General features: G+C 40.5%; 3 protein-coding genes, 1 long non-coding RNA gene and 1 other non-coding gene across 7 annotated transcripts; 3 read left to right on the top strand and 2 right to left on the bottom strand.

The window, feature by feature from the left end:
• The first annotated feature begins 46,460 nt into the window (after window positions 1-46,460).
• ZBED5 (zinc finger BED-type containing 5) lies at window positions 46,461-66,751 on the top strand. Of its 3 annotated transcripts, XR_005127476.2 has the most exons (5): window positions 46,461-46,674; window positions 48,265-48,379; window positions 56,628-56,700; window positions 65,976-66,103; window positions 66,587-66,751. XR_005127476.2 is itself a non-coding variant. In XM_037522668.2 (3 exons), the coding sequence occupies exon 3, from the start codon at window positions 49,449-49,451 to the stop codon at window positions 51,450-51,452; it is 2,004 nt and encodes a 667-aa protein (XP_037378565.1). In that variant the 5' UTR covers window positions 46,462-46,674; window positions 48,265-48,379; window positions 49,234-49,448; the 3' UTR covers window positions 51,453-51,523. The 3 variants fall into 3 exon arrangements, 1 of the variants encoding a protein (XP_037378565.1); XR_005127475.2 differs by lacking the exon at window positions 56,628-56,700; XM_037522668.2 differs by lacking the exons at window positions 56,628-56,700; window positions 65,976-66,103; window positions 66,587-66,751 and adding an exon at window positions 49,234-51,523 and having other exon boundaries at window positions 46,462-46,674.
• Window positions 66,752-79,218: 12,467 nt separating this feature from the next.
• On the top strand, window positions 79,219-89,814 carry EIF4G2 (eukaryotic translation initiation factor 4 gamma 2). Its single transcript, XM_054699439.1, has 23 exons — window positions 79,219-79,320; window positions 79,373-79,589; window positions 80,464-80,590; window positions 80,822-80,887; window positions 81,781-81,921; window positions 82,442-82,544; window positions 83,035-83,166; window positions 83,253-83,319; window positions 83,401-83,552; window positions 83,905-84,015; window positions 84,194-84,277; window positions 84,367-84,465; window positions 84,691-84,832; window positions 84,916-85,076; window positions 85,422-85,535; window positions 86,125-86,250; window positions 86,387-86,491; window positions 86,649-86,864; window positions 86,952-87,210; window positions 87,480-87,684; window positions 87,795-88,006; window positions 88,091-88,212; window positions 88,988-89,814. Exons 1-23 carry the CDS (start codon window positions 79,219-79,221, stop codon window positions 89,051-89,053), a joined length of 3,129 nt encoding a protein of 1,042 aa, XP_054555414.1. The 3' UTR covers window positions 89,054-89,814.
• Window positions 85,587-85,728, top strand: LOC119256467 (small nucleolar RNA SNORD97). The gene has a single exon (XR_005127797.1). It is a non-coding gene; the product is annotated as a small nucleolar RNA SNORD97 (small nucleolar RNA).
• Window positions 89,815-97,228: 7,414 nt separating the features above from the next.
• On the bottom strand, window positions 97,229-104,431 carry LOC129146533 (uncharacterized). The gene is made up of 3 exons (XR_008553395.1): window positions 104,391-104,431; window positions 99,463-99,659; window positions 97,229-97,362 (listed from the first exon to the last, which is right to left on the bottom strand). It is a non-coding gene; the product is annotated as an uncharacterized LOC129146533 (long non-coding RNA).
• A 5,683-nt stretch (window positions 104,432-110,114) lies between these two features.
• Window positions 110,115-138,660, bottom strand: CTR9 (CTR9 homolog, Paf1/RNA polymerase II complex component). Its single transcript, XM_037522667.2, has 25 exons — window positions 138,452-138,660; window positions 137,284-137,382; window positions 134,727-134,966; window positions 134,063-134,180; window positions 133,255-133,344; window positions 131,939-132,087; window positions 127,956-128,063; window positions 123,728-123,835; window positions 123,373-123,609; window positions 123,080-123,169; window positions 122,845-122,973; window positions 122,569-122,752; window positions 121,089-121,177; window positions 120,681-120,866; window positions 120,502-120,589; window positions 119,834-119,982; window positions 118,335-118,451; window positions 118,034-118,179; window positions 117,075-117,146; window positions 116,390-116,525; window positions 116,089-116,235; window positions 115,528-115,685; window positions 114,400-114,496; window positions 114,068-114,180; window positions 110,115-111,172 (listed from the first exon to the last, which is right to left on the bottom strand). The coding sequence occupies exons 1-25, from the start codon at window positions 138,494-138,496 to the stop codon at window positions 110,746-110,748; spliced, it is 3,522 nt and encodes a 1,173-aa protein (XP_037378564.1). The 5' UTR covers window positions 138,497-138,660; the 3' UTR covers window positions 110,115-110,745.
• Window positions 138,661-144,179: the final 5,519 nt, after the last annotated feature.

Below are 144,179 nucleotides of genomic sequence, written 5' to 3'. Positions count from 1 at the left end.
TAAAAAATCATAGCATTCCCCAGGCAGGCCCTCAGACCCTGCCTATCTGGGCCCGAGCCTCCACTTATGCAGTCTCAGATAAACTGCAGAAATCCTGGTGCAGAAGCCAAAGGGGCCAGTCACACTTGGAAGCCACCCAAGTGAGGGATGTAGGGTCCTTCATATCCACAGGCATCTGCCCTAATGACCTTGCACTGACAAACAGCTCCAGAACAATTCCTTAACACCAGAATCTTTTAGAAGCTGGCCTAACCAGGCCAACCTCAGGGCCTTTTGGCCTAACAGGCTCCATGGGCCGGGGGATTTCTTACCCAGTCCTAGCCAGTCACCCTTTGCTGGGAGGAGCCTACAGAGCATACCCCGCCCAGACTCCCTCCAGCTCCCTGCACACCATCCGAACTGTCCTGGGCAGCTGTCGTCCAGATCTGCAGGGAATTCTTTACTGCTCTTCTCTGCTAGCAGTGGAGCTTCCTGCAGAAGTCTTTGTTCCGGGACAGAACTGCCAGGAAGATTGCAAATAGGACCCACATGGGGCCATAGCAAAGGGACCCAAAGAACAAGCCTTGACCCAGAGAGGAGCGCTTTTATGAGCCAGCACCCAAAACCATCGAGCAGCTCCTTCCACTCCAATCTCCAATAAACACTTAACTGAGAACCAACATGTGCCAGGGATTGGGAACCACAGAGAAATCAAACCTTGTCCCTGCCTGCTAGGGCCTGGAAAGAGAGAAAAACAAGAAGCAGCAAATACAAAGGGATAAATGTAATCATAGAAATGGATCGTGATGAAAGGAGTCATTTACTGAGCACATATTAAGTGCTGTGAACTATTCTAAGCACTTTTACATATATTCTATTTTAATCCTCATGCGTGCAAACCCCATTTATGGATGAGGAAACTGAGACTCAGTTAAGTAACTTAATGACAACTAATAAATAGTGAAACTAGCATTCCTAAACTGCCTAAAGGACTCCAAATTACTGCTTCCTGCCGATATAAGGTACTACAGGTAAACAGTCACCAGCAAGTGCATTCCCTTGGGGGTGGGGTGGGCAGAGTGGGTGGGAAGACTTTAAAGAGAAGATGACCTTGACTTGGTTATGGCTCCCCTGGCAACCAAAGAGTACAAAGGGAATCCAGGCCAAGGAATGGTGTGTGCAGCCAGTCTCCTTTGATTTGTTATAAATCGTCGCTCTAATCAATTTTTTTAAAAACCTAAGATATGTTCTGGTCACTACAGATGATAAATAACTTAGTTCATATTCAATTCAAAAAATTCCTTTACATGCTCCCAACATGATTGTGCTTATTTTTAAAAATGTCAATTGGTATTTAAAATAAAGAGGCAAAAAAAAAAAAAAAATCACCCAAATGCCATCATCCTAATTTGACGCTTTTAGCTGCTAAATGTTTCTTCCCAATTCTTGACTAAATACAGAGATCTAGACTTGGACCGTATGGAAGGCAGCTCCATTAGTGTGTGCCATCAGCTTGGTCAAGCAAATGTTAGTGTTTGATGGATTTACAAATGTTCTCTAGATGGCTGGGTGTTTTCCTTTAGTAAGATTTCCCTAAGTATCAGAGGCAATCTTTTTATGTAGAGGAAGCAATCTACTATCTCTATAGAAGTCATTCATTTCTTGCTTTATAAAGAAGGCAGGCCCAGTATGTGTGCACAGGCTTAGGGAAACTGTCTTCACAGAGAGTCTGAGTCCTTACCTGGTGACCAAGGCACAAGCCTTCCCAGATGAACCTCATGCTCCCCAAGTCATTCACTTCCATCAAGCAGCCACATCTACTCCATGTTCTTAGAATATACCAAGGACTACCTTTCCCTCTGCTTCCAATATCTCTCCTCTTTGCTCTCCCCAGATTTTTTTCAGCCTCTATTTTTTAGGATCCAAATGAAGTTTTGATTTGTCAATAAAGTTCTTTCAGAATCCTCAGGGAATTTTCCTGCCTCTGAGCCTCCAATTCTGGCTCAGATTCTTACTATCAGTACCACTCATTACATTTTGCTGTTGTATCATTTAGAGACATGCTCTGTCTCCTAAATTTGAAGACCTTAAAGTCAAGAACTATATTCAGTTTTTCCTCTTCTGTCTTCTGTTCACAGTTGACACTTAGTAAATGTGTGTTAATTATAATGATGCTGGTAATATGTGATACAAAACTAGAATTTCTAACCATAAGAGAAGACCACAGACTCAGCAGTCAGACTGAGCCATATTCAAATCCCAGCACATGCATTTGCAAATGATGTGACCTCGGGATAGCCTCTAATCTTCTCTGAGCCTTAGCTTTCATATCTATAAAATGGGGAGGGAGGACAATAATAGATTCATCTGGAGGATTGAATGAGGTAATGCTTAGCATTATTAGTTGTCATTAAGTTACTCAACATGATTTCGCTTATTTTTAAAAATGCCAATTGGCATTTAAAATAAAGAGGCAAGGGCCTCCCCGGTGGCGCAGCGGTTGAGCGCTGGGTTGCGAAGCTGCCCGCAGCCTCCAAGACGCCGGTTCGATCCCCGGCTGCTCCCTGGCCGCCGGGCGAGGGTCCCACATGGCGTGCAGACCTCTCCTGCCGCCCGCTGCTCCCCTCAGCAGTGTACTTCGGTCCTTCTGCCTGCTCTGCTCCCTGCTCTGGCTCTGGTGAATTCTCTCACCCTCCCGTGCTTCTGACTGTACCCAGTGCTTGTATAAATAAATAAATAAAAATAAATCTTAAAAAAAAATAAAATAAAATAAAGAGGCAAAAAAAATGTAAAATGTACTTAGTCCATCACACATTCTGAATAGTTGACATTATTATTTTTTGGTACAAATAATAATAATAAAAGACTAGAGCTGTAAATACTTAGATTTCAAAGGGCATTAGTTAAATGAAAGTCATTATCCATTAATATAATGAAATTTTCCATCAAAGAATTTTACATTAAATACTAGTAACAATTGAGTGGCTACAGGGTCTTTGCACTTGGGTAGGATTCCATACCTCTGACATTTCACTATACGATGCCAAACATCTGTGACCCCTGTTCAGTGTTACCAAGAGTCCACTAATTTGAACAGCCATTATATTCTTTCCAGATTTCTGAATGACCCTCCATGCCAACTTAGTCTGCTGGAATGTTGGAACCAGAAATAATTCTAGAGACTGACACATTCTATATATAAGGAAGCCACTATTCTCACAGGTGAGTGATAAAGCTTGAGTTTTGAATCCCTATATCCTGACCTCCACTCACAGTTCAGTATCACCACATCATGCTGACTCACAGCCCTGGGAGATTTGTGCCTGTACACCAGGGGCCCTGGGATTTGATCTCAAAGTGTGTTTATCCCCATGAGCCTCACTGAATTACCATTGTTATAGACTATAGGAAAGAATAGGACTTGTTCAGAAGCTTTTAAGATAAAACAATTCTGTTGCCGAAACCTTTGGCCTCCTCCAGTGACTGCCATCTAAACATTTCATTTTCTGACCATGAAACTAGTTAGTGCACAAAGATGCTTCTCTCAAGTTCGTGCTCAGCACTTGATCCAACTTCGATGCTGGAACTTGAATAACCTCACTGCTTTAGAAGGTAGCTCTGGGGAATATTAAGAATCATCATACCTCCTGGGATTCATATGTAGAGACACTTGTGTAGGGAAGCAAACAGGATGGAAAATGCAGAGAAGCATGTCCTGCTCCTGTTACATTGTGGGCCCAACTGTGCCATCTCTCACCGCTACAGTTTCACCCAAGAGGAAAGCAAAGAAGGGAAATAAATGTTTGTTGAGTGAATGACTGATTACCAATAGTGTAATTCTATAATCATCGACAGCACCATCAGTCATTTCTGAGCAATTAAAATTTCACAAACAAAATCATCATCCACCTGGCTTACAGGGCAGGACTTGGCTCCTGTATCAATGTTCTCAGTCTTTCTCAGATGATAGATTGTAGGAGTTCCTGGCATGTAGAACCCAAAATAAAATTTGCCTGGTGGTGCATCTTGCCTGAATCAAATTTAACTGTCATAATGACCCCATAAAGGCACTTGGCAGAGAGGGCCCATTCCTGCTGAGCAGAAACATGCCTTGATTGATGAGGAAGCCCCATCAAATTTGAGGCCCAGATTAGACTCAGCTGAAGCTCCCTCCCTTCCCTCATCTTTTATGAATTCTGCCATAACTCTTATCCCAAGAGTCAAGAAGGTCTACTTCTGGCTCAGTGTGACTTTAACAAAAGCCTTGCCCTGACTACATCCCACACACATGCAACCTCACAGACTTTCACTCATGATCTGCAGATTAGTGCTGAGTGCTAGTGACAACACTAGCTGGCCCTGCAGGGTCCAGAACCCACCATGCCACCTCCTCTAGAAACCATGATGTGTGCTGTTCTCTCAAGCTAACTCTCTGGACCTGAAGCTTTGCATCTCCAGATTTATAGAACCCCATGTGGGGCCATTTGTTGAGCACTTGTGTGCCAGGGACTTAGCTAGATATTGTATAGGCATTATTTTTTATTCCCTTGATAACCAAAGGAAGTATTTTTTATTCCATCTGTTTTATATGTAAGGAAATGGAAGCTCAAAGATTGCTTAACTGGTTTGATACCACACAACTAGCAACAAAGAGTTACTACCCAGATGTGTCTGACTCCAAATCCCCAGCTTGTAGCCTCAGTGCCTTCCATTTGCCTCTGTCACTTTGCCTTTTCATGCTGAAGTGCAGCACTGCACACCCATGAAGGCCAGGCAGGCAGGGCTGGAAGCAGCTGGAGTGGTCTTAGACTACACTCATTCATCCATCAGTTCATGCATCCAGTGCATGTTGTTATCAACTGTGAGCCAGGTGCACGGGGCCCCATCCTTAGCTAAGGATTTTGAAGACAATCAAGGACATATTTTGGAGGCTACGTAGTATGCAGCCCACCAGGGGTCATCTTAATTGGAAGCTTATAGTTGGATCAAGTTGGCTCTTGCAACCTGGATCTCACAGGGCTGAGTGTCACTGCTGTTAATCCCATGCTAGGTATTTATCCCAGGGGAACTTCAAACAACAGAGTCATCTAAAACCTCTCCTTTACACCTGTCTGGAATTGCTTTTGGGCTACACCCTGAATGAGTCACTAGTGGCAACAATTCGAGAGCCATTACAATTCAAGTGAAAGTATTTAGTGTTTCTTCAGTTACTGGCTTAACCTGATACAGAAGGGCTGGTTCTAGACAAGTTCTACTTAATGGCTCCAGACACCTTCTAAAACCCCCCATACAATGTCATTATTTTCCTTCTCATGGAAAACTAATGGGAGAAGACAGTTGTGACTGTCCCTTGCATTTAAGTCACACCAAGTCTGTGCACCTTCCAGATGAACAAATGCACAAATGAAATATGAACTGGTGCAAGAGTTCTGTAATAACTTCTCTGTGTGAAGAATCCACATTCACTTAAAAAAATACTCTAAGTGTTCTTATTATGGATAGAGAAAGCCTGTGTACCAGGTCTGCCATCTCAAATAGAACACTGCAATTTCTTCCCTGGAGAGATAAGCAAAGGCCCATTGATATTGCTCACTGGACTTGACCAAGAGCTGCAGGCAAACGACTTCTTTCTTCATCCGCTAAGATCAGGTGGGCTGTTCCAGCTAGAGGGTGCTAGATGATTCAAACTTCCAAAACAGGGCCCACCCTGGTGGTGTAAGGGGTTAAGCACTGCACTAAGAGGCAATCCACAGACTCTGCAGCCTGAGTTCGATCCCCGGCCTGCCAGGGAGCAACCCACATGGCGCAGCAGACCTCTCCTGTCTCTCCTGCTGCTCCCCTCAGCAGTGTATTTCAGTCAGTCTGCCTGTTCTGTTCCCCACTCTGTCTCTGGTGAATCCTCTCACCCCCTGCATCTCTAGCCTGTATCCCAGCTCTTGTATGCATAAATAAATAAATCTTTAAAAAAAAAAAAAAAACTTCCAAAACCACTCCACCTCTGGTAAAGAATCATAAAACAATGCAGGTCCTATCTGAATGTTGCTGGGATTATTTTCCATAGAGAATAAAAATAAACAAAACATATTCTTTTGACTATTGTCTAGCTCTTGATGTCCTAAAGTATTCATCTCATTAGTTAATAAAAAGAATGTAGATGAGCCTAGCCAAGAGAAGATTTTGTACATTCCTGATATTGACAAGACCCTAAACAGAGGCCTCTTAGTAAAGTTAACTCCCAATTGACAATAGAATATTGTATTCACTGATGGGGACATGGCATTATGAATGTTGGGAGAGTTAGGTTTTAAGTTTTACTCTATAGTTTTATTCCTTTTGTTTGCCAATGATTTTATGATGTACTAGTTTAAGTACCTTTTATGATGTACTAGTATGATGTACCTTCAAATGGTCTTTGTCACAAGAAAGTATATGCAAACTATGCATTCTCTCCCTACTTGATGCTTCCAAATATAGTTCTCAACTCAAGACTTGCCTCTTCCAGGAATTCTCCTCTGATTTGTATTCTAAGTATTTTCCCAGGTTTCACTGGGTAATCCCACTAGACTTCGGTCATACGGCATTAATGACCTGATATGACTCCAAAGCAGAATAACTTCAGCGATCTAGGGGAAAAAAATGTCCTTTGCCCATTAGATAAGAAAGCAGATGGAAAATCAGAGCTACCAAATGACATTTCAAGGATAGCTCAACTGTCAACCAGGTGACCTTTCCCAGGAAACTACTAAAATGTGTACAGTTGTAACTTAGGGTTCTTATGCAAAGTAGCAATATAGTACTGATATTTCTTTTACTTTTCTACCAGGTATGGAAAACAATTGTGTTGTATATGGTAGTACAGTCTTTCTGGGGGACAAATCCACTTCTAAAATTTAGGATTTAGCTATAGCTGTACACAAAGCTGTCCATTGTTATATTTTATAATGGGAGAAAATGTGGGGACATGTACAAGTAAATTGTGGTATCCACTGAAAGAATATCAAACAGTCATTAAAAACCATATATAATAATATTTAAGAATATGGCAAAAAAAGGCCCTCCCTTGTGGGAGCCAGGGAGCTAACCCATATGGGGCAGCAGACCTCTCCTGTCTCACCCACTGCTCCCCTCAGCAGTGCATTTCAGTAGATCCACCTGTTCTGCTCCCCACTCCATCTCTGGTGAATCCTCTCCCCCCCACACCTCTGGCCTACACCCCAATTGTTGTGTGTATAAATAAATCTTTAAAAAAAAGAATATGGCAAAATAGTCACAGTATATTGATATATGACAAAAGGTTACATAGTAGGCACACTATTATCCCAACTTTGCACATGAAAGTTTATGGCATGAACACAAGAAAAAATATAGTAAAATGATTATTGTTGACTTTTTCTTTGTTCTCCAAATTTTCCACTAGAATATGTATTTCTTTGCCATTTATAATAAAAACAGAAAGGTACTTAAGAAAATAAGGTAAATAACTATGGTAAGAACTTGGGGAGAGGGAGTCTGTAATTGAACACACACATAACTTTAAGTTTTATAACAGCTGAAAAATATGGAAAATTTTCATGTTTCATAGTAATTTTTGGATGTTTATCTTCTAGAGAATAATTTTCTTCATCATCCCTGTAAACTTATAAGTTAAACATCTATAAGGTGAAAGCATTTTCATACTAGAAACTATTCTGAGGGGAGAGGATGATTTGAAAGTACTGTGTGCACTAGGAACTGGTGGTTTGCATTGTGCAGCATACATTTAACTTTCTTCAGGCATCTTAACTCTGATTTTCTTCTCTGGAACCACCCCAACCTTAGCCTCAAAAAAATCTATGTGCAAAGAGAGAGGTGGCACATCCCTAACTCCAGTGATGGTCATTAACTCAGGTCCTGATAAATTATAGCATTTCATCCCCCAACTCATGGTGTTTGGTTAAGGGATAAGCTTTGACCTAATCATGTCAGTGAACTATAATAAAATTTTGTGGAATAACACACGATCTTTTCTACTGTACTTAAATCTGTTGAAACAAAAGGCTGACACTGCCGGAAACCTTCTTTCCACTAGTTAAAGTATAAATATGAAACTAATATAGGGAGAACTAGTGACAAACTAATGGAGAACTGAAACCTAGTAGTAAGCCTCTGGATCAACCTATACCTGAAGCTCTGTCTACCCCTGTACTTTATAGTTGCACAAGCCAATAAATTCCCTTTTTTGATTAAGCCAGGATTGGTTGGGTAGTCTGTTACTTGCATTCAAAAGAGCCCTTTGTGATATGCTCTCAAATTTAATACACATTTCCAAATCCTACAGATGGTCAAGCACACCTTTTAGTAATGACAAATACACAGCAGAGGGTGAAAGACTTTCCATGAAGTCATAATAAAGGAAGTGTTACTACCCCTATTCAGAAACCTGAGAACAGATGTCTTCTTTTTCTTTTTTTACTTTAATAGTCCTCTTTAGATAATTATACTCCTGAATAATAATCCCTCCCTCAGAATGTTGTTATAAAGAATAAATGAGGATAGAAATATACTAAAACTCTTAGCCAAAGCATTCCCAGCACATTTAAGTTTCCTTCCCCTGAAATATCACTATCCAACAACAAAATGCACACAGACAAGACAATTATCAAGACCTTTATAGTTGTCCAAGACAATGTGCTTTTGACCTTTTCTTAACTGAAATATGGTCATTGCATAGGATATTTGCAAGAAAACATTCCCCAAAGTAATGACACTGCTATATCATAGATGATGGACTAAAATGCCTCCCTTGTGAGGAAGACATCACAGTGAGTACTTTAGTGGAACAATCGGTACAATAGGAAAACCAGCACTGTGCTGAGTTTGTCAATGAGAAACAGGAAGGCCTTCAAAGAACTAAACACAGTGCTGGTTTGATGTACTGATTGAGAAAACAAGAAGTATGAAAACGCTCCATCAAATCTGAAGGAGCCACATCAACACACAGCCACAGGGAGATGTACACCCTAAAACCCAGACTTCTTTTTTGAAATATTGCTGATGTTCCTAAGATGATAACACAGTACAAATAATGGATTTTCAGGCATACAGATCTAAATGATAACCCCAGTACTGCCACTTAATGACTAAGTAAACTTGAACTGTTTTTTAAATTCTCTAGTCTCAATTTCCTTTGCTGTGACATACTGTGTGGATAATAGTATATACCTGGTTGTAGCTCCTTTCCTCCAAAATGTGCTATCCTTAGGGAAGCTCATAGGGTCCTGTTCTCCCTGCACACCCTTCCCCCTTAGAAATTAGGTATGTTCTTGTGGTTTTCTCTAGGAAAGAAAATGTAGGCAGAAGTGCCTTGTATCTGTTGACTTGGAAGCTTTAAGAACCAGAGCATGATCTCCTAGATCCCTTTCTACCTGGGAGGTGATTCTAGAAGCAAGGGTCAAGAATGAATCTTTGCCAACCTGGGTCACCTTGTGTCTATGATAAAACAAAACTCCTTGCCAAACTACAATTGATATGGATCTGAGCCAGAAATAAATTTTGATTTGTTACTTCTGCATAACCAAGCCCATGCTGTTCTCATATATATGATGGCATTTAGAGCTATATGACATAGAATGATATAATTTATATTTTCACTCAAACTTTTAAAGCTCTTCATATATTACAACTAATGTTAAGGTACTTTTAGAAACTTAGGTGCAAAATTAGGATGAATCAAAATAAAATGTTTCTGATTAGAAAGGATTGATAATTGATAATTGTGAAGATGTAGGATGACAATATGCCTGTTATAAAGAATGCAAATTGTATAAGCCTCCTGAAGGATAATATAGTCCTAACAAAATTTGACCCACTTTTGAAGTTTCTTCTTAGAAAATTATGAGATACTTATTCAAAGAGGTATGTTTAGGAATATTCATTAATGTACTAATTATAAGAATGAAATATTGGAAAAGACCTAAACATCTAACAATAGGCAGTCGGCTATATAAGGCATGGCAAATACATATATGAAACTGTTCAACCATGAAGAACAATGAGGTTAACCCATTGAACATATCTGAACATATTAATATATTTGAATACAGATATATCCAAAATATATTACTTGTAAAAGGGGCATATATTTACTGTATGATTCTATTTTTGTAAAAGTATATTTGCAACACTGAAAGTGTTACAGGGCAACCCCAATATAAAACGGGTTGCCTGACTGTGGGTCCTCACCCATGCACTTAAATGTGACTTAAACTGCAGGCACACACAAAAGGTTAACAAAAGATTTATTTACAAGGGAAGGGGAAAGAGGAAATGTACAACTCAGGGAGAAAAGAGAGAGACCCTGTCAGACTCCACTAACATGGCTGGTTTTATTTACAAACAGAGAAAATGGCTGCTTAATTCCTCCCTTAGATCCTCGCAATCTCCCTTTGGGGGTCATGGGATTTGTAGTTCCCAGTGTCTTGATGGAGTGGGGATGGCATCCAAAAGCCTGCATGGAGTTTGCTCAGGACATCCTTTCCCCTAACAGAAATATAGTACAATCATGATCACTTTCTGTAGGAAGCTACAACTGATTTTCACTTTCTTCTTTTCTTCCTAAGTGCCTGATTTTTTTTTCTTTTTTAACAAAAAACAAATATTACTTTTTTCATCAGAAAAAACTAATAAGCCTATTTTCATTCTGAAAATGGAAGGACTGAGTGGGAGGTGAGAGGTAAAGGCAGGAAGAGTCAGAGAGACAGAATGAGTGCCCGAGAGACTAATGAACCATCTGTAGCAGTGACCAAGGGGTTGTAAACGATGGCTGGGGATACTGGAAAACACTCAAGTTCTGTCAAGAAGAGTTATGTTTAAAATGCTTGTAACCAAACAATCCCAAAAGTTTAGTTACTATAATAGGCCTTGAGAAAAAGTCATTTTTAAATGGTCATTCAGCACAGTGTAGAGTGAAAAAAAGAGTCAAGCAACCCAAGTACGTTGCTATGTGCAGAGTTGCTCTGCCCAGCTGGGCCACCACTCACACAGGTGGCCCCTGAGCTCCTGAAGCGAGGCTAACCCAAATTGGGATGTAGTGTTTTTGCCCCTTGGACTTGTACCTGGTACTTGGAGGAGACTTGTGGCCTGGCGACACTTGGAAGAGAGACTTTGGAAAGAGACACAGGATGAGAGACATGAGGGAAGACTGCCCCAACCTTGAGCAGCATCAGTGCAGCCCTTATTGACGCGGTATATATTGAATTTTAAATCTCTCCTTTGGTCCCAGATCTCTGGGACCCACCTAACCTCTTTCTTGTGGTTCTTTGCCAGAAGTTGCCTTAGATGTGGCAAGCTTTCAGGTCTCAGGGCCCCATCTCACACTGAGCCTGTTTGGTTGGGCATTTGCCCAGGAGGGGATAGGTAATATTGGGAGTTTTATTGGGAATCTATTATTTGAAATCCTTTCTCCTCGCTCTCTCTCTGCACCAATTCTATTAAAAAATCTCTCATAATGAAAAAAAAAAAAAACCAACAAATTTAGATGTGCTGCAGTGCAACATAAGCACTGGATTCCAAAGACTTAACATGAAAAAACATCATGTAAATTACCACAAAAATTTTAACATAGAGTATGTGTTGAAATAATATTTTCAGATATTAGGTTAAATAAAATATTTTATTTAGATAAACTTCACCTCTTCCTTTTTACTTTTTTAATGTGGCTACTAGAAATTAAAATTTCTTTTTCTTAAAAATGTCAATGTCCATTTATTAGAGTAGATATTTTTCACGTTCTTATGTGTGGATTCTAATTTTTTTTAAAGATTTATTTATTTATGCACACAAGAGCTGGAGTACAGGCCAGAGATGCGGGGGGTGAGAGGATTCACCAGAGACATAGTGGGGAACAGAACAGGCAGACTGACTGAAACACACTGCTGAGGGGAGCAGCGGGCAAGTCAGGAGAGGTCTGCTGCGCCATGTGGGTTTCTCCCTGGCCAGCTAGGGATCAAACTTATGCTGCAGAGGCTGCAGATTGCTCCATAGTGCAGTGCTTAACACCTGGTGCCACCAGGGGGCCCTGGATTCTAATTTAGCAAATCTAATTTTTAGAAATTAAAATTTCTAATGGCAATAATTTATCATTTAGCAACAGGAAACAAATACAAATATACATATATCATTTTTATGGTGGAAACAAACTATTTGATTAAAACTGGCTTTATTTGGCTAAAATTATCTTTAAAAATAATGCGTGACATCAAAGACATCTTTACAGACACATCACCCAAAGCAGTGATAGTGAAGGCAAAGATAAACAGCTGGGACTACATCAAATTATAGAGCTTCTGCACAGCAAAAGAGACAATAACCAAAACAAAGAGAAACCCCACCAACTGGGAGAACATTTTTGCACACAACACTAATGATAAAGGACTGATCACAAAAATCTGCAAAGACCTAATGAGACTCAACAACAACAAAGAAAATAATCCTGTCAAAAAATGGACAGAAGAGCTAAAAAGAAACTTCTCTGAGGAGGAAATGCAAATGGCCAACAGGCATATGAAAAAATGTTCAACATCACTTGTAATCAGGGAAATGCAAATCAAAACTACCATGAGATACCATCTTACACCAGTGAGAATGGCACATATTAAAAAAACTAGCAACAACAAATGTTGACGAGGATGTGGAGAAAAAGGAACTCTTCTGCACTGTTGGTGGGAGTGCAAACTGGTCCAACCACTGTGGAGAGCTGTGTGGAGATTTCTGGACCTACTAAACATAGAGCTTCCATATGATCCAGCAATTCCACTCCTAGGTATTTACCCAAAGGACACAGAAACATCAATTCCAAAGAACACCTGCACCCCTATGTTTATAGCAGCACTATTTACAATAGCTAAGCTTTGGAAACAACCCAAATGCCCAAAAATAGATGACTGGATCAAGAAGATGTGGTACATATACACCATGGAATATTACTCAGCATTCAAAAAAGATAAACACATGCAATTTGCAGCAACATGGATGGCGCTGGAAGGGATCATGCTCAGCGAAATAAGCCAGAAAGAAAAAGAAAAATACCGGATGGTCTCACTCATAGCAGGAATCTAGAAAACTTAAATAAGGGACCAGGAAAATGAATAACTATAAGAAAGTCATAATCAAAATCAACAAAAAACTATGAACCAGAGACTCTCTATGGGGGGTGGGGTGCGGGAAGAGGAGGGATTGGGGTCAAAATAAGGGGATTGTAATTGTATGGGGAATATAAAAATAAAATTTATTTTAAAAAATAATAAGTGTGAGTTAATATTTATTGTCCCATGTTATTTCATCATTTAGATGTCACAAAATATGAAGTTCAATAGAGTTTAATATGTTTCTGATAAATGTGTCTCATCTTTTCACTCTCCTGGTCAATACAGATATGCCTCCCTACACAGCAATAAGCATTGGGTTCAAGGTATTTTGCTTCATAATGAAATCCAGCACACAAAGTTCTGAGAAGCAGACAACAAGCAACAGGAAAGAGACGCTTGAAAAAAAAAAAAATGGAAGGGGGATAAACTTGATGAATCATGAATAAAACACCCCCTAAGTTGAGCAACTCCAGATTTATGCAAATTTAACACTGCCCAAAATTTTCCAAAAAGTGCACAGTACAACTTCTTAAAAATAGAAAAGTATCTGTTAATGAACAATGGAAAAACAGAACAGCTGTTATTATCTCCTCACTTGCTTTCAGCCTGGCCCTCCATCCAGTGTCTTGCCACATGCTGGACTTCTAGTTTGAGTTCAGGTTGAAGACCCTGCTCCCCTGCTTCCACCCTGCTATTCCTAGCCACCTGCAGCATCCACTCCTGGCCTTCAGCTCCCCTTACAACATCCCTCTCCCTCCCATCACACTCTGGTTCAGATTTGCTCCATCCACCTATTGGTCCCTTTGGCACTATTTCTGCTCTTAACTAGACCCAACCTCCAGTTTTGGACTTTAGGAGGTGATGGGAGGTAAGGGGTGGAGGAAGGAAGTGGACATCGCTAGACCAGTGGGTAAAAATATCTTTGAAATAATGGTAGAAGAGAAAGAAGAAAAAAGGGAGAAAGGGAGGAAATAATAGAGGAAAGGGGGGAAGGAAAAGGTGAGGAAAGGAAGGAGAGTAGACAGAGGGGGAGAAAAAGAAAAAAAGGGAACAGAACAGTACAACATGAAACAGTCACCAGGTAAGATACTGTGAAAACCATTCCATTCTATTGCATCACACACGAGATGTTTTAGCAAATACTGATTTAAGGTAAATGGCTCATTAGCTGACTTGGCTTGCGGGTGAACTGGTTTTAGTGAGCTGGCCTATTTTCCAAGCAAGCCCCAGGACACACACATGTGCAGTGCGTGGCAGGTTCAGTATATCCTAAAAGTGGGGCAAAGTGCCTTTGGCCATCCTAGCCTGGAGACAGTCTGCTCAGATCCCCTAATTATCTGCCTCTGTCTGTGCTCCTCAAGCTGCCTTCTCATTATAATTTGGCTTCCCATGTAGATTTTCCTACTGAGAGAAAACAGACTGGCCTGTGCAGGAATATTCTGGTCCCATGGGCAGTTCCTCTGCACAGAAATTAATCTATCAGCATTCTCATGGGAATTTGATTTGCATGTCCATTCTCCAGAGTCTAAATATTTCTACTGTGCTAAAAAAAAAAAAAAAAAGTTCCGTTACTATCTTAGTTAAAGCTTTTGTGTTTGCAAGTCAATGAAATCCACTTTACCTAGCATTACCACAATGCTGGAATTTATTATAAGGTGTAGTGCTGTGTCACAGAATCAAGGGCAGTTAAAACTAAAAGCAGAGGGGCCTTCCTGGTGGCACAAGGGGTTAAGACACAACCTCCACAGCCACTGCAGCATGAGTTCGATCCCCAGCCAGGGAGCTACTCACATGGTGCAGCAGACCTCTCCTAACTGCTGCTCCCCTCAGCAGTGTATTTCAGATTGAACCTGTTCTGTTCCCCACTCTGTCTCTGGTGAATCCTCTCACCCCCCACACATCTGGTCTGTACCCCAGCTCTTGTATGCATAAATAAATAAATCTTTAAAAAAAAAAAAAACTAGAAGTAGAAACAAGAAAGCCATCAGGGCCACAGCCTCCCTCCCTCTTGTCTGCAGCTCACACTCCTGCTGATGCACCCCTTCTTTTTCATACTTTTAAGGCTGCACAGACACTCATTTCTGTTTCCCTCTTCACACCTACTTCATTTTTCTCACTCTACAGATCAACTTTCTCTGCCTCTCAGATGTGCAGCTGAAGAAAGCTGCCTCTCACCTGCCTCGATGCCTGCAACCAAGAAAGACAAGTATGTGTGAATTTCAATTCCAAATTCCCAAAAAAATAATCAGATTGGCCCAATTTTGGTCAGGCACCTGATTGAATTTTCTATGACTGGTAGGGAGAAGGGAGGTTGGGAGCAAGAGGAAGGGGTCATACCCAGCTCAGTGATACTGGGAATTGAGAGCAATTCCCAGAAAGAGAAGAGAGATTATGGAGGGGGCAAGTGCCCCCCACCTTATTAGAGGTTCACATATTCTGAGAGTCAGAGGAGTTTAAGAATTCAGAATTTCTACATTCTAGAATGTGGTCATGTCCCTCACATAACATCACACCCCAAGCGGAGTCTAAAGCAGTCTAATACATCAATATTTTTACAAGGAAAATATGAATATTCATAAAATATAGCAAATAAGGACTATAAATAGCCTCACATGAGTTCAAACCAGGTTTTGCTCCAAAGGAATTATGGATTTCAGAGCTTCTGGGTTTCAAAATTGCAGATGAGGGGTTTAGACTGCACACTATGGGCCTGTGAAGCCGAGGACCAGACTGTAGGACAGCAAGTCACTTCCTCTGACAGGCTCACCCCAAGTGTGGTCTCTGCACCAGCATTTTCAAGGTCACGTGGGAGCCTATTAGAAATCCTGATTCCACACCCCAAACCAGACACACTAAATCAGAGTTTGCATTTTAAAAAGATGCCCAGTGTCTTATCCATTTAGGCTGCTATAATAAAACACCACAGACTGGGTGGCTTATTTTCACAACAGTGATTCTTCTTTATTTCTTTTGTTTTCTATCTTTCTGTCTCCAGAAAGCTTCTGGGTGCCAAGATTTCTGATGCTGAGTACATCCAGCACTTTGGGCAGCCCAACAAGGTGGAGCAAATAGATATTTAATAATAACTGTAATACTTTCTGTAAACTTTATAAATGACTAAATGTTACTTCACTGAAACCATTCAAGAATCACACACACACACACACACACACACACATACACACACGCATTGGTGATATTATGTCTGAGCCTAAAGGATGATCAGGACTTGGAGGGAGGAAGACAGCAGTAGAGAGAGAAGGCCTTTTCAGGAGAAGGAACAGCACATACAAAGTCAGAGTCACAGAGGCCTTAGCCCAGCTGGGTGTGGTAAGATGTTGGGAGATTATGGAGAGGCAGGAATCTGGGTAGAGTCAGCAGGGGACAAAGCAGCCAGACCTTCATATCCAGAACACGGTGTTTGCACCTCAGTCTCTGGCCATGGAGGGAAAACTATTCACACTGTGTTGAATATAGAGGATAATGGCCTCTGGAAACGCAGACTGGATGGCTTATAAAAACAAATTTATTTCTCACAGTTCTGGAGACCAGGTAGCCTATAATCAATGCACCACAGATTCATCATCTGGTGAGGGCCTGCCTCCTGGTTCATAGATGGCAACATCCCCATATGCCACAAAGGGTAAGGTAGATCTGTGGGGCCTCTTTGATAAGGGTGCTAATCTCCTTTACGAGGACTTTACCCTCACATCCTAAGCACCTCCCAAAAGCCCCACCTCTTAATACCATCAGCTTGGGGGTTAGGATTTCAATAAATGGATTTGGGGTGACACAGACATTCAGTCCATAACACCCAGGCACTTGCTGTGCATGTTGAAATTTGAGAAGGATTGCCTTAAGTGACCAATCTTGGCATTTGTTAACATGAACTGTAACACATTCATACAACCCTCCCTCCTTACATGTTTTTGAAGACAGTTCCATAGAAAAATGTGATTCACGTGCACAATTAACAAACTGTAATTTTCACAAGAACAATGAAGAAAAAACAGCCTTAGCTCCAATTCTATGCTACAGCACTTACCACTCTGCTCAGCACATACATGGTCTCTTACTCATCCAGCATCACTTGATGAACACCTCTTCCTGGACTGATATTGAAGCTCTCAGCCTGTATAGGGACTTCTCTTTATGAAACTATATCTATTAGAGAATATTCATATAATTATTCATGAAAATGGATCAAATGGGATATAAAGCAGCTAGTGCAAGTGCAAGCAAGTGAAACAGAACAATAGCCAGAATATTAGTTCCTTTGCTGTTTGCTCAGAGAATAGAACTCTCTAGAAGGGACCCTACCCAAAGTGTTTTTGCAACATGATAATAACCTTTTGACTTAACACCTTTTACCTTGCCTCCTGTTGTTTTGGAATTCATCAGGGCAATATAAAGGAATAAGTAAATAGAGAGGATTTTCTCAAACAATAACAGTCATTGAATTTACTTTCCGATTCTTTGGGGGTAGAAGAAAGCTCCAAAATTCCAAAGAAAATAAAAAAGTTATGAGCACAGAAGAGTCTCTCAAATTATAACTGCTTCCTGCCTGCCAAAAGCAGCAACAAGAATATAATTAAAAGAACAAAATAGTGATATTTTGTTTCACTTGCTTGCCCTTGCACCAGCTGCTTTATATCCCATTTGATCCATTTTCATGACATCCTAATCCAAGTATCTCAGAATATGACCTTATCAGAAACAGGGGCTTTGGAAATGTAACTAGTTAAGATGGAGTCATACTGGTGTCCTAGTAAGACGGTCCTGTAAAGACATGGGGAGATATGGGGAGACAGCCATGTAATGATGGAGGAGTGGAGTGACATAGTTACACAGAAGATCACCAGCAACCCACCAAATGCTAGGAAGAGGCATGGGAGGATCTCCCTACAATTTGCAGAGGGAGCATGGTCCTGATATCAGATGTCTGGCCACCAGAGCTGTGAGAGCAAAAATTCCTGTTGTTGAAGGTACCCAGTTTGTGGTACTTTCTTATGGCAGCAAAGAAAACTAATACACTCCCTGAAAATAAACCCCTCCAACAACCCTCTTTTAAGGAACTACCTCATTATCCAACACCTCACGTTCCTCAGAATTGGAAATGGGCAGGAATCCTCCTCAGTGTCCAATATTCCTTCTAAGACATATACTTCTACTCTACTTACCCATGATCCTTTGCTTCTCTAGAGTTAGGACAGGTTTATGCCTGCAGTTCACTCTTATCTGTACCTGGTCAGCTCAAGTGAACTCAACATGAACAAACCTGAACTCTTCATTTCTCCCATCCCCAGATTCTCCATCTCTCTATTCCTAACCCAACCCTGTTTCCCTACACTTCCTATCTCAGTTAGAAACATGATGTCATTCCTAAAACTTGTAGGCCATCCTTAACTCCTTCTTATTCCTTATCCATAAATACAATCACACATTAAAAATTGCTAGTTTTACCCCTTAATCCCATTAATCTTTTCATCTCTTGGTTCATGCTAAATATTCTGCCACCCAGATTATTTCAGTGAGCTCTTAGAGGGAAATCCCTGCCTTCACTATTATCTCCCATGCTTCATAATGTATTCAAAGTAAGCTTGTTATGTCATTCTCCTCCTTTACAACAAAACAAAATAAATATACATTTCTGAAGATTTTAATGTTCCCGCTTTTCCCTACAACAGAGTTTTTAATGTGCACAAGCTTAAAGGATGTCTGTGTCTTCTAATACTATCTGTACAATTTTGAATTATGTTTATTTAGGGAGAAGGCTTGCATTGCTTTTTCAAAGGAGTCTGTGACTCCTAAAAAGTAAGGATTAATTTTCTGGTAGTTCTGAACTCTGTAATTTTCTATACTTTGTGTGTGTGTGTGTGTGTGTGCACGCGCGCACGCGCGCGCATGTGTGTGCATGCACTACTAACATATCCTCTGCTGAGATTTCTTTTATAAATTCACTGTATTGATTTTCTACCATGTGCTAAGTGCTAAGAATACCACAGTGAACAAGCCAAGAGGCCTCCTCTCATCATTTGGCATCTGGCTTTTGCTCCCCCTTCATATCTTAGCTCAGCCCTCATTTCTTCCAGGAAGGTTCAGAAATGCTCTTCGAATTTGACCCCTTTCCAACTAGTACTTATCGCTGCTATTTTTATAGTGAAAATATCTGTTTCTGTGTCTTCTCCCTCACTATAAGCAATGTATGGGTTCAAGCTAACTGCTCCCAGAGTTGAATGCAGCTCCCATGTACATTAAGGATTAAATAAGCATTTGTTAAACTGAAAAAACCCCGAAAGGTTCAAGTTTGATTTTTTTCCCCTTAAAATGGAAATAAATGGTCCATTCCCTAGTGATTCCAAGAGACTACGAAAAGTCACAACAGGATAGAGACTAAATAAGGCATTGGGGCATACTGCATAGCCTAGTGACTATAGTTGATAATATTACACTTCAGATTGAAATCTCTGAATTACTTAGAGAGTAGATCTTAAAAGTCTTCATCACAAGAAAAAATATAACTCTGTATGGAGGTGGATATTGACTAGACTTGGTGCGGTGATCATTCACAATATATACAAATATCTGATCATTAAGTTATATACCTAATATATGTAACAATATATGTCAATTATGCCTCAATAACAAACAAACAGGTGATTTTTTAAAATATCTTAAAGACTACTCAGAATGAAGTTGAATTTCATAATTGGATAACATGTTCTACAAATCTCTGATATTTAATTCAACAGAAAAAAATGGTAAGAGTAATGACACAGTTGATGAGTGGTTGCCAATGAAACTTATGCTTAGGACCTGGTATTGAAAATAAACCCAGAAGCCATGTTTCCATGTGATTCAGATCCAGAAATGGAATGTGGGATTCTGCAGAGCATGTCCTTCCAGGTCAGAAGAGCAAGGCTTTTGGGGAAAAAACTTGCTATAGAAGTATCATCCTCCACAGCAGGTGACAGTGTTCTCTAAAAGGAATGGCTGGGTAATCCTTAAAGCACAATCAAGGTGATTTTCCTTTTGCATTTCTTTGTACTCTGTTTCTTCCCAGTGAGAATTGTTCATCGCCTCAGGGAAGATCGAGATTGTTAGATCTCGAGTACAAAGAGGAAGACTCCAAAATGGGCTAGTGAAATAGTTCAGTAGTAATAGCTGTGGGGGAAAAAGCACTGTGCCAAAGTTAGGCTTTTTGAGAGAAAATGGGAGAAAGAAATTACTGAGATTCAAAAGGCAAACCCATAAGGGACTAGGGCATACTGTGTATATTTTTTTTAAAGTGAGCATCCTACTAAAATGGTTAACCAAATGTAATCAAACCTTTAAATTAATTTCTGGCTTATAGAAAATACACAGACTTTGTAATTTTTTCAAGTTAAATGACACCATAAGGAAATAATCAGATAATTCAGAAGAGGAGATATTTTACATGATAATTAGCCTGGCTCCTCAGATGCCAGTGTACTTTTTTTAAGTGGGCAGATTGTTTTAGAATCAGAGAAAGTAAGAAACGCAACAACTAAATACAATGCATTAATTCTGACTGGATCCTGGTTCTGAAGTATCATTTTAAAAATTCATACTGGGGACAAATGAGAAAATTTGAATGTGTAATGTAAATTAGATGGTAATAGCAAATTACTATGAAATTTCTTAGGTATGATAATGGTATTCTTAGGTAAAAGTATATCCTGATTCTTAGGACATGCATACTGAGTACTGAATAGTTTAGTAGTGAAAAGTCCACAATTACTCTAAAGTGTTGCAAATATACAACAATCTATTAAGATAAATATAACAAAATGTTAACATTTTGCTAATGTTATGCAATTTTGCTTATGCTAACAATAGTCTAATCAAGACAAAGTACATGTAAGTACAGGCAATGCTTCTGTTCTTTCCAATTTTCTGTATGCTTGAAGATTTCCATGATAAGTAGTTGAAAAAATAGCTTGAAAAGAGAACAGATGAAGAATTAGCTCATCCTGTCCCAAGGATGAACTTTGGAGTTATTGTGAGTAAGCAGCCAGTGTCTTGAGAAGAAAAGTCAATGGAACATCTCGACCAGAATGGCCCCAAGAACATGACAGCATCAAGAAACTGCTCCCTGGATCCACGTGAGAACTGTTGCTGAGACCGTCCTGTGGGTCTGGCCCACCATGCCAACCTACATTTTCCTTCCGCTGAATTCTCCCTCATTGAGACAAGTTGCCTTCCCCAAATCTGGCTTTGGTAAGAACTATCACCTGTAGTCTTGAAACCCAGCTGTGAACATGCGCTCAGGCGTTCTTTCCTGGGAGTTCTTTGGTCCACAGTGAAATCACCAGCTACAAACAAACACCTAGGAGTAAAGGGGTTAACTAACCCCACATGCCAGATGTTGGAGTCCCACTTAGCTCCTGCCCAGTTAAGATTCATTATACTTATACAGTGCATTTTACAGCTATAAACAACACCTACAAACTTGAACGGTAATGTCATAGCTTTACCATTACAGCTATAAATAGCACGAACAAAAAAGTGGATATATCCATTTAAACTTTCTTCCCTAATTTACAATCATCTGTGGGAGAAAATTTTGGGTTTTAAAATATATATAGCTTAGAGGTTTTGGAAAATTGACCTCTCAAAAGAGCAGATATAGATGATCTTTGAGGACATTATACTAAATGAAATAAGCCAGACACAAAAGGACAAATGTTGTGTGGTTCCCCTTACATGAAGGACCTGAAGTGTTCAGACTCATAGAGACAGTGTAGAATGGTGGCTGCCCGGGGCTGATGGAGGGGAAATGTGAGTTACTTCTTTTTTAAAAAAAAGATTTATTTATTTATTTATGCATATAAGTGCTGGGGCACAGGCCAGAGATGTGGGGAGTGAGAGGATTCACAAGAGACAGAGTGGGGAGCAGAAAAGGCAGAATGACTGAAATACACTGCTAAAGTAGCAGCGGGTGAGACAGGAGAGGTCTGCTGTGCCATGGGGGTATCTCCCTGACCGGGGATTGAACTCATGCTGCAGTGGCTGCAAATAGCCTCATAGGTTGCATCTTAACCCCTTGAGCCACCAGAGAGGCCCTGGGAGTTACTTGTTATGAGTACAGTCTCAGACTGGGAGATAAAAATGTTCTGCAAAGGGATGATGAAGATGCTGCACAACTACGTGAATGTACTCAGTGCCACTGAGCTGTCTAACTAAAAATGGCTAAAATGGTAAATTTTATGATATGTCTATTTTACTTCAATAAAAGATAAAAGAACATTGAATCACCCTTTAAAAAAAAAGGCAGGTACAAGTTAAGGGAGGTTGGTCCAACCTTCAGAAACCAAAATGAAGAGATTTGCCTGAGTTGAGTATGAAGAAAGCTAAAAAACAGAGAAACTGTTTTTTTGGCACAGGGATAATTATCCCTTTCGGGAATGTAGCATTTTAATTTTCAAAGTAATCCAGGAGTGACTGAACTTGCTGTGATAACAAATCTGGGGAGTGAAGGGTGAAGAGCAGGGTTCAGATTCCAGGGCTACAGAGTGGGGGAAGCCAGGCCTGCACAAGGGATGCACTCAGCTGCTATGGGGAACTGACACCCCATTTTTCCCACCAGAAAACTGAAGTTCAGGGAGGTGAACTGGGAACAAATCCCAGTCACTACCCAGCAGAGCATAGACTTTGCTCCTGAGACTCGACTAGCTGCCTATTGCGCTTTCCACAACCGAAAAGGAATTAAAACAGAATGAAATGAAAAAGTCAAAAATAATTCCTGACTGTCAAAGAGTGAAAGAATCTCTATTCTACATTAAAACTCAAAAGACAAAAGGATATAATTTGGGATATATTTTAAGCTTTATAAAATCCTCTCACCCCCGCCTCTTGAGTAGAAAGTGGGTAAAAACAGAATCTGGGGTGAGAAGTCATCTGACTCATCCGTGATGTGGCGGAGAAGGATCTGTAAGCAAACACCCTGCATTTATTTCAAGTTCTGATTCTGCTAATCTTGGCAGCCAGCCCACTGCATTCGCTTCAGGGGCTCTCCTTTGGAGACTCGGTCAGAGTCCTATTTTAGGATGATAGAAGTAGCCTAAAATATGTGGCTGTGAAGCTAGAATTTGAAAGAGCAGACATGGGCAGGCGACAGAGTAAGCCGTCTGGCTGCCATGGAATGCTGGGGGTTAAACATCCAGATGTGTGTCCTAGGCCCCGCCTGACACAGCACAGCCTTCTCCACAGAACATCACCCCCTGTGTCCAGGCCTGTTCCAGAAAGCAGCCAGCAAAGGTGCCTGCGAGGGAAAACACGTGGCTTCAGGGGTGAGCTGGGGACATCATAGGAGGTGCCAAGGATTTTTTCTGAGCATTCAAACGTACACTGACAGACAGGTCTGTGTGTGCTTGAGAAGCTTGTTCCACGGCCCAAATGAAAGACTCATTGCGGAATTCACCCACAAGGGGAAGTGAGTTAATGACTGGGGCGTTTCACCTTCTGCCTAGATGCGTCATAAAATCAAACTTGTAAAGCCTGGCTGTGAAAGCTCATTTGCTCACCAGAATGTGGGTCTGTGGAGCTATGAGACATTTCAAAGAGGGAAGGCTCACAGAGGAGAAAGTTCTTAGGCTTACTCTGGGCTAGGATTGGGGCCAGTGGCCTGAGTCTGACAGCTGGTCCAGGCGTGGCCACCGACAAGCAGTGCCAAGTTGCCTGCAGCATCTGGGTCTTGTGATTCATCAGCCACTCTCTCCCCCAACCCTACATTCTCATGCAGGCCTGAGCCTGCAAGCCCTGTAGTGCTGAGGCCCCAGGACCGAGACTTGTCATTCCACCTAGTGACCTTCAGGACTCATCTTTATCTCCAACACTGCCTTCCTCTGGCCTTACAGACTCATCCTGGTCCTCCAGCTGCAAGTCCAGAGTCCTATGCGCCATTTCTGAGACAGTCTGAGCTATTCTAAGTGGTTCCCTGGCTGAGATCGTCTCCTGATCACTGGTGTCTGTTCTGGCCCTTTACGTTTAGCAGACCCACACTCCCACCATGCCCAGCTGGCCTACCAGAGTGAGCCACAGCCTTATCTGTTCTGGGCTAATCTTGTTTACCCTGGATAACCTACTATTTTGCTCTCTTACTCCCAGGTTCTCAGGTTCCTGGCTGCATCTCCCAGCTACCATAGCTGCCTCTGGCCCCTTCCTTTAAGACTTCCCCTTTTAGACCACACTCCTCATAAGTTACTGACTCAACTTGCTTCGGCAGTACCAGCCTCATTCTTGGTCTCAGGTGAGGATTCTATGATTCACCCCAACCTTGAGTACCCCTCAGCTGGAATGGCTCGCAGCACAAGCAGAAAGTGATGATTCATTCCTGCCTGCTTCTGAGCCTCAGTCTAACTTTGTCCTCAAATTCCAGAAGCTGAAGGTGGGGGTACTGGGGCTTCCTTGATTGTGCCCCAGGCTGCTGGCCCTCACTTGAGTCCTCATCCCCAGAATCTTTTCCTCACCTGGGACAGCTCTGCCCTGGGCTCAGCTTGATTTCATGCTGGCCTTCCTGGGTTACAGCAGGCCAACAGTTGCTCTACAATCACATTGAGGTCAGATCATGGGAGGTTCTCAGGCTTCTGAGATACTGGGGGATCTGAAAGGAGAGGGCAACACTTGTCGGATGGAACCCTGACAGGTCACAGAGCTTGGAGTGTTTCACAGCTGGGAACATTTCTGTTTGGGGTTATTTATGAGAAGCCTAATGGAGCAGCAGAAGGCAAGGCACTTGTTATTGAGCCCTTGTTTCCTACTCTCTAAACTGTGTGTGTTGGGGGGCTGGGTGGGGCACATGTTGTTCCAGATGATATCTCAGGCAAGCTTGTGGTTATATGACCCTGTAAGTTCAGAGTGGCCCCATGGGTTCAGACCCTCTTCCTTGCGTGCTAGATTTCATGTCCGACTTTGAGGACATGGCTCATGGATAATTCTGGAGTAAACATCGCATGAACAACTTTTACATTATTTCTTAGGCTTATTCTCAGAGATAGGTCATAGAGGCAAACTGTTTAAGGCTATAATGGCTTCATTCATCTCACGCATCCCCGCTTAGGTAGTGGAGGATTCTATCTAGATGGAAAAGGAACACTGTTGTTGAGAGGCAGGCATCTGGCCGCTTCATACTGAAAGGTTGGTGTGCTTGATCTGACCTGCCCTGGATTTAGTCATGGATGTTGTTTTGGCTTTTTATGAAGACATTTGCCAAGCTTTAGAGGCTCTGTTCATTCGATCTCATTTGATCCTCAAAAGCACACTCTGAGGAGGATATGATTATTATTCCCACTTTACAAAGGAGGAAACAGGAACTCAGAGCAATTAAGCCAAGGTCACACAGCTAATGAATCAAAGAACCTGGATCCCAGCTTTTGCTGTTGTGCCACATTGAGCTCCAGCTCTTCCCCCAAATTAGCTCTGTCTATACAGATGAGAGCTTCACTACCTTGTAGTACTAAGGGGATGATGGAGAAGGGACCAGAGGAAGGTCAAATTGTAGGCCCACCACCCACAAATTGTTTCCCTTTCTTGCTGGTGAAAAGCATAATCTTACAAGTGACTTTCTCTCTCTCTCTCTCTCACCCCGCCTCTCTCTCTGAGTAGGGCTCCCTGTGTAAAAGGACCCAACACCTATCAAAGATCCTGACCAAGGCTAAGTATGTCTCATAGCAGATATTACTGAACATGAGCACATGGACTGAGCCCATCCTTATGTCTAAATAGCTCTCCCGTGGAATAATTTCTTCTGACCCAGTATTTCCTAATTTTGCACATATTTCAATATCTCAATTAAATAATCTAACTTCAGTTTACATTTATTCTAGCTTTCTTCCCCTGTATTATTTTTCCCTCATATTTTCAAATATTGTCTCTTCTGAATACATGAATTCATAAAATTCCAGATGTTGCTCAGTGATGCATCTGGGCCACTAATATTCTGGCTCTTTTTGGGATTACCAAGGAACCAGCTGTAGCTGGAGCAGGTTATGAAAAGACAAGAATTGGCATCTGCACACACCTTGGAGACCAGATTTAGAGAAATGGATGGGTTAGGAGCCACCGCCGGGTATGGCAAGAGTTCATTTTAATGACTCCAAGAGCTGAGTTCTGTCTCACGCTGAGCTGTGTGGACCAAACAATCATCATACCTCTCAGATGTAAGGGACAGTAACCTGACTGGCTGAAGCAGAGGGAGAAATTAATGACCCCTTGCTGAAAATTCTAAGGATGGTCTTCAAGAGTAACTGGATCCAAGTGTTTAAATGGTGACATCAGGAGTGTCCCCATCTCTATGCTCAGCTTTCCTGTCTCTAGGATAATGGCAGGATGGCCATCAGTAGCTCCAGCTGATTTTCTACCAAAATTCTAGAAGAAAGAAAGCACCTATTTCCCTCCCAATTGTTCCATCAAAAGTCCCAGAACTGAACTAATTGTCCAGCTAATTGCTGGACATATTTAGGTTGACCTTCAAATCCCTTCTCCAGTGTTCTTCCTGCTCTGTAGCTGGAGGCTGAACTGTGGATCTATCAGTGCCTCCATTTCCCTAGGTCTTCTGTTAGGTCTCACCAAAGACTAACAGGAAACTGGAGGGAGAAAAAACCATGAGGGTCTTCATGGGCCAGCTGTGTATCTCCACAATAGTCACAAGTCCTGCCTCAGCTCTCTACATACATCTTTCTTTCTTTGAGTTCCTACAGTGGCTCCTCAATCTTGCCTCTATAACATATAGTGATATCAGTGCCCCACTGTGAGAATCCCCAAGAACTGCATTACTTCTCATGACTTCCCAATTGATAACCAATTTGAGACTATTTCCAGAATTCTTACTAAGACAGCTAGCATGCCAATTCCTAAATCAAATCCATGATTTTTACTGAACAGACCTCAATCACATGCCTACACCTGAAGCAAAGGTCTGAAATCAGCTCCATGCAAACCACAGGTACTAAGTATGGAGGAGGAGGAGCTCCCCAAAGAGACAGACAAAAAAACACTTATGATCACTATATTTAGAAAAGTGACAAAAAAGAATTCTAATCATCAGTATTAAACTACCCAAGCATTCTTCAGAAGCAGCATCTACATATAAATAAGAGTTGCACAGAGTAAATGCATGCTGAAACAGTACAGAGGGTGCCTTTCACCCAGGGACACTCAAACCAATGCCGCCAAAAGAACTGGCCACTCATTTTCTAAGCTCTGGGCCTGTTGACAATTCTCTTCTGAAACAAGTTGAAATTTCTATCATTGATTCACTTTGAAATATCATAAAGCAGCTTAGGCCTTAGCTGGCTGAGCAATAAAACAAGCTGTCTTGGCAGTTCAAATTATCTGCCCCTGACAGCAGGCCAGAGGACAGGACATTGAACATTGCCAAGAATGGTCCATGCGAAAGTTATCTAATGGCAGAAAGGACAAGGCCAAAATCGTAACCATTTTGAAAAAAAAAATTACATCAGTAGAAGGATAAACATAAAATGGGACAATAGCAATTTCTTCACTGATCTTTAAGTGCTATAAAGAACATTAGCCTGATGCCCCATAAAGTTCCTCTATTAAAGAGGGAGGGAATCCTCTTTGTAATGACTGGCTGTGCCATGGTTGAGGAACCTTGCAGGTAAAACCATGAACCACTAAACCCAGTGAATCTCAGCCCTTTACCATTATCCAGAAAACTATCTCTTAGTTAATAACTAGATGCTAGCTATCTTGTCCCCTGGCTCCATGTTTTGATGGAGTATCCACTGTGCCTTTTAATTGACATATTACCATTCAATAATATGCTAAGGGCATTTCACTTTCTTTGTCATTTTTCTCATAAAGCCTCATGTGCTGCTTTGGTTGGAGTTCAGGAATATTTATGTGCCAAGAGGACAGGCCTCCTGAGCCAGTTGTGTGCCTCTCCTTACCCAACTAGTAACTCCTTTATGACACAATTCCACTGCAGTTCTCTTCATCTAAATGTGCACTTGGATAACAGTCCTTTGAGTAAAGAGGATCTAAAGATTCCATTTGCTTCAGTGCCTCTAGGGTCTAGGAAATGAAGGGTCTGGGGTCCAGAGAGAGAAAATATCCAAGGGCTCCAGCCAGTGGAATCTTTTATCCACAACTAGGCCTGATGGCATCATGGAAAGATGATTGGCATTAGCAGCAAACAAGTCAACTTCAAGTTCTAGTGTGTGACCTTGAGTAAATCACACCGTTATGAGTTCCAGTTTCCTTATCATCTGGTATCATTGTTTCCAAGACACTAATGATATGATAAACTTTGAAAATGAGCTCTCTGAGTCAGATAGCTCTGATTAGTATTTCCAAGGACATTCCTGCTCTAAAGGACCCATGTAAGCAAAAGCTATCAATAAATTCAGAGTAGTGGAAGCATAACAAAAATATTTAATCTCTGCTTGATTCAATTGTAGCTCACAGGAATACCTTATTCAAAAGGATTCTGAGATCATATCAGGATTCAGTGAGAAAGAATGCTCTGACCAACAGGGAGAAGAGAAGCTCTGGCACCATACTTGGCATCCCTGTTGTGGTGATGGAGAAAACTGAGCTTAAAAGTCAGCTCTTGGAGGAAGGAATATGTACCAGCTCTCACTTCATTAACAACAAAATACACAATTTCCATAGCTTATAATCACACATTTCTTGCCACACTTAGGATTAGTATGGCTGGATTGTGTCTGCTCCACATTTCCTTTTGTGCCAGGACGTGAGCAGAAGAAACAACTTTCTAAGATGCGCTGTGTTTATGGAAGGTAGAAACTCCGATTGCCAAGCCAAAGCAGACAATCACATTAAAATCTGCTGCTCAGACATAGAGTAAATTTTATTATTCACATTTCATTGACCAAAGCAAACCACATGGCCATGCCCTAAGTCACTGGGGAGAGGATATATAATCTTACTGGGAAGGAGGGGATGAAGACTGCAATTAATACAATAAATAAGGAGGTGTTTCAGAAAGATACTTTCAGTATTAAGAAACTAATCTGTTTATTCTTACGTTTTCTACAACATACATGCAATATATGTGTGATTTAAAAATGAAAGGTTGTAAAATGTCTATGTCTGGTGGATACTGGGCATCTCTGGAGAGGGAGCAAGCTGATGCCTATAAAGAGGAAGCCATGGGATGCTAAAAGTGTCCATCTTATTTTGAAAGTCAACTCCTTAAACCTCCAATTACTAACATCTACTTCTCAAACATACCACAGGAAAACTTTATGTATGTAGTGTTATCTATATACACTGTTTCCACTCCCTCACCTCACAATCTCTCCTCTATCCATTCCAATCATAGTGGAATGAAGCTAGAAATCCATGGCAGAAGTAAATCTGAAAAAAATCACAAATTTGTAGAAATTAAACAACACTCTTTAACAGTTAATGGGTCCAAGAAGAAATGCTTGGCAGATTTTTTTAATTCTGCCTCACTTCATAGTCTAGTAATTATAGAACTTACTACCTTAGTACCTAGAGAGGGAAATTATTTGATGATTAAGAAATACTATGAATCCCCATACCAGCCAGTTTTTGCCACTTAACAAACCACCATAAAACTGTCATGCAACACTATACATTTATCTCATGCTCACAGGCCTTCAAATTGGCTGACTCAGACTTCTTCAACCCGGAGGACTGTGGGCAAGCCAGGATAGTCTAACTGAAGAAACAAGAGCCACCTGGGGGCATTTTCTTCTTGGGAGAGAAGACAAAAGCTCCCAGAGCAATGAAGAAGTGCATACAATCTCTCTTAAGGTCCCGCCTCAGATCTTGCATGTTACTACTTCTGCCCACATTCCATTAGCCAAAGCAAATCATACAACCAAGTCCAACAACAAAGGAAAAAGAAAGAATATTTACCTTTACCATAAAGGTTGGAAGGGAGGGAATGAATGTTTACTGAACAATAACCTCCTCTTCCACGGTCCCCTGGAAAAGAGTTTTGAAAATTGTGCTGTTGTTACTACAATGGATCTTCTCTTTGATAACACTGGTGGTAGTAAAAACGAATGATTAAGACTCATCTTCTTTGATTGTAGCTATTAAAAGTCATAAAGAAATGCTAAATTCTTTAAAAAAAATTTTACCTATATTCAGTCAAATATTGACTAATTCATTCTTCACTGAACAGCATTATTACCTCAAGGACTTTTGCTTCAACACTATTCCTTTTCTAGTACTGAATAGGAACTTCAAAAAATATCTGTATGATATATCAAGACATGAAAACTGAATTAGACACTATCAATAGAAACTAAATTAATACACTTTTTCTGAAAATCTTCCTAAAAGAAAAATCTCTCCAGCATCTGAATTTTTTACTTATTATAGAAAATATCAACACTCAGAAGGAATCTGAGCTGATTTCCTCTCTGTTGAAGTAAAAGATAGCCAATATAAATATAATTCAGGGTCCTGTCTTCCCTGGCCTTCAAGACCTTGATATACTGCTAATATCTTTACACCAAAAAAAAAAAAAAAGAGCTGATTATAAATGATGCTATTATCCTGAATTCTGCATTATTCAGTCAATAAAAGATATGTAGCTTCCTTTCATGAAATAACCTCCCCTCCCAATAAATATACTTCCCACAAAGATTCCTTATTTGTTTGATTTAGAACTGGGTGAAAAGAAAGATATTTTTATCTTAATTTCATGCCAGAAAATATGAAGTCATGAAAACACACTGACGTGATTGGCATTTTTTAAATGGGACCTTAGATCCAGGCCCAGTGCCGGTTGCCAAGCTCAATGAAGAATTGTTTGGAGTAAGAACAGAATATTGCTCTGGGCTTGAGTCACTAAAAAGGTTGACGCACTATGATATCTCTGGCTTGTGTAACCTCCCTACCCTTGGAATGAACTCTATAGGGAGGCAACATGGTCAAAGTTGAGAATGACGTGAAGAGAGCATGTCCAAGTCACAAAGTACCCAAAGCTACACTATTCAAACCAAGCTAGTAGGATGAAAGATTTGGAGATTCACTTAGTAAAAACTCCAAATGTCCATTATTGTCAAGTATAAGAAACATCTCAAAATCTAAGAAATTGGTAAATGACATCAAAGTTTTTTTCACTTCCTCTCAAAATGACATTAAAGCAACAACAGTACAAAAATAATAAACAAATTACAGTACTGGAAAAAACAAAAGGGAATTATCACCACCAAAGGCGTGCTGATGAATTTCTGAAAGACATGAAGCAAACAGATTAAGTATAATGTAATATATATTTGAAATTTTATGTTGATATATTTGATTTACTGATCAAAAAATATTTGATTTACTGATTGAAAGGCACTCTGATAGTACTAGAGTTGAACACCCAATGCAGGCAAAAGGGGATATGTAAGTAAGTAGATAGGTTTCACCAAAAGAATTTTCAGAAAAATGTCAGTGGCAAGATGGCAGCAGGCTGAAGACACTGGGATCACCTTTTCCATATACTCCAAGTTAGACTGCAATAGAGCAAAGCCAACAACTCCTGTAGGAAAAAGGAACAATCACAGCACCCACTGGAAGCAAAGTCTGGAGGAGGCGGGCCTCAGCAAGCAGTGGAGTGTTGGAGCAGGTATCCTGAGCAAGGTGAGTTCTGGGCCCAGCAAGTCGCAGAGCAAGCCAGGCAAGCAGCCCAGAAACAGTGAGCCCCAGTGGGCCCCAGCAAGACTTGGATCAGGGCCTCCCTGGTGGCTCAAGGGGTTAAGACAATCTATGAAGCTATCCGTAGCTGCAACATGAATTTGATCCCCGGCCAGGGAGCTACCCACATGGCGCAGCAGACCTCTCCTGACTCACCCACTGCACCCCTCAGCAGTGTATTTCAGTAGCTCCTCCTGTTCTGTTCCCCATTCTGTCTCTGGTGAATCCTCTCACCCCCCCACACCTCTGGCCTGTACCCCAGTTCTTGTATGCATAAATAAATAAATCTTTTTTAAAAAGACTTGAATCAGGACCAGCAAGCTGTCCTGACACAGTAGTCCCTGGCAGAACTTTGCAAGCAGTAGTTTGACCCAAGCGAGCAACCCTGGCAGGGCCTAGTCCCCACCAGCTACAGCTCTTGGAGCAGCAACACTGCTTGGAGAGACCGTCCCACTGAGAATAATGGGACGTGATTATTCCTCAGACAGTGGAGACCTGTGCAGACCTCAACATGGTTGACAATGAGGAGATTCATGCTACATAGAACAGGAGTAGGTGGAAAGAGAAAGCTGGCACTTGTGGTCTGGAGTAGGGGACAGCAGTGGCAGAGCTACTGGCTCAGACAGGAACCCTGGGGAGCGGGGAGAGGAGGCTGTGTGGAGGCACACACCCGTGAAAGAGGGGAAAACCTTGTGGAGGAGCTGGGATGCCCCACACAGTCTCGATCCCCTATAAGGCTAATAGAGCAGGCATTCTGCTCTGTGCTCCCCTTCTCACCCCCGGGATTAGTGCTTACATGAGGTGCACTGAGAGCACAAAGGACTGCCATGTCTCTCATCCCAAATAACAGGGAGGAGGGATATTAAGGGTGCCACAAATATGAGTCAGTCCCACATCAACATCTGGAATTCTCCACCCCCCCACCCCACACCCATACCCTGCTGACTCAGCACCTACAAAAAGCTCTGAGTATGTACAGAAGCCAAAGGCTTCTGGGTGGGTGGGTGGATGGATGGATGGATGGATAGATAGATAGATAGATAGATAGATAGATAGATAGATAGATAGATAGATAGATAGATAGAATCAAACAAAATCACAGCACCACCTTTGGCAAAAAAGTGAAATAGTTTAACATCTTACTGCTGAAGATATTAAAAGTAATAATAAAATAGACTTTAAGTATCAAAAGGGGAGACAAAAATATATAACATATGGAAATTTCAGACCTCAAGAAGGTATGACATCAAAAAATGAGAACAACTCTTCAGAATCCAAATGGCAAAACATGGGAGATTGTATCACCAATCAGATAGGAGAGCTCAGAACTGCTATAAGAAGAAACTCAGAAAGAGGGGAAAAAAATCTCAGAAAGGCAAGTCAAAGAAATAGAAGAGAACTCGGAAAATCTAATCAAAAAGATAAAACAAAATTTAGAAAAACAAATTAATGAGCTCAGAAATAAAATCAATGAATAAAGGTAGAAATTGAAGCTTTAATTACAAAAACAACAGAAATTCAGGAAGTAAAGAAAATAAATGAGATCAAGAACGCTAGAAAAGCTAAGGAAATAGAATAGATCAAATGGAAAATTGAATCAGTATACTCAAAGATAGTGACATGTAACAAAATGGGAAGTATGTACAAAGCACTTCTGTTGAATACCAAAATATGATGGTTGACTAGAGAAAAAGAATGTACGCAATTGTTTGAGTTGTAAACTGAACTATTTGTTTTTTTTTTTTTAATGGAACACTACTTTATTTTCCACCTTAAAATTTTCACTCACCTATGCATGATTTTGTAATGGCATACTTCGTCATTTGGAAAAGGTGATATGTTTCATTATATGACATCAAAAAATATTCTTTAATTTTACCACTGATGTCATTTTTAAAAAAAACTATTAGGATGATGTCAAGCTTAAGGTAGTTTATGGTTTTCCAAAATTCTATTTTTTCTCTTGAAAACTAGAATGTGATCACTGGTAATAAATACTGTCAACTGTTTTCCCTGCAGGGACAGACTTACTTCATTCCTTTTTGAGAAAACATCTGCCAGATACCCATCAGGTGTTCTTTTAGGAAAATATGGATGCTGAGAACGTCCCAACTGAAGCAAAATGGACGAGGGTGAGAAATCACAACAGTGAGGTCCTGTAACTTCATTTGCCACTTAAGTAAGCCTCTTCACATCTTTCATGAAGCTAAAATCCTAAGGGAACTTAGACACCCCTAAAATCCATCAGTAAACACTGGAGAAGTGACAGTTGAGAAACAGCAAATGAAAGGGATCCCATACACGCATTCATACAGGGAGCTGCTGGCCTGGCCCCTTACAAATTTGAAAAAAGTGGGAAAATCAAGTGGATGACTGACAATGAAAAGAAAAATCGTGTGATTTCAGTTCATGCTTCAGCACCCTAAAGCAAACATACCATGAGTTCGTTCACTACCGCAGACACTTTCTTCCTGTAGGAATTAATTGGAAGGGTCCTGGCTCAGCTTTAAAGATGAGGAAATGTGGGCCTCCCCAGTGGCACAGCGGTTGAGCACTGGTTTGCGAAGCTGCCCGCAGCCTCTGCAGCGCTGGTTCGATCCCCAGCCTGCGAGGGTCCCACATGGCGCACAGACCTCTCCTGCAGCCCACTGCTCCCTTCAGCAGTGCACTTTGTCAGGCTGCCTGCTCTGCTCTGCTCTCCTCTCTGGTGAAGTCTCTCACCCTCCCACGCTTCTGACTGTACCCCAGTGCTTGTATAAATGAATAAATAAATCTTAAAAAAAAAATTTTAAAAATAAAAAAAATAAAGATGAGGAAGTGGAGTTATGCAGGGATTCAAGACTTAAGCAAAGCTTCAGACCAGCATTAAGGTTCTTGCAGATGATTATGGCTACTCTTCTATTTGATCAGCAAGAGTTTAGTGTATTAAGCAAAGCTTGGGGCATTTACTACCAATAAAAGATTGATATTCAAGGGTTTTTTTTCAGTTTAGATATTTTTGGATATGCTAAAAGATACACTTCTTCAGAGGGTTGTAAATTTTTTTTTCCTTTAGTAGTGACTTGTTACTCTCAGTCTAGTAAACAAATTATTACTAAATTAGTGCTAAAGTCAAGCATTTCAGTAAGTGGATACCATTTAAACAACTGTAAGGACACAAAAATCAGGCCAGTGAAATTACTTCACTTTCCAAATATAGCCAAAGTACTTTCTTTGGAGAATGGTAACACTGACTATGTTTTCTATCTCAATTATGGTGACTTGATTTGAAATTTTGGAAAGCACATCATTGATGGAGCTCTAAGATCTGAGAGTTCTAGAAAAATGACCAGTGGTGGCACTGATAGAACACTGCCTTAGTTTCTTACATAACCGTCCCCATTTTTCTGGAAGTTTGGATTTTAGAATCCCTGGGCTCTGGTCTGTTATCCTAAACAGTCTTTGAGATTCCCACCCTTCCCTAAAGTGACTGGCCAGAGTTACACAGCAGTTAGTGGTAAAAATATTAGAGATCTGGAATGCAAACATTTCTCACTTCCTTTAGCAATTCCAAGAAAGTAAGACTACTTGTGTGTTCCAGGAAAGAAAGACAACATAGTAAGACTATGTGCATTTATGAGAGAAAAAGAAGCAGAGAGAGATTATGACAAGGTGAATAAAAGGTGGTAATATGTCCAGTGTCCATCTCAGTGCCAATATGTTCCCCGACCATCCTTGGGTCATAGAGGACAGACACCAGCGAGCTTGTCACAGATCCTAGTATCTTCCTTACTAATGTATTTCTTACCACTTTAGGGAGGCTGTCTCCTCTGGGACTTCTTGGGAAATTTAAGAGGGAGGTGGCGCCAACCAAGTAGGAAAAAAATCACTTTTCCTGTTTCCCCTTCGCTCTCCACTAATACACTCAAAACACTTTAACGCCAGATGTGTGCATTTTCTCCCAGAAGAAATAATTCTGCTAAGTGTCCTACAATCTGACTCAATTCTGACATTATCTCCTGGAGATAACATCAGATCCCACAAGACTACCGCCCCCCCCACACACACACACTACAAAGGCCCATCACAAATAGTAGATCCCCAGATCCCCATATTACTCACTTCTGTCTGACTTGGATAGTAGATCCCCAGATTACCCACTTCTGTCTGACTTGGCTACTATGGCCAACTTGGTTCTACTATACTCATCCCTGAAAATTCAGCCAGGAGTCTTATCTCTTGGCATGTCAGCTCAAACCAGCAGAGTTTGATGTGGGGATGTGCCTCAATAATGCTGCCAGTGTTCTGTCAGTATGCAAAAGACATTGGCTTCATTAAGTTGGATTAAGTGAACAACCTTAAATAGGCCATCCAAGGTATCCACCTGATCAACAAAACAATGCTAGCTCTTTATATATAAAAAATTTTAAGTGCTTTTCAATAAATAAATAATAACCCAAGGGTTTATTTCAGAAATGTGGCTCAACATTGGGAAATGTAGTAAGGTAATTAATTACATGAACAGATTGAAGAGGTAAAAGCATATGTTCATTTTGATAAATGTTAAAAATTGTATTTCAAAGATTCAACACTCATTCCTGATTTAAAAAGGAAAATTAGAAGGAATTAAAGAAAATATCGAATTCATGGGCCTCCCTGGGGCGCAAGGGGTAAAGACGCAACCTATGAAGCTATCGGCAACCACTGCAGCACCAGTACAATCCCCGGCCAGGGAGATGATCCACATGGCACATCAGACCTCTCCTGTCTTGCCCGCTGCTCCCCTCAACAGTGTATTTCAGTCAATCTGCCTGTTCTGTTCCCCGTTCTGTCTCTGGTAAATCCTCTCACCCACCCACACCTCTGGCCTGTACCCCAGTTCTTGTATGCATAAATTAAAAAAGTATATCTTAAAAAAAAAGATGCTCTACCTTATATGTAATCAAGAAAATGCAAATTTAAATGACTGATTTTATATAAAATAATGTTGGCAAAGGTAGGGGAAGATACTTTTTTTTCAATTACAGTAACTTTAGTTTACATCATTGTTTGTGATTTGGAAGTATAGGAGTTATCCCTCAGGTGCTGTTACCACACCAAGCCCACCACCAAGACATCCATAAGTCCTTCCCCAGAAGTCCATTTTGCTCCATTCCCATCTTGCTCTTGCTCCTTCCCCTCCTCCCGTAACCTCAATTCTATAGTCAGCTTTCTAGGGTAGGCTTTCAGGATGATTTTCTGACCCTTTGTTTGCTCTCTCTATATTCCACATATTAAGTGACACCATCCAGTGGAGATAGGTACTCTTGTGTGCTATATATGAAAGTGTAAGTTAATACAAGTTTTGGGGAACACAATTTAACACATACCCTTAAGGCCCAAAGTTTAATCCAGTAAATCCACATTAGGACTTTAATCCGCAGAAGTACACATAAAAGATACAAAGAGGTCTACAAAAGGACATTTATGGTAGCAGTGTTTATAATGCTTGAAGATTAGAAACAGCATAAAAATCTTTTCATAAGGAAATGATTAAGTAAGTTGAATACTCTACAACTGTTAAAAAGATAGTGTTCTATATGCTGACATAAGAATTTCTTAAGGTTTATTAATGAGACCAAACCATGTTGTAGAATAATTTATAAAGTACGTATATCAAACAACTATATATATATATATATCATATGAACATATGTATCTGTATACACAAAAAACTAACTGATTACCTTTGGTGGGTGAATAAGAAGGATGGGGAAGATAAAACGAGATCATATGTGTATTCTTTGGCTCAGTTCTACAGTTAAATATTATAATAAGAATAATTTCTTGTGAAATGTTTGTAATTACAGTTAAAGAATATATGCTACATGGGAAGCATTCAAAGCATCTCAGAATGATGATGCTGCATAAATTCAAGACAAGGAAATGATCATTGTTATTGTCATCAGCATCCTTACCCTTCACAACTATCAACACTGATATGCCTTTCATCAGAGAAATTTTAACAAGATTTACAAATAGAAGTTCATTTATTCAGAGTACACCTTTGAAGTAAGACTATAATTCCAAAAGGAAATGATCCAGAGCCAGGATTCCACTGTTGTATGAATAAATATATATACTGGCTCTCAACACAGCACCATAAATAACCCCATCCCCTGGCATTTCAGTCTCCCCCTGAGTAATTGAGTGTTTAAATGACTTGCAAACCTTCACTTTGGCTTTAAAAACCTCCTATGCCTCGCATTCTTTTTAAATGGGATGACTTTTAAAAGTTTTCCATCAACCTTCCAAAGAAAGTAAGAGAGTAAGATTCATTTTCACCTCCTCTAAGAGGACAACCCAGGAAGAATATAGTGCTTTTCCAAAGGACAGCTCTGATCATATTATTTAGTCTAAGAACAATAACTTAGCAGAAGTACTCTATAACTGCATTATCCTAATTCTGAAAACTTTCTAAAGAACAGCAAGCATCAAAGACACTGAAGATTGACCCAAGCACTGTCTCTGCCAACAGTTGTAGGTGTAACCATACATAACACCTTCAACTTCTCTCAACTTCAGATTCCTCATCTGTAAAATGGGAATAAGAACACCTCCTTGCTGAACTAAATGGGTTGTTTCAAAGCTCAAATAATAAAGATGGTGAAAGTGTTATAAAGTATGAAGCTTCAGGTAAGTTATTATTTTGTGTTTTTTACATTTTAAAAGAACAAGTTTATTGGGAAAAGGAGAGTGGTAGACAATGGAATAGTAGCCAATGGAGGTGCAGTTTAAAACCAATCTGTCCTTCAGGATATAGACTCACTATGCCTCACAGCCCTCCCCAAGTCTAGCCAATTCAGTCATGTATTTTTGCATTTTGCATTTATGCAAGGAACAGTTAGATTCATCAGGCAGACTAACTCTGAAAATAAATAATTCAAGGGTAACGTTGAATCAATACAAATTCCAAACCCTTAAATGTGTCTTGAAAGAACATGTCTATTTCAGAATAATTGTAAAAGAAAAGTGAAAATAGAATAGAAACTATTAGAAAAGTGAAGTATCTTACCAATTTGTTTCAAAATGTTAACACTGATCAGGGAACATCAATAATTATAACTGATTGAAAATTAAGTTTCTCATAGCCCTCATCAAATAACTGTTAAATAAACTTTCGATAGGTGCATCAGTTAGAACTCAATTGTAAATAGCAGATTTCACCCTAGCTAATTTAAACAGAAAGGGATTTACTAGGAGGAATCAGGGATTTATAAAATCATTGGAAGGATAAATGGAAGAGAATGGAGACTGCACTTTCAGGAACTACTTCCATACCTTTACAGAACGTGCCCAACATGGGCACCACACTTGTGCCATATTTATGGAATCAGAAATCCATGTCTATAGCCATTGACTATCATAATCTGAATCACCAAAATAAATGCCCTATTCCCTGTCTCTCGTCACCCATGAAATGCAGGGACTAAACACTGGAACCTCTGCTAGAACTATCTTAGGAAAATTAACATGTTTTTGGTTTTAAAGAGTGGCAGAAATATAGCCTCCATCTCAGAATATTCATTTTCCACTTCCACTTCTCACTAGGGACCATCTGTTTCACAGAAAATAGGTTTCCTGGATCCAAACTGTAAGGACTTCTAGAAAAGGTAATAACTAGGTGTCCAGCCTCAAACAGTTAAGACTTGCTAGACAGGAGTGGTAACTGATTGAGTGCATCTACCTGATATGAAATTACTAGAGTCGGACTAAATGACCCACCCATCTTGCTTCAGCCCTGGCAATAGCTCAGAATGGGAACTCAACTTGAGGACCGCCCACCCAAAGGTTGGCCAATGGTTGATAATGTGATAAAAACAACTTGGGAGCAAATTCCTCTTTTAGGACTTTGGGATTGGGAGACTCAAGGATTGAGTCAATGAACTGAGGGCTTTATAGATTACAAAGGTTTGGAGTCAGAATGATGATGGGTCATGTGTGAGCAAACAGTATTATACACATATTCATCCAGCAATATGGTGGTAAAATACTAAAAGAAATGAAAAAATGTTACAAGTGGTTCCAGCTGAAGAAGGGTTCGAGGATTTCTTTGGTGGTTGTTTATAATCCTCTTAGTGCTCTCTGAATTTTTTAAATTTTGAACTTGTATTGCTAAGGGGGAAAATTATATTAAAAACAAAACAAGCAAAATGAATAGCCCAAATTGGACCTTTAGTCCAAGTAACTAGACATCACGTGACCACTAGCTGAAAAGAGGAGCTTCCAAACCATCTAGTACTTACTTGCTTCATTTCCCACCTAGCACCTCTACTGGGAGAATTTTTTTTAATTGAAACCAGTTTTAGTGAGAACCTTGGATATCAAGCCAAGGAGTTGATCACCCTAGCAATGAGAATGGCTTTGAATAAGGGAATGACTTTAATGTGCATAGATTGTTTTTTTCTGTTTGCAGGATAAATTTGATAGAAACAACCAGGAGACTGGCTAATTTAAATTAATTAGCCAATTTAGAAGGAACATTTCATGAACCTGGTCTAGTGATTAGTGGTATCAGAGAGAAAAAGTTGGACAAAGAGATAGCAATGGAGGACTACTCAGTGCGTGATTAGATATGAAAGGCAAGGAAATTCTTCCACATTTTCAAAATTCTTTCCTGATAGGGACTGCCTCTCACCCATTCCATGAGACTGCTATTGAATTAGAGTAAAGTCATATTCTCAAACATAAAGGAAATATGTATCTCAAGTTGACTATCTAGAGCATTCCTTCCCTGAACAGTGGTTCACAGACATAACTCAAAATGAATGAAACAACTTTCTGAGAAACTTTCTTCCAATGCTATTGAAGAAGATGCACTCTTTCCCCATTAAGTTTTGGGAGGCCAGAAGCCATCACACTATAATATCAAGACATAGACTCTACCAGAACCCTAACAACATCAACTGAGCCATTGAATCCATCCATAACTGCACAGATGAACTCTAGAAATGTGAGTCAAGAAATTAATTTTTTGCTTAATATTGGAATTCTATCATTTGCAATAGAAAAAAGAACTTATTAATACACTTAAAGATGGCTTAATTTACATATCAACAGATATTTACAGTGCATCTGCCAAATGATCAGTTTAATGGCCAATACTATGGAAGATAAAAAGGAATTCTAAGACATGTCCATACATTTAAAGCTACAGTCCAGCTTTGTCACCAATTATCTAAGTGATGTCAGAGTTATGTGAAAGCTCTGGGATTCATTGTTCTATAAAACGGAAGGAAAGGGGGATTACAGTGTATTATTTTCTAAAGATCTTCTTTGGTTCTAAAGTATTTTGATTCTACGCAATGACAGAAGAATTAATGAGTCACTGAAGATTCTAAAATTTGGAAGTTTGGCAATCAAAACTGATTAAATGGAAAGATATTAGAAGCTAGCAAGATTGTGGCAATACTTTAGAAGAAGCATTTCTTGAGCCTGATCTAGGAGACATACAGGAGTGATGAGGAAGTGATGGAGGGAAAGGGATGAACCTAAAACATAAGAAGAGGGTAACAATCTGATGCCTCCTGTATATGTGGAATATGAAGGTGAATCAAAAGTTTCTATTTACCCCAAGTTTCCTACTTTAGGATTTAAAAAAAAAAAAAATAAGATCTTTTAACAAAATGAGGCCTAAAAAATAAAATAAAATAAAATAAATGAGGTCACTGGGAAAGTATATGTTTTAAAAAAGAAGTAGTACAGTTTTGAACACATTAAATCTAAGGTGATAGTATATATTCAAATAGAAAATCTATTAGAATTTAGAAGTGAAATGGCACGTCAGGGTTGATGTTATATTCTTTTTTTTTTTTAAAGATTTATTTATTTATTTATTCATTCATTCATTCATTCATTCATTCATTTATTTATTCATACAAGCACTGGGTACAGTCAGAAGCACGGGAGGGTGAGAGAATTCACCAGAGCCAGAGCGGGGAGCAGAACAGGCAGAAGGACTGAAGTACACTGCTGAGGGGAGCAGCGGGCGGCAGGAGAGGTCTGCGCGCCATGTGGGACCCTCCTCTGGTGGCCGTGGAGCAGCCGGGGATGGAACCGGCGCTGCAGAGGCTGCGGGCAGCTTCGTAACCCAGCGCTCAACCGCTGCGCCACAGGGGAGGCCTGATGTTATATTCTTTTTTTTTTTTAATAATAATTTTTTTTTATTATTTTTTAATTTATTTGTACAAGCACTGGGTACAGTCAGAAGTGCGGGAGGGTGAGAGAATCCTCCGGTGGCCTGGGAGCAGCCGGGGATTGAACCGGCGCTGCAGAGGCTGCGGGCAGCTTCGCAACCCAGCGCTCAACTGCTGCGCCACCAGGGGAGGCCCCCTGATGTTATATTCTTAAGACTCACTTATCATGGAATATGGAGAGTCCTAGGAATGAATAAAAGCTATAGTAAACGGGCCTCCCTGGTGGCACAGGGGTTAAAGTCTCAGCACTCTCAGCACTAACAAGCTATTGCCAGCCTGAGTTTTATCCTAGCCAGAGAGCTAACCCACCTGGCAAGCAGACCCCTCCTGTCTCGCCTGCTGCTCCCCTCAGCAGTGTCTTTCAATCAGTCCACCTGTTCTCCTCACTCTGTCTCTGGTGAATCCTTGCACTCCCCACACCTCTGGCCTACACCCCAGTTCATGTATGCATAAATAAATAAAGATAAATCTTTTTTTTAAAAAAGCTATAATAAACATTGATAATTGACACAATTAGTTTGTTTATAAATAGCCCAAATATATCATAAATTTACATATCTTAAGCCATTAAGCTCAATTTGTAAATCTTATTAATCTATGTATAAATCTCATAATCTGCATAAAAATATAGACAGTCACTTTCATTTATTCTTTATGATTTAATTCACAAGCTTCACAGATGAAATACTTCTTAAATATTTAACATCATTTGCATATTCAACTAACCAAATTTTCTTATTTTTAACTACAATTAAAAATGTAATATGTAACAGTTAGTGAAATCATTATAAGCACTTATGTTAGCTCTTGTAAATCTACACCAATAAATCAGCCTCACACATGTGGCCACGAAATTCTTTTGAATGTTTTATATATCTTTTTCTATTGTTTCATCTTAAAAGGTGACAAAGCACACCACCAAAGCTGACACACCACAATAACTTTCACAGAAATAACGAAAGCTATTAATTTCCCACCTTTATATTAAAGGTTACACATTGTGGCAGATGTGAAGATGTGCCATTCAGATCCTTCGGCTCAAGGGTGGGTAGTGTAATCCAGCAAATGGCTGCCAGCTGTCACTTCAGCAGCAGTTCTGCCCTCCCTAGGGCAGCCCACATATACTGAGGGAGCAAGGAACACAAAAAGGGGGACACTCTGACCTACAATACTGGTGCCAAAACCTTCACTCTGGTTATCTGTTCAGGCAAACCAAATTGCAATGCAAATTCACCAATGTGAGCAGAACTGCCATCTCAGATCTCTTACAGAACTGAGGCTACAAATTTGGGATAGCCAATTCTTGACACTGATTCCAATGGAATTTGAGTCACAAATAGTAAAATGAGTTTCTTTTTAATGGTAAGGCTCCACCTGCTTTCCCAATATATAACTATAATCTTATTCTCAATACTTTTCTGCTTAACATATTTGTGGGTGTGCCCACACACACATGAGCATGACTTGTAGTTCCCACAACCAGTGCAGCACCTAATACGGGCTTTGTTACCAATTAACTTTAGGAACTTGAGCAAGTTATTTACCAGCCTGTGTTCAATTTCCCTATCTGTAAAATAGGGGTAACTATCTGATCTGATTCTTTTTAATACATTAAGAAAGTGGCTATGTAACAGGGTGGTCCCCGGGAAAAGGGGAGGTTCCAGGTTCCCTGCCCCACCCAAGAGAGGGTGGGGCTGAGCAGGGAAGAGGAGACAGTGGAGAAGAGACTGGAGAAAGAAAGAAGGATGGAGAGCAAGGCGACCTGGAGCAGAGAGACATGTGAAGAAGCTGTTCTTGCTTTTAGTCTTGGGACTGGATGAAACATGTGGGGGAGAGACCTGTGAGGAAGTTAACAATGGCAGCTTTTATCTTGATTTTGGTTTTGCTCTTTTCTTTCCAGACTTGTCTGACTGTTTCTGCCCCTTTCCTATGGGTCCCCACCAGATGCTACTCTAGAATTGTGGCAGGCTTTCAGGCCTCAGTGGCCCAGCTTTGGGCCAAACCTGTTTGGCTGGGCATTTACCTATGAGAAGATGGTTAACTTCGGCTGCTGGATTTGGAAACTATATTCTGTCTTTCTTTGTTGCACACTAAAGTTCCTTGTATTATTGTATTAAAGTTCCTTGTATTCCTTGTTGTATTAAAGTTCCTTTCCATTGATGTCTTATGCACTAGAGTACGTTTTGTCTTGTTGTGGCAGATGGCAGAACCTATTTAGAATGGGCAGGTTTGGAGGTGCCTCTCTCCCTGTCCTATATCAGAGTGAAAGCTTCTGACCCATACTGTGTATTCAACAAATGCTAGCTAGCGATTATCATTATTGGTCTGATGTATTTTTGTCTATATATTATTGGCCTATATGTTTTCTTATCTGTCTCACCAACCAACAGTCAAACTAATAATTAACTGTTGAGGGCCTCCCCTGTGGCGCAGCGGTTGAGCGCTGGGTTGCGAGGCTGCCTGCAGCCTCTGCAGCGCCGGTTCAATCCCCGGCTGCTCCCTGGCCTCCGGAGGAGGGTCCCGCATGGCGCGCAGACCTCTCCTGCCGCCCGCTGCTCCCCTCAGCAGTGTACTTCGGTCCTTCTGCCTGCTCTGCTCTCCCCTCTGGCTCTGGTGAATTCTCTCGCCCTCCCGCGCTTCTGACTGTACCCAGTGCTTATATAAATAAATAAATAAGTAAATAAATAAATAAAATCTTTAAAAAAAAAAAAATAATTAACTGTTGACCAAGTAATTACAGGAAATAACATTTGTTTCAAGTCCCTTAAAGATCAGACTCTGCAGGTTGTTAGGGTCTTGGTTAATGGAAGGCCTAGACTTAACCTGAGTTGAACTTGTTTAAGCAGTATTTTTCCAATCAGTTGAATATTTTGGATTTTTTCCAATTCACCAAGTCGTAAAGGTTAAATTGTGAAGGTTAAATTGTGACGGTTAAATTGTGCATATATGTACAAACTTTCTCTGAAATATAAAACATTAAAATATGAGCAAGATTATGTAGACAACTCCTGCAATTACAAAATTAATTTTCTCGTACTTCAGGTAAAACTGCACAACCTACCCCAAAAGGATTTCCACCTTCGTGGTTAAATTTCAAATGAAACGACTGGGATAATTTCTAAATAATAATGAAAACAGATGGATAGCCTACTGTATGTAGAGCAAAGATCTGACGATGCTGAAGTGGCTTTCAAATATTTGGACCAAATGTTGGCTTCTACCATCAGTCCTAAGAAGCCGTCTATGCAAAACCCCTGAAAACTTGTTAAATTATGGGTTAGGTTTCTTTCAACGTCTAAGAAATCTGTTCACATATCAAAAAGCATGTTTTAGAAAACAAAAACTGCCTTTGCTTTTGGCCACAAGTTAGGGATTTTCTGTCATTGGTGCAGTGCCTGAAACCACGGTCCAATTTTCATTCAGCTAATTTAACTGGGGCTTCGAAAAGGTTAAAATACTGCAAACAAAGAACTATTGTTAAATGTTAATGGTACTAAAACAAATTCCCTCCATTCAGCGTGTGTATCTTCAGGGTGCCAGTTTAGAAAAACCGACTCCAGGTCTCCTCGAAGGACTTCACACAAAACGGAAATCCGCAGCCTTTTGCATTGTTGCTTTTAAAGGGAGGTGGGGGGTGGGGTAGGGGAACCATGCCTTAAAACACCCGCCTGCTGCAGCTCGCCAAGTGAACAGGTTAGAGGGTTGGCTGCTCGGTGCGGCTGCACTTGTGAGCACCCTGCAGACAGCGCAGGCGGGCTCTACCATCCTTCTCCTTCAGGCAGCGGAGACGCCGCTGTCCCTAAAGACTCCTTCACGGCGGCTCCCTGCCCACCTGGGGTCACCCCAGAGCTCCACCTGGACCGGCACCCCTCGAGCTTCAGGCTAACCTTCCACCGCACCCCACCCGACCCGCTAGGGTCCAGACCCGCCGGCGTCGGGGAGGGGCGGGGAAGTCTCGGGTTGGGGGGACGGCGGGGGTAGGTTTTCAGCTCCGATTCCAAGGGGAAAACAAGGAAAAGAGGAAGCAGTTGTGCAGCCCGGGCGTCGGGTACGGCTCCGGGAACAAAGAGGTGAAAGCACCCGCCGCCCAGGCTGCGCGCTCCCCCGGGGCACTGCGAATCCGCTCAAATCACCGCTGCCTGGGCAGTGCGCCAGGGCCTTAAGAGCGTGCAGATTCCTGGAGTCCACTACGGCAGAACAAACGCTACGGGGTAGCTCCCAGGAATCTGCATGCTAACGGGAGCCCGGGCCGATTAGGGCACAGGGATGTCTGAGAACAATCACTTCACGCTGGGCACAGATTAGCCTGGCCGCGCGCTCGAATCCAGCGCCGCGGCTGCGGCTGCGGCACGCCTCAACCCAGCTTGGTCCTTTCCTTTAGTCCCGCCCCGATGCTCTGCGAGGATTGGTGGCATCGAGAAACTCTGGCGCTGATTGGGCGGCGGCGGAGTCGCTCCTGGGCTGTGGGTTTGGCTGCGCCAAGTGCTAAATTTATCTTCAGACGAGCCGCCGCGCCAGCCGAGAATCGGAGCTCTGTGGAGGTGCCATAGGCGAGATCCCTGAGCTGAGAGCGTCACCCTGTCCCCCGAATCCTTCTTTTTTTCTGTTTTGTTTTTCGTCTCCCTTTTCCCTCTCCCCCCAGTCCGCGACGACTGGCTCTTGACCCTGTCCAGGCCTCGGTGAAGGTGAGGACCGGAGTCGCCGCGGCGGCTGAGTCGCGCGCTCTGAAATGGCCGCTGCCTTGAGCTGTCTAAAATGGCGGCCGCGAGCTCAGCTGGGGATCGCGGCGCTGCTCTGCAGCCGAGCCGCAGCGAAGACCGTTCTCTCCGTCAGCGATGGAGATGAAGTAGAAAGATAGTGTTGGGTCCTGCGACGCTTTCCTGTGGCGGTTACCTCAGGCGACCGCCCGGGGCTCGAGAAAAGAGTTCCGAGGCGGGGGTGGGCTCCGACAGGACGCGAGCCCCAGATGTGGCGGTCTGCGCGCAGCGCGCACCTGTGACAAGGATAAGCTGAGGAGTAGCTGGCCCGGGCCGCACTTCGAGGTGACCATTTGAAAAAGGTGCTGGAAGGGGTGTCCATCCCCGCCTTCTACCTGGCTGTCTAAGTGGACTGCGCTCAGACCCAGCCCTCCTGCCCCGGGGGATATTGTTCTAAGTGGGAACCGCCTGAGGGTAGGGGGTGAAAAGCTTGTCTTAACTGTCATTAACCAGAAGTGCGAAAAGATGAGGGTTTCCCTCCTTTTGGAAGTAGGATAAAACTTTACTCTCTAGGGAGTCCAGACTCTTTGTCCTCGAGAGATTCGGGGTAAGCACCTCTGAAGAGATGGGGATGAGGCCTTTATTCCTGAAAACAAAGCTTCCTACTCTGTTGTGCCCTTTCTCTAGCAGCCAGGGAGCGGGATCCTAGTCTTTTAGGTCAACCAGCAGCTCCACGAAGTTTTCTGTTGCCACATCCAAAGTGGACTGAAAGGAAAATCACTGCTCTTTTTGCTCCCAATAATGGAGAAATTGGACTTTCTGCTGTTGTTAGTTTGAGACCCTCAGCTTTCTCGCGATTGTAACCTATTGTAATTTCTCTCGATACCACTAATAACCAGGTTATTTAGTGTTTGGGAAATTAAGAAATTATTCGGAAACACACAAGTAATAGCTACTGTGGGCTCCGCAAACTTTGGGGGTTCTGCTCTTAGTTCTTCATATGATAGCTATGTTAGCAGATGACATCTCTGTGTCTATTCTTTGGTCTCTGAAGTGGAGTTATTAATAGTCCCTGTACTTTCAAGATTGTTTCGAGGATTAAATAATGTGGTCTATCAGTAGATGAGAAATTTAGCAGTTACTGGTGCATAGTAAACTATGATCACTCAAAACACCTTAATTGGTTATGGAGAGGACAAAGATGGTTATAGCAAAACTGCCTATTTCATGTAACACTTCCATGTGGTAATTCCATTTTAGATTATTTTCAGTGCTGAGTTTTAGAAACATCAAGATGTGACTGTACTTTTGCAAGTTAGACTTCATTTTTGAAAGTTTTTCTTTTAATATATTTCCGTGTAATGAATGGGTTGGCAGAGCATCTCAAAACAGTGAAATTGCCTGGATAGTAAATAGGAGAATATCATTTTTACTATGCTAGGCATTTCAGTCCAAGGTCTGCATTGCAGTGAAGAAACATTTGTACTGCCTGGATCTAAAATAGATTTTAGTGAATAGTATCTTAGAGGTTTGTAGTTCTGCTTTTACAGTATCTAATTTTAATCTTTCTCTTTTTAGGCTTTTGGTTTCTCCCCTTCCATTCCATTCCTTAATTTTATTCTTTTGAAGAGTCTGCATTTCCAGCTGCCAAGGTGGAGCGTGTGCCTGCAAAAGGGATTACTTTTCATTTCAGGTATTTTACCTTCTAGCTGTTAATAGGAAAACCATTTTGATTGAGAGTCTAACATGAGAATGCAAAACTTAGTCTGTAGCCACCTCTCATCTGTAGTATAATGGGATGCAGTATAATCAGCAAAATACACATTACTTTGAGTCATAATTTGAATAATATAAATAGATAATTTTAAGTCCAGAGAAATAGTAACTTACCTTTGGTGTGCAATTTATTTTTCAGTGTTAATGCACAGTATGTAGGATATAATAGAATTCTGTCTTGTAAAATTTTGAACTGTGTTTGTATATTTTAAATATAGCTCTTAAGAATAGTTCCTGAAAGGAACAGTCAAATGTGAAATGGTATCAACAATGTGTCTAATGGCAATAGATAACTAAGAGATTCTAGGATATTATGTACTTTGAAAAGGGTTGGTAAATTATGGCCCAGGCTGTCTGTTTTTATAAATAGAGCATTATCAGAATACAACTGTACCTGTTTTTTTTTTTCTTTATTGTATTTTCCTTGGCTATTGCCACATGCAGAATTGACAACTTGCACCAGAGACCATCTACAACCTATAAAGTAAAAGATATTTATTATATGGCCCTTTCCAAAAAAAAGTTTGCCATCCTCTGCCTTGAGGACATGTTCCTTAAGGTCTCTTCCATAAAAATACTCTTAACCAACTTTTTATTCCTTCTTAATCCAATGGTTCCTGAAATGTGTTTTATAGAATATTAATATTCTTTAATAAATGTTCTGAGATTAGTGCTAACAATACTTCTTTATAGTTTATTTTAAAATATAGGTTTAAGACTACTAAATGCATTTCTATAGCCTTTATTTTTATGTGATAATCTGCCTTTAAGAAAAGGTGTGCCAAACCTGAGAGCACCAGGAAGTCGTATGCGAGATCACCTGATGCACGAACGTGTGATGTTCCATCTGCGCATTGATGGATAGGCAGCTTTTACAAATTAACTGATGGTTTGCTATATATCATCTCTTTGACGATTGCTCGTCATCTTTCCTGTCTTATAATTTCAACGCTTTTGTGATATTCAATGTTTATTCTAAATTAGCCATGTTTTGTACCACAAACACTTTACCTATGGATCTGTTGCTGAAACAAGGAAGTCTTAAACAAGAAGTAGAATCTTTTTGTTATCAAATTGTGTCTGAATCAAATGATCAAAAGGTTGGAATATTGCAAAGTGAAGATGAACAGTTGCCTTCAGTTTCTAAGAAATCAGAAGGTGAGCTTTCCAGGGTCAAGTTTATGTCTAATTCCAACAAAATAACAACGTTTAGTAAGAAACCAAAAAGAAGAAAATATGATGAAAGTTATTTGTCTTTTGGATTTACTTACTTTGGCAATAGAGATGCACCTCATGCTCAGTGTGTGTTATGTAAGAAAATTTTGTCCAACAGTTCTTTGGCCCCTAGTAAGCTTCGAAGGCATTTAGAAACTAAACATGCTGCATATAAAGACAAAGACATAAGCTTTTTCAAACAACATCTTGATTCGCCTGAAAATAATAAACCTCCAACATCTAAAATTGTCAACACGGATAATGAAAGTGCTACAGAGGCTTCATACAATGTAAGTTACCATATAGCCCTGAGTGGAGAGGCTCATACCATTGGAGAATTGCTTATCAAACCTTGTGCAAAGGATGTCGTGATGCGGATGTTTGATGAACAATATAGTAAAAAAATAGATGCAGTACAACTGTCAAACAGCACTGTTGCACGTCGAATTAAGGATTTAGCTGCTGACATTGAAGAAGAACTTGTTTGCAGACTGAAAATTTGTGATGGGTTTTCACTACAACTAGATGAATCAGCTGATGTTTCGGGACTTGCTGTGCTGCTTGTGTTTGTTCGTTACAGGTTTAATAAGTCTATTGAGGAAGACTTACTGCTCTGTGAATCTTTACAAAGTAATGCTACTGGTGAAGAAATTTTCAGTTGTATCAACAGTTTTATGCAGAAACATGAAATTGAGTGGGAAAAATGTGTTAATATTTGTAGTGACGCTTCTAGGGCAGTGGATGGGAAAATTGCTGAGGCTGTCTCCTTGATAAAATATGTGGCTCCTGAAAGCACCAGTAGTCACTGCCTATTGTATAGACATGCACTAGCAATTAAAATAATGCCTACATCTCTGAAAAACGTCCTAGATCAGGCAGTACAAATCATCAATTATATTAAAGCTCGACCACATCAATCCAGACTACTAAAAATTTTATGTGAAGAAATGGGTGCTCAGCACACAGCACTTCTTCTAAATACAGAGGTGAGGTGGCTTTCCCGAGGTAAAGTTCTTGTAAGACTTTTTGAGCTTCGCCGTGAACTATTGGTTTTCATGGATTCTGCTTTCCGATTATCTGACTGTTTAACAAATTCATCTTGGCTGCTAAGACTTGCATATCTTGCAGATATTTTTACTAAGTTAAATGAGGTTAATCTGTCAATGCAAGGAAAAAATGTGACTGTTTTTACAGTATTTGATAAAATGTCATCATTATTTAGAAAATTGGAGTTTTGGGCCTCATCTGTAGAAGAAGAAAATTTTGATTGTTTTCCTACACTCAGTGACTTTTTGACTGAGATTAATTCTACAGTTGATAAAGATATTTGCAGTGCCATTGTGCAGCATTTAAGGGGTTTGCGCTCTACTCTGTTAAAATATTTTCCTGTAACAAATGACAATAATGCTTGGGTTAGAAATCCATTTACTGTAACTGTTAAACCAGCCTCATTAGTAGCACGGGACTATGAGAGCCTGATTGATTTAACATCTGATTCTCAAGTGAAACAAAATTTCAGTGAACTTTCACTAAATGATTTTTGGAGTAGCCTAATTCAAGAGTACCCAAGCATAGCAAGGCGTGCAGTTCGTATACTTCTTCCTTTTGCTACAATGCACCTGTGTGAAACAGGGTTTTCATATTATGCTGCAACAAAAACGAAATATAGGAAAAGACTGGATGCTGCGCCTCATATGCGGATCCGACTTAGCAATATTACACCTAATATTAAGCGGATATGTGATAAAAAGACACAGAAACACTGTTCTCATTAAAATTGAAGGGTTTTGCATGTCTCTTGATAACCAAATAATCTTAAGGTGAAAATAAAAGATGGTTTACTTCATCGCTGGTATTTTGTGGTTTCAAATAAAATTCAAATTTTTTATGCTGCTAAATTTTAAGCTAAAGAATCAAAAACTTAAACGTGTTACTGTTGGTGTTCTTCACATTGTTTCAGAGGATTCTGTGGTCATAACTGAGAAATAATCACACAGAGATAAAGTCTTAATTCCTTAGCATAACATTTTCTTTAGGATCTAATCCATACCAATTTTCCTAGCCTGCTACCCTGTATCCCTCACACATGGAACTTTTTGCCAGATACTAAACATATTGTACTGTTTAATGCTTTCAGGTCTCAAAAGCTATTCCTTCTCCTTCTTGCTTTTCAATACTTAGGTGGTCTCATGATTCCCAGTATTACTGGACTGAGCTCTTACAGTAGGGTCATATCTATCCATTATCTTGCAAAAGGCCATATTCAATAATGGAAAAACTGTTGGTGAAGGTGAACCCACAAAAACTGAAATAGGGCATGGTGATCTGTATTTGTATATTCTGCTTGTGTATGGAATGCTGCCTTTTTGTTTAATTATATTAATATTCTGTGTGGATGTTAAGCAGACATCATTGAGGAATGTCACAGCTTTGATTCATACTGAACTACTAGAGGCAAGGACAGGAAGTATGAAGAATACTTTCAGATATTTTGGCTCGTTTCTCAGTTACAATTTAGATTACTGCAAATTCCACATATTCTGTAATCTAAATTAATGATTCTTTGCAAGCATGATTAGACTTGAAACCTCAGTCACTTTCTCAGAATACTGTGAAAGATCCCTGACCAACTTTCCTATCTCTAGACCTCTCTTCCCATGTCATATCACACAATACAGATGTCCAACTCAGTATTAAATATTTTGTATTATTCCTGTGGTTAAGAGCCAATGTAGATAGCCATTTGTTAGTCTCACTTATTCAAACTTACCTCCTATTGTGGGGGATAGAAGCACCTCCCCTCCCTGAGGTAGAATGTGCTAAAATGACAACATTTTGTTATCTACTCCATTATTTGGGCTCCATAAACTGCAATTTGCACCTTCCTGAACTTCAGGTATCTCATCTGTAAATTTATATCTTTGGAGGGTTATGATGAAGCTTAAATGAGAATGTATATAAAATTCCTCTAACAGTAGGTGATGAGAAATAGATGTGACATGTACACTGTGACATCCAACCATGTCTCAGTTAAACTTCACACTCACTTAAAGTTTGAGTTTTTATCTGTCATTATTAAGCACTTATTTATCTGCCAGTTACCATACTAGATGTTTATATGTTGTCAGTAGTGTTTAAAACAATCCCGTGGGTTTAGGTAATTTTTTTGAAGATTTGTTTTTATTTATGCATACAAGAACTGGGGTGTAGGCCAGAGGTGCGGGTGATGAGAGGATTCACCAGAGATAGAGTGGGGAGCAGAACAGGCAGATTGACTGAAATACACTGATAAGGGGAGCAGCGGGTGAGACAGGAGAGGTCTGCTGCACCATGTAGGTTAGCTCCCTGGCCAGGGGTCAAACTCAGGCCATACTGGTGATAGTGCTCAGACTTAACCCCTAGGCCAGGGAGGCCCAAATTCGGTAATATTTTAAACTGCCCAAAGTCACAATAAGTAGTAGAACTTGTCTTTTCCAAAGAGTAGTTTTTGTGGCTGTTGTCTTTCAGATTTTAAAAGCATTTAACAGTGATTACATGGTAATACTAAAATAGACATTATTTTGAAATCCTGTTTATAGATTCATAGATTCATGCAAATTGAATCATTACTTCTAAGTACAACTTTTAATATAAAAAATGGAAAAACAAGGGTTAAATTACAATTATGTAATTCTTTACTATTATGTATTCTTTAACATGGTTCAGGACCTCCCTGGTGGCACAAGGGGGTAAGCACAGCACTGTGAAGCTAGCTGCAGCCTCTGCAGCATGAATTCAGTCCCCACCCAAATGGCACAGCAGACCTCTCCTGTCTCACCCACTGCTCCCCTCATCAGTGTATTTCAGTCAATCTGCCTGTTCTGTTTCGCACTCTCTGGTGAATCCTTTCACACACACCCGATACCTCTGGCCTGTACCCCAGTTCTTGTATGTATAAATAAATCTTTTTTAATAATTAAAAAAATAAAATGGTTCATCATTGGGCCTCCCTGGTGGCGCTAGGCATAAAGTCTCAGCACTATGATGCTATCAGCCACTGCAGCACCAGTTCGATCCCTGGTCAGAGAGCTAACCCACATAGCACAGCAGACCTCTCCTGTCTCGCCCACTGCTCCCCTCAGCAGTGTATTTCAGTCAGTTTGCCTGTTTTGCTCCCCACTCTGTCTCTGGTGAATCCTCTCATACCTGTGCACCCCCCCCCCGCGCACTTATGGCCTACACCCCAGCTTTTGTATACATATATATGTATATACATACATAAATAAAAATCTTTAAAAGAAATAAAAATGATCCATCATATTATTCATCCATACTTTTTGTCAACAATTCTAAAATTAACCCTAGGTTGAGGTTGAGAGTCATGTATCAATACAATGCCATCATTTCAAGGTCTGGGTAAGACTGATAACTATACTCCTTATATGATTGTTGAACCTGAGCACTTGGTTAAGCTATCTGTCCAAGATATCGGCATCTTGGGATAATAAGAGCTCTCTTGGCTTTCCAATCCCTTCTTCCTAACCTCCCCTGAGAATATAGATGCCTGTGTTTCATCTAATGTCTGTTAACTCTGGAACCCTGCTATCTGCCAGTAGAACTCTTTAATGCCAGCCCTACCCCTTTAATGCCAAAAACTTGGTTCTCGATATCAGCTGCTCAACTGTTCTATTATCCATCAGGATTAATTTAGGAATAACTTGCATCGCTGTTGGACTTTTAGTACCTGAAGGTAGTTCTGGTACATGCTACTTGAAAGCAACTTCTAGATTGCTCAAACCTACTACTGTAGGTTCTGACTCAAAAGGGAAGATGCTTTTCCTTTTGAACCCTGCCTACCCTTCAGCTTCCTTAAATAAAACCAAAACAAAGTCTTGCACACCATCAGTCTTCTTTCCTCTTGTGTTTCCAAAGCCCTTTGGTTACCTTTCTGCTGGTATACCCTAAGGTTCCAGATAATGGAGGCTATATCTGGAGCTAGAGGAAAACCTCTGACAAACTCATGTAAAGAGAAAAAGGAAGAAATGGATGACATTCTATTAATAATGGAAGAGATCTCATAATAAATATTTTCATGGCACCCTCTGGGGACTGCTACCCTTCATGCTTTTGCACTAAATGGTAGAACTCACCTAATGTGACCAAACCAAAAAAGACTTGTTTAGTCCCTATATTTCAGGTAATTGAATTTGCCTTGATTTCTTAATGAGGATTGTTTCCTATATTAATCTTGACCAACTACCATAGACAAAAAAAAACCACAAATTATAATCTCTTTGTAACTAAAGCTTCTTATGGCTCATTCATAGAACTTAGTAAATTCTAATCATATAAAGTGTTCAGTAATTCAGCTCCCTCCCTTTAAAAGTATGGGTTTTATTAGTTGTGAAATAGATTTATTATTGTATTTTTTATTGCAGTAACAGGTTTACAACACCATAGGATTTACAGTTTTAAGTTCACACCTTTCAGATGTATGTTACCATCTCCACCATACCCACGCCTTTTAGATGTATTTACACCAAAGTACCAATAGTCTTCTTGACAGTCCACTGGGGCCCTCCCTCCATTGCTCCAACCTTCCATCCTATTCCTCTGGTAGCCTGAATTCTGAAGTCAGATTTCTAAGGTTTGTTTTGCTTTACTTTCATATTTTGTTATCCTATATTCCACAAATGAGTAAAATCATTTGGTATTTGTCTTTCTCCTGACATTTCCCTTGACATCATTCCCTCCAATTCTATCCATGTTGTCACAAATGGTTAAAATCCATCTTTTTTATATAGCTGAGTAGTATTCCTCTGTGTGTGTGTGTGTGTGTGTGTGTGTGTGTGTGTGTGACATCATCATAGTGCACACATTTGTTGTTAGGCCTTAGGTTGTTTCCATAGCTTGGCTATTATAAGTAGTGCTGCAGTGGGCATAGGAATGCATACATCCCTTCACATTAGTGTCTGCATTCTTTGGGTGAATGGTGAAGTATTGTGAAATACAATTGAAACCGAAGCTTTACAGAAGTTAGCTTTAAAATCCTTAACTTCACTAAAAAATGCAGTAACTGCTCTTTGCTTTCAAAGACTTCAAAATCATTTCTTCAGTAAGCTACTCCATTCCCTTAAAAATGCAGCTTTGCTTCCCCAAATATAATGTACCTATAGCCTTTCAAAGACTTCATCACCTATGTAAGTCTAGGTGCCTCTGGAACTGATGTATGTTGTTTCAATTTTAATGTTTGTATAACTGCACTGTTAATTAGTACAGTGGAAAGAATTCTGAAGCCTGGTGTCAAGAGACTTGCGTTCTGCAACTAATTAACGGCCTTGAATCAGTTCAGCCTCCTCTCTAGGCCTTACTTTTATCATTTATTAAATGGAGGGAGTTGAACTAGAATGCGCTCTAAAGTTCTTATCAAATAGATCAGAATTTGAACCAAGGTAAATATTATGGTGATGATAAGATTCGCTCAGTTATTTGAAATATGCTGGGTTTTTTTTCTGGTTTTTGTGTTTAGTATTTTTTTGTTGTTGTTGTTGTTGTTTTGAGGGGAGAGGCCTAGCTTTTTCTTCCAAATGGTAAAATTTATGAATTATACCATCATAGAAACTTAATGAAGTGTTTTTTGGGGAGATATACTTGAAATTTAGAAAACATTGAAAGAACTGAAATAGTTTTGTTTTGATTATGTTCCAGGCTGCAGTGAAAATTATTGATATCCCAAAATGTTTTCTCTCTCCTGAGTTGTATGTAGATTTTCTTTCAGATACCCATTCTTCCCCTACCATAACATGTTAAGCATAGAGTGAGCTTGTTTTGTCTAAGACACCAGGTTTCAAATTTTTTTGCCTAATCCACAATAAATATTTTACATTCTATCCAGGTGTGTATGTGTAACCACTAAAGTTGCATGAAATAATACGAACCTTTTAGATCTCTAATTTTCTTAATTTTTTAAGTGATGTTTAGGACCCAGAAGTTCATTTCATGATCCATTCTTGGGTGATGATCCTCTATTTGAAATAAACGCTGGTGAGTGTAATGCCATTGTCCTTAAAAAAAAAAAAAAAATCCAGAATCTGGATCTAAGACTTCCATGGAATAGTACTAATCTTGCTACAGGAATTGGTCCAGGAATAGCATGTGGCCTAACATAGGCTTAGGGAAAAGTAAAGGTAGTTTTATAGGGCCTTTGAGAAAAGAAGTTTCCTCACTCTTAACAGAGATAAATGTCCTGTGTAATTGGGAGATCTGGAATTGTGGCTACTCTCAACCTACAAACTGAGGGATAAGAGCAACACGTAGAGAAGGGCAGAGCCAAAAAATTAGTGAGAAATTTAACCAGAGCCCTGACTGATCCTTGATCATTAATTATCCTGTCTGTTGTTACCTGGATTAATAAATGTTCAAGACAGTCTTTTATCAAAATAGGTAAAATCACTTTAAAAAAAACATAAAAATAGAATTTATTGGTAAACTTAGCTGGAACAATGAGAAGAGTGCTGTCCCAAACTAAGATAGTCTGATCTTTGGTTATTCAGTCACCCACCATATTGTTATTTTGCAATATTTTTATACCAGAAGTTAAATCTACATATGTTGGCATTTAATATTATCAAATGTCACTTTATTTCTCTTAGTGGGACAACTTGCTTGTAAATAGATTTTTGCTTAATAGCTTAGGCTGGGATAATTAAGACTCAGGTGAATCATTTAATTAGAAATTAACCTTGAAAACAAATAGTTAATTTTATCTTTAGTTTATTGAAGAGTGATATATATGATGATTTTATCTTTAGTTTATTGAAGAGTAATATATATGATGATTTTTTTAAAGGTTTAATAGTCATACATCATAAGGAAAACTATCAGCCAGATAGTGTGAGCAGTACTCAGTCTTAAAAATTGTCTTCTCTCAAAGTGTCATGTTAAGGATTGTTTTAACTTCTCAGAAGACATATGTTGACAAGGCAAAATCTGTCATACCACACCATGGCTTTCTTGGCAAATACCTTTGAGCAAAATAAACCTTTTTGCAAGCAAGCTGGAACTTCAGGTTAAGGTGTAATCTGAATACATACATTTGACTCTACCTTCCTAAATTTCTGTAGATATGCTGAAAGCAACATCAAACTTTGAAAAAAGACTAAGTCTGTAGCTATGACAGTAAGATAAAAGGCAAAAATGTCAATACTTATAAATTATATCCTAGTGGGAAAGACAACTAGTGCAATGAAGAAAATAAAACAGGTTAATATCCATAATGAAGGAGATTATTAAGTTAATCTGAGAAGGTTTCCAAGAAAGACACTTGAACTGAAGCCAAATTGAGAAGGAGGCAATCAAAAGAACATTGGGGAAAGTTCCCAGATGGAGAAGACAGTGGGAACACCCTGATAGATAAAGAAGTTGGTTAGTTTGAGGAATAGATTAGTATGTCTGGAATAAAGCGCACCATGGGCATTGTATAAGTTGTTAGAGAGGAACTTGTAAAGGAATCAGATCACGTAGGGTATAAGAGGCCAATATAAGGAGTTTGGATTTTTAGAACAATGGGAAAGCTTTGTGGTTCTCAAATGGATAAGGGAGTTATTTTTATTATTTTACATATGTAAGTGAAAAGGTTAAACATCAATAAGAAGTAAAAAGTCATAGGATGTTATCAAAACCTTTTCAAACGCTAAGGGCTCCAGTGTCATTCAGCAACATTCATTCACCATTTTTCCCCTGAATCAAGCACCTATTTCAAGAGGCAACTGTGAAGATCTCTCCAAGATACATCTTACCTTAACCACAATTCACTTTCTAAGTACCTGTCCCAGCTTTTAAATAAATATACATATGGCCTAGCAAATCCCATAAATTGACCCAGATAGCGGTCTTCAGGAACTCAGCCAATACTCCTTTTCATGAAGGCTTCAGAAACTTTTTTCTGACAAACTGTACTTGTTCTAAAAAACAAGTTATTCTCAAGGCTTCAGTGTCCAGCTAGATAATATATAGACCACTGGTCTGTTGTAGACTTGACATTCTGAGGCTTACTAATTTCATAATAAATTGACAGGAAGTTCTCACCATGTTCCTGCAAGCATCAAATAAGGCCACCTCGCCTTACATTATGCAATACCAGTAAATACCTATTTTATTTTTGCTTATATATATATTTGCTTACTATAAGATAAAAGTTAATGACAATACTCTTAAACTAAGGCAGACTCATCAACTATATGCCCAAACACGAGGAAAAAATAGAGGTTATGAAATGAAGGCCTGAAGTTCAAGATACCAACCCTGTCAGGAAAATCAATGATGATTTTTTTGGTGTATAAAGATGTATATGGAGAATTTATTAAGTATTTAACTAGTCAAAGATTAAAACAGCCACTCTGTATTACTTCATTGCTAGTGAAATTATTTAAATAAGGACAGAGTTGATGATAATGTGAACATTGATTTCCAAGTCACAAAATATTTAAAACACTAATACAGGCTAAACATAGGAACAATTTAATAAATGAAAAGTTTGAATTCCAATTTTATATAAGAGGGACTCTAAGCACCTTTTTTTTACTCCCCTCTGTATTCTGAGGGGCTAGAATAATGCCTGATGCCTAATAGTTCACTATATTCGCTGACCCTCAGTTTCTTCAACTATAAAAAGGAATATTTTATTCTCTGCTTTTCCAATATGTGGCTTTTTTTTTTCTCAAGACCAACAAGCAGTTCTCTAATTTCTTAACAGACACTGTGCCTGGGTGTCCTATAATTCTAACACTTCATACCTGGAGATAGTATCAGTACTTAGAGATTAAGTATTCAGTTCTACAAGACTGCTCACTCCACTGTAGATGCCAATATCAAGTCCTGGTTGTCACCTGTGCTTCTGACCAGCTGGCTATAGATCAATAGTTAATTCCCATGATCCCCTCCTGAGGTTCCATTCATTCTCTAGGGCAACTCACAAAATGCAGAAACATTTACCAGTTTATTGTAAAAAATAACTACTGAGAAACAGCCAAATAGAAGAAATTCATAGGGCAAGGTATGTGGGAAGGAGTACAGAGCTTCTGTGCTGTCTCTTGGGTATGCTATCCTCCCTACATCTCCCTTTTAACTAACTTGGAAGTTCATCATTGCTTGTTCAAGAGTATAATATTAATGTGCAGCATCCCTTCCCTTTCCTCTTCCCAGAGGTGTCAGTGGTGGGTCTGAAAGTTCTAACCCTCAAGCCAATTGGTTTTACTGGGGTCCAGCCCCACCTTAAGTCACCTCATTAGCATAAACTCAGGTGTGTCCAACAGGACCCTTAATGAATGACCAAAAACATTCCTAACAGGAACTTCCAAGGGTTTTAGGAGCTCTGCCAGAAATGCAAAACCAAGACCATGTATATTTGTTACTATACTAGTTTTACTCAGAGCTGTGCTCTGAGACCCAAGATGCATATGTTAAATGATTATAAAATGCTATATATGGCATTATGAAAAGTGAGCATTTTAGGGCCTCCCCGGTGGTGCAGCGGTTGAGCACTGGGCTGTGAAGCTGCCTGCAGCCTCTGCAGCGTCAGTTCAATACCCGGCCTCTGGCGAGGGTCCCACATGGCGCAGCAGACCTCTCCTGCCACGCCCGCTGCTCCCCTCAGCAGTGTACTTTGTCAGTCTGCCTGTTCTCTTCCCTGCTCTGGCTCTGGTGAATTCTCTCACCCTTCCACGCTTCTGACTGTACCCAGTGCTTGTATAAATAAATAAATCTTTTTAAAAAAGAGCATTTTAATACCAACAATGTTTCAACAAAACATTGCTTGGCAGAGATCTTTAGTGGATAGAATTAAATGATAGTATCTTTTTTTAATGGTATATTAGGTATATGTATTATATATGTATGTATGCATTCAAGAACTGGGGTATAAGCCAGAGGTGTGGGGGTGGGGGGAAGAGGATTCACCAGAGAGTGGAGAGCAGAACAGGCCGATCCACTGAAATACGCTGCTGAGGGGAGCAGCAGGCAAGACAGGAGAGGTCTGCTGGATTAGCTCCCTGGCCCGCTGGGGATCGAACTTGTCCTGCAGTGACTGTCTATAGCTTGATAGCACTATGTCTTTAACCTCTGCGCTGCTAGGGAGGCCCCTCATCCCCATTTTAGAGATGAGGAAATCAAGGCTCCATATTAATGATTCTTTGTGTAACAAAATAAAAGCAAACATTGAGCCATTCTAAGTCTGAATAACAACCAGAGCCTGGAGGCAAATCCAGGCAGCCAAGCTGTTGGAACATGTGCAGACATGTCCACAGCTCAAGAAATATAACCACACTGACCAGCCATACCCAGTATTGAAATTTGGCCAATTTCCTCAAGAAAATTTTCCACCAATCAGAACTGCACTGAGAGCCTCATTTGCACAAACTGGACCTTGCCCCACCCCTTTTGCCTGGATAAACTTGCTATTGTATCTGTATTTCTTATACTGTAGTCCTGAAACACCTCTATGCTGTACTCCTGGACCAGATTTCTGTGTCTACTGTTGTGGAGGATGTGGCTTAAATACTTAGCGATTTAAAGCAGCAGCGTTTATTATCGCACACTTTCTGTAGGTCTGCAATCCAGGTCTAGCTTAGCTTCATACTCAAGCTGCAATAAAGGTATGGGGCAGGACTACAGTAATTAATTTTAAGACTCCACTCAGAAAGGATTCACTTCCGATATCACTTCTTTTAGCCGGATTTAGGCTGTTGGTCTGAGTGGGAGACTTCTCTACTCTTTCACATGTGGACCTCTCTGTATGGCTGACTTCATCAAATTAAGAAAGTGAGAGTTCCAGTAAGACAAGTCACAAACTTTTATAACCTAATTTTGTGTTATCCTATCACTCTTGTTGTATTCTATTCATTAAGGGCAACTCTAGTGAAGGAGGATGCAGGTTCTTACCAGACATCAAATCTTGCCCCTTGGTATTGAAATTCCCAGCACTGGGCCTTCCTGGTGGTACAGCGGTTGAGCTCTGGGTTGCAAAGCTGCCCGCAGCCTCTGCAGCGCCGGTTCAATCCCGGGCCACCGGGCGAGGGTTCCACATGGTGCACAGACCTCTCCTGCCGCCTGCTGCTCCCCTCAGCAGTGTATTTCGTCAGTCTGCCTGTTCTGCTCTTCACTCTGGCTCTGGTGAATTCTCTCACTCTCACGCACTTCTGACTGTATGGAATGCTTGTATAAATAAATAAAAAAATAAAAATAATAATAATAAAAAAGAAATTCCCAGCACTGCAGAAAAACAGAAATAAATTTTTGTTATTAAAAAAAAAATCAGCCCAAGATTACCGGCAGATTGGGACTTTGGAAACCCTGAAAGGTAGAGGGCAGTTGGGCATATCAGCAAAGCAAGAGTCATACTTCAAGCTCAGAACAAATGGATTCAGGAAGTTTGGGGTTTGGGGCTAGAGAAAGGCAATCATAAAGGCTAACTTTGCAGGGAATAGAATTTGAAGTCTGGTTGAATTGGCTTTATGCATTCACTTTCTGAAGCTAAATGATTTTTGCCTGTTGGCTGGCACAGTGACTGGAAACTTGGAGTGGACCAAGCCAGGCAGTACCCCGCATAGCTATATCCAGGAAAAGAAACCTCACTTCATACCCAGAATATTAGTCACTGGCATGCCTTGTCCAAGATTACATTTTATCCCTTCCTCATAATTACCAGCATAAACTATGATAAAAAGAACCACATCAAAAACAGAGAACAAGGAATACCAAGATAAGAATGAAATCAAGAAATACTATATAGCCAAGGAAGACCAATACCATGGAAAAGGTGACACCAATCAACATTGGAACACCCACGCAAATAGTTATTCAAGTAAACAGGAGTATCTTGGAAATAATTATTAATTTAGTAAATTAATATTTATTTAGTAGTGTCAGACATTGTTCTAAGCACCTTACATTTTTTTCAGTGTAATCATTTAGAATACCTCCAAGCAATATAAAAATGTTACATCTTTTATGGAAAAGAATAAAAGATTGTTAAAACATTCTAAACAGCAAATGGACTCTGATAAAGACAAGTTAACAAAACTGGAAGAGTAAAGAACTATTCCAAATATTGGAGAGGTTATTTAAGAAATACACAAATCTGGAGATTTTCTAGTATCTCTCATATTTCCACAGAAAAGAGAAGAAAATTTTAGGGCTGCAATAATTGGAGAAATAATAGAAGAAAAATCCCTGGTGCAAATAGTATAATTCAGAAGATATATTTAATGTCATTTTGGTTAAGAAAATAATGATCAAATATGTAAGTGGATCTTTTTATTGCCAAGTTGCATCTAAACTTTCATCACTTTTTAGTATATATACATTTTTTAATTATACATCCTTATTGGAAATAAATTTAAACTGCAGAAAAGTTGCAAATCTAATACCCTTTATCTAGCTTCCTGTGTTTAACATATATATAACTCTAACACAATTATAACAATACATTAGCATTAGTAAAATACCATTAACTAAACTACAAATACACAGTACATAAACTAGGAGGGTAAACAAGTCAGTGGGAATGATTGACATATAGGTATATACTGTACACAGAGGAGAAATTGCAACCTTTTCCACAATTGGTCTTTAGGCTCTGTTTACAACATGTTTCCATCTATTCAAAATACGTTTTGCCAGCATCCACAGCTGATTGAGGTTTTCACATGATGTGGTAATCTTCATTCCTAAGAAATGAGTTCAGCTTGAATTGCTGTACTTTCCTGTAAACTTGTTACCACTCTACATGGCAATACTAGGAGGTGATCCAAGCATCCCCTGGATTATCACCCTTTTTCCTATTAGTGGCAGCAGTCAGATTTCCTCTTGATATCAAGGTTAAATCATCCAAGCCTACACTGTAGCCTCTCTTTTACCCTATTGTTCCAGTGTCACGAAGAGCCCAAACTAACCATCTGAGTGTATAAACGTCCAGTTAAGTGAATCCATTATTGGGGTTTCTCAGGAGAATGTGCCTTTCTTGGATACTAAGCTCTTTGGATAGGCAAAGTTGTGGGAATAGAAAGCAAGTATTTTATGAGTGGATTACTAGGTATAATAATGGGAAGTGCCTATCTTCCTCCTAGGTTCTCTAGTTCCTGTATTGTAGTTAAGGTAGAAACTACACTCTGTTGGTTGTTAATTCACCAGTAATGCTCTGGGACAGGAGTTGGCATGCTTTTTCCAATAAGGCCCATATAGTAAATATCACAGACCTTGAGGGCCACGTGTGACATCTGTCACATGCTGCTCATTTTTGTTTACAACCATTAAAAGTATAAAATCCATTTTTTATCTATTTTTTTACATCCTTTTTCATTTTTGCACAATGTATGCATTTTCATCTTGGTTATAGTCCCCATACAATTCCCACCTTCCTTGTTTTGATCCTACTCCCTCCTCCCTGCCCCCTCACCCCTCCCCCCAGTTGTGTGTCTCTGGTTTATAGTTGCTTGTTGATTTTGATTTTTAAAACAAGTATAAAATCCATTTTTTTTTTAAAGATTTATTTATTTATTTATAGAAGCACTGGGTACAGTCAGAAGCGCGGGAGGATGAGAGAATTCACCAGAGCCAGAACAGGAGCAGAACAGGCAGACCAATGAAATACACTGCTGAGGGGAGCAGCAGGCGCCTGCGCACCATGTGGGACCCTTGCCGGTGGCCAGGGATAAAACCCGTGCTGCAGAGGCTGCGGGCAGCCTCGCAGCCCGGCACTCAACCACTGTTCCACCAGGGGAGGCCCTAAAATCCATTCTTAAAGGGTGTATAAAAATAGGATACAAGCCGAATTTGGCTCTAAGACTGTAATTTGCTAATCCTTGCTATATAGGACAGCACCCTAACCTTGCAAGATGTTCTTTCTCTTCTGACACTGGAATGTGTGCTCTAGACCCTTTGGGGTACATGGGGTAAATGATCCAATACAAATAACAGTCCTCTGTTGCTTTCTTCACAAAACTTTGTAGCTTCCCTCCGACATAACAAGACATTTATGGCAACCCAACTTTATTTTTGGTAACCAGATGAATCTAGCTTTTAAGTAACCAACTGGGCATGATATCAGGCAAAACCAAGGGATGCCTAGGGACCCAAACTGTTCAGGGGAAAGGCGCTTGCACCACCCAGGCACATAAAGGCAAAGAAATCAGACTCTTAGTGTGATCAGAGATTTTTAATAGAGTAGGGGAGAGAAGGATTTCAAATCACAACTCCGAAACTACCCATCTGCTCATGAACAAACGCCCCCTCAGCCTGGGCCCAGCGAAGGGTGGCTGAGGCATGAAAGCAGAGCTGCCAGAATGAGGCCCCAGCACAGATCAGAAGGAGTGGTAGGCAAGGTGGTGGGCATGGGGAGCAGCAGAGACCTGAACTCATGATATAACATCCGAGCTGGCTACTCCACCTCAAGGTCAAGATGACAGCTGCCATTGTCTCTGAAGAGCCTGCCATGTGCGCAATACCTATTCCAAGCACTGAAGCTGGAAAAAGAGAGTCTATTAAAGGTCATTATGGACACTCAGCCCCAACCCTTATTCCCAGCAGTCCCCCATCCAGGAAACCCAGATTACTGGGAGTTGTGGTCCTTGCAACTGAGATCTCTCAACATGCCAATGGGGTTAGAGTTTGTCACTCACTGATGGGGTCACCAAACTCAGCCTAACTCTAACAAGCATAACTAGAACTACTCCTAGATACCCAAACTAGTGCAGTGACCCAAAAATCTCTGGTAAATTTTCTTATATCAATAAATTGTACCCTCAGAATCTATCCCTACACATATTCTACAACATTTTTCTTAATGTTCTTGCCATTCTTCTTGCATGTAAGTCTTCTCTTCCCAGATTTACTTTGTATTTGGTCCCACAGAGCCAGATTCAATTTATAACTCTGGAGTTAGTGAGAAGAGATAAGGGTAGAAAAGGAGGAAAAGTGATACCCTATGCATTACCTTTTATTGTGTAACAGATTACCCAAAATCTAGCAACTGAAAATAACATGCATTTCATACAGCTTCTGTAGGTCAGGAATCTAGGAAAGGCATGGCTGGGTGATTCTGGTTCAAGTTCTCTCATGAAGTTGGTGCCAAGATACCAGCTAGGACCACAATTGCTGGATGTTGACAGGAGGCCTCGTTCCTCACCATTTGGACTTCCCTACTTGAGTGTCCACAGTATGGTATTTGACTTCCCCCAAATCTAAGAGAAAACAAAGTGGAAAATAATATTTATTTTATGTCCAAGCCTTAGAAGTCACACGATCACTTTTGCTCTACCCTACAGGTTACCCTGGTCAGCCCTATTCATTATAGGAGGGGACAACATACGGGCATTTAATACTAGGAGTATGACTCACTGGGGCCTTCTTGAAGACTGGTTACCATAAGATCTGTATAGGATTTTGAAGAAAGGTAAGATCAGCCTCACCAGGGCAAGAAGGGAGCTACTTTTGCAGGCAAAAACAGGGCATTTAGTGGATTTTAAGAATACAGTATACCATTTGGGGAGTACTATTTTCTAGGTCATAAATTCCCTAACTTCCACAAAGATTAAAGTGCAGCTGTTAATTCTACTTCTATTGTATTTTGGCAGTTTATTAAAGATTTTGCTTTCTAAGTTTTGATGTGTTAGATCTGTTACTATAAAAGATAGATGGGTGTTTTAGGACAATCATAGAAAATGTACCTTGAGCTAAAAATTGGAAGTCTTAAGTTTTCTTTTAAGTTTTGTGGCATGACTAAAAGCAACCAGTACAATTGCTGTCCCTTATATTCCTTGTGCCTTCCATAATGGTCTAACAGCAGCAAGTTGATTCACAAAGCCTTGCCTTTAATAACCTCTCCTTCCAAATGATCCCTGATAATAATTTTTTTATTTTTTTGTATTTTTTAAAGGTTAACAGAAGGTTTATTTACAAGGGAAGGGAAATGAGGAAATGTACAACTCAGGGAAAAAAGAGGGAGATAAATTCTTAAATGTGACCTACCTGTTCCGCTGACCTGGAATCCCAAATGACCCGCCGAGACCAAACCTGCCTGGCCAAGAGCACTAGCCAAGTGTGCCCGACCCCACTACCATGGTTGGTTTTTATTTACGAACAGAGAAAATGGCTGCTTAACTCTTCCCTTACGTCCTCGCCACTCCTGATTATAATTTTTTAAGCAAAAATGGAATGTGTTTTTTCATGTAACTGAATAGTGATGGATGGATCTGGGTGTAGGGACTCATCATTTCAATATCATTTGCCATTTCTTAGCTCTTCCTTCCTCTGCTGTTCCCAAGGTGACTACATGTGATGGCAGAGATGGTCTCTGGCTTACATTTTACTAGTTTAGCAATCTACAGGTGATAATTTAAATAATTGTTTCTCCATTGTGTAATATGGACTATCAGTCTCCAGTAAAAGTACCCATATCCTCTCTGCCTTCAGATACATCCAGGTTATATAACTCATCCTACAGTCCCATTTCCTGGAAAGTCAATTATTTACAACTTTTTTTATTACTGTATCAGTCAGCATTCAGTTGCATAGCACAGAATCCAGTAAAGTTTAGACAAAGATTTTTTAAAAAGAGATTGCTTGCTTACAAAATCATTGGAACGCCTAGAGAAACAGGCTCTAGGTCTAATTCCTGGGAACACCCTCCAGCCCTCATAACCACTGTATTTCTACCAGAATTAGAAATGTTCCCACTACCACTGATATAGGAAACTACCATTGCTCTCCAAAGACTACTTTATCGCTGCTGCTGCTGCTGCTGTCACCACCACCACAGCTTTTGTTATAAGAAACTATTAGATCCAGAATCACATGCATTGCTTCTGCCAAATTCTTATAATTCGTTTCCATGTATCTATCCTCTTTCTTCACATGGCTCAACTTCTCATGGTGCATGGAACTATTGAGTCACATTTGGAATCTTCACTGGAAAGGATTCTGGGAAATGTCACTGCTAGCTTTCCGGCCTTTTCAGATTAGAAGGGCATTGAAAATCAACCTACAGTTCCCATCGTATTTTGTGCACATCAAATATTAGTATACTAAAAAATTGTTCATTATATCAGCAATAATAGATTGAGGGTTCTTTACAAACAGGAATAAAATTTTATTCCTATGTTGAATACCCAGATTTTATCATTGCCTCCCTCAAACAATAATTCCATAATTAAATACAATACTATTTTACAAATTTTTGTTAAATATTTGCTAAGAATCTTTGTATGTATGAGTAAAGACATGTCCTCATACAATCCCTCTTTTAGACAGACACTATTCATTTCTTCCACTCCTACCCTTCACTGAAACTGAAATTTCCTTCACATCATTTCCTCTCTTTTAACATCTTAGAAAATAGCATGATGATTGGAAAGATTAAGATTTGGCACAGTGGTGAGGGGGCAGTCAAATTTGGGTTTGAAATTTGGCTTTGTCCACTTACTATCTATATAACATTGGGCAAATTATTAACTCTTCTAAACTTAGCTATATGATGAGGATAGTAAAGCTTCATGAAGTTGTTGTAAGGATTGAGGTAACATATGTAAAGTATCTGACACATAGTTTATACTATTATTAAAATGTCCTCCCTTACCTCATACATATAGCTCTGGAGTTGGAAGTAACATTAGAGTTATCCAGTAGAGCTCCCTAATACCCATGAATTAGCACAAAGCTAAAGAAAATGGAGTTTCACATCTGTTCCTACTTGCCTCAGCTCTTCAGAGCTCGACTTGTTCATCTCCTATATGTTGATACAATTATTTGTATAGATTTTTATCATCCCTTTGAGTGAGACTTAGTGTGAAATTATCATCCCTGTTCAATTGGCCCAGAATTGGCTACCTAATTCTGATCACTACACAACGTAGTCCATGTCTCTTTTTTTTTTTTTTGAGATTTATTTATTCATTCATTCATTCATTCATTTATACAAGCACTGGGTACAGTCAGAAGCGCGGGAGGGTGAGAGGATTCACCAGAGCCAGAGCGGGGAGCAGAGCAGGCAGAGGGACCGAAGTACACTGCTGAGGGGAGCAGCGGGCGGCAGGAGAGGTCTGCGCGCCATGTGGGACCCTCCTCTGGTGGCCGGGGAGCAGCCGGGGATTGAACCGGCGCCATAGAGGCCGCGGGCAGCCTCGCAACCCAGCGCTCAACCGCTGCGCCACCGGGGAGGCCCCTAGTCCATGTCTCTTTCTGAAAGGGAAGTTTTTGCCTGGTATTTTGGAATCCAAGACCTCCCTTCTAGATAACAGAATGTGTAATCTTGATGTGAACTATTGATCTCATCATAATAATAAATCAACCCATCTTTGCTACAAATCTCCCCTGTATTACTGAATCTCCCTTTGCCATCAGCCAGGCCCAACATGGTGGCAGGGTCTAATGCAGTGTTTCTCAGCTGAGAGTGATTTTTGTCTCTAGGTGCCATTTGGTAATGCCAGGAGACATTTTCGTTACACAGAGTGGGGGGAAGTGTTTCTAATGAGTTCAGTGCATAGAGCCTAGGATGCTGCTTAATACTCTATACTTTGGCACAAGACAGCCTCTTTCAGCAAAGAATTATCTGACCAAAATGTCAAAAGTATTGAAGTTAATAAATCCTAGTCTAATTTTAGACTGATTTGTACACTAAACCCTGGCTTAGAGTGTCATAACTCACCAATAAGTTCTAAAATAGGACATCTCCATCATGGCATTATCACTTATTGTTCTTATCCATAAGGACTTCAACCTGTGCTCCTATAAGGCTTTATTCGATTATAGTCTCCTAACAGCCCTCTTTTAACTTTTCTGTGTTTATATGTTGGCTCCAGCCAGGTTATATGCTTCTTTGGATAATAGTCCCATCTCCCACACTCTGTAGCCTTGTTGTAACAGTTTAATTTAATACATAAAAGTAGTAATAATAAAAGAGCTTTGAATTCAGGCCAAATCTTTCAGAATATTCCCACTCGTTGTATAAAGGTTCATGAAAAGAATAGGTACCTACCTAATTGAAACATTCAACCCACCTGAAGTCAGGCAAATAAAACCTCCTTGGCTTCTTGGTGGTTTTTATTCTGGCTTTTAATTTCTTTCCACTGAGAATTTTTCTTCTGCTTATATATGATTGCTCTTTCCACTAATACCCACATTACCTATACTACCTCTTTCATAACATCACATTTTAATTTCTTTTTCAGTTTTTCTCTTCCACAAAAGACTTTCAGCTAAATGAAGACAGAGACCATTTCTACCTTCTTCATTACTATATCCCCAGCACCTTAGCACAATGCCTAGCACTGACTAGGTAATTCTTTGTTGGTGCAAATGAATTTTTTAATTCATTTAAAAAATAATGAATTCCAGGGAAATTCAAATTTAGAAAATACAGCTTTCCATTCTAACATAAGTTATTTGATGCCCAGGCCCAAAAGGTCTGTTTTACAACCTACTTAAGGGTGCCACTCACCCAGAGTGATTTCTAGGTGCCACTCCCTTTGTCCCCTTCTTTCCTGGAATTCTAAGATGTATAAGCCGTGGGGAAAATTGTACATGAATGGACAGGCCTTTTGTAATTTTCACCTGGTGTCTATTAGCAGTTTATCTATGCTCTATAATGTAGCAGTTGTACCAAAAGTGATGACAGTCCTTTTCAATCAGTGAAAAAAAACCAAAAACATGTCCTAGTCTTATGTATCCAAGATCATGTCTTCCTAATTGTCTCCCTTAGGGAAATTATTATACCACATAAAATTAAAAACTTCATTAAGTGAAGATAATTTCATATATCATTTCTTCTAGTCTTTCTCTTATAAAGGATTGATTTGAGAAAGATTGATTTTTTTAAAACCATGTTTATTATTTATATCGTTCCTGTGATCAAAGGGAACAGGTTTTGAGGGGTAGCATTAGGGAGAAAACTCACGGAATTCAAGCATGCGGCCACTACATTGGATTCACTAGTTTCTAGTCTTTTTTTTTTTTAATTTATTTATTTATTTATACAAGCACTGGGTACAGTCAGAAGCGCGGGAGGGTGAGAGAATTCACCAGAGCCAGGGCGGGGAGCAGAGCAGGCAGAAGGACCAAAGTACACTGCTGAGGGGAGCAGCGGGGGGCAGGAGAGGTCTGCACGCCAAGTGGGACCCTCCTCCAGTGGCAGGGAGCTGCCGGGGATGGAACTGGCGCTGCAGAGGCTGCAGGCAGCTTCACAACCCAGCGCTCAACTGCTGAGCCACCAGGGGAGGCCCTAGTTTCTAGTCTTAACCTCCTGCATCCACCTGCCCTCTTCCAATGTCAATTTTTGTCCTTAGCTTTTGATATCTCCTCCCTGGCCCCACCTTCCTCTTCCTCCTCCTTTTCCTCTTCTCTCCTGGACAGGTTCCCCCTCCCCTCCCCTCCTATCCCCCTCTCCCTCCCCTCCCCATCCCTCCCCTCCCCTCCCCAACATAAAGGTCCGATGATTAAGAAAAGCAAGGTGAAACTACAAAGCTGGTTAAAGCAGCTTCACACTAATACAACTGGAAAAAAGGAAACATTAAAATTGTCATTTAAAAAAAAGGTGCCCACTAACAAAGTTGTTGATATGAGTCTTTCCCCTACTCTAGGCTAGCAAAAGCCCGTCTTGATTGCCATGCCTTCTTATCAGCCAACTCCCATAATTTTCCAGCCTAGTGACAGACTTCCTCTTCTTGACTCAGGTTAAGCACGTATCCAGTTTGGGTTTAATTTCCCATAGAGTTATTACTGAGTGCTGTTTCCTGGTTGACCTGAGCAGTGTTAGTTGATGGTATAGTTTTTTTTTTTGTGCTCTAGAAACCATATTGTCTTGTCTCACATCCCAGTTCTGTCAGAATTTATCTGTGCTTTGTCAGTGAAAGAATAGTATCAACCACCTCCTAGGTTGGTGAATACATGCAAAACATACAGAACATACTTTGCAACATAGTAAGCACTTAGTGTTTGACCCATGGCCTTATTAGGGAGAAACCCATGTTACTTCTTACTAACATTTAGGCAAATGCTTTTTGAAAGATCACATTGTGCCAGACCCTGTATTGGGAAGAACATAGCTAAAAACAGAAACTAATGCTGCATTAGTTTTTTAAAGAACTACTTGGCCTATAGATGGTAATGATGGGAAATGAATAGTTATTTATCTAGACAGCCCTTTCTAGTTTTCTCCAGTAAATCAGATGCAAGAAGAAAAAATGTTTACCTTTTCACTTCTGATACTATCTTTTTCTTTGAGAGATCAGAAGCATATTTTGTAGTCACAGATCATGATCCATTTTATTGATGAGTTAATTTTACCAGGAATCATCAAATGTATTTACCTATTAAAAATAAACAATAGTTTCTCTTTCCAAAATTCTCAGTCCTCAGAAATCATAAATTTGGACCTTGAAATGGCTCACGTGCTTTTTCCCCCATTCTGGATTTGGTTTAGTAGTTTGAGAGTTTATATGTGTTTGGTCTCTCATGAGATGCATAAGTGTGAATTCATTATAATCAAAAAGCTGTAAGTGAATTTACCAATGAACATATATATATATAGCAATGAATATGTAAGTCTCTATCGCTAGTTGTTTATCCAGTTGGATTTTATATCTGGTTTGCCATCATAGTGAAAGGACTGGCCTCTTAAATAGAGTTTAAGAAGTCAGTCCTATTTGTGGGCTGAATGGTGGGCCCCCAAAAGGTCCTTGTATTACCTTATGTAGCAAAAGATGTAATAAAATTAAGGCTCTTGAGAGGCGATTATCCTAAATTATTTGCATATCCTAATAAGAAAGAGGACGTTTTGTCATAAAGACAATGTGCAGCTAGAGCTGACAGAGATGCAGCAATAAGCCAAGAAATGCTAACAATTACCAGAAGTTAGAAGAGGCAAGAGATGGATTCTCCTTTAAAGCAACTGTAGTGAGTATGGTCCTGCCAATGCCTTAATTTTGGACTTTTGATCTCTAGAAATGTGAGAAAATCAATTTCTGTTGTTTTAAGCCACCTACTTTGTGACAATTTGTTATGGCCTCCACAGGAAACTAATATAAGCACCTCACACATTGCAGGCCAAAGACTTTTGAAAAAGGAATATTCCCATTATGGTTACTCATGTTGCTATAGGAGGGAGCTTGGTATACTTAGAAAAGTATTCAATTCTGCTATATACTAATTGAATCACATTGAAAAGGCACTTTTTGATTTTCCTATTTGTAAAATGGGGAGGAAATGACACTTCCTACTTGCCCCAAATGATTTATATTGAGGTTTAATTGAAAGAATGTATATCCTTATATCTAATTTTTTATTGATGCTTTCTATATGCTAGGAACTAATCTGAGCACTATCTAAGGGATATAACAGTTAACATGACAAACAGGGTGCCTGCTGTCATTGAGCTTACATCCTAATACAGTAAGCAGACAATACATATGAGAGAATGCTGACAATCATTTTAGATAGTGATAAGGACTGTGAAAGATTAAGTCAAGTAATGTAATAGGTATTATACAGGGTGATCAGACAAGACTTTACTAAAGAGGCGATAACATAAGCTGATGAAGCTAAGATTTAAATTATGAAAAAGAAACAATTGTGGACAGTAGAACCTGAAAAAGAAGTAGCCATAGACTTTGCATATTTGAGTAATAGAAATCTTGTAAGAACTCAGTATCTTTGAAGAATACAAATAAAGGACAGTGTGACTGAAGTAGAAAGGTCTAGGAGAAACATGGTAAATGAGGTCAAAATGATATGCCAGGGCCAGGATATATAAAGGCATGTAAGCTGCATGAAAAGTTAGGATTTTCTTGTACATATAATGCATATCCATGATCGTAGGGTTTTAAAACATGGGAGTAGAATTATCTGCTTTATATTTCTAAAGGTTGACTGACTTTTGAATAGAGATTTATTGAAAAGAAAGATGCAGTTGAGAGATCAGTTAGGAGGTTATCACTCCAAGCCAGAGAGAATGATGAGTAAAGTGATAGTAAGGTATAGCAAAAGAAATGGACTGATACAGATACATTTTAGAGATAGAACCAATAGAACCAATAGAACTTCTGGTCTAATGGATGTGAGAGATGAGACAGAGAGGAATTAAGGATGACTCATAGGTTTTTTTGGCTTTTGCAGTGGCAGATGGTGAACAATAGAGCCTTCTGAACATGTGAAATTTGAAATGTTTGTTAAATATCCTAGGCACACTTCCAGTAGACTTTTTAATAAATATCTATAGTTTGAGTAGGGGAGAGGTGAATTAGAGAGATGAATTTGGAAATCATCATCATATGAATGTGTCTAAAGTCACAGGATGGAGGAATTGCCTAGGGAGAAAGTATTTGAGGGAAAAGAAGAAGGCCGAGAATAAATCCTTGGGTACCTCAATATTCAGAGGTCAAGCAGAGGAGGAAAAACCCGCAAAAACAGCTGAATTGGTGAAGGAGCCAATGAGGTAGGAGGAAATCCTGGAAAGTGTAAAGTGATGGAAGCCAAGAGAAAAGTGAATGAATAAATGTCAACAAGATAATATGCATAAATATTTTCTCAGCTCCTGCTGTGTGAAAGAACTCTACTGTAAAGGCAAGAGAAGTGTTTTCGATCTTAAAGACCTTATGGTTTTAAAAGGAAGATAAAAATAAGCCCCATAAAAATAATAGAGTACTTAGCATTCTAACTGAACTCCTTAGCTACAAGTTAGCCTTTCAATCCATTCTATACAAGCCACTGGTTAATGTCCTTAACATGCACTCTGATTAATTAAAACTGATCCGTTTCAAGGTAAAATTCATCAGAATTATGATCAGTTGGAAACCAGTATTGTCAGTATGAAATCTGAAACCATATAGCATTTCTTCATGGTGGTTTAGTTTAGCACTGATTCTACCCTTCCCCAGCTCTTGTATGTAATTGGTTTGTTTCTTTTCCTCCTTTAGATTGTGAGCCTCTTGAAAACAGCTTAAACCCAAATTCCTTGCCTAGCCATTAATAGATTATTAATTAACTTGCTTTATATTTTTTTCTGCCAAGTGGACAAAGACCATCGAATTTTAGTCAAAATATAGAACACTGGTATTATAAATGAAGCAAAATTAGAGTATCTTAGATTATTAATTACTAGGAATAGAGGGGAAATGTATCTAGGTACAGGGAAGCAATCCATTGCCAGATTACAAAGAGGTTTTTATGCCAAACTAAGGTGCTTTTTATTCTCAGAAGAGATTTACTGAGGTTTTTGAGCAAAGCACTCTATCTGTGCTTCAGGAATGAGTCAGTTGAGGGAATGTATGAGAATGCCTCAAAATTGCAAGCAATGGAGCATTAGTGGGAGTGAATTTTTTTGAGGCAGCAATACCAGCCTAACTGGCTCTATGGAGATTGGGTGTCTGGGAGTGGTGAGAGATAAGGCCAAAAAAGAAATAGGGTAGGGCCAGACTATCAAGGGCTCAAAAGCCAGATATGAACTGGGTTTAAATATCTGTTTCTTCACATAGGGAAATACCCTTTCCTAGAATTGTTTTCTTTTCTTAGGGTTTCTTCAGCTTTAAATTTTCTAAAATGTTCTGGTCTGCTGTAGTGGTTCTCAAACTTCAACAGTAATTGGAATCACTTGGAGAGCTTTAAAAACTATTGATACCTGATCCCACCCCAAGAGGTTTCTATTTAGCTGGTCTCCGGTACAATCTGGACATTGGGCATTTTAAAAAGTCCCCACATAGTTCTTTGCAGCCCAGGTTGAGATCAACTGATGTAGAAATAGTGAGACACCAAGGTTTTTTAACATGGTACTGATGCACTGGGGGGCGGGGGGGGAAGTGTTTTAAGGAAGGCTAGTATGATTATACATAGAAGGGAAAGACTATAGGAGACCAACTGGAGTTTTTCCATAATTCAGAAGAAGTTTTAGGGAAAAAGATATATATAGGAAGATGATGATTTAGATATAAGTAACATTAGGACTCAGTAGTGATTGAATATTAACCTAATCAAATGGAATGAGAAAATGTAGAGTCAGGTTTCTAGTATAAAATAGTGGAATACTTAGCAAAACTAGTTGTGAAACAGTTAGTTGATATTATTGATAATATGATAATAGATAATTACTATGTCAGGACTATATTATTTGCTTTACATACATATATAATTTGATCTTTACAACAACTCTATAAATATTGTTATTTTACAGATTCAGAAAATAAGAAGAGAGAGTACTTAAGTAACTTGTCCAAAGTTACACAGTAAGCAAGAGAGAAGATATTTAAACTAACTAGTTTGAATCCTTTTCCTTATAATAGGAGACAATCAATTATAATACATACTGAATCTGAGTTTGTTGAATTTGAACAAATAACTCAAAAAAGCAAAGTGGTTACTGAGGTCAGAGAGGAACATAAATGAGTGAATCAAGTCAGATTTCACTGTTGTGAAATGAAAACATCTAGATAGAATAGTCGCTACACAACTAGGTTTCTTTGTTGCAATTTCAGGCCCAATATCACCACATTTTAAGATTGTTCATGAAAAAAATGGCAATCTGGATTTGTATGTAAAATCTAGAATTTCAAAGTCAGCTAATCCAAATGTTTAAAATTACTTTGTGGCACAAATTAAATACATATATGGCTACAAGTTTGCATCTTTGATCAATAGGCTTATGTAAATTTGGAGTTAGAGATCTGGGCTGGAGATGTATTACTAAAGAATCCTTAACCACAGAGAGACTACTTAAGCACAGGAGTTATTTGTATTACATAATAACCAATATTTAACATAACTAGTTAAAATAATGCAAAAATGTATGAGTTAACTAGTCAGGATGCTTAAGAAATTCTCATAGAAAATTAACATAAAATGGAAGTGTTAAAACTAGCAGATTGAAGTGGATGTATTTAAAATTCAGTATTCTATAAACTAAAAGCTAAATTCCAGACAATGACTTGAATTTTCATACGTTCATGATATGGCTGAAACATTTCAAAATTGTGGATGTCTATCTCTTCCACCAATTGAAAGACAATTGAGAGGCCTCCCTGGTGGCCTGGGGGTTCGGGTTTGGTCTCAGTGCTGTCACCTCTATGGCCTGAGTTCTATCCCAGGCCAGGGACCTGGCCCACTTATGGTGTGGCAGACCTGCCTATCTTCCTGGCTGCTCCCCTTAAAGTGTATTTCAGTAAATCTGCCTTTCCTGCTCCCCACTCTGTCTCTAGTGAATCCTCTCACCCCTGCCCCTTACCTCTGGCCTACACCCCAACTCTTCTACTAATAAATAAGTAAATATTTTTTTAAAAAGGCAGTTGAAAGATTTTCACTTTTTCTACCTTGGGTTACTCTCCCAGACCAGTTTTTTCGCACATACTCTTAACCGCAAAATGAAAGAATAAGCAAATAAAAGATAAATAAAAATAAAAGATTAAGCAAAATTTTATTTTATATTTAATTATTGTTCCAAGTTCCTCAAGTAAAGGATGATCCAGGGTTTAGGTCTCAATGAATACTCTCTTCGAAGTCTAGACTACTATGGTATTTTTGATCTATTCTTTCAGAGATTAATTATCAGTCATGAAGAACATAACCCAGTTATGTAAAAATAAAGATTACATATGTGAAAGCATTTTTGCAAACCGTGAAGTCCTACAGAAATTATAAAGAAATTACTGTGGTGTTATTTGAAGATTGTGGATCCTAAAATTACAAAGTGAAACCTTTAATATTTGAAACACAATTTGTACCTTTCCCAACAATAGTTTCCTTTTTAAAAAAAAACATGTAACTCCAGGAGGAAGAATAAGCTTTTCCAGTTAGCAAAATTCATGTGAAAGTGACTTAATAGCAATAATTGTAGTAATAAAGGGAGAGGGGTAGGATGATCCGTTTACAGTATGGTAAACATCTAAAGCTGGAGTTGTGTTAGAAATCGTCAGAGCCACACCACAACCTTCTATTACCAGATTTAAATGTCCTAGGAAAATCTCTGCAACTTTTGAAAATTGTATTAAGGACTAGATGCTTTCAACACCAAGAGCTGTTTTGACATGTCAAATATGTTTGGCTCTTTGAAAATTCTGCCCTTTATTGGACACTTTGAAAGTCAGGCAAGACACACACACACACACCCTTCTTGCTTTAGATTACACATTTTATCAAGAACTATGTTTGAAAATGGAGAAGGGGAAATTTGATTGTATATGGAAAGAAGGATTCCTGTTTGAATAGCTAAGAAGTTGCAAACTTAACATTTTGTTTTACGGTATCCCTCCTATAAAAATACTACTTATTAAATATAAAGTTTAACTTGCTCGCTTCGAAAAGCCCAATCCTATTTGTTATGGTAGACCTTATATAAAATGGAAATACGCAGCTGACAGTTTTCAACGTGCTTATGTGAAACAAAATACACCAGAAACTAGCAACAAAATGCTCCAAACCTCAGCACTCTAGACACTTCTTCCCAAGAAGTGTGGGACCTTCTGGGTATTTCTTCTTGGCCGCTGACCGAATATACAGTTGGGGAAAGCTGCTTCTTGTGCGAGGTATGAAGACAAGAAACCCCTTACTTTTAACCTTTTTCATTCACATTACAGGAGGTGGGGTACATGAGTTCTTCAAGCATTTGGGTGCACCGTCTTGTCTCCTGAACCCTACCTACTTTCTAGCCCTCCCCACCCCACCTCGGCTTAAGCCGAGCACCTGGAGACCCGCAGCGACTTCCAGCGCTGTGCCCTGGGGCGCCAGGCCTCAATCCCACAGGCCGGTCCCAGAGAAACCGGCCTGCGAGGGGCAACCATGGCTCTTTGGGGGCGCCCGGAAAGTCAGTGCTCTGACACGCGATGAAAGGAATCGGGTAGAGTAGAAGAGCGACTTTTCTTCCCACATTCCCGGTGAGAAAAGGAGAAAGCGGGTAAAGAGGGTTGTATAACTAGAGCATGGAGTACAGGCTCGGGGAACAAAGAGACTGGAGGAAGATAAGACAGTCACACAACGCAGACTCAGAAGGGCGCTCCGGCTTTACGCAAGCGGCCCCCATCTCTACAGCGCTCCGCTCCCCTTACGCCACTGGCTTGGCCTCAGAGCTTTCGCGAATACGGCTTTGCGCACTGCGGCGGGGCTGTGCCGCAACCGAGCTTGGCCTTGGCTCCTCCCCGCCGCCCTGCGCGGATTGGTGGCGGGCAGAAGCCAGGCTGCTGATTGGGTGGCGAGGGAGCCATTCGGGGCGGCTCTGGTGGGTTCGGCTGCCCCAGAGTGATAAGTTCAGCTTCAGACACGCCTCAGCGCCAGCAGCGAGCCGGAGCTCTATGGAGGTGGCGGCGAGTACCGGGTGGTGGCTGCAGCAGCGACTCCTCTGAACTGAGAGTTTCCAGCCTTTCCCGACTCCTTCCTCCCCCTTCCCTCCCCCTTTTTTTTGTTTTCCGTTCCCCTTCCCCCCCTTCCCCGTCCCCGACGACCGGATCCTGAGGAGGCAGCTGCGGTGGCAGCTGCTGAGTTCTCGGTGAAGGTGAGTGGAGACGCCGCCGCCGCCGCCGCCGAGTTCAGCGCTCCAAAATGGCCGCCGAGCTCGGCCGCTTCTTCTCGAGCGGCACAAAATGGCGGCCGCAGGCGGAGCCGGGCGGGGCGACCCTTTTTAGCGTCTCCTCCACGATTCGGGCACCTGGAAATTCTTCGCCTTTGTTCTCCCTTCCCGTTACTGACGGAGTAGGAGGCAGCCGTCCGTTCTGGGGGCCCCCGCCGTCCTCGTGGCGGCCGGGGACCGTCTCCTGCGAGGCCGGGCGGGCCGAGGTGCCGGTGTGCTCCGGCGGGGCGAGAGCGCGGCGGCACCGCGCGCGCCACGCGGGGAGGAACGCGGGGCGGCCCGGCCGTTGGCGCGGGACCAGCTGAGGCGCAGGAGTCCCGGAGCCCGGCCCCCCGGTGGGGAGGTGCGTGGGGCCCGGGGGTCGCAGGGGGCCGCAGGACCTCCGCATGGGCCCTGCCTGGGACGGGGGAGGACGGAGAAAATAAGGATTTGTGCCCCGTGTGTCTGTCGGCGGGAGCGGAGCGGCGGCTGTCAGCCCCGCGGGATTTATAGGCCGGGAGGGGCCCGCTTGGAGGCGGCGGGTGGGACGGAGGCCGCCTTCCTGCCTGGAGAACAAAGAGCCGGCGCTGGGCCGGCGGGGGCGGCCTCCGCTCCTCCCAGCCGGGGCCAGCCGCACGGCTTCGCGGGGAGGCTGTCGGAAGCACTTCCCTGACTCCAGCCTGGTGGGAGGAATCCACTGCTCTTTTGTTCCCAGGAAGGGAAAAAATGGGGCGGAGGTTCCTGCTGCCATGTTGGGGCCCTCGTCTTCCGCCTGCTTAGTGTCAGCACTGCACACCCGTGTCCCTTTCTGGACGCCCTCTGGGCGGAGGAATGGAAAGGACAGGGAAGAAAACTGCTAAGCAGCCTTTACTTATCTCATAGTCATCTCTGTTAAGCCCGTCATTTAGGCAGTGAAAATTAACATTTTCACGTTGGTAGTTGGGCTTTCTGTTGATCTCAGTACTCACTTTTAAAGGAGGTAGAATGTGACTTGAGACGTTCATGTATTTCTAGGAAGTCTGTTTTGCATCCTGAGCACAAGGGAATTTCCAGGTGGCTCGGCATAAAACACTACTGTCTATTTGTGTTTTGAATACTTGCTATTTTAGTCTGAGGAGATCTGCAATGCAGTGAAAGTTGAATCAACCGCAGTGCCAGGATCTGAAATAAATTAATATTGAAGGATGGTTCATCTGTATCATAGCAGCAGCTAATTGTAGTATTCTTTCTCATTCTAGGTTTTTCATTTCACCCATCCCCTTCCCTTCCCACCCCATCCATTAATATTATTCTTTTGAAGATTCTTCGTTGTCAAGCCGCCAAAGTGGAGAGTGCGATTGCAGAAGGGGGTGCTTCTCGTTTCAGGTATGCGTATATTTACTTTTGCAATTGTTGTGAAGATATCAATCACAAAACCAAAAGAATCGCTGTTGCAGGTTTAATATAAAGGCCTGTTAATTGCCATTTTTGTAAAGGGTAAATGATCAATTATTTGACCTTCCATTAAGCCTAAGTTGTGATACAATTTCTAAAATACAGGTTAAAAAGACCCTTTTGAGTGAACCATAATTGAGGTTTGGTTTTTCTTTAAAATAGTGCTTCTTCGGGCGGAGGAGGAAGTAGGGGTGCACCTCAGCACTATCCCAAGACTGCTGGCAACAGGTATGATAAGCCCGTAAAATGTATTTTACTAAAAGTAACAGGTTTAGGGGCCCCCCCTGGTGGCACAAGGGCTTAAGCACAGCACTATGAAGTAATCTGCAGACTCTGCAGCACCAGTTTGTCCCCCAGCCGGCCAAGGAGCAACCCACATGGCGCAGCAGACCTCTCCTGTCTCGCCTACTGTTCCCCTCGGCAGTGTATTTCAGTCAGTCTGCCTGTTCTGTTTCCCGCTCTCTCTCTGGTGAATCCTCTCACCCCCCCCCCCTTGCATCTCTGGCCTGTACCCCAGCTCTTATATGCATACATAAATCTCTTTTTAAAAAGTAACAGGTTTAGGTTAATAGTCTCACTCATAAGTCTAGTTATGACAATAGATACCAGGAATCCAGATCTTACTGGGCAAGGTTTCTTACTATGTGTTCTAAATTAAGAATATTAGCTCTTGACTGTTCTTTAGCCCATGTCATCTGATCAGTTGAGGTTCTTAAACTGCTATTTTACTTGCTCTTTGGATATTTCTATTGATGGTATTTCTGAAATCAGCAGTTACCCTTGGTAGTAATTAGTGAAGCGGTGTGCATACAGTATGATCATACGAAGTTAGGAAATACTGTTTCAAGGTGTGGCTCCTACACACCTCCAGCAGCATTAATCACCTGGGAGCTTATTAAAAATGTAAATTATTAGGCCCTGTCCCAGACCACTGAGACAAACGGGAGGGGGGATTTCCAAGTGATTTTGATTACATTTAATTTTGAGAACCACTTTGTGAGGGAAGTTGAGAGAACCTGAGTATTTTTTTCTGATTCAGAAGGATTTCTGATCTGTGAGCTACTGGATGCTACATTTTGAATTACCTCAATCTTTATTACAAATCTCTTTGTTTTTACTAGCGAGTTCCTGGGGAAAACCCCAGGGCAAAACGCTCAGAAATGGATTCCTGCACGAAGCACTAGACGAGATGACAACTCCGCAGCAAACAACTCCGCAAACGAAAAAGAACGACATGATGCAATCTTCAGGAAAGTAAGAGGGTAAGTTGTCTTTTTTTTTTTTTTTTTTTTTTTTTTAGCCCTTTCCCTAAAGGGGGAACTCCTGTGTGAAGTGTATTACATAGATGGCAATGTTTGTGTCCCACACATAAAATATTTTAATGTATGCCAATGCTGACTGTACTGTCTTAAAATGGACAGTAATACATTAGTATTTGGGGGATTGCTTTCAGGTTTTGGGTTACTGACATTACCTATGCCTAGTGTTATAACCTAGTGAAGCACAGACTACTCCTGGAGCTAGCCTTGATAATAAAGAAGGGTCTTGCTTTCAGAGTTTGAGGATGTAAGAAAGATTTATCACAGAGCTTACAGACCCCCAATCAGTACAACCTGTAATTGTAACTTAACAGTGAGATTTATTTTAATATGCCTTTGGTTAGGTGGGTAAAAGAGGCAGCTGTGTGTCTTAAAGGGAAATTGTAGAAGAAAAATTCTTGAGACTTTTTTTTAATTCTTTGTGTTGGTTGACACTTAAAATGTGATTCCTTTCCCTCCCCAGCATACTAAATAAGCTTACTCCTGAAAAGTTTGACAAGCTATGCCTTGAGCTCCTCAATGTGGGTGTAGAGTCTAAACTCATCCTTAAAGGGGTCATACTGCTGGTAAGTTAAACGGTGATTAAAGGAAGAGGAAAATACTTAACAATTCAGTTTATTACTGCTAAGAACTGAGGTGTGTTGATGTATTTTTGAATACTTACTGATGATCATAAAACAAACAGAACCACTAACTTCTGTAATGGCATCAGATTGAGGTGAACTTTTTATTTACTGTTAACATCAAAACTGCTGGTTTTGAATGCACAAATGGAAATATATTTAATGTAGATTTCAATTTAATAAGTTAATATAATGTATGCAGATTTAATAAGTTATTGGTAGCGGTGAATTTTAAGTTCATACTTTGCTTGGAGAGTTAAATGAGCTATCAGTAGGCTCTTAAGTTTTTGTTTTTCTTGTGTGTATGTTAGTAGATGATGAGTCAGTAACAACTTGGATATGAGATTTAAGATTCTTTAGACCATAAGGAAAAGTATTGGTATAAATGAAAGGTACTTTCAGAAAGTGAGAAACACTGATATTTTCTCAATAGATTGTGGACAAAGCCCTAGAAGAGCCAAAGTATAGCTCACTGTATGCTCAGCTATGTCTGCGATTGGCAGAAGATGCACCAAACTTTGATGGCCCAGCAGCAGAGGGTCAACCAGGACAGAAGCAAAGCACAGTAAGTGGTAGTGTTTGCTTCCTTATTTTAAAGTTGATTAAAAGATTGCATAGCAAAGCCTGCATACTCTTTCTTGTTTTCAATAGACATTCAGACGCCTCCTAATTTCCAAATTACAAGATGAATTTGAAAACCGAACCAGAAATGTTGATGGTGAGAAACATATTTAATACTAGATAGTAATGTATATTTTCGACTTAATTCCGAGTCTTCATTTTATATTTTTTTTTTCAGTCTATGATAAGCGTGAAAATCCCCTCCTCCCAGAGGAGGAGGAACAGAGAGCCATTGCTAAGATCAAGATGTTGGGGAACATCAAATTCATTGGAGAACTTGGAAAGCTTGATCTTATTCATGAATCTATCCTTCATAAGTGCATCAAAACAGTAAGTATGACTGGGAATTTAGGCTTAATCACTGGTTACATCGGAAGTAAGTTAAAATTGATTTGTGCCATTTGAGGATATTGGTGGGCTAATTAAATATTTTGGATGGCCAGCAGAGGTGGTGGTTAAATTCTGTCGAAGTGTGTTGAAAATTTTAACACACTGATTTTGTTAAAAACTGTTAAATTGGAAGCAGGGTTTGGTTTGTTTTGTTTTGTTTTGTTTTTGGCAGACCAAATCGAAAGTGTAACATCCGATAGATAGTACAGGGAACTATGTTGGTTACAGGGGAAAGATGCATGTGAACCAAGGTGACTAAGATTGCTTCAGCGTGTGACATTTCTTTTGCTAGCTTTTGGAAAAGAAGAAGAGAGTCCAACTCAAAGATATGGGAGAGGATTTGGAGTGCCTCTGTCAGATAATGAGGACAGTGGGACCTAGATTAGACCATGAACGAGCCAAGGTATGAATGTTGCTGACAGAACGGTATGATTAATTTTACTCACATTGAATGATTTATTTCTGTGTATTATAGAGTATTATTACTTCAGTCGTTAACCTTGGTTATAATCTTAGACATTCTAGACGCCTTTAAATAGTACACGTTTACCGTAACACTTTATTCTATGTGTTTCTCTTAGTCCTTAATGGATCAGTACTTTGCCCGAATGTGCTCCTTGATGTTAAGTAAGGAATTGCCGGCGAGGATTCGTTTCCTGCTGCAGGTAAAACACTTTAAATATTGGTAAGATGGCCTTTTTCTTTTAAGGAAAGAATATTAAATAAAACTAACTGAAACTTTTTTAAATTAAAGGATACCGTAGAGTTGCGAGAACACCACTGGGTTCCTCGCAAGGCTTTTCTTGACAATGGACCAAAGACGATCAATCAAATCCGTCAAGATGCAGTAAAAGTAAGAATATTTTTTATAAGTGGCCTTTTAAGTTGATAGTGGCAGAAAATCCCTCTTATTTGACATATTTCATTTTAACTGGTGGACCTTATTAAATGTTTTTACGTGTCTTATACCATTTTATAAAGAAAATTATAAATAACTAAGTATATTTTCTGGCTTTCACTAGTTTTACATAAAAATACAGTATTCAGGAGCAAGTGTTTATTTACTTTGTTTCTAAAGGACCTAGGAGTGTTTATTCCTCCTCCTATGGCTCAAGGGATGAGAAGTGACTTTTTTCTGGAGGGACCGTTCATGCCACCCAGGATGAAAATGGATAGGGACCCACTTGGAGGACTTGCTGATATGTTTGGACAAATGCCAGGTGATTTTGAAACAGTGATTTAAAGGAACAGGTCTTGAATATTTTGATACAAAGTTTTAAATAAGAGTTGTATGTATTTTAAGGTAGCGGAATTGGTACTGGTCCAGGAGTTATCCAGGATAGATTTTCACCTACCATGGGGCGTCATCGTTCAAATCAGCTCTTCAATGGCCATGGGGGTCACATAATGCCTCCCACACAATCGCAGTTTGGAGAGCTGGGAGGCAAGTTTATGAAAAGCCAGGTAAGGAAACAGTATGAATGCTTAAGCAGCAAGTATTAACTTCTGCAATGTACATTATTAAGTTCTGTTTTTTAAAAAAGAAGATATTTTAGGTCATGTATTTTCCTGAAGTAAATTTACATCTGACAGTTACATTAAGCTGGGTAAAATGCTTATCCTTAAAATTAGTAAAATCACATCTTTGACAGTCAGGCTAGAGTTTTATTCTTTCCTGTTTCATCTTTTACTCTCTCTGGGCAAATTCGGTTAAGCTTTCCTGTGGCTTGGCTCATCCCTTTGGTACTTGATTACCATAATTTGTGGACCCCTTTTTATCTAGACTTTCTTTCTCCCTCTCTGAAATAGGGGCTAAGCCAGCTCTACCATAACCAGAGTCAGGGACTCTTATCCCAGCTGCAAGGACAGTCGAAGGATATGCCACCTCGGTTTTCTAAGAAAGGACAGCTTAATGCAGATGAGGTACATTTGCCTATGTTCCTTATATACATAGTTTGTCAATTCAGAAATCTGTTGCCCGATGATTATAAAAAGACGCGTTATTAAGAGGACTTAATGCTGGAGTTCTTTATCTTTTTTCTCTCTTTTCTGTACTTCTGATTCTTTCTTTGGAGTCCAGCGTCCTATGAGCGAAGATTATGAGATATGAGGGCAAGCCTCTTTAAGTCTTCAGTTAGAGCAAGGAGAATGGTTGTCAAGATTTTGATTGTGTCTTCCCTGTAAATAGAATGAGCAATTTTTCTAAACTCTTAAAGTTTTTTGGTTTTTGCGTATATTGTAGTGATACCAACTATAGGAGAATTCTGGTACACATAAATGATTTATAATTGTATCTGTGTGTGTATCAAAGCTTTCATTTCCTTGCCAGAAGTTAAACCTGTTACTAGTACAGGATAACCTTTTCTAGTTACAGAGAAACTTGTATTTCTACCCTAGATTTGATCATGTTTCCATATACTGAATCATAGGATGTTAGAATGTTGCATTTAATGTTAGCCGACTGCATGCTGTTAACTTTTCAATATCTGTTTTGATTTGTTTTCAATTCTAGATTAGCCTGAGGCCTGCTCAGTCGTTCCTAATGAATAAAAATCAAGTGCCAAAGCTTCAGCCCCAGATAACTATGATTCCTCCTAGTGCACAACCACCACGCACTCAAACACCACCTCTGGGACAGGTACAGATAGTGTGACCTTGTTTTTGCTGTTTCAGTACTTTCCTATAACTGCCTAAAGAGTGTGGTTTTCCTATAACCTCACAAGCTCCTTTTAAAAATTCATTAAACATTTATACCTGGTATGTTCTATTTATAGACACCTCAGCTTGGTCTCAAAACTAATCCACCACTTATCCAGGAAAAGCCTGCCAAGACCAGTAAAAAGCCACCACCATCAAAGGAAGAATTGCTTAAATTAACTGTAAGTTTCAAATAATCTAATTGTTGTGGGGTGTGTGTGTGTGTGTGTGTGTGTATATATATATATATATATATATGTATGTGTGTGTATATATATATATGTATGTGTATATATATATATAAAAGATCAGAAAATACTAAAGATAATCTCTTTTCAGGAAACTGTTGTGACTGAGTATCTGAATAGTGGAAATGCAAATGAAGCTGTCAATGGTGTAAGAGAAATGAGGGCTCCTAAACACTTTCTTCCTGAGATGTTAAGCAAAGTAATCATCTTGTCACTGGATAGAAGTGATGAAGATAAAGAAAAAGCAAGTTCTTTGATCAGTTTACTCAAACAGGAAGGGATAGCCACAAGTGACAACTTCATGCAGGTAGAACACATTTCTGAGTCTGTGAGAACTCTCTGTTCCAATTTGAAGACTAATAAGTTGACTATGTCTTTATATGTTCTTCCTAAGGCTTTCCTGAATGTATTGGATCAGTGCCCCAAACTGGAGGTTGACATCCCCTTGGTGAAATCGTATTTAGCACAGTTTGCAGCTCGTGCCATCATTTCAGAGCTGGTGAGCATTTCGGAACTAGCTCAACCACTGGAAAGTGGCACCCATTTTCCTCTCTTCTTACTTTGTCTTCAGCAATTAGCTAAATTACAAGATCGAGAATGGTTAACAGAACTCTTTCAACAAAGCAAGGTCAACATGCAGAAAATGCTCCCAGGTAAGAGAATTCTGGGGATCCATTTGTTTAATACTAAATTTAGAGATTCTTGGTACCTTATAGACAATGTAACTACCACAGATAGTCTTAGAAAAAGGCTATTGCAATTTAAGTACTTCCATTTGATCCATTGGTGAGGGGGTTCTCTGCTGGGTCAGTTCTTTTCTTCCTTTTACATGAATCTTGCTCTTTTGGGTAATTGTTTTTTAAAGGTTGGTTCTCTGTACAGGCCAACTGAACTGAATACATGAATGATTTTGTCTCCTCAGAAATTGATCAGAATAAGGACCGGATGTTGGAGATTTTAGAAGGAAAGGGACTGAGTTTCTTATTCCCACTTCTCAAGTTAGAGAAGGAACTCTTGAAGCAAATAAAGTTGGATCCATCTCCTCAAACTATATATAAGTGGATTAAAGATAACATCTCTCCCAAACTTCATGTAGACAAAGGATTTGTGAACATCTTAATGACTAGGTAAGATTTTCAAGAGTTGTGGGTTTTATATATAGTCTACAGATAAGTATAAATTGTTTTTTGTGCAAAAGGTTCACTTATGGGCTCTAATAAGCTCTCAATTTCTTCAGCTTCTTACAGTATATCTCTAGTGAAGTAAACCCACCCAGTGATGAAACAGATTCTTCCTCTGCTCCTTCCAAAGAACAATTAGAGCAGGAAAAACAATTGCTTCTTTCTTTCAAGCCAGTAATGCAGAAATTCCTTCATGATCATGTTGATCTACAGGTCAGTGCCCTGTATGCTCTCCAGGTGCACTGCTACAACAGCAACTTCCCGAAAGGTAAGAGGAGCAGGATCAGAAGAATGGTGACTGTGAAGAAATTCTTAACAGCCTACTAAGTGGAATTACATTTTATTCTTTTAGGCATGTTACTCCGCTTTTTTGTTCACTTCTATGACATGGAGATTATTGAAGAAGAAGCTTTCTTAGCTTGGAAAGAAGATATAACCCAAGAATTTCCAGGGAAAGGCAAGGCTTTGTTCCAGGTAATTGTTTGGCTAAGAGAAATTGGGGGTTTGGGGTTTAACTTTGGTGAGTCTTAAAACTGAATACATGCAAAATCAAAGGGTGAAATTTAACATTTCTTAGAAGCAAAGCTACTTTCAAAAATTGGTTTTAAAGAATATCAGTTAAGGATTGCTTCTGGTTTTTATTCACACCTTGATACTGAGCTAGTGGAATTAGAGGTAGGCGAAGAACTTACTAACATATCAGGGACTTCTAAAGACAGTGAATATTAACCACTTACAAAGTAAGTTAAAGGGTAGATTCTAGGCCTGATGCCAGAAATTCTGATATATTAGGTTTAGTATCCAGCCAATTCTCAGCTTTCCAGGGGACCAGGCTTTGAGAAACACTGTATATATAATCTTACTTTTGCTCCTGAGGGTCACGCTAGCTTTATGAGGATCTTCTTGTAGCACTTTGGGTAGGACTGGAGGGTCTACTTTTTGGAAATCCATTGTAGGCCTGGGAGGACTCGCTTGGTGGATAATGAAATGAATCCGAAAGGAGTAGCGTTACAGCATGACCCTTATTACTGGCTGTAAGCAGTTTATATATTATCCTAAATCCAAATAAGGGTGTTCCCTTTTAATAACTGAAAGGTAATAGACAAAAGAGTATATATGCAGTATGTTCTGAAGACAGCAGTTACAAAAGTTTTTTCCTTGGGTGTGCTGCTAGTCTGATCCTAAAGCAAAACTTGAATTTTATGGTTTCTTCTGTAAGAACTACTTAATCGTGAATTTTAATTTATAGGTGAATCAGTGGCTAACCTGGCTAGAAACTGCTGAAGAAGAAGAATCGGAGGAAGAAGCTGACTAAAGAACCAGCCAAAGCCTTAAATTGTGCAAAACATACTGTTGCTATGACGTGACTGCGTTTGACCTGACCACTGCGAAAACTCATTCCGCTGTAATGTTCTCACAATATCTAAAGCAGAAGCACGTCAGTTAGATTTCCTTCTGCATAAGGTTTTTTTTGTAGTGTAATGTCTTAATCATAGTCTACCATCAGATATTTTAGGAGTATCTTTAATGTTTAGATAGTATATTAGCAGCATGCAATAATTACATCCTAAGTTCTCAAGCAGAAGCAGTCTATTGCAAGGACCTTCTTTGCTGCCAGTTACCATAGGCTGTTTTAAGTTAGAAAACTGAATAGCAACACTGAATACTGTAGAAATGCACTTTGCTCAGTAATACTTGAGTTGTTGCAATATTTGATTATCCATTTGGTTGTTACAGAAAAATTCTTAACTGTAATTGATGGTTGTTGCCGTAATAGTATATTGCCTGTATTTCTACCTCTAGTAATGGGCTTTATGTGCTAGATTTTAATATCCTTGAGCCTGGGCAAGTGCACAAGTCTTTTTAAAAGAAACATGGTTTACTTGCACAAAACTGATCAGTTTTGAGAGATCGTTAATGCCCTTGATGTGGTTTCGTGGGTGTGAAACAAATGGTGAGAATTTGAATTGGTCCCTCTTATTATAGTATTGAAATTAAGTCTACTTAATTTATCAAGTCATGTTCATGCCCTGATTTTATATACTTGTATCTATCAATAAACATTGTGATACTTGATGTGGTTGTGTGTGACCTAAGTAGCACCCACAAATTAGGAAGAATTGTTGATGTAGTCTAGGTTGAAAATTTGGGAACTTGGGGCCTTACTGGTGGCATAGGGATTACAATCTATGCCTATCAAGCTTGGGTACTATACATTTTTTATTTGCATAGAAGAACTAGGGTGTAAACCAGGGGTGTGTAGAGGGTAAGAGGATTCACCAGAGATGGCAGTGAGTAGAAAAGACAGATTGAAATACACACGGGGGGGGTGGCGGTGGCGCAGCTGCTGAGCACTGGGTTGCGAAGCCTGCAAGCCTCTGCAGCGCCAGTTCGATTCCCGGCTGAGGCATAGAACTAGGGTGTAGACCAGAGGTGTGTAGAGGTTGAGAGGATTCACCAGAGACAGCAGGGAGTAGAAAAGGCAGATTGAAACACACTGAGAGGGGGGGCCCCCCGGTGGTGCGGCCGCTGAGCGCTGGGCTGCGAAGCCTGCCAAGCCTCTGCAGCGCCAGTTCGATTCCCGGCTGAGGGTGAGAGGATTCACAGCAGACAGACCGAAGCACACCGAGAGCGCTGGGTTGCGAAGCTGCCCGCAGCATCAGCTCAATTCCCAGCCAAGGTGAGAGGATTCACAAGCCTCTGCAGCACCAGTTCGTTTCCCTTTTGGGAAGCTGCCCGCAGCCTCTGCAGCACCAGCTCAATTCCTGGCTGAGGGTGAGAGGATTCACAGAACAGCCCCCCACCCCTGGTGGTGCCAGCGGCCGAGCGCTGCAGCGCGATTCCCGGCCCTTAGGCGAGGGTCCCACATGGCATGCAGACCTCCGCCTCCTCAGCAGTGTACCTCGTCAGTCTGCCTGCTCTGCTCTCCCCCCTGGCTCTGGTAAATTCTCTCACCGCGCTTCTGACTGTACCCAGTGGGCTTGTATAAATAAATCTTGAATAAAAAAATACCCTGAGGGGAGTAGGGGGCGAGACAAGAGGCCTGCTGTGCCATATGTGGTTACCTCCCTGGCAGGGGGAACAAACACCCCTAGGCCACCAGGGAAACCCACATTCTTAATTTATACATACAAGAACTGGAGTATAGGCCAGAGGTGCGGGGGTGAGCAGAACAGGCATATCTACAAATACGCTGCTGAGGGGAGCAGAGGGCGACACAGGTCTGCTGTGCCATGTGGGTCAGTTCCCTGGCTGGCTGGGTCTGATATCTTGATAGTGCTGTGCCTAACCCCTGTGCCACCAGGGAGGCCCCTCCTTTAATTCCCTGAAGACTGAAAATTTAAGCGGGTTACTCTTTCTTAGGTTACTGGAAACAATTGATATATAATTTCTGACTAGAGCCATGCTGAGATCATAAATTTCATGAACAGAGGGAAGTGCTAATGCTTAGCAACAAATTTAATAACTTTTGTTTTCTTCAACACTGAACACTTGAACTCTTGAAAAGGGCCGCTTTCCTTGTGGCCAGAACAATCAGCCTGATGCCTCTGCCCGGCAAGTTTCTGCTCCCATAGTTGCCCAGTAAAATGGCTGCTTAGTCCAACTGAAGTTGTAAGATGTCTTTTTCACAAACCATTAAATAAGCATTTGCTCCTCCCCCAACTCCTTGCTGTACTAGCCTTAGGGATACAGAATCTTGGACTTTGGCTTAATGCCCAGTCTGTGAGCGCCGAAATGCACCATGTGTTTAGGTTGGGGAGGAGCCTTAGCTGGGTTCATGCTGCTGGACCTGATGTAACTTTGGATTTAATCCCCCAAGAAGAGAGATGGCTAGGAGGCGTATGAGTCACGCTAGTACTTCCTGTGTGCTATAGCAGTACTCCACTGAAAACACCACATTTCTCGTTTTTTGCTATCTTTTTGAGTCCAGTGAAAAAGCTAAGCAGAGATTTGGGTGTCTGACTAGATAAAATAAAACTTAAGGAAGCTGACTGCAAGGCTAAAGAAATACAGGAGCTATAAATTGCATTATTCAGGGAGGTGTGTCTTGGCTTCAGATAGCAAAGTTATCCCAGTTCATCTAGGAAACTGCACACAAATCTTAAGGCTAGACCTAATGGGAAGTGGTTTGTCTTTAGTTGCAGAAGTTCCTCCACTTACTTGGTTTGCACCTACTTTGGGTGCTTTAAGAACTCATTTCTAAAAAATTCATGTACCTGGCATGAATAACCAGTTTTCAGTATCAACAGATATGCAGTGACTTATTTTAAAAATAAGATTCCATATCTTACTGCTCCAATTTTTTGCTTTTCTTTATATATAATGCAGCAAGACTCAGCTGCCTACCGTATTTAACTTGGCCATCCCTTTTCCCCCATTCACAAACAGGCTGCTAGCCAGCGCACTCCCACACCAGCACTCCTGGAGCCTGTCCTCATCGCACAGGCCGCATTTCACATCTCCAGGACACCTCGCTCAGTTCCCTTTCTACCTCATTGACTACTCAGTCTCCACTGGCAAATACTTGATCTCACAGCAAAACACTTTCAGTTGCTTGACTCAAACCCTAAGTCCAATTTATTAAATCCTGTTGGCTCTGCCTTCAAGCACATCGCGACAGTGTGTCATGTCCACTGCTACTACTGTCATTTAGATAGAGTGGCCTTTAATAGGTTCAATGTTTAATAATGTTCATTCTGCTTAGCCCTTGCTCCCCGTTCAGCAGCTGGAGACAGCAGCGCCAGGGAGAGGAATCCTTCACAGAAAAAAGAAATCACCCTGGTAACAAATGTCACCAGATAGCCTTCCATCTGTTAAGTTTTCAAGTCAAAATATAAATTGAGTCTGTAGCTTTACATGCAGTCTAGTGCCTGTTGCCCTGCTCTGATTTCTCTCCGGCCCTTACTCGCGCACTCGCCCGCTCGCCGGGCCTGGGACGCGCCGCAACACCGGGGACGGTAGGTTCTGCCTAGAGCTCTACTTTGTCTTGGCTCGAACGTCATTTGTATTGTAAAGTCCTCACCGGACACTTTTAAAATACAACCCTAAGCACACCCTGTCCCACTTCCTGCTTTAGCTGTGTCCATGTCTCACAGCTGTCCATTTGAGTTCCTCCAGAACATGAAGAGCCTGAAATTTTTCGCTTGTTCACTGCTGGATCCCCAGCACCCAGAACAGTGCTTAGCACACAGTAAGCACTCAAGACGTGATGAACCAAATCACACGGCCAATAAAAGCCTCTATGGCTCTGCACACATGGAAGGAAGCAGAAAGAACTCAAGTTCTGTTATCGATGGATCTAGGGTCGGTAACCCCCGCTACTTAAGTAACAGTATGATCTTAGGTGAGCTACTTCCGTTCTCTGAATTTTGGTTTCTTTTGGAAATGGGGCCAATGCTTAAGGACTGCCATAAAATTTGAATAAAGTAGTATGTGAAAGTCACCAGCAGAGAACCTCACACATAGGAGACCTTCCAGGTATGTGTGTGAAGGAGCGTTTCACCTCAGCTTGTCTAAGACTCCTCCCCGTAACAACTTCCAACCTGAGCTTTCAATCACCAGCTAAACCTCGTGGGCAACTTTCAGCCTCAGGAGACCCATCAGAAACAAGCAACAGCTGACTCCCCTCTTGCCGACTTTATTTCCCTCTCCGGCAGAGCGAGCCCCGAGGCTCTTTTTAAGGCTCTCGTCGCCTGTTGATGAACGTGATTAGTCTGCTTTCCTCCCTCAACGCCATCACTTCTCTGCCGATGACGAGTCCAAATCTCTTTCCAGAACATGATCCTTGTGCACCCCATCAGCCTATGAACACTTTTTCTGAACGTGCCACAAGCATTTCAAACTCAACATGTCCAACACCAACCTCTCCCGAGCCAACATTTCCTCCTCTCCTGCTCTGAATGATAACCCCAAAATCATAAGTGAAGTCACCCTTGGTGACTTTAGATCCCGCTCAACCAGTCACAGTCTATTTAGTGTACTATTGAGGCCTCTTCCCCAGTATCTCTCCATTGTATCCCTAGTTCAAGCACCATCATCTCATACCTGAGTTACTGCAATGGACTTCGAAATGGGCTCCCTGCCCCAAATTTTGCTCTCCTAGTCCATTCTCTACACAACAATCGAGTAGCCTGTCTACTGATGCTTCCTCTGCCCTCCAGTGAGTCCTAAGTTTCCTCAGAATAAAGTTCAGCCTCTTTAAGAATCGTGCCCCCAAGTCCTCTGCTATTTGCCTCTGTTTACATTATTTTCCAACTTCCTTATCTCTGGGCCTCTGCAAAGCTCTTTGCTCTGCCTGGCACATTGCTCTCATTATGAGCAACTCTTCACCCCCCTCAGCTACTTTATTCTTACACATCCTTCAGGGGTCAGAATAAATATACCGCATTTGGAAAGTTTCCCTTTCTCTGCCAAGACTTAGGAGTTCATACCTATCGGGGTTTTTGGTTACAAAGGAGGGAAATTTGCCCTGGACAAATTAGGTAGAAAGGAATTTATTGCAACTCCTCTTAAGAGATCTGCAGGATGTCCAGACAGTCAGGTTTAGAAACAAAAAATAGGGACTGGGCTGCACTCACATCATGGTGGAGTAGAGACACTGGGATCACCTCCCCTAGAAGCAACTATTAAAAAATATATTTGCTCAAAGGAAGATTCAGAAGTTCCCCAACAGAGTCCCAGGACTTTCCTATGGAGGATTTGCACTAAGGTTGGTGGCTTGCTACAGGGAAGAAGGAGGTGACGTGAAGTGTGGCCGGGAAAGAAGACACCTCGGCCTGCAAACAGGTCAGGGGGTCAGTCACCCACACGCTGGAGCACGGGGAGTTTCTCTGGAGGGACATTTCAGAAAGCGGATGCAATTGTGGTGAGTGAGGGTCCTTCCTGGGACACCGGGAGTTCCATGATGGGCACAGGTGAGGGAAGCTCTTCCCCCAACCCTCTTTCAGAAAAGAGAGAAGAGTCTTCGGGTGGAGCCAGGCCACATCTGACTGCAGGCCTAAGGGCAGAGAAGGAATGGTGAGAGAGAATCTGTCACTCTCTCGGAAAGGATCAAGCAGGCACACAGCACTTGCAGTCCAGGTCCCTCAGGGTGGCGGTAGTGGCAGTGGCTGCAGAAGCGGCCATGGATGACGCTGTAGCTGGGCGATGGGACATACACTCTGCTGAGGCACCCTCTGCCTCTCAGGCCCAAGATTTGAGTCCTGTGGACCAGAACCAGCCCCCCTCAACAGAAGATTCAAGATTTATGGCAGAAGGAGCAGTAGGGAGGTGGGGGAGGAAGTTGGGACAACCAAAGCATCTAAGAGAGCTTGCGGTGGAGAGAGAGGGGAGGAGGCAGAGGTGATCAACCTAAATCCACAACAAAACTGAGCATGTAAGCCCCAGACTCCCCTCCTGCCTGGACCTCACACCAGGGTAAACTAGGAAGAGAAACAAAAATAAACCCATAATTCCCCAATCACAAAAAAGCAAATAAGGCAACACACATGACAGGAGGCAGGGAACATCTGAACACAAGAGTAAAAAGCAACAAGAGAACAAATGCTCTGGAGGCACATACAGAAAGCAGAGAGAGGATCCATCAGACAAAATGCTAATAAATGAGCTACTAGAAGATCAGCCAAAGGCAGACAGGTCAGTGCAAGGGTTAAAGACAGAGCTATCTAGCTATCGCCAGCCACTGCAGCAGAGTTCAATCCCCAGACAGCCAGGGAGAAACCCACATGGCACAGGAGACCTCTCCTGTCTCACCTGCTGCTCCCCTCAGCAGTGTATTTCATTACATCTGCCTATTCTGCTCCCCACTCTCTCTGGTCAATGTTCCCACTCCCCCACCCCTGCACCTCTGGCTTACACCCCAGTTCTTATATGCATAAACAAATATATTTTAAAAAAAACTTTGACTGACAACCTGATGAGTATTGTTGCAAAAATCCTAGCAAGCCCAATACAGCAACATATTAAGAGAATCATCTACCGTGATCAAGGATACAAGCCTGTATCTACAATCAATCAATCTCATTCACCAGATCAACAAAAAGGAAGATAAAAATCACACGATCATTTCAATAGGTTCTAAAAATGCATTTGATAGGATTCAATAAACTCTCTCAATAATATGGGAATAAATGGAACTCATCAAAACATTATAAAAGCCATATATGACATTTAACAATCCATAGCCAATGTCAGTCAATGGTGAAAAGTAGGAAGCATTTTCACTAAGATCAGAAACAAGACAAGGATGTCCAGTGTTACCATTATTGTTCACCATAGTACTGGAAGTCCTAGTTGGAACAATTAGGCAAGAAAAAGACATAAAAGTTGGTTAGACAGAACCACAGAAATAGGCTGGCTAGGAAAGTACCATAAACACCATCCCAACCCTCATCAGACACCAGAGCTTCCCCTGCCAGGGTCTGAATGAATTTCCAGTGATACTGGGTCCCGGATCACAGCCCCAGGCTCATGAGTGCGACTGAGTGTGCATCATGTGTCCACACTTGCTTTAGGAGACCAAGAATCTGGCCTTTGGGATCCCTGTTGCATTAAGTCGGCTCTGACTCTCACCCAGACTTACAGTTGCAGGAGAAAAAAAAGAGAACTGGGGAGGATCTCCCTGGTGGCGCAGGGGGTTGGGATGCAACCTATGAGGCTGTCTGCAGCCGCAGCAGCACAGGTTCAATTCCCCGCCAGAGAGCTACCCACATGGCGCAGCAGACCTCTCCTGACTCGCCCGCTGCTCCCCTCAGCAGTGCGTTTCAGTCAATCTGCCTGTTCTGTTCCCCGCTCTGTCTCTGGTGAATCCTCTCGCCCTCACACCTCTGGCTTGCACTCCAGTTCTTGCATGTATAAATGGATAAATCTTTAAAAAAAAAAAAAAAAAAAAGGAACTGGGGAGACTACCATAAAGAAAAAGAATTGTCCACTATGAGGCCACTGTTGCATTCCTTCATCTCAACACTTACTATGCTGCATTATGACAACTTGCTTCCCGCCACTGTATTGAGACAAGAGCTCAGAGTGGGTGAGGAGTGTGATTCTTATTCATTGCTCTAGAACAGTGAACAGTGCTGGGCTCTGAAAGAGCAGGAAATAGGTACTGAATGCAAAAAGGAATCCAGGTTTCGTGCAACCTAATTTCATATAATGGGGAGGGGGGTTCGAAAGGAAGACCAAAAGGAATCCTGTGTAAGATGATAACCTTAAGACTTAAGCATCACATGGGCCTTCCTGGTGGCAGTGTCGGTTTGATTCCTGGCCGGCCAGGGAGATTCCCACATGGTAGGGCAGACCTCTCCTGTCTCGCCCGCTGCTCCCCTCAGCAGTGTGTTTCAGTAGATCTACTTGTTCTGCTCCCCACTCTGTCTCTGGTGAATCCTCTCACCCCCCCATACCTCTGGCCTGTACCCCAGTTCTTGTATGCATAAATAAATATTCAAAAAATAAAAATAAATCACATATTTTATGAAACATTGATTAACCACTAGTATATTTCTCCATTCATATTTCCAAATTCATCACAAAATCTTTGGCCAGGTTTTGGTCTTGAGCTACGGTCTGAATCATCCAATGAGGTTTTCAAGAGAACACAACCTTCCCTTTCATCGTATTGCTTGCGGCCTAGGCAGATATGATAGTTGGGATTCAAAACACAATCACTGCTTTCTCTCTGGAAACACTGAGCAGTGACTATTAAGTCACCAGTGTGATGTGGACACTGCATGGCCTCACTGCACTTGTGGCATCAGTAACGCACCCACCAGTCATTCCTGCAGTTCTTACACTACCCCCCTTCTGCTCCCCCCCACTCCAATGAGTGTATCACGGGAGCTGCAGAAGACAGTTCACCCCCAACAACCCCATTCTATGCAGCCTGAACAGGTTCTCTCTCTTTTCGTCATCCTCACTCCCACATGCCCACCCCATCATCTACCCCAGACCTTCACTCCTGAACTTCCCCATGCATCTGCTTATCTGTCCTCATCTCTCCCACCTTTCCCCTAGAACCCGTCCTTCACACTTTCCATGGTGTCTGTCACCAGCAAATGTCCCTGTGCGCGCAATCTCTCCTCTGAACATCCCTGTCACCTTCTTGCTCTAAGGGGAACCTGGCTGTCTCCTGAAGCCGTCACTTCCCCGGCCTTTCTCTCGTGGCAACAGCCTTAGTGCCGGCTGGTGCTCACCCTGCTTCCCACCAGCACTTTCCAAACACCACTTCTCCTTCCTTGACCCAGACCCTTGGAAGTTCTGGTAGTGAGACTTTAATCCTCCTTCATGTGCTAACTTTCCTGTGCTTCAAAATAACTAGTTCACGTCTTCTCTTCTTTCCCTAAGATTCCCTCCCTCTCCACCCCAGCTGGAGCTGATGAAATTTCCTTGCCATGACAGAGTGGGGAGCAGAACAGGCAGATCGATGGAAATACACTGCTGAGAGGAGCAGCGGGTGAGACAGGACAGGTCTGCTACGCCATGTGGGTTTCTCCCTGGCCGGGGATCGAACTCATGCTGCAGAGGTTGCAAACAGCTTCATAGGTTGCGTTTTAACCCCTTGCGCCACCAGGGAGGGCCCATGTCTTTCAACCTTGTAAAGAAAACAACAAACTAAAACCGTGGGTGTTCCTCCAGGCAGGGCACATGTAATGACACACAACCTCAATACTTAAGTATAGTCTTTAGACTAGTGTCACCTGGGAGCTTATTAGAAATGCAAAATATCTGGTCTCATTCTAGATCTACTAGATCAGAATCTCTAGATGATTCATTAGCCCATTAAAGTTTTTGTTTGTTTTAATTTAGCCCATTAAAGTTTGATGAGCCCTGATAGACGACCTAATGCAGGTCCCCTTGCTGGCCACCAAGGATTGTACTGCATCCCCAGCCACAGTGGCTCTGGGCCTCAGCTTCTAGCTCACGGAGAAGCAAGCCTGCCCACATCATCTTACCAAACTACTGACTTGCCAATAATTGCCCTGATATGTGACTTCCATCTCACTATGGATGAAGATTCCCAGCTCTTTCCAAAGCTCAAACCCTCTTCTCATTTTTGGATCTCATTTCCTGGGGTCAAGTAGCTATAAGGCATTTGCCGCCCCCCTAATGCCCCCTCAAGGGAAAAAGGGGCTGTTGGGCACAGCGCAACTGTCATTGTGAATATACTGCCAGCTCATGTGACCACTGAGAGCTTCAAAGCTGCCTTGAGTAGGGGTTTTGGACAAGATCATTTTGCAGGATGAGTCCCTGGGTCATCTCAGATGATCTGGAGGGTAGAAACCTGAGTTCTGTGATTTCCACGAACCATGAAAAAGGACGAGCCTGATACTGAAGTCAGAGAGTTCAAACTAGACTGACCAAAGGCTGCAAGGTTTTAACATCCATTAAAACAAGCCCAGAATTGGGCCTCCCCGGTGGCGCAGCTGTGTGAAACTGCCCGCGGCCTCTGCAGCACCAGTTCGATCCCCGGCTGCTCCCCGACCACCGGAGGAGGGTCCCACATGGCGCGCAGACCTCTCCTGCCGCCCGCTGCTCCCCTCAGCAGTGTACTTCGGTCCTTCTGCCTGTTCTGCTCCCCGCTCTGGCTCTGGTGAATTCTCTCACCCTCCCGCGCTTCTGACTGTACCCAGTGCTTGTATAAATAAATAAATAATAATTAAAAAAAAAAAAAAAGCCCAGAATTTGTCCCTCTCATAATTGTTAGTGGACAAGGAATATGGTGGCACTTACTTCTCTTACCTCCTAGGCCCAAGAATGCGCCTTCCTTCTGCCTCAGCTGGAAGCGGCAGGCTGGAGATCACCAGGGAGCGAGTCTGCACACAGGCAGCAACACACACTGCAGGCCGGGACAACCTGGCAGCAGGGCTGAAACAGGAAATGAAGTCTCCACTTCTTTCCAGTTGAGGAAATTGGAGCACCAGTTCCCACTGGAGAAATCAAAGCAGTATTGTTTCAAAGAACAAAACAGTCCAGGGGAGAACAAAGGTTTTGGCAGTGATCCCTCTTGGGAGAAGATGCTATCATAGACTCTCCACCGGCCTTGGATAGACCCAGTCTGTCTGGGACTAAAGACCAGCATACAGGTTGCTTATTAGATTCATGCTCAAGAGTCATGGTCTTCCAGGAGTCCGACCAATACTTATTGTCTTCATAATGGTTAAAATAAAAAAAAAAAATCCGGTGAACAATAAAAAGTTTCTAAGAGCAACCTCAGTATTTACAGCCAGAAAGAATGGCGGCACATCCCCTGAAGGGCACATGGATTCACATCAAATGACTGTCATTAATAGTCCAAGTGTAAGCATGAATCCAACAAAATGAATTTGCTAAACACTCACTGTAGGTGGGGCTCCCTGGTGGCGCAAAAGGTTAAGCACAGCACTGTGAAGCTATCTGCAGCCTCTGAGGCACAAGTTCGTTCCCTGAGCCAGGCCAGGAGCTACCTACCTGGCAGACCTCTCCTGTCTTGCTCACTGCTCCCCTTCAGTAGATCGATGTGTTCTGTTCCCCACTCTGTCTCTAGTGAATCTTCTTACAACCCAGCACTTATACCCCAGTTCTTATATGCATAAATAAATCTTTTTTTTTTAAAAAAAACCCCACTGCAGGTGAGAAGAACGGGGTTACCAGAGGCCTCACAGAAGAGAATCCAATCTTTTCTTACAACCTTCATTCCTAGATAAGATTCAGATTTAAGAGCAAAACATAAATCAGTCCCTACTTCTTTGCCACGTCTTATGCTCGGCCCTTGGAAAACAGATCAAAAAGAGAGAATCCCCGCCGTGGAGCTCCGGGACACATGAAGGATCATTTCAATCAATAGTGTGGGCTCATTCAGGGCAGAAGTGAAGAACCTGACACATTTCACTCTCTAAGGCACACACAAGAAAATCAGTTTATGACACTGAATCATCAAAAAGAGGTTTAAATACCTGACTCAGTAGCTGTCATGTGAGATAAAGAGAGGGGTGCAACTGAGAAAGGGCACACGGGAAGCTTCTGGTAGGGGCACAGGTGATGCATTATTTTCATATTTACTATAGTATATATTCTTTTGTCTGCATGATAAAAATAAGACATGAAAATGAGTCTGACAACACCGAGTTTTCTGATTGAACTCAATGAGAACTCTCCTTTCCCCAGCCTCCCAGATGTCCAGAACAGGATGCTCTAGGTCTTTCGTTATTGTTAAATCATTTTGAAACAGGGTTTTCTCTTACTTGTCACCAAAATAATTTTAATTGCAAAAGGGTTACATGTAGAATGCAGCATTTTCCTGATGTGTCTGTCTACGAAACTCTTTAAAGGGTATCTTCTGGGACTAGCATTTCATGGAAAACACTCTGGGGAACAACCTGGGTTAGAAATCTATTTAAGAGATAGAACTGGGCCTCCCCAGTGGCGCGGCGGTTGAGCACTGGGTTGCGAAGCTGCCCACAGCCTCTGCAGCGCCGGTTCGATCCGCAGCTGCTCCCCGGCCAGCAGAGGAGGGTCCCACATGGCGCGCAGACCTCTCCTGCCGCCCGCTGCTCCCCTCAGCAGTGTACTTCAGTCCTTCTGCCTGCTCTGCTCCCCGCTTTGGCTCTGGTGAATTCGCTCACCCTCCCGCGCTTCTGACTGTACCCAGTGTTTGTATAAATAAGTAAATTTAAAAAAGAAAAAAGAGAGAGAGAACTGACAAGAAGGTGAGTTCATAAATTTAGTGACTTCTGGATAAGATATTTAAAAATCCAATCATTTTGCACTAAGTATTCATTTCACTAATTAGCTGTGGGGTAAATGAACAAACACAGATTTACCCTAGAGTGTTGCAACAGTAGCCATCAGCTATGTCAAGGAAAATGCATTAAAACATTGTGTATTTAAAAACTCAGTATTTTTAAAATAAAATGTTACAAAAATATAGTTGCTATTGTAAGCAGAACAGGGAAAAAAGAACGAAAGAAAAACAAGAGTAAATATACATATTTCACTCGCAAGAATAGAAAATCTGTGTCTATGAAACCAACAGGCCCAAAAAAGCAGACATGGTTTACAATTATTCGAAATACAAATATCTCCAGTACCTAATGCAGTTGCGGTAGGTCAGACACTGTTTAACAGTCTCTGCAATGATCCTGGAATGTTAAAACTTAAAAGGATCTCAGACAACATTTCATAGATAAGAGATACTGACACTAAAAAAATGAAGCATTTTGTCACATCCCTGTGAGTGGTAGGGTTGCATTATTGGCCAGGGCAGCATTACCGGGATCTGGTAACACTGAGATTGTAAGGATGTACAGACATCTAGGCGAACTTGATTCACCTGGCACACGTACCTGTTCCCGCACTCCTGAGGCCATAGGGCAGCATGTAATGCTGCAAAAACCAAGGCACCAGAAACTATCTATAGGAAAAAGATGCTGCAGTGTTAGTTTCAAGAGCGGAAAAGCTTCTCCTTTAAAAGGTCTTTCTTGCCTCTACTGGCTACCTTTCCCCAGAGAAGAAACTGTTCATTAGTAGAATCAAAACAAGGGATACTTTAAAAGCTCCAGGAAAGTCCTATTTCCTGAAGATTAAAAAAAAATTTTTTTGGGCCTCCCCGGTGGCGCAGCGGTTAAGCGCTGGGTTGTGAAGCTGCCCGCAGCCTCTGCAGTACCGGTTCAATCCCCGGCTGCTCCCCGGCCACTGGAGGAGGGTCCCACATGGCGCGCAGACCTCTCCTGCCGCCCGCTGCTCCCCTCAGCAGTGTACTTCGGTCCTTCTGCCTGCTCTGCTCCCCGCTCTGGCTCTGGTGAATTCTCTCACCCTCCCGCGCTTCTGACTGTACCCAGTGCATGTATAAATAAATAAATAAATCTTTTAAAAAAATAAATAAATAAATAAATTTTTTTTTCCTCAAGAGGAACTAGGAAGAAGCAAGGATTTTTAAAAGGCTGACCTATGAAAGAGTAACGCATCCAGTCTTAGTCTAAAGAAGCATCAGTCAAGTTGGTGGGTACTGCCAGACACTCTGAACCCGACGGGAGCACAGGGAGTATTTTACCATATAATCATCACTGAATCTGCCTTCACAACCCTCACTAGACTCCATGAGCTGGCAGTCTTCTTTTTTTTTTTTAACTTTCTAGAGGCATGTTTTGTTTATTTGTTTGTTTATTTGTTTGTTTATACATGCACTGGGCACAGTCAGAAGCTTGGGAGGGTGAGAGAATTCACCAGAGCCAGAGCGGGTTGCAGAGCAGGCAGAAGGACCGAGGTACACTGCTGAGGGGAGCAGCGGGCGGCAGGAGAGGTCTGCGCACCCTGTGGGACCCTCCTCTGGGGCCGGGGAGCAGCCGGGGATCGAACCGGTGCTGCAGAGGCTGCGGGCAGCCTCGCAACCCAGCGCTCAACCGCTGCGCCACCGGGGAGGCCCTGGCACAGCCTTCTTATGGAAAATGCCCAATTTGGAAACCTCCTTTTAAAAATAGTAATTCAGTGGAGGAAGCAATTTACAGTCAGGGTCACAGTAACAACGTGGTTTTTCTTGCCTAAATTTAAGAAAGAAAATATTTAAAAAATTGAATAGCTCTAATTACACTTGTGGTACTTGGTCTGTTACAGGGCAGGGAGAGGGGCAGCCCAAGGTCTGCTTCTGAATTAACATCAAAGCCGACGGCAATCACAGTCTAATTGTGACAGATCCATTGGAGGCTTTTGAACCTTCAGAGTATGGGAGAAATGGCTGGTTTCAGATGAGGAAAGCGGCGTGACCGGAGACGTAACTTGCCCAAGGCCAGGCGGCACATCAGTGTCACAGTGTTAGGGGGAAAAGGATGTCCTAAAGCTAATTCCATATAGGCTTTGTGGACTCCACCCCCACCCCAGGCCAAAGCCAGACACTGGGAACCCCAATTCCCATCACCACCAAAGGGAAGGCGGCTGGGACCTGAGGGTGGGGTTCAGCAGCCAGGTTGGTATAAAGCCAGACTCGTGGGCTTTGGAGGGGTCCCCCATTTTGGCTCTCCGCCAGCTCGCAGTGTCAGGCCAGCTCTGAGAGTGACTTTGGGTTTCCAGGTCGTCGGATCGGGTAGGACGCATTAAAGACTTTATTTCCCTATTTTCTCCCTGAGTTGTACATTTTCCTTATTTCCTTTTCTCTTGTAAATAAACCTTTTATTAACCTTTTGTGTGTGCCTGGAGTGGAGTAGTAATAAGTCCCTTGTAAGCGCGCGGGTGAGGACCCACAGCCAGGAACCCGTTCAATATCGGGGCTGCCCTATAGCTACAGAACAAGGCTGCATTCCAGGACTCCTGGGTTCCAGCATCTCGGCTCTGGACCAGCCACTCCCTGCAGCCTCACCCGGCCTCACCCGCGCGCAGAGGGCCCAGGCGCGGGCCCAAGATGGCGGCGCAGGAAGCCCCGGACTCGCCTCCGCCGCCCACGGCTGCTTCACAAACACCAGCACCGCGCGCCCCGGGGCGGGGAAGGCTGGGACGCCGCCTCCCCGCGATGGGAGGGATCTCGAAACCCAGAGTTTCTCGCCTTACGGGCGAAGGATTTGTACCCAACTTCAAGCACCCCAACTTTCAATACCAGCACCCCATCCACGACCCCCGCCCCGTCCCGTCCCCGCCTCGAGGGGCCGCGCGACCTGAGAACCAGCCCTTGAAGGGTCGGTGCTCAGACTCACCCCGGGACGCGGCCTGCAGCAGCCTGGAAGGAGCCCAGGCGAGGGAACCAAGCGCCGCGGCTCACTTGTTAAAGCCTTGGGCTGAGGGCCGGGGCCTGCCGGGATGCGCTCCGGCGACGGGGGCTCGTGGGTGCCATCTTCCGCTTCCCCGAGCCTTGCTGAGGCCGGCGGGCGCCATCTTTTCCTTTTCTTAGTTTGTTTCCACTGCTGCGCTCTTTGCGCTCCCGCTCTGCACGCTCCGCTCCAGAGCTCCGGCAACCCCTCAGGGGAGCTTTTACCCGAGTCTGGTGACCCAGATCTTGCAACTGCAGCCCCTGATGGCCTGGCTCTGAAGGCCCGAGGCTTGCTTAATAGTTCCATGGCTGGAATAATAGGAGTCAGTGCTTGGTACCTCGGGTACCACCCTGAGGGCATTGCAGACTGAGGGAGACGCCAGCCTTTCTTGGAAAAAAGGCCCTACTGGGACCTTCCCTGGTGGCGCAAGGGGTTAAGCACTGTGCTATGAAGCAATCCGCAGCCTCCTTATCACGAGTTCGATCCCCGTTGGACCCACATGGCGCAGCAGCCCGCTGCTCCCCTCAGCAGTGTATTTCAGTCTGCCTGTTCTGTTCCCCACTCTGTCTCTGGTGAATCCTCTCACCCCCTGCATCTCTGGCATGTATCCCAGTTTTTATATGCATAAATAAATAAATCTTTTAAAAAATGCGTACAGCAGGTCCTCAAATAATGTCATTTTGTTGTAAGATTGATGAGAAGGAAAAAACAAAAACAAACCCAGTCCTGGGGCTGCTGTATAGCTTGTGCACATTCTTCTCATGTCTCGTGGGTTTTCTCTGGGTTCTCCAGCAGTGCCCTCCCACCTCCCCAAGATGTGCTCCGCTAGGGTTAGGCGTTTCTCCAGGGTCCTGCTCTAGTGAGTGGCTGTGGTGCCCGCTGCCCTGTCAGGGTGTCCCGGCTTTGTGCCCTGAACTGCGGAGACAGCCTCTGGCCGCCGGAGGCCCTAAACTGTAATATGCGAGTTGGGAGCAAATTGATAATCGGAATTGTCAGGCCTGGTCTGCAGGGCAGCGCTGAGTCCCGGCCACTAGACCCCCACGGGTTGGTGTCTCACGAAGCCGCAGCAGGAACTTCGCAGACTCTCAGGTAAGCAAGCGAGAAGAGGCAGGTTTGTTCAGAGAAAGAAAAAGTTTTATTGAGGAGAAAAGGAACAGAAATAAAGTGGGATTCCCCAGGCCAGGGAACCAGGCCAGGGAGGGGCAAGGAAGCCAAAGTGGAGTCGTGTCTCAGGGACTATAGATCTTCTTTCCCTCATTATTCTGAAGCCCCCCAGTCTCTTTGTGATTGGTTACTTCTCAGCTGTCTCCCTTAATCTGCTACTGAGCAGGGGATCTTCACATTCCTTATCTAACAGGTTTGTCTTTCCCCATTTGTTACACCTTCCCCCTTGATAGATTTATCTTTATGGCCCAGTCTCCCAGATGAGCACCCCTGCATTTTAGGGAAGAGAAAGTTAAACATCAGCTATTGAAGAAAAACAGGGTGGCGCCCACTGGTGCTGACCCCATCCCGTCTCCCCCTTGCATAAATTTCCCTGCACTCTGACAAAGGGGAGGACGGTGGTCTACCAGACATGAGTCTGCTGCCCTCCTAATTTGTCCATAAATTAAACCACTCTCCGTTTCCCCAAACCCCATCTCCCTTTATCACCTGAGAGAAACCAAGGCCAGCGTTAACAATGTTGTCCTTGGTGCTGGGATGTTTATTATTCCCAGTGGAATTAGTTACATTCCTCTTGTTGCCCTTACCTCTGAAGCCTTCCTAAACTCTTCAGAGGTCCCCTCCAGCAATGTCCCTAAAACTGCCTAATTACCCTAACTTGCTCTCGGATTCAAAATGAATGAATGAATACAAATTATTATGGTTTTTTTAAAGATTTATTTATGCATGCAAGAGCTGGGGTACAGGCCAGAGATGCAGGGGTGACAAGATTCACCAGAGTGGGGAACAGAACAGGTAGACTGACTGAAATACACTGCTGAGGGGAGCAGCGGGGGAGAAAGGAGAGGTCTGCTGTGACATGAGGGTAGCTCCCTGGCTGGCCAGTGATCAAACTCGTGCAGCAGAGGCTGCAGATTGCTTCATAGTGTGGTGCTTAACCCCTTGCGCCACCAGGGAGGCCCACAAATTATTGTTTAATATCAGATGTTGGGTCTTTATGTAGAAGTTTGGTGGTGTTTTTGTGACAGGAAATATGAACTAAACTTGTTTATGTTAATTAGCTTATGGTAAAATTAGTTTCCAAGTTGTTTCACTTAAAGTCGCAGTTTCTGAGAACCTAGTGACAACTTTGTGTGTTCTTTTGTCCAGGAATCGGGCCAATTTGACACACTTGAAGGCGCCTACAAAGCTGCTCTCAGGGAAAAGAGGTTGGAGTGTGCAATGTTTGCACTATCCTTCTGCCTCTTCCGGTACTTTGGTATCATTCAGAAAGGAGTTTAAGCCCTTGCTTGTCTGGTGCCCTTTTTTTTTTTTTTTTTATTTATTTATTTATTTATTTATATAAGCACTGGGTACAGTCAGAAGCACGGGAGGGTGAGAGAATTCACCAGAGCCAGAGCGGGGAGCAGAGCAGGCAGAAGGACTGAAGTACACTGCTGAGGGAAGCAGCAGGAGAGGTCTGCGCACCATGGATGGCCGGGGATCGAACCAGCGCTGCAGAGGCTGCGGGCAGCTTCGCAACCCAGCGCTCAACCGCTGCGCCACCCGGGAGGCCCTGGTGCCCTTATTTTTGCAGTGGCTGCCAGGGAACCTCTATATTGCCTGGCTCTGCCAGTGGGGCTTACACTTGCAGGTCCCACAGGACTGTAACTGTGGAAACTCGTTTGAGCCAGACTCCATCATATCTCTAAGCTGTCCTGTTGAGGTGTCTGGTAAAAATCACACAGCCTGACTTAGCCATTTGGCGACTGTGAAAAAACATGAGATTGATTGCTGATTTTGACAGCAGATTGAAGCCTTCACTTTGAAGACTTTTGCCTCCCAGCCACAGACAGAAAATGGACTTGAGAACTAATACAAAAAAGTTCACAAGTCACCTAACCTTAGAGTATTTTCCTGCTTGATCCTTTAAATTCATCACCCTGGTGGTACATACACCCTTGGGATTGTCCCTTGGTAGTGACCCCATCATGATGTCTATCCTCGAATAAATACTTTTTGATTATATTACTACCCCCAGGGTATATCAAGAGCAACAGCCTTAAGGCTCAGCCTTTTTGTGGAAAAAAAAAAAAACTATTAGTTAATTAATCATCATAGCTGCAGCCTGAGAGGGCAGACTGCTAATTATATACACATCTAAAGGCCGACTATGAACAGAGGGCCAGTCTCTCAGAGAGGAGCTCTTTACATGTATCTGATACCCCAGTTTTTACAGCTGCTGCCCAGGGGATTTGATGTTCCAGCATGGTGACTATAGTTGAGAATACAGTAAAGCATTTTTGAAAGTTGCTAAGAAAGTAGATGTTAACAGTTATCACAACAACAAAAAATTTTGTAACTATGTGTTGTGACCTACACTTGTGATCATTTTGCAATACACACCAGTATCAAATCATGTTGTATACATGAAAAGAACATAATGTTACATATTAATCAACCCTCAATTTAAAAAGAGAAGTGAAAGACTGACGTGCAGGCTCGAGGACAGCAGAACTGCTGTGTTCCCAAAGGCAATGGCAGCAGAGCACAGGCAGCAGGCCAAGTCACGTTTCTTTGTTAAACGGGCCTTCCACCCCTGGTTATTTTTGTCAGCTTGACTCCAAACTGTGGCCAAAAGGGAGTTATGCCTGAAGAACTGCACACTGGCTTCTGATGTGAACAACATGGCCAGGGAGAATACTGCTCTTTTGCTAATCTGAGGGCAAACATCAGAGAACTATCTGTATTATGGTAGAACTGACTCCAAAATTGCAAATGAAGATGTGTACTCAAAAGCACATCTGAAGCCATAATCTGGAGCAGGCAATGAAGGAAACATTAGAGAAATCTCTCTGCAATGTTAAATCCTCCCATAAAATAGCCTTCCCAAGAGCTATCAATGTACTTTTTGCTCAGTTGCTCCTTGAAATTGAGTCCTCAGTTGGAAGATCAGGTTTTCGTTATTTGGAGATTACAGAACTAATATCTAGTAAAACTAACACCTTGTTTTAGGTGACATGTTGGAAAAAGCAGGGAGACAGAACTGGATTCTACTTTGAACCTCACCTTTTCCAGCCTGTGTGAACTTCTGAATTTCAGGCTGTCTTGCTTCCCTTACAGTTAGTTCCTAAGTCACACATTCAACTCCACCACCAGTAACACATCTCTACCCACTTCACCCCCTTCTCTACTTGGTCTTTTCTTTTTTATTTTTTTTTTCTTTAAAGATTTTATTTATACAAGAGCTGGGGTATAGGCAGAGGCACGGGAGGGTGAGAGGATTCACCAGAGACAGAGTGGGGAGCAGAACAGGAGGGCAGAGTGAAAGCACTGCTGAGGAGAGCAGCTGGCGAGACAGGAGAGGTCTGCTGTGCCATGTGGGCATCGCCCTGGCCAGCCAAGAATCGAACCCACGCTTCAGAGGCTGTGGACAGCCCCACAGTGCTGCTGTGCTCAACCCGCTGCACCACCAGGGAGGCCCAGTCTTTTTATTTTTTTTATGTATACAAGAACTGGGGTGTAGGCCAGAGGTACAGGGGGTGAGAGGATTCACCAGAGACAGAGTAGGGAGCAGAACAGGCACATCTACTGAAATATATTGCTGAGGGGAGCAGTGGGTGAGACAGGAGAGGTCTGCTGTGCCATGTGGGTTGCTCCCTAGATGGGGATCCAAACTCATGCCCCAATGGCTTGTGGTAGCTTGATAGCGCTGACTTAAACACCTGCAGCACCAGGAAGACCCTGCGGGTCAGTGTTTTGAGTCATTTCAATTCTCCTGTCCTTTGGGAAAACTTTCTTCTTCCAACGATGACCTGTTTGGCATCATCCCTTAGTGCTCCTTGTGCTTCTGTGCAAACATTACTCCATTTTTCATACCATAAAGACAATGAACTTAACCTTTCCACCAGATTTTTCAAATACTAATATCCATTTAGTATTTGTTAACTATATTGCTTACAGTTCTTTTACAAACTAGTGCTACATAAAACTACTACTCCTAAATTGTTAATGAATTTGAAAATAAAAATATATACTAGTACCTTAGTTTTCATGCATCTTTTTAAAAACCTCCATAAATCTACAGAGTTATTCAAGTTTTGGGCCTCCTTGGTGGCACAAGGGGTAAGCACAGCACTATGAAGCTATATGCAGCCACTGCAGCACGAGTTCAATCCCCAGTCAGGGAGCTACCCACATGGTGCAGCAGACCTCTCCTTAATTGCCTGCTACTCCCCTCAGCAGTGTATTTCGTCAGTCTGCCTGTTCTTTTCCTCGCTCTTTCTCTGGTGAATCCTCTCAGCCCCCGCACCTCTGGCATGTATCCCCAGCTCTTGTATGCATAAGAAATCTTAAAATACACACACACATACAAACACCAGACTCTTAAAAAAAAATTATTCAAGTTTTGAGTAAACCACCTTTGGTCTGATTAAGATTCTTCCAATTACTTGCACAGTTTATTATGCTAAATTTCCATATACAAAGCAAAAAAAAAAAAAAAATAAGGACACAGTTACCATAAGAGTTGGTAAAAGGATTTTATTATGTGCCTTACATAGTTCTTTACATTCTACTAACAGAAAAGTATTTTCCACATCTCTTTCAACCAAACAATTTATATATTTGTGATTTTCTCTACACGCCTGCAGTGTTACACTACTGAAGAAAACCTTCCTTTCACTTGTACTTTGGTGCAATTATACAGTAGATACCTCTTCTTCCAGAAAAGAAAATATTCTTGATCTAAACTTAACATGGAACAGACATTAATACCAAGTCTCTTGCACCACTTGGTTAAAGATTGCAATAAAAATCAAAACAGTATGCTGCTTTACAAACAAAGATGATAAGACATCTTCCACAGTTTCAGTCAAACCTTTGTAGGAATGATTTAGCATCTGGGTTTATTTTTACTGCAGTTTTCACATATGATAGGTAGAATTGTACCATAATGAAGAATAGTCACTTTCTTCATTTGCACAAGAGACTCAAATACTAGCACAGGAAATATCTCTTAGGGCTTGGTAATATACAAATGGATAGAAAAAACTGCCTCACAATTGTTTGACTAAACATCTGAAACCTTTTTTAAATCACAGCTTTCATATATTAAAAAAGTTGCCTCCAGAGATGAAGCTTATTTATGAAATAAAACCTAGTCACTATCATCTGACCCACGTTCTGAGCCCCGATCTGAGGCCTCAATGTTGGATCCCTCTGGTTCCGATTCATTTCCAGAGCCTCGGCCAGAACCCTCATTATCAGATCCTCTTTCTGAATCCCGATCGGATTCAGCACTTGGAGAAGCTGGACGAGAGTCCATCTCAGAGCCTCCGGAGCGGCTTCTCCCAGACTGCACAGATTCATTGTCCGACTGTTCGGAACCCGAGGGTCTTCTCTTTCTGGATGGCTGGTCACTGTCTGAATCATCATCTGACCGCTGTCTTCGTGGCCTGCGGGGACTGCCGGCCTCACTGCCAGACTTGTTCTGGTTCTCATCGGAATCACTCTCTGAAGAGGCACGTCTCTTCCGCTGGTCACCCTCATCTGAGTCACTGTTGCTGTTGATGTTCCGGGGATGTCTGGCAAAGACAAGCACTGATCAGACACTGAGATTCCACCAGGGCTTACACAAGCAGAGAACATGCTTTTCAAAAATAAGGGCATTTAATGTTCTATTTCTTGACTCGGACAGTGTTTACACAAGTGATGATTCTGTGACGTTAGTTAGTTTTGTGTGCTTTTTGATACATGGGATATATCTCACGATAAAAAAGATTAAAAAAAAAGGATAAAACAGAATATACACAGTGAAGGATGAGTCATTGGTTTATATTAGGTACCTTTCATGAGAAGGAAGCATGTCCCAATTTTATGTATAAAAATATGAAAAGGATTTGTTTATAAACAAATTCACAGCAGCAAAGATGGAACCCAGGCTGCCACTTGGCTGTAGAAACTAAAGGCTCAGTCCTCTGCCAAGGCTGAAGAATGGGATACTTCCCTATTCTACTGCTATCTGCGCTCTCAGACACCTGAAGAGCTAAGTCACCATTTCTGTCCTGGGATTTGTTACTGTACTAGTGCCCTCCACCATGACTAGACTTACTCAAGGTAGAAAGTTGGGGCTCAAGGAGGTATGCAGCTTGTTTACTTTTTTCAAGCCCCCTCTCTACTCATCAGTTGATAGGCTAAAGGAAAGGGGATTCGTACTTTTATATGCTTGAAATGGTGGTGACAGCCAAGCAATCTTAGCTATCTAGAGGCTTTGGAGGAAAGAACACCCCATTAATCATAATGACAGCTACCACCCCTCATGACTTTGGAGAGAGAGACATTCTCCTCTGGTGCATTCCTCTGTTTTGGTTTCTATGACAGATATTTCAGGAAAGGAAAACTGAATTTTACAATCTTCAGTCTAGGTGAGGAAGGTGAAGAACATTAACTCTCTTCAGCACCAGAAACATTCCTGCAGATTGAAGAAAAGCTCTTTGTGCTTAAGTCTGAAAGAAGAAATCTGGACACACATTATGTAACTCAGGTCACTCAGAGAGAATAGGAAGAGTGACTACAACGAAGATACTATATATTTATTCTCTATATAAACTACCAGAGGACAACCCGGGATCCAATTCACTCTATTCCAAATAAGCAAAAATATTTTCTGAAAGTCAGGACAAAGTTTAAATGTTGCAAGCAGCTCAAATCAACTTGGCTTTGACATGAGGGGTAGGTGTGGCAGCAGTCAGCTTCTCACTAAACCTTCCTGCCTACACATTTTGACAGAACTCAGTCTTTGAAGACCAGTTCCTTCTCTGATCATGCGTGCCCTAACCAACAGAGATAACTTTGGGGGCAAAGGAAAAACAATGTTTTGGGGAAAAGAAGCTGGAAAATGCGTTGGCCAATGTCTTCAGAGAAAAAGGAAATGCAAGTCTTTACAGATGGTTCCCTACAGATCTCTATTCTATGAGGCCAGTCCCCTACCAGTACCCTTAGCCCCCTTGACATGCTAACCTCTCTCACCTCTACTCCTATAAGACCCAACTCAAATACCTTTCTTTAACAAAAAACATCTCTTATAACTTCCCCCACTACCTTAACTCCAGATTAGTATGGTCTATGGAGAGGAATAAATGCAAAACTTATGTGGTAGTGTGAATTTTGGTTTACTTGTTATTCTCCACTCCTAATATACTTAATAAATCCCTTGGAGTCTTTTTCCTCTGTATTCCCAGTGTTATAGGGTGGTCCCCAGGAAAGGGGGAGGTTCCAGGTTCCCTGCCCCACTCAAATGGAGGGTGGAGCTGAGCAGGGAGAGAAGCAGCTGCAGAGGAGACTGAGGAAGGAAGGAAGCAGGATGGAGCCAGAAGGAGACCTGGAGGAGGCGCATGGAGCCGAGAGACACCTGAAGAAACTGCGCTTGTCTTTTGGTCGTGGACTGGGTGACACAGATGTGGGTGAGACCCGTGGGGAGGTGACAATGGCAGCTTGTATCTTGATTTTGATTTTGCTCCTTTCCTCCCAGACTTGTCTGGTTATTTCTGATCCTTTTCTGTGGGTCCCCACTGGAAGATGCTTAAGACTTGTGGCAGGCTTTGGGGCCTTGCTCTGGGCCAATCCTGCTTGGGTGGACTTTTACCCACGAGGGGACGGGTAACATTGGGTGCTTGATTTAGAAACTATATTCTTTGCCTTTTCTGTATTGTTTCCTAATTGTATTAAAGTTCCTTCCCATTAAAGTCTAATGTTTTGTGTTGATGCGGCAGAGGGCAGAACCCATTTAGAATAGGCAGGTTTGCGGGGTTTGGGCTGCCCCTCTCCCTGCCCTGTAACACCAGCACTTAGCACTCACTGTCTAAATGTTTGTTGAATGAATGAAAGAAATGACCACCATGGGAAGAATATGATGTAGTATAGTATTAAGAATCCTAGTTTGGGAATCCTAATGGGAGGCACACCAAGCTGGAGGGCAAGTTTAGGACAAGGAAAATCAAATATTGATTCACCAGGTGTGGTGTAAGCAAGAGAGGCCTGGACATAAGCCCTTTGGGGAAGCAGGGAGAGCTAAGTCACCAGTGCCTAGCAAGGGAGGAAATGGTCAAGGTCCTACCTTTACGTGACCAGCAAAATAATACATTTTTTTTTAGGAGGATGTCGTCTAGAAAATTTCCACTAATTCTGATGAAGAAATGAGATTTAAAATAGATTTCCTTCTTTAAGGAACAAACATGTAGTAGGACAGGGACAGAATAAGATGTATGCTAAGGTTTTTCCCAATAATAAACATCTAAGAAGCTGCAGAGAAGACATTCTGGTACAGTGACCACTTTCAGTTATCTTTCTATTTCCCTATCCCCTCGCCCTCCCAATTCTCAAGTCTGGTTTCCCTATTTAAAAAAAAAGTTCATTCTTCTAGCAGACCAGTTTGGCTCACCCACATCATTAGAAGAATTTACGAAGGGAAAAATTCCTACCCTTCATCAGCAATTTTAAGTTTATCCTCATCTGAAGAATCATCACTTGATGATATTATGGCTTTGGATTTTATTTTTCCTTTCATTGAAGGAGGTAGACGTTCCGGTTTCGGCTAGAGAAAGAAAATAAAACATAACAGCTCAGTTAAGGCTGTTAGATCAGGACATCTTGTTACATTGGGTTTGCATTACGATACAATCAAACAGCATGTAGTAGACTACAAAAACGAGTGTTTGTGGTAGAAAAAGCTGCAGGAAAAGAATGTATTCCAATGAGTTGCAATCTTTTATGCCTGCAAGTAGAGAACAAAACCACAGTATTATAAACTTACGGCTTTCTTCTTCTCTGCTCTTGGTGGACGGCGCTTTTTCTGTTTTGGGCCATTTTCCATTTCATCATCATCAGATCCTTCCTCTCCTTTTGGAGGTCTTAAACAATGAACAGTAAAGAGAAGTTTGTCGGATTAACTCATGCCTAAGTCTAGGTCTACTTTGCCATCAATGTATTATTCATCCCGAATACCTTTCTCTAATATTCTGTCCTCCAGTATAATACATACTCCTTGAAGACAGACACCATAACTTACTCTTGCTGCACAAGGGTCAGAGGTCTGCCCAAAGGCATCTCCAATGTCTCTGACTAATTTTAGTCACTGTTGAACCCGTATATAATTTAAGATAAGCTTGAATTTTGCACTTGGTGGAATGTTGGAGAGACGCAGGCTCCACATCTCAATGCCTCTCTCTTCCTCTTTTTTCCATCCCAACTACTCACTCCAGGCCTGCTATTAATGTCCTCATCACAATTTTAATTCCATAGGTTTGTGTTCAAAAGAATTTATCAGGTTCTCTCCTAGGTACAGTCAGCCAAGTGTTGGAAAGAACAAGTCTTGGTGAGAAATCAGTTGGGAGGTTCCTGCACAGGGACCATGGCAGAGGGAATGGAGAGCTAAGGGGCACCTCCTGGTGAAAGAGAAGCAGGGTATCACTTATCTTAACAGCAGATGGCACTGGGTAGATTAAATTTACATTTTCTGCATGCAGCAAAACCAGGACATGGACATTACCATTACTGTACAGAGAGGAAAATGAGACTCAGTGATTTTTCTAAGATTCCACATGGGCAGTTTGTGTGGACACATCAGATTTTCTCATTCTAAATTGTACACATTTTCCAATATATATATTGTAACTTCAGCTGAAAGGAAGGCAAATATGACTAACTCATAGCCCTCAGAGGGAAAGCTGTGAAGTTGTATGGAAATTCCAAGTACTCAGGAGATTTTGTAATGGGGTCTATTTTAGGATGAAAGTAGGAAGTAGGAAACAAAAGGCTTCACTGTGCGGGAAAACCATGTGATTAAGAGGTGTCTGCAAATTCTAAATATAAAAAGATGGAGAAGGTGAATGGTCTTTTGCCTTTTTTTATAATGTTATTTAAAACACATTAATTATAATACCTTCTCCTCTTTTTCTTCTTTCTCTCACCACCCTCCTCTTCTTCACCTTCTTGTTCACTACCACTGCCCTTTCTTCTCTTCTTCTTTTTGGATATAGGCAGGTCATCATCGGAGTCATCATTGACAAATTCATCAAATTCTCCTCCCTTCTTAGAACGCTAAATTCCAAACAGAATACAGTCAGTTCTTTTCTGGTCAACAGCAGGTGACTGGAATACTATAAAGTGTACACAGAGGCCAGATCCTGCCAGTCATGTGACAAACGAAAGCTTTTTTACCAGTTCACATGCAGGAGGTGATTGGTGAGGCCCATATTTTAAAGAGATGAGAGTCTCAAATAGCAAAAATCAAGAGTAAAGTGCACTTAGCTAGCAATGGAATGTATTTCTAAATCCTGGATACCATTTAAAGCATTCTCTGTGTTGGAAGACCATCTCTTAGCAAAGGAGAAAGTTAAAGCTAAGGACTAAGTACTGAATGAATTTAACCACTTATTTTCATTTCTCAAAGTCAAAAGAAAGGGACTGGTTGTCATCAGTGTCAGCAGGAGTCACATCTTACCCGCCCGCTGCCGCCACCTCTTTTCTTTTCTTTTGTTGCTTCAGTCTCTCCAGTAAACATAAGAATATTCTTGGTCTTTTCTACATACTGGGCCCGCTGTTCCAAAAGTTTCTTTTGCTCTTCTTTTTCTCTGAGACGTTTCTCTTCCTATGAGGAAAAAGGGGTAAAGAAAAAACTCATCAAAATGTTCTTATGATGAAAAAAATCCATGGTTACCATCAGAAGTACTTCTTTTCAAATATATAAAGTATACAGATACACATACTTCTTTAATTCTATAACTGGAAACACAAAAAAATACCTGTTCTTTAAGAAGTTTCTGCCTTAATAGTTCCTTTTCTTGCTCTTGTTTGGCTCGCAACTCTCTCTCTTCTTCGTCCTGTTTGCGTGCCCGGGCCACATGGTACTGGGCCTGGCTCAGTAAGTCAGAACATTGCCTAGAACATTTCAGATTTAGAGAAACATGAATGCCGTTAGTATACTTTTTGTTAAAAAACTCAAAAACGAGTATCTGTTCTCCTTATACAAATTAAGAAATTTATAGCAGGATCATTAGCTAACACCTATGGGAAGTCTTAATTTGCAAGATTAACTTAGTTTCTCATAAGACAATACTGTTAACTACCCTAAGTTTACAAATTATAAATATTCCCCCAAAGCATAGCTAAAAAAATTTCTGACATTATCTTCATGTGAATCAAAGAGTTAGTAATCATACCTTGATTCTGGTGACAAGGCTGATGGTAGTGAAATAGAAAAATATTTTCCCACACAACTTAAGTAACTTGTACTAAATCAATTTTACTGCATTCCCTAAAAGGACCCCTAGGAGAAAGCCCTGGTATAGGTGGGGGAGTCTCACAGACAAGTGTAAAAGATCAACCCCTGGAAGGCCAGAAACTGCTTCACTACTGTGTCATCCTCCCAGCCCAAGTCTTTCTCTAACTGGCTTGCCCAAAATCATCTTCAATAAAGAGTAACATTACCTGGCTTCTGTAGCAGCAAGGGCCAAATCAAATCTCATTTTATCTCCCACTTTACTCAAGTAACTGAAGTATCTAAATGGAATGGGAAAACAAAATCCTTTACTTGAAAAAAAAATTCTAATGAAACAGGCCCTTTAGATTTTTAATTTGTCTTACAAATTGGAAAAAAGTCTTACATATTAACTGATTTACATTATATTTATGTAATACATAAAGGACTATGTCACAATAGGAAAATTATGTATGCCACAACTTACTTAAAAAATGATTTACCAACATATCATTCAAAGTGTTTATAGTATAAAAGATAAGTTCATTAAGATAAGCAAAGTTATATTTGATGTTATCGATAAATTGAAAAATAACCACAACCCAATTCCAATAACAAACATATACTAAACACTAAATTTACAAATCTGAGGTTAGGAGGCTTACTTAGGCCATGAAAGCACTACCAGGTAAGGCAATGCTTAAATAAGAATTCAAATAAGGTTAGCTAAAAGTTTAAGAGACGTCAAGTTCTAATTTTACCACACACTGAATTACCAAATAAATCCATTTACAGAAATAGGTTTATTGAGCTGAGCTGAGCTGAATAAGCCTATTAAGCAGTATTTAAGAGAGATGATTTGAATCATCTAAGTAAATTAATGTTCCATAAAGATACACTAGTGTAACAAAGTAAAACCACTGTAAGTAGAGTCTAAAATTGTCAAATGTGTAAAATGCTTAATGAAAAATCTAGGGCTAGTTTGCAAAGCTAGCAAATCAGTTCTATGGGTCAGGTTACACGAGACAAACCTGATAGGATCCTGGTTATGGTTTGGCGCCACCTGGTGGCAGTTGCCTGCCTTAGCTTAAATATTGCTGGAATGATTCTAATTCCCTTTTGTGGGAAGTGATTTTCAGCACCTTTGGCGATACATGCATTTCAAAGGTTGTTTATAAAGAATTTTTACCTATGTGCAAGCTCCAGTTCTTTCACAGCATTAAGTACTTCCTTCAAATTACTCTTTTCATCTTTCAGGACAGAGGTAGCTAATCTTTGCAGGACCAACGCCACATTAAACATAAGAACTGTATCACTAGGCGCCACGTGTCTGGCCTATAAATAAAAAACAAAGCAAATCTTTCATATCATCTGATGACATGAAAGGATTTTAGTCAAATAAAGTGTTAGGTATGTGAACATGCATAAAATAATTTAAAAAATACAACACAACAAAGAACTGAATAAGAAAAATAATGAATTATTTTCACCTTCAGCAAAGTCTGTTTGCATTCCTGTAACTTGCCACACTTGAAGAGGGCCCGGGCCAAATACAGCACAACTTCAGTGTTCTGGTGCTTATAGAACTTTCTGAGGCAGTTTTCATACTATGATAGGAGAAAAAATTAAAACACAACAGGATTAAACAATACTATTTTTAAAGAAAATTTCAAGTGACTTTAATGCTACGTGAAAAAGTATTTTACCCTCTGAATGATTAATTTCAAGAATTTGAGAATGATCTTTTGACATTCACCAGGATACATTTACACAAAATCAAAAACTGATCAAAAACTGATCAATAATAAAAACAAGACATTTGAAATAGTTTTTCTATTTGAAATCACTGAAAGGTTAAACAGATTGGAATGTGTTTCTCAAATCTTTAGCAATACTATATAGAATCAGTTTAATAGTCACCTGTTAGAAGCCATACACTTGGCTCCTTTAACAAAATTTTATACCACCTTTCTTTAGGGTTGGTGAAACCTGGTAGTAAGCATGACAAGTCAGCGTTTTGGTTGTTAACTTTTTCGTAAAACCAGTAGAACAGTATGTGTTACTCTTAACCACAAACATGTCACTTTTTTGACTATGGAACATATCTTATCATAGGTTAGATCTTTTTCATGTAAGACAGTAGTTTTCCCTTGAATAATTAACATGCATTTATAAAATATAGTACTATCATTCTGTAGATCATGAAGGCCACCTCTAAAAACACCACCTCTCAGCCGACTGTATGCAATCTGGGCTCTATGAGTCCCTGTGACTGACTAGTGCCTTTCCAATATTCTGACTACTATGATAATACCCATTCTTCTTTAATTAAAAAAATAAATAAATAAAGCCAACCATTTCCCAGAGCCTTGACTGCTCTTTTCTACCTCTGAAAAGCAGCTTACTTTATCTGACCATAATATTCCTAAAGAGTCTAAGAGTCTTTTTACTTTTTAATATGCTATAGATGCCAAGTATATGATTTTACCTAAAGTTCAAGCAATCAATAAATATGGTAAGTGTGACAAAATATATTTTTTTTAAATATCATTTCACCTTTCCAAAACTCCGTTTTGTCATCTGTGAAATAAAGTAAAACTAACAAATAAATATTAAATTCTACCATCTATTGGCCACTTACAGATATGCTTGGCATATTTGTGCCAAGTCGAGTACCAAGTACTTTTCATACTATATCCTTATAAAATTTTATGATGTTAACGTACAATTATCTCCATTTTACAGACAGGGAAACTGACTTAGAGAGGAAGTCCTTTGGCCAAGGCATGCAATTAATGGCCAAGGCATGTGGGACCAGGACTCGCATCTCTGGATATCAAAAACTGGCCTTACGATTATACAGTTGTAAACCTTTAAACAGACAGTATCACAAGAGAGCATGCTGCCCCAAGAAAGGGCCAGAACGGTTAGAAAACAAATACTTGACAATGACCATGTTATAGAAAGATCTTGAAAGATAAGCCATTACCATCTGCACAGCACTGATATATTGCTTTTGTTCCACATAGATGTGTGCAAGGTTCAACCACACATCACTGATATCTGCTGTTGCTTCTCTCACTTGAGCAAATACATCACGAGCTTCACGGAAATATCCTTTGTGGGCCAAAACAGCTCCTAAAGTTATAACAAGGTTCACATTTATAGTCAGAAAAACAACTATTCTTTTCATTTTTCAATTTTTAAAATTAAAATTTTTTTAAAGTCCTTTCTTCACAAAGGACTATTTTTTTAAAGCTGTTTTTAAAATGACTGTCTTTATTACATTTAAAAAAATATTTATTTATTTATGCATACAAGTAACTGAGGTGCAGGCCAGAGGTGTGGGGGGTAACAGGATTCACCAGAGACAGAGTGGGAAACAGATCAGGTGGAGTGACTGAAATTCACTGCTGAGGGGAGCAGCAGGCGAGAGAGATCTGCTGTACCACGTAGGATAGCTCCCTGGCCGGGGATCGAACTCATGCTAGTGCAGCAGTGGCTGCAGATAGCCTGATAGTGCTGAGACTTAAGCCCTTGCACCACCAGGGAGGCCCACTGTCTTTATTACATTTAGAGAGAAATTCTGATCTATAAACACCCCTCCAAAAGCATTCATTTCACAAATCATTACGGATATCCAAATCTTATAATCACCTATGCCATTAGCAGCATACAGATTCTTTGCATCATTTCTGAGTACTTGTTTGTAGATGGCCAGAGCACGATCTTGATGACGCTTTTCCTATAAAAAGAAACATTATTTAAAAAAAATCCAGTAAGAATCAAACATATTAGTTCTATTTTAAAGAGGGAAAAGAGAGAAAAAGAATTACCTTTTCTCGATCTCGAGTGGGCTGATGCAAAGTTTGGAGCCAGACGTTGCCAAGGGCCAGCATAGAATAAGTGTCACTCTGCGTAGATGGTTGTTTTAATATCCTCTCAAATTTCTTCTGGCCTGGACCCCATTCTTGTTTTGCCAAATGAAGGTTACCAATCAAAGACCATGCATCTGGATGGTCCTGAGAACACATAAAAGAAGCAAATTCTGTGATTTGAATTCAAAGAGATCAATCATCTTTCCACAATAGCTAATTATTATTATATTCTAGTATTCTTTAGTATCTTTAACAAGTTAACAAAAAAGGGTGAGAAATATGATAGGTATTAAAAGGAAAAACTGATTTACGGAGGGGGAAAAAAAGATAAAATATTTTTCAAACCTAAGAGATACTACTACCAACCTGATTAATCTGAAGAGCTTCCTTAAACCAATCAGAGGCTTCATAAAAGTTTCCTTTATCTCTAGCCATGGCTCCTAGACGCAGATAGCCTAAAAATACACATTTCAAAGGTTCTAGCTTAAAATATTATCTATAAGGGATCATAATTTTCAAGTAATACTTTTGAAACAATCATCTCTTGTTAATCATAAACAGAAATGTCTCACAGATGAAAAACATCAAGCATCAAATATAACCAATTAACAATCAGGTCTTGTTTGAAATCTCAAACTTCTTTCTTCTACTCCACTCCCAAAGGTCCAAATCCTTAACTCAAACTAAGTTATTTAAAAAGCTTGGCGCTGTTTCCTGTTCCCAATTTCTTTCTAATGCATACTAGTCAATTATTTTCTTAAAAAGTTACTTGTTATAGGGCAAAACAGTGGAAACATGGACTACTAGGGGCTACTTGACAGAAACACTAGGCTCCAACAGTGGCTCTTACATTTACATAATAAAAAAGTACTATCAAATAGAAGTTATTTTCTTCAGAAAATACCCCTTTTCTTTCTTTCTTTCTTAAAAAAATATTTATATATTTATGCATACAAGAGCTGGGGGACAGGCCAGAGGCAGAGGCGGGGGGGGGGGGGGGCAGGATTCACCAGAGTCAGAGTGGGGAACAGAACAGGCAGATTGACCAAAGAATACTGCTGAGGGGAGTAGTGGGCGAATCAGGAGAGGTCTGCTGCACCATGTGGATTGCTCCCTGGCTGGCCAGGACGTGCTGCAGTGCTGCAGTGGCTGCAGATCGCTTCATAGGTTGCTTCTTAACCCTTGCGCCACCAGGGAGGCCCAATATCCCTTTTCTTAAGAAACCAATAAAGGCTGACTTCTGCCTATCAACTCAATTCAAATACAGTCTGGCATTCAACTAAAATTTTAATTATTTTAAATCACTTTTGCATTCATATCAGTATGACAGGGGCCAAGTTAATAGCTCCTGATTGACCACAGTTAAAACATTACAGTTCAAAGAATACATTATGTCAATTTGTTCTAATTAAAAACTTTTCAGTTTATGTTTAGGTTGTAAAAACTCAAGGTAGGATTTTTCAATAATCACGCAAGAAAAAATACTGTCCTTCCTTACTATTACTAACACTGCAAAATGTTTTAAGTACAATCAAAGTAGAACTATTATAACGGTAAATCCATCGCCAAATATATCAAGTAGTTGTTATAAGTCTAATAAGGCACTTGACCACACTGAAGATAATCTAGTCTATGAAATACAGTCCAAGTGGCTGTTAGTTGTTTCTTTTAGTTTCTGGCATAAATCAAACTTCACCGGGGCAACAAATTTGCCTTGAAGAAAAGGAAACAAAATAAGCTTCAAAATTTTTTACTAGTGGTTCTAAGAAAGATTTTTTTTTTAAGGCTAAATTTTTACTGCAGCTATGGGAATTTTAATACATTTTAAAAAGTTTAAAATCCTTACAATCAACGTAATTGGGATGTTCTCGTAAGATGTTTTTATATAGTTTTTCTGCTTCATGGAATTCACACATTGCTTCATATAGCCTTGCTAGATTGTATGATGTTGTAACAGAAATAGCATTATAATAATGTTCATCATGCTCAGCTTCTGCCTTTGCCCGATCCAATGATGCCAAAAAATATTTCTGAGAAAAGAAAATCACATTATTAAAAGACTTAGTTGATGCATCTAAAAAAAGTGCTTGAATAAAAGATATGACTATTTCTACTTTCCTACCTTTGCCTCTCCTAGATTTCCAAGTCTAAAGTGGAGGGCACCCACATTATTTAGAATCTCTGGAGGGACATCAGCCTGCACTTTCTCCTGAAGGATTCGTGTTGCTGTTCCATAAGCTGAAAGGGCACCCTGAATTTTATGGTGGACAGATTAAAGTATAAGTGAAAATGAGAAATACTATACCAGGTTTACAAAAAGCACATTAAGCAGGAACTGAAAAGCATTGTGGCTATACCTGTATATCGGTCTGTTCTAAGATCTGTGCCAATTCAATCCAAGCTTCAACATCATCAGGATATTGTTCTGTGACCTTCTTCAAATGGCCCTGGGATTAAAGAGATCATTAAGCTAAAGCACTCCATCTATACGTTGTCAAAATTAAAGTGTCTGTTATTTCGAAAAACTGGATCAAGCTCATCTAACAAAACTGCCTCTATCATATCTCTACTAGCAATACCAAGAAATGAGAAGTGAGAATCTAGGGATAGCTAATGGACAATAGTTTAGATTTTTTTTTTTTAACTGTACCTTGGCAATGTCTCGTTTTTCTTGATCTTCTGAAGCAGCATACAAAGAGCCAAGAATTTTCATAGTTTCATAATTATTAGGATAAGCTTTTAAAACTTTCTCAAAGCACTGAGATGCATTTTCTTTGTCTCCTCGATAAATATACATTTGTCCCAAACCAAAAAATGGCAGCACAAAAGAGGATGAGGCAAACTGTGTGGCTTGATAGTAGTATTGGAAAGCTTGGTCATAATCTTCCTAAAAAATGAAAATAAAACAGGGTAGATGATACATACAAAAGTTTTTAAAAGACTTGAAAAACCAGAGATAAAACAAAAGAATTAGATTATCTGAAGACAGTATAAAATTATCTTACCTGGACGTGGAATGATCTAGCCAGCTGATAGCAACTTTCTGCTTGCATAGCCTCCACCTCTGTGTTGTGGAATGCATGGAGAGCCAAGTGCTGGACTTTACTATAATCCTGAATAATGAAGAGCCAAACGTCAATTGAGTGAACTCTAATGACTCTATCAGTCTCAATCATAAGGTTTCCTCAAATTTCATCTAAAAAAATTTGTTAGCTGGATTAACAGTAATAGCACTGTATACAGAATTACACATGATTTTTTTCATTCTCCTTTCTTGTTGATAAATTCAGGAGATGGGAAAAGTCATTTATCCAGTACTTTATATCTGCCTATTACATATATTATTTTGTTTACTACCCACAACTATTCTTTGAGGTATTAAATAGCACTGTTTTGTGAGGAGAAAACTTAAGAGAGATTAAGTCCTTATTAACAGTAATGATAGGAGCTATACGTTATTGTGAACAACTATGTTCCAAGCACTATTCCATCTATTATACTTATATATTCTAATCTTAATAAAAAAACCCTGCAAAGAGTCTTTATTACCATTTTTTGACAGGGAAATGGAGGCTTAAAGAAGTGAAGTGTGTTGTTATGGTGGGAATGTTAGAATATGATTTTAGTTTTTTTTCTGACTCCAAAGGAAATTTTTTTTTTTTTATATAAGGATAACAAGTGCCAGGGCTTGCATTTGAATTCAGCTCTATTTGAACACATACCTAGCATGACCTTACAACTAGACCTGACTTTCATTTGGATTGCTCAACTACCTTCTAGGTCAGAGTTTATAGAGCAAAGGTAGAAAACAATTTTCTGGCTTTAAAAAGAATGTACTTTATTCACTTGACTAGAAATTTGGTCTGATGTACAATTTTTGTTTGGTCAAAGGTCAATCTTTACTTTTTTTTAAACATTAGGAATAATGATGTGATTATAGTTTAACAGTAACTATTTCCCACAGGTTAAGTGGGAAATAGATGCGTATTACATTTATTCATAACTACCACTTCACAAATCCTATAAAGTGGGTATTACTACTATTTTACAAGTGAGGAAATTAAAGTTGAAGGAAATAAATTTATTTGCCCAAATTATATAAATGGTGATGCCTGAAATGAAACCAGATCATCTAGACTCTACCCTTTTAACTATGTTACACAACCTTTTAGCTAAATTTCTATATTGTTCACTGGGATGAGGGTAAGAATCAAATGTTGGGTTTATTTTGCTTTGGAATCTACATTAATTTTTCTATTTCACTTTATTACTCCATGACTCACAATATAACTGTTTTACAGAATAAAACAGTTCTACTTGAAATAGAACATACAGTACATTGAAGATTAGATTCCATTTTAAAATCCCCATTCAGGGACTCCCTGGTGGCACAAAAGGTTAAGTCTCAGCATTATGAAGCTATCAGCAGCCACTGCAGCACGAGTTCAATCCCCAGCCGGGGAGCTAACTCACATGGCGCAGCAGACCTCTCCTGTTTCACCTGCTGTGCCCCTCAGCAGTGTATTTTGGTCAATCTGTCTGTTCTGTTCCCCACTCTGTCTCTGGTGAATCCTCTCACCCCCTGCACTGCTGGCCTGCACCCCAGTTCTTGTATGCATAAATAAATAAATCTTTAAAAAAAAAATCCTCATTCACATCATCTATGGAACAACTGAAACTATGTTTTCCTTCACAATATTTTTTCTTGATCTACTTTGCATTCTGGTTGCTTGTTTCTGATCAAGAGACCAAGCTCAATTCTTAACTCTTTCTGGAGGTCTATGTTAATTGCTCCAGGAGTCAAGTTAGCCCCCCACCTCTAAACCTACTTTACCAGTGAAAATTATTGCAGTGTCTGGAATCTTAATAATATCTTTTCTTCATAGCCAAATTATTCTTGTGTAGGGGAGGCAATGAAGTGCAGTGGGCAGAGAATTAAACGATCTTCTTATCTATAGAAAGGGAAATAAAAATATCCTGCCTACCTCTCAGGGCAGCTGTCATGACAAATTGAGAAAAACATCTCTGTAAACATTAAAGACATAAATTCGGTGCAAGATAACCTTACATCACTGAATCACAGACTAGGTGTTCGCTAACACTCACACTGATTTGGCTTCATTTACATTTATGCCACTTATGCCATTTATTTCCACTTATGACATCTACAAGGTTCTGTCTATACCAACTGTTATAAAATGCAGGCAGGTTTTGTCAGTAGCGGAAGGGCAACTAGCACTGAAAATTAAAAGCTGAACATTTCTATTTGATTCAAGGAAGCTGTCCTAACAACTGTGAGCACTGATTATTAGATACACATTTCTCCTGTGTATCTAATATAAAAACAGAAGGTTCCCATTTGATATGATTTGGCAGGTTTTTTGAGTCTGGGAATGCTATTACCATTTATTTGATGGAAAATTTTTTGAACATTGCAAGATTCTCAAAATAATCTGTGAAGACATAACAAATAGGAATGTTCTACTTTCTGACAGCAGGGGAAATCTTGTAGTCAAGTATTTAAAAATCAGTCTTTTGTTTTTTCAATAACAACCAAATTGACTTATGAAACTATTTCACATCTTAAACAGTAATATTTTATTTACTTATAAGATACATTTCCAACTTGTCACTAAACCCCTTTTAGTATAAGAGAGCCTAAAGACTAGTCAATAATTCATTATGAAAGGGGAGTATGCTTCTAAAGCCAGAGTGGGTAAGACATTATGGCTTATAGCTGGGCGAGCTCACACTAGTAGCTCTGCTTCAATTATTCATCCACAAAATGGGGACAATATTACTTACCTCTTACGATTGTTGTGAACATTGTATCAGCAAATTCAGGAATGCACTTTTTAGCAGTGTTTTTGGCACTTAGTAAACACTGAATGCTAATGATGATAACAAAATAATAACATAGTACCTATTATAAATAAGGATTGTCACAGTTTGATAAACATTTACCTAAATTGCTATTTAACTAGTTTTAACTTCTTAGTTTAACTTAGTACCTTTTTTTTTTTTAAAGATTTATTTATGCACACAAGAGTTGGGGTGCAGGCCAGAGGTCGGGGGTAAAGGATTCACCAGAGACAGAGTGGGGAGCAGAACAGGTGGACTGACTGAAATACACTGCTGAGGGGAGCAGCGGGTGAGACAGGAGAGATCTACTGTGCCATGTAGGTTAGCTCCCTGGCCAGGGATTGAGCTCATGTTGCAGTGGCTGGCGATAGCTTGAAAGTGCTGAGACTACACTATCCCTGCACCACCAGGGAGGCCCTGTACCTGGTTTTGACATGGCAGGTTAAACTTTCATATTTACTAAGTAGGAATTTTGCCAATGAAATTTTGGATTTAGTATTTAAAGAAAATTAAAATAATTGCTTCTATAGAATTAGTGGCAACTTGAAAATTTTTATCATGATCAATGTGCAAAAACAAAAATCTCAAAGACTCTTTGATGCCTAACCTTCTTATATCAAACAAATGTCCCTATATGCATCCAAAGAACTGCCTGTTATAAACCTGTATGCTATGCTTTTACTAATCCAAAGTACTAAGATTATTTCATAGACTCCTTTTAAATACCTAGTTAAAAGGTGTGTTCCTTGTAAAAACCTAGTTCAAGAGCTTTTTCTGTCTTGGTGAAACCTTTCATAACCACTTCCTCTTTCAATTTTCTAGCACAGCAGGTTAGAAACTTTTATTTTTAACATTTACATTTGTTTACATGTCTGTGTTGTCTATGAAACTGAATTTTTTTTTTTTAAAGATTCATTTTTATTTATTTATGCATTCAAGAACTGGAGCACAGGCCAGAGGAGAGACAGAGTGGGGAGCAACAGGCAGATCTACTGAAACACACTGCTGAGGGGAGCAGCGGGCAAGAGAGCAGAGGTCTGCTTTGCCATGTGGGTTAGATCCCTGGCGGGGGACTGAACTCATGTTGTAATGTTTGGTGATAGCTTGATTGCCCTGAGACTTAACCCCTTGTGCCACTAGGGAGGCCCAAACTGAATTTCTTGAGTGAAAAAGCCATGTCTTGCTGATCTCTGCATGCCTATCACAACAAAGGTCAATACATAAACAAAAGTACCACCACTAGATAGCTAATACAAACACTCATTTGAAAAAAATTCTTGACATTTTCAAATTTCTTTCCAAGTTAAAAGAATAAAGTATCACTTGCAGTACAGAAAAACAAAAATCAGGATAATAAATTACTTTTCTTACCTTTTTGAAGAAAAAGTGATTTGCCAAGTGGTTCAATACCATAGGGTTACTAGGATCAATAGTATAGGCTCTGGAAAGAAGTTGGACACCATTTTTGATGGAATCAGCCTAAAAGAAAACCAATGGCAGAGTTGAGGAAAACATTAATTAATACTTTCTCAAACACAACAAAACAAAAATAAACAGAAAACTATAAACCAGAGACATTCTGCAAGGGAGGGGGAAGGAAGAGCACAAGGTGATGATGCATGGGTGAGCTGGTCATGGAAATTCTATGGGGACTACACCTGAGAAAAGAAAGCAAACATTGAAAAAAAAAAAAAACCAATGATGTAAAATATATATAAATAGATAAGTTATTTAAAAACATACTTTCTCAAAGTTTTCTTCGTAGCCTAAAAAAATAAGGTCATATATGTGTGGGTGCGTGCATATGTATATTCTAAAATATAACCTTTACTTTAGTATGTTTTCACCAGGATAAAATAATTTCAAACAGTTACATTGTTACAATTTAGTTTTCCTAACAAACTTAATTGCAGAAGCAGCCCCAGGAAGCATTTCCTGCTCTCTGATACTGGGTACATGTAACAAAAATACTTGATATCATAGTTGTAAATAATTCAGTGATGATCCCTAAGGCAAGGAACAGAAAATACTGTAAAAGACAGCATTTTAAAATAGTCTTGTTGAGATATAGTTGATATACTAGTTACATCCTAGTAAACAACTTAACTTTTTGGGTGTGTTCACAGAATTACACATCTAACCACAACAATCTAATTTAGGAACTTTTCCATTATTATAAAAAGAAAGCCCATACTGATTAGCAGTCATTTTCTACTTATCCACAACCCTGACACTGTCCCAAATCCCCTCTACTCCCAGCCGTAGGTTACCACTAATCTGCTTTCTGTCTCTATAGATCTGCCTATTCTGAACATTACATATAACTGGAATCATACTAAGGCTTCTTCCATTTAGCATAATTTTTTTAACAGCCTAATGTCTTAAAGTTTTATCCCTATTGTAGCAATGGATCAATGCTTACACATTATCTTCTAAAAGTTTAGCTTTATTTTTCAGTCTTTAATGTATCTGTAATTAATTATTTGTTATGAGTAGGGATATAAACTTTAATTAGTAATTGTCCACTGGCTGTCCACCTATGTTGTATTCAACTTTCTATCTATACGCAGGTCAGTTTGAGCTCTCCTGTTCCATTGGTCTTTCTAGAACATTGTGCTAATATCATACTAGCTTTATCACAATAGCTTTATAAGCAAGCTCTCACCCTATCTCACTGTTATTCAAAACTATTTTGGTCCTTGATTCTTACTGAAGTAGTTTAAATTAGATCAGCAGTTTCTCTGGAAACTGTTGGATTCAAAGGATCTCTGCTTATGACCTGAATAAAACTGGGTGGGATTCTGTTGTTAGGAAACAACTATCTATTTCAGTGAAAATGCTACTGGATAACCAAATGATAGTGTCTCTGTAATACCTTCTATTCTTAGAAAAGAATAGTGACAAATTTTCTCAAAATGCTTTTTCTGTACCTAGATAGTCATATTGTTGTTTTTTTTTTTCCCCCTTTAGGTCTCAGTATGTTCTTGATGATATAGAGTTACAGATTTTCAATGCTGAAATGTCTTTGTATTCCTGGGATAAACTCAATCACAATGGGGTTGTTGTCTTGTATATACCTTCACAAACATAATCTGCCCAATACATTTTCTTTCCCTTTTGCCTTTGAAAAATTAAGATTATATATAAAAGCAACCCAAAGTGTTCTTAATTTTCATTTCTCTGAAAGCTTGAATTAGGTGAGGATTATCTGTTCTTTGAAGATTTGGTAAAACTTAACTGTAAGATAACCTAGGCAATTACTGAATCAATTTCTTTAACGGTTATTGGCTTGAGTTTGTGATTTCAATTAATGAGTCAAATTCATTAGCAAAAATTTGTTCACTGTATGTCATACTTTTCAGTTCTTATCTGCTTCTATTTTATATTTTTCTCCTTTCTTAATTCCTTCTTCTAATCCCCTTCTATTCAAAACCATCCACTTTAATGTGATTTGTATATTTTCCATGTGTGCATGTATCTCATAAAATATGTAATGTTGTTTATGTTTATTAAACAAATATAAACAGTATGTGCTATAAACCTCATTCTGATTATTTTTGTGGCTCAACATGTTTTAAAGACAATAACCGTGTTGCTAAATGTATACCTACACTGTGACTATTTCCCAAGCAAGATGCCTGGCTTGCTTCTCCCCATTTTCTTTCCCTATCTCCTAAGTGGCTTCTTTTTTTTTTTTTTTTTAAAGATTTATTTATTTATTTATTTATTTATACAAGCACTGGGTACAGTCAGAAGCGCGGGAGGGTGAGAGAATTCACCAGAGCCAGAGCGGAGAGCAGAACTGGCAGAGTGACGAAATACACTGCTGGGGGAGCACCGGGCCAGCAGAGGTCTGCGCACCATGTGGGACCCTCACCAGGCGGCCAGCGCTGCAGTGGCTGCGCCACTGGGGAGGTCCTCCTAAGTGGCTTCTTACAGGTTGTAGTTTAATTCTTGAGTTCCACATAGTTTCTTCTCCTTGCTGCTCCAGGCTTTGGACTGAGAAAGCTAATAGCTTGTGCTATGTTGTAACTGTGACATGAACTGGAAGCCTTTAAGATTTTTTAAAATATCTGTATTGCATTTATGATTAAATTTGTCTTATAATCCTTCATCATTTTTTATTGTTGCTGCTAGTGTGACTTTTTTCCTTCTATTTATTTTCTTTTTTGGCTCCTACTTGATATTTGTCTACTTTATTAGTTGCCACTTCCCAACTCTGCATAAAGAGCCACGCTGGTTTTATTAATCCTAGTTTTCTTGTTGATGGGGCAGATGTTTCTGGATTATCCAACCGTCACTTAACTGCTCCCAACCCCCATTACCCTGAAAACAGAAAAAGACTTTGCTGCCTGTGTACATCTTGTGATTTGAAGAAGGAAAGCTCCCTCCTCCTTTTCTCCAACCCCAAGGGATGAATCCTGATTGATCTAAACCAGTCAACACATCTATTCTCCTTTTCTGGAGATTGGTCTAAAGCAACAGTTCTCAACTGGGGGGAAGGGAGATAATGTCATTTTTAGTTCTAAAAACTGGATAGATATGCTGGTATTTAGTGGGCAAAGATCAGGGATGCTGCTAAAGATCTACAATAAGTAGGATATTCCCTATCACAAAGAGTTATGTAGTACAAATGTCAATAGTGCTGAGGCTAAGAAATCCTGGTAATCCCGTCTAGACGATTATACCTAAGGAAGGAAGATGGGAAGCTTCCTCCTCAACACAAGGTTGAACTTTCTTAAAGAAAGTTAATTATACTTTCTTGCCTCCTTTTCCTTGTAAGGCTGATATAATGATGACATACTTAGAGATCCAGCAGCTATCTTGTACTATGAGGTAACAGACATGAGGAAGAAAGGCTACATGTTAACAGAAAGAAATAAAATCCTGGGCTTGATGATACAGTGGTGCCAAGTCCAAGACCTTACACAACTGATTTAGTGAACAATAAAACCATAGATGATTTAGTAAACAATAAAACATCCCACTGTAATGTGTTTTTTGTTACTTGACTTGAAAGTATTCTCAACTGTTTTATATATAAAACAGTTGAGAATACTTCAGTAGTATAGTCTACAATAGTCTACAATCTGAGATCACTAAAAAAACAAGTTTTTGGTAATCTTGGAGAAAGTTCATTTGATGGTAAAACTTTACCAGAATTGTGAGGCTTTTCTATTAGTGTGACTAATCACTCTTTTTGTCATAAAAAGTAAGTTTGTTATAGAAAAATACCCAAATTATAGGGGTATTATGCAATGCAGTCACCACATTACATTTTTATAATCTGAAATCTTGATTTCTAAATTACTCTGTAGTTTCAGATAAGTTAGATCATTTTTTCACTCACATACCTCTTTATTGTTGAGTTCTAGAACAGCCAGTCCAACCAATGCACCCACACATTTGGAATTGAGTTCCAGAGCTCTGCTGAATGCCAGACGAGCTTTCTCCAGTTTATTAAGTTTCACAAAGCAATGGCCCATTCCTAATCGAACTTCCGCTAAAAAAATAAAATCGAGTCATCTATCAAACTAGGGAATTTTTTACGGTTCAAATTTTAAAATAGATGCAACATTCTCTTTTTATGGGATGCAAAATCCCTAAACCAACCTCAATATAACTACATTATAATATCTTTGGGTCTATCACAAACTTGGTTTCACTGGAGTTAGAGACCATACCACTCAGTATCACTTTTTAAAGAGCAACTTTTATTTTTTTTATTATTTATTATTTATTTATTTTTCTCCTGGTCCACATTGGGCCCTGTGCCTTCCAGTGACTCTTTATGAGGAGACAGGGCACAGTCAGACCCACTCTCAGACAGGGTTGAAAAAAGTTTTCTCTCCCTTTACTGAGGACACTGCCTGCAGTGTACTATGAATTAAAATTTTACAAAAATATATAAATCTAGTAACTATCATATGACAACACAGTTCAGCTTTGTGTTAACAGTCATTAAATGCAAAACTTAAGGTATGCCATGTTCATAACTGCTTTAGTGTTTTCTAAATTCCAAAGTTTTTTAAATATACTTTTTCCTTAAGGTGTCAAAAACTTTTTTTCATGACTGCACCAGAAATTTTTTTTAAATCTTTTTTTTAATTTAAATTTTATTTTTATATTCCGCATACAATAACAACCCCCTTATTTTCACCCCAAGCCCTCCTTTCCCCACCTCCCACCCATCATTCCTCAGATTTTTTTTTAAGTCTTCACCCAATGCCACTGTTTCAATGATGCCTTTCCTTGATCAACCTTTCTAAGCAACCTCCCAATGTTTCTCATACCGCTTTTGGCTTTATTTTCCTTCTTAGCCCTTACCAATATCTTACATATCTTCCCTACTAGAAAATGAATTCTGTAAGGGCAGGAACTTTTGTCTCTGGTTAACTGATACATTCACTGAATCTAGAACAGTGTCTGGCACATAAGTGATACTCAATACAATTTGCTGAATGAATAACATTTTGGAGAGAAAAATATTACAAAAAGATTATAAAATGATCTACTGCTGCACATTTGAGTCAAACATTTTTAAAAATCTCAACTCTGTTATTTCAGCAATCCTACAGCATCTTTCTATAACTAACTTTATAAGCAGCTACTAATCCTTAATATGTAAGTTGGATCATATATAGCTCAGACTTTAAAGTTTTTTTCTTACCTGGACATCCTGGATTAGTACGTAATGCTTTCTTATAATAAGCAAGAGCTCCTCTGTAATCCTTTTTGTTGAATGAAATACAAGCTTTACCTGTAATGATTTATAAAAATAAACATGCATCATCCTATTAAAGTTTCATACCCTTTACACTAACATATCTAAATCAAATATCTCTAAGAAATACTTGAAAATTGAGACAATGATTTCTTAGTAAAACCTATTTTCAGTAAAGCACATGAGTTTATGCCTATAAATGGAACAATCTTTTCTTTATATTAAATATCACAAAACAATAATTAAAGTAGCTTGGAATGGTCCAAATAAAAATTGTTTATTGATTCTTCAGAAGTGGATAACAAACAGGTATACATTTTTTTTAAATATTTATTTATGTATACAAGAACTGGGGTAGAGGGTGAGAGGATTCACCAGAGACAGAGTGGGGAGCAGAAACAGGTGAATCTACTGAAATACATTGCTGAGGGGTGCAGAAGGCAAAACAGGAGAGGTCTGCTGCACCATGTGGGTTAGCTCCCTGGCCAATGATAAAATTCGGCGCTGTAGTGTCTGTGGATAGCTTCATAATGCTGAGACTTAACCCCCTGCACCACAAGGGAGGCCCTACATTTTATTTCTGTAATTTCAACAGAAACAATAATCTATCATAGACACATCATTTACCTCATTTTTAATAAGGTAAAGCTCTTCTACTTTGCTGTATAGCCCAGTTCCTAAGGCGTTATTACTAAGATATATTCTAGACGTGCTAAAAAGGAGATTCCTATGATGGCTGCCAAAGATGACTTACCAAGAAGGGCTGGAATATTATTTGGAGACTGGTTGAGTACAAAATGGAACTGTGCATCCGCCTGATCCATTTTGTCACCTTCAAGTAGGCAGAAGCAGGCTCTTCCCAACAAATGATTCTGAAAGAGTAATGCACTATTATCTTATACTGAACTTTATTTATCAAGGACTAAGCACAATTTAACGTGAATGTGTAACACTAAAATGAAAACCATATAGGAAGGAGATGTGCACCACATAAATTCCTCTATCAACTAAAATGTGTTTAAATTACAAACAAGCAATTCTTGATTAAAAATTGAGACTTCATCCTGAAATGCAAATCTTCTGTATCAGTAACAATGACAAAAAGTTCAAATTCCTTAAAAAAAATGCTTGGAATTCTCCTGGAGATAATGGAATACTCAAACTGTGGATAAGTTTTATATGCTAAATTTACCCATATTACTTCAACAGTACAAAGATCAAAGAAATTCCAATTTTAAAAAGGAGTCCTTTTTTTGTCCTTTGACTACATCAACCAGGTTTTTTTAAGAAATTTTTTTTTAAAAAATCTTGTCTATCAAACACATTTTGCTTTAATATGGTATTTTTTTTCATTATTTCTTTTCCCCTTCATTCAAATTCATCTCATTCAATTCAAAGAAATATGACTTATTTCTTACCTGATCATACATAATAATTTTATCAGCCATTGTATATAACAGGGTTGCCTGTGTAATAAGATCCTTTTTATTGTCCTTATTCTTTTCTTTCCGAGCCTGTTGTACATAATAGGCCGCCAATGTATCCAAGCAAGTCATCTGGTCTTTTTCGTGATCTCTGTAGTCCAAATTGCCATCTATACGTGCAGCTTCCAACAGCTTTACAAACTCTTCTGTTTTTCCTTGCTTGTAGTATTCCAGCTACAAAGTACAGCATCAAATTAGAATTACTAAAGTATATTTCCATAGAAAAGTGATACACAGATGTTTACAGCAGATTTATTTATAACAGCCAAAAGCTAGAAATAACCTAAACAAATAAAGCTCAATAGATGAACAGACAAATAAGCTGTGTCATAGCTATACAATGACTACTGCTCAGCAGTAAAAAGGCATCGCTAATACACACTACAACATGGGTAAATCTCAAAATAATTATGCTCGTTTTTTAAAAAAAAAAGGCAAGCCAAAAAGATTGCCCACTGTGTGATTTCATTTACAGAAAACTCCAGAAAATGCAAACTAATCTTTAGCAACAAAAAGCTGATCAGCAGTTGCTTGGGCACTATGGGGGCAGGGAGGATTTCAGAGGAAAATTTCTTAGGGTGATGGGTATATTCATCATCTTGATGGTAATGTCAGTTTCAGAGGCATATACATTTGCCAAAACTTCTGAAATGGTATACATCAACTATGTGTAGCTTTTTTTTTTTTTTTTTTATAGAGGCATGTTTTATTTATTTATTTGTTTGTTTGTTCGTTTGTTTCGTTTATACATGCACTGGGTACAGTCAGAAGCACAGGAGGGTGAGAGAATTCACCAGAGCCAGAGCGGGGAGCAGAGCAGGCAGAAGGACCGAAGTACACTGCTGAGGGGAGCAGCGGGCGGCAGGAGAGGTCTGCCACCATGTGGACCCTCCTCTGGTGGCCGGGAGCAGCCAGGGATCGAACGGCGCCGCAGAGGCTGCGGGCAGCTTCGCAACCCAGCGCTCAACCGCTGCGCCACCGGGAGGCCCTATGTGTAGCTTACTACAGGTGAATTATACCTAATAAAGTTGTTAAAAAACTGTTATCACTACAAATGTTTCCAACTTACTTCTTACCTAGAAATAGTTGATTTCAAACTAAGTTCTTCAAACAAGCAGAGCCCAAGAAAAAGCAATAATAAGAGGTATAAAGACTTCTAAATAGAAAAACTTGGGTCTGGCTTTAAATCTATCAAAAATCATCTCTAACTCTAAGCCTGTTGAATAACTTCCCTGGGCAACTGTTTCATTTACTGACAATAAAAGGAATATCCAGCATTTATTAACTACCTACTATGGGCCACATACTATGCCAGGGGTTTCATATATGTTATATCTACATACGCACAAACAACACCCTGGAAGTGGTTATCTGCACATATTTTAGATGAGGAAATGGGCTCAGAAGGCAGAAAATTAGTCTAAGGTTGCACAACTATTTAGCACCCAATTAGAATTTGAACAAAGGACCCTCTATTCACAAAGCTACACTCTTTCTTCTGTAATAACCTATAGCCCACAATGTTTAATCAATTTATTATACCACAGGTTATGTCAATACTTTAATTTTCATGTAAATGCTGTTAAAGGCAGTATCACACTAAATAAATCCAAGTTTCTTTCTTGTTTTAAGAAATGTGTGACAAGTGTTAATGGTTTGTTCTCCATAGATTAGTAAAACTTAGCACTTCAAATCAGGGACACATTGCTTGTCACTGAAAAAGATTATCTGTAAGCCCACACGTAAGAAACCCTCAGACTGGAGCACTGGATAGACATAAGTACAATTCCAAATTAACTTCTCTGACTCTTGGAGACAACATTAGAAGCCACCAAGCACCGTTATATAAAAGTAGCCTGTGGCTTATTTGCTTAAGAATAATGATTACATTATTTACTATATTACATTGCTATAATCATTTATTACAATGTTCCCACAGAAAGGAAAGATCATTATGAAGTTGGTGCAGGTGGAGGGTTTTGGAAATTTAAGTTTTCTGGTGTGATTTTTCCTGAGAACCTCCAATAGTGCTCATATTATGAAAACTTAAGCCTGAGATACACTTCCTCCAAAAAAGGTTTTTGAGAGTTAGTCCAGAACTTAATCACCATATAGTTTATTTATTGGAAAACATTTAGTGTTATGGGGAAAATGTTAAGTAGTATGTTTACATGGTGGCCCTGGGTTTTTTTAATCTATAAACCATAACTTAGCCTTCAATGAGTAATCACTAAATAATCAAATACTAAATATAGAGTACTATTTAGCTTAAACACATTTGCATTTACCAACATATACTACCAATTTACCAGTAGAGGACACATCATTAGGAAATCAGCCTTTGTGTTCCATGAATGGTAATACAACTTCCATACACATGATACAATTTATTTATCATGCACTTAAGTTGGCTATTACTGTATCTAAAAACATAAACCATGTATTTTTTCCAGTCAACATATAAAAAAATATTTGTTACATGAATACTGACCGCTAAAGCAATCCATATGTGCAGTTGTGTGTGTTCCTGTTTCAGAATACTGATGACTTCATCTCCCTCCGGTAACTGATCGAAGTCAAGTTCGATGACCTAAAACACAGAATGTAGACTTTCACTCGATTTCTTTAAATTAACGTTTCTTCTTTGCTGCTTTTCTTGAATATACACCAACATAGATAATGGGTATTTACTTTCAATAGGGCTGAAAAATTGTATGTTAAGAAATGTTTAAGGAGCAAATGACAAATAGATTATAAGACAATATTAAAGTAAAAACAGAGAAGCAAACAAATCCCACTGTTTGTCCTCAAATCACTAGAACTATAAATCTCTATAAAAAGCTTTACTCACTCAAAAATAACAAAATCAAACCCGGTTTAAGCTATAACGTAGGTAAGTGCAGAAAAGCACCCCATAGACTCAAACGCACAAGGTTTATCAATCTGCTAAACACAATTTTAGAAGCAATGCAAAGTCGAATGCCACCGTGCACATTAATCATGGAAGTAGCATTTGTGTGTCAGACATTCATGAATGTGGGGCACCATAAGAAACGCCTGGTAACACCACTTTATGAATACTCTTAAAAACCACTGGATTTTATGAGCTATCCAATAAGACAACATGAGTGTTAAAAGAGTTTTATTCAAACCATAGACACCCCATGAATGAAACGTCGTGAGAAGAAAGGGGGTTAATGCTATCAGCACCAATATCTTGAGACAGTGCACCACGACAGGCTTTCTAAGGCAGAAAAGGTGACACCCTCTATTTTCCTACGGAAAGGCAGTCTGAGCAGCAGGTAGAGCACAGTGACACATCAGCACCCACCTCTGAGATCTGAGAGGTGCCAAGCGCTCTCACATATCCCTGCACCCAGGAATCAGTTAGGCACCCAGCAAAGTATTGTCAAATACAAACAGATTAGAGGGGAACTTCGAGAACTCCTCAGAGGAGCACCGAGGTTGCGGGGACCTGGCGTCTCAGTCTGGGGCGGGTGGGGGGGGGTGCAGGGGGCTGGGGAAACAGGGTATCCGAGCCTTGGCCAGAGGTGTCGAAATGGGTTCCTGGGGGCGAGGGCAAACGTTGTGGGCGGAGAGGGGAGAAGGGAGAGCGTCCCAGGAGACGGCGCCCACCCTCCCCCATACCCCGCACCTACCTCGTCAGTGTCCCGGAGGGGAATCTCAATGGAGCCCCGCGACATGGTGAAATCAGAAGGCGAGCGGGCGCCCGCCCCGTCGCTCCGCAGCCGGTATTCCTGGCTCGACGCTCCCAGAGGCTGGCGGCCGCTAGCGATCTGGTCGTGACTGCCGCCCCGCGGCGCCGCCGGAACTCGGGCTTCTCCTTCCCGTCAGCCGCTAAACAACGAGCGCAGAAGGCTTCCGACCACTTCCGGCTGCCCCGCCCCCTGCCCCGGAAGCGCTTCCCGGGCGGGCCGCTCCACCGCGGCCCCCCTGCGCGTCCTGCGTTTCCTTGACTGTGGGTGGCGGCTCCCAGCTTCCTTGGGACATTCGACCCCTCAGTAGACCTCCTCTGCAGACCTGCGACTTCTGGGTCTGAGCTGGGCCAGAATAAATACCCCGGCAGGTCTAGCCGCGGCGGGGGGGGGGGGGGGGGCGGGGCAGTGACGGAGCCGCGGGGCTCCTTTCTGGGACCTCCGTTCAATTCTGACGGTTCTTTCCTCGGAGCTGATTCTGCCCCTGAGCCTTGATGGGGTGGCCTGGCCCGTCTTGTTTCCTTCTTGAGATTGCTGCAGATGATTTAATCATTCATTCCTCTACTAAATCATTAAGTCCTCATTCATCAGTTATTACGTGGGAGTCAGATCTGTGATAGCTTTGTGATCAGTTTAAATGTTAGAATGGATTCTGTAATCATAGTGGTAGTTCATTTAAATAGGGTTTTGTTGTTCTTTGAAGCATTATAAGGATCTGTCAGATTTGTGTGGTTTTTTTTTTTTTTTTTTTTTTACTTTGAAGTAATTTATTGGACAAAGTGTAATACTGGTGAAGGAGCAAGCTACCAGGGTCTATACTTTGTGAATTCTATTTTCCCTTTTTTATTGGGATTTTAGTTTACAATACTGTATGCATTTCATGTATTCAATTTCTCACTTCTGCAACTGTATATATCACACTAGAGTCACTACAAAATGTCTAAGCAACGTCCACCACCAATCAGTTGGCCCCCTCTACCTGTTCCTGTCCCTCCTTCCCTCTGGTAACCAATATTCCTTGCCAGAGTCTACGAATTTGTTTTTGTTTTGTTCATTGGTTTTTTTCCCCTTTATATTGCACAAGTGAGTGAAACCATGCAGTATTTGTCTTCTGACATTTCACTTAGCATAATCCCGTCAAGGTCCATCCATGTCACAGCTGACAAGATTTCATCTTTTTTATGCCTGAGTAGTATTCCACTGTGTACATATACCACACCTTTTTAATCCATTTATCTCTAGTCAGGCGCTTGGGTTTCCATACTATAAATGTTGTGAATCATGCGGCATAGCAATGCATACATCTTTAAATTAGTGTTTTTGGGTAAATGCACAGAAGTGGGATTACTGGATCATATGGTAGTTCTATTTTTAGTTTTTTGAGGAGAATTCATATTGTTTTCTATAGGGACTACATCAATTTACATTCCCATCAACACTGCATTCTTTTTCTCCGCATTCTCACCAACACTTACTCTTTCTTGATTTTTTGATACTAGCCATTCTAACCAGTATAAAGTGATATCTCATCATGGTTTTTATTGCATTTCCCTACTAATAAAAGATGAAGAATATCACTTACCCTTTTCATGTGTTTGTTGACCATCTGTATGTCATCTTTAATGAAATGCCTAGATCCTCTGCCCACTTTTAATAGGGTTTATGGTTTGTTTTTGTTTTTGATTTTTGCTGTTCAGTTGTATGAGTTGTTTATATAGTTTGGCTATTAACCCCTAGTCTGCCATATGGTTTCCAAATATCTTTTACCATTCAGTAGGTTGCCCTTTCAATTTAACAATGACTTCTTTCATGGTGCAGGAAATTTTTAATTTGATGTAGTTCCATTTGTTTATATTCTTTTTGTTTCCCTGGCTGTTGGTGACAAATCCACAAAGATATCACAAAGGTTGATATCAAAGAGGTTATCACCTATGTTTGTGGATTAGTGATATGAATAAAATTGTTAAAAATCTGTAATCAATGTTTTGATTAAATTATTGAATTAGATTAAATGCAGTTTAGCATTTTCACTAAATTATGAAATATGATTGAATTATTTTACAATTAGTTTTATTAAATCAGACAAAAGTTTATTTAGATTTGTAGACTGTCCCTTTTAGCTCCCAAGAATTTCTCAGATGTATCCCCTTCTTTTTGTTACCAAGTCCTTTCTTATTTTAAACCACTGGCACATACCTGATTAGATTACTTCAACAGCCTTCTATTTTAACCCAATACTTCATCTACTCTGGCCCTAAATCCTAATCCCAGCTTCAGCATGTTACTCAATTATCTTTAAAAAATATCAGTTTGATGTTCTTTATCTCCACCTCTTTCAAGACCATTAAGTGGAAATTTTGTAAATGTATGATTTGATTTATAAGTTGTATAACTATTTCAATGTTTGCAGCTGTGTGTCCACTACAAACACAATGCTATCCATGAATGTAATTTAAAATTTTCTACCAGTTAGTCAAAAAGTAAAAAGCAGGGCCTCCCTGGTGGTGCAGGAGTTAAAGTCTCAGTGCTTTCAAGCTATTGCTAGCCATTGAGGCATGAATAATGCTGCAATAATTGCTTAATATGCACATATGATTTCCTAAACAGACGGGAGGAGAGCTATATGAAACAGTTTAAGAAATTAATTAAAAAAATAAATTGGCAAGGAGGAAGTTTTCTATTTTTTTGTTATAATCTGAAATTTAGTGACTTTTTACTGTAAAAATAATGTATGCACACAATTGTTTGATAAAAAATTATACAAAACTAATTTCCCTTCAATCATTGTCCTCAATTCCTAGTTCCTCTTCTCCTACCTTTCCTCTACTTTCCAAAGGTAACCATTGCTAGCATTTTAACATATAGCCTTTAATATTACATACACACATGTACATACATGCCTCATAAGAAAAACAGAATTCTTTGTGTTGTTTGATAAGTAACATCATATTGTATATATATTTATAACATCCTTGCGTTTACTTACTAATGTCTTGGATATCTTTCCATGTTTGTTACACACAGATTACTACATTTGATAGTCCACTCCATTGTTTCTGTAGACAGAGTTAATTTATCCTTTTGTAAACTTCTTAGGAAATTCTTCTACTGGTATTCTTTTTCTTTTTTTTTTCTAGACATAAGACCTGAAACCATAAAATATATAGAAGGAATATAGGCAAAACATTACATGCCATGCACCTCAAAGACATCTTTACAGACACATCACCCAAAGCAGTGATAGTGAAGGCAAAGACAAACAGCTGGGACTGTAACAGGTTGGTCCCAGGAAAGGGGAGGTTCCCTGCCCTCCAAGGGAGGGTGGAGCTGAGCAGGAAGAGGAGAAGGTGAAGAAGACGGAGGAAGGAAGCAGGATGGAGCCAGGAGACCTGGAGGAGGCGCATGGAGCCTAGAGACACGTGAAGAAACTGCGCTTGCCTTTTGGTCGTGGACGGGGTGACACAGATGTGGGTGAGACCCGTGGGGAGGTGACCATGGCAGCTTTTATCTGGATGTTGATTTTGCTCTTTTCCTTCCGGGCTTGTCCGGTTGTTTGTGACCCTTTGCTGTGGGTCCCCACTGGAAGATGCTTTAAAATTTTAGCAGGCTTTGGGGCCTTGTTCTGGGCCGATCCCATATGGATGGACTTTTACCCACGAGGGGACGGGTAACTTCGGGTGCTTCATTTAGAAACTAGACTCTTTGCCTTACCTGTATTGTTTCCTAGTTTTATTAAAGATCCTTCCCATTAAAGTCTCCTATGTTTTGTGTTGATGCGGCGGATGGCAGAACCCATTTAGAATAGGCAGGTTTGCGGGGTTTGGGCTGACCCTTTTCCCTGTCCAATAACAGATTTGGCGTCCAACGTGATTTAGGATAGAGCCATCCGTGGCTAGTCATAAGACTACACATGACATTGTGCCACCATAGATATGGTGGAATAAAAATTAAGGGGGGATTGTAACAGGGTGGTCCCCAGGAAAGGGGGAGGTTCCAGGTTCCCTGCCCCACCAAGGGAGGGTGGAGCTGAGCAGGAAGAGGAGAAGGTGAAGAAGAGACGGAGGAAGGAAGCAGGATGGAGCCAGGAGACCTGGAGGAGGTGCATGGAGCCTAGAGACACGTGAAGAAACTGCGCTTGCCTTTTGGTCGTGGACGGGGTGACACAGATGTGGTGAGACCCGTGGGGAGGTGACCATGGCAGCTTTTATCTGGATGTTGATTTTGCTCTTTTCCTTCCGGGCTTGTCCGGTTGTTTTGTGACCCTTTTCTGTGGGTCCCCACTGGAGATGCTTTAGACTTGTAGCAGGCTTTGGGGCCTTGCTCTGGGCCATCCATATGGATGGACTTTTACCCACGAGGGGACGGGTAACTTTGGGTGCTTCATTTAAAAACTAGACTTTTTGCCTTACCTGTGTTGTTTCCTAGTTTAATTAAAGTTCCTTCCCATTAGAGTCTCATATGTTTTGTGTTGATGCGGCGGATGGCAGAACCCATTTAGAATAGGCAGGTTTGCAGGGTTTGGGCTGACCCTCTCCCTGTCCTATAACAGGACTACATCAAATTAAAGAGCTTCTGCACAGCAAAAGAGACAATAATCAAAGAGAAACCCCCACCAACTGGGAGAACATTTTTGCACACAACACTAATGATAAAGGACTGATCACAAAAATCTACAAAGAGCTGATGAGACTCAACAAAAACAAAGAAAATAATCCAGTCAAAAAATGGGCAGAAGAGCTAAAAAGAAACTTCTCCAAAGAGAAAATGCAAATGGCTCACAGGCATATGAAAAAAAGGTTCAACATCACTTGTAATCAGGGAAATGCAAATCAAAACTACCATGAGATACCATCTTACACCAGTGAGAATGGCACATATTAAAAAAACTAGCAACAACAAATGTTGGCGAGGTTGTGGAGAAAAAGGAAATTTTCTGTTTTAATTCTCCCAAAGTAGCTCCTTTATAAAAGACAGTTTCCAACCAGCAGTGTATGAGGATTCCTTTTTCTCCACCTTCTGGCCAAAACTTATTCTTTCTCGACTTTTTGACAATAGCTATTTTAACCCATGTGAGATGAAATCTAACTGTGGTTTTGATTTGCATTTCTCTTAACAATAAGTAATATATTTGTTAACCATCCATATATCTTTTTTGGTAAAAGGCTTATTTAGATACTCTGCCCACTTTTAAATCAGGTTGTATATTTTTTGTTGTTCAGTTGTATGAGATGTTTAGATATGTTTTAAATAGTAGACCATAAAGGGAAGTATTTTTATGAAGTTTGTATACATTATGAAGAAAGAGTAGGAAACAGTTATTAATTTGCTAGGATTGGCATGATAAGTACTACATACGGGTGACTTATAGAACAGAAATTTATTTTCTCAAAATTCTGGAGGCTAGAAGTTTGAGATCAATGTGTCCTCAGAATTGGCTTCTTCTGAGGTCTCTCACCTGGGCTTGTGTGCTAGATTTGTGTTTTCTGGAACGTTAAGGCTTATGGTCATTTTAGGGTTATAATTTGTCAGGGAAGTTATTTTGAAATCTATGCCATAGTTGTCTCTCAATAAATACTTATTTCTAAACATGAACTTCTGATAGAGGGCTAGAAAGGAAGGGAAGGTCACCATACCTAGTATAGGAATCTGCATGTACACACTATGTGACAAA

This window comes from Talpa occidentalis, unplaced genomic scaffold (assembly GCF_014898055.3).
Source record: "Talpa occidentalis isolate TD23 unplaced genomic scaffold, MPIMG_talOcc4v2.1 talOcc4.3, whole genome shotgun sequence".
Taxonomy (NCBI): domain Eukaryota; kingdom Metazoa; phylum Chordata; class Mammalia; order Eulipotyphla; family Talpidae; genus Talpa; species Talpa occidentalis.
The sequence above is the reverse complement of the archived record's forward strand: the minus strand, read 5'-3'. Positions and strand labels throughout refer to the sequence as shown.

What these genes read in the sequence shown, in the direction of transcription:
- CTR9 (XM_037522667.2), bottom strand. Translation starts at nt 138,496, where the DNA reads ATGTCGCGGGGCTCCATTGAGATTCCCCTCCGGGACACTGACGAG. An exon ending in ACATATGGATTGCTTTAGCG is followed by an intron (nt 134,967 to 137,283) that starts GTCAGTATTCAT and finishes TGTACTTTGTAG; the next exon opens with CTGGAATACTACAAGCAAGG. An exon ending in GAAATCTAGGAGAGGCAAAG is followed by an intron (nt 122,753 to 122,844) that starts GTAGGAAAGTAG and finishes TTCTTTTCTCAG; the next exon opens with AAATATTTTTTGGCATCATT.
- EIF4G2 (XM_054699439.1), top strand. Translation starts at nt 79,219, where the DNA reads ATGGCCGCCGAGCTCGGCCGCTTCTTCTCGAGCGGCACAAAATGGCGG. An exon ending in CAGGACAGAAGCAAAGCACA is followed by an intron (nt 83,167 to 83,252) that starts GTAAGTGGTAGT and finishes TGTTTTCAATAG; the next exon opens with ACATTCAGACGCCTCCTAAT. An exon ending in GACAGCTTAATGCAGATGAG is followed by an intron (nt 85,536 to 86,124) that starts GTACATTTGCCT and finishes TTTCAATTCTAG; the next exon opens with ATTAGCCTGAGGCCTGCTCA.
- ZBED5 (XM_037522668.2), top strand. Translation starts at nt 49,449, where the DNA reads ATGTTTTGTACCACAAACACTTTACCTATGGATCTGTTGCTGAAACAA.